The sequence below is a fragment of the Bombina bombina genome, chromosome 3 (assembly GCF_027579735.1).
Source record: "Bombina bombina isolate aBomBom1 chromosome 3, aBomBom1.pri, whole genome shotgun sequence".
NCBI lineage: Eukaryota > Metazoa > Chordata > Amphibia > Anura > Bombinatoridae > Bombina > Bombina bombina.
The window spans coordinates 623,375,576-623,519,754 of record NC_069501.1 but is presented as its reverse complement, the minus strand read 5'-3'; the positions used below and the strand labels follow the sequence as shown (position 1 = coordinate 623,519,754).

Below are 144,179 nucleotides of genomic sequence, written 5' to 3'. Positions count from 1 at the left end.
ACATTGTTTAAGAGGCTCCGTAGGCAGTAGGGTTTAGTAGGCCTAGACTCAGAATACGGTCTTTTGTGAAAAATATAACTACTATTTTGACTGTATTTCAAGCGGCAATTGCATGTACCCCTGACCCGTCAGGTTTATTATTGTTATTATTTCCTTTTCATAAGGTTTCATTCACTTGTCATACATACATAATTATCTATTGAAGAATTTTATTTACCCTATTTCCAGCTTGTATGTGCTTTTACAGTGTGGGAGGATGCTATCTCACGATTAAAACTGCAAATTTGACTAATCTGTGATCTTATTTCTTTTTCTTTAAAAGAGTGCTGAATTCCCTGTCTTTCATTCAGGATTACAATCCTGAGGCTCCTCTTTTGCCATTTCATATCATATTTTTTTTAAGGGTCTGCACCACATTGTCTTTGATACTAACTGAGGCTATTGTGCCTGTTTGGTTAATAAACTTTTAAATTATTAATAAGCTCCCGATTGCAATTGCGTCCCCACCGCAACGTTCTTGATTATATATATATATATATATATATATATATATATATATATATATATATATATATATATATATATATATATACACACATACACACATACACACACTGTATATATATATATATATATATATATATATATATATATATATATATATATATATATATATATATACACACACATACACACACACATATATATATACATATATATATACACATATACACATATATCTATACATATATATATACACATATACACATATATCTACATACATATATATATATATATATATATATATATACACTGCTCAAAAAAAATAAAGGGAACATTTAAACAACACAATGTAACTCCAAGTCAATCACACTTCTGTGAAATCAAACTGTCCACTTAGGAAGCAACACTGAGTGACAATCAATTTCACATGCTGTTGTGCAAATGGGATAGACACCAGGTGGAAATTATAGGCAATTAGCAAGACACCCCCAATAAAGGAGTGGTTCTGCAGGTGGTGACCACAGACCACTTCTCAGTTCCTCTGCTTTCTGGATGATGTTTTGGTCACTTTTTAATGCTGGCGGTGCTTTCACTCTAGTGGTAGCATGAGACGGAGTCTATAACCCACACAAGTGGCTCAGGTAGTGCAGCTCATCCAGGATGGCACATCAATGCGAGCTGTGGCAAGAAGGATTGCTGTGTCTGTCAGCGTAGTGTCCAGAGCATGGAGGTGCTACCAGGAGACAGGCCAGTACATCAGGAGACATGGAGGAGGCCGTAGGAGGTCAACAACCCAGCAGCAGGACCGCTACCTCCACCTTGTAAGGAGGAACAGGAGGAGCACTGCCAGAGCCATGCAATATGACCTCCAGCAGGCCACAAATGTGCATGTGTCTGCTCAAACAGTCAGAAACATACTCCATGAGGGTGGTATGAGGGCCCGATGTCCACAGGTGGGGGTTGTGCTTACAGCCCAACACCGTGCAGGACGTTTGGCATTTGCCAGAGAACATCAAGATTGGCAAATACGCCACTGGCGCCCTGTGCTCTTCACAGATGAAAGCAGGTTCACACTGAGCACATGTGACAGACATGACAGAGTCTGGAGACGCCGTGGAGAACGTTCTGCTGCCTGCAACATCCTCCAGCATGACCGGTTTGGCAGTGGGTCAGTAATGGTGTGGGTGGCATTTCTTTGGGGGGACGCACAGCCCTCCATGTGCTCGCCAGAGGTAGCATGACTGCCATTAGGTACCGAGATGAGATCCTCAGACCCCTTGTGAGACCATATGCTGGTGCGGTTGGCCCTGGGTTCCTCCTAATGCAAGACAGTGCTAGACCTCATGTGGCTGGAGTGTGTCAGCAGTTCCTGCAAGACGAAGGCATTGATGCTATGTACTGGCTTGCCCATTCCCCAGACCTGAATCCAATTGAGCACATCTGGGACATCATGTCTCGCTCCATCCACCAATGTCATGTTGCACCACAGACTGTCCAGGAGTTGGCAGATGCTTTAGTCCAGATCTGGGAGGAGATCCCTCAGGAGACCATCCGCCACCTCATCAGGAGCATGCACAGGCATTGTAGGGAGGTCATACAGGCACGTGGAGGCCACACACACTACTGAGCCTCATTTTGACTTGTTTTAAGGACATTACATCAAAGTTGGATCAGCCTGTAGTGTGTTTTTCCACTTTAATTTTGAGTGTGGCTCCAAATCCAGAACTCCATGGGTTGAAACATTTGATTTCCATTTTTTAATTTTTGTGTGATTTTGTTGTCAGCACATTCAACTATGTAAAGAACAAAGTATTTCATTAGAATATTTAATTCATTCAGATCTAGGATGTGTTATTTTAGTGTTCCCTTTATTTTTTGGAGCAGTATATATATATATATATATATATATATATATACACACACACATATATATATATATATATATATATATATATATATATATATATATATATATATATATCTATAGCTAAACATATGCACTCACTGGATTTAAACCACACAACACACTTTATTATGTAGTGACACTTTGAATGTCACCAATCACTACTTTTTATATTGTATATTAATTTATTTATGTTTATATATTTGAATTATATTCACAATCTTTTTATTAGATGTTTTCTAAAAGATTAGACTATAGTCTATTGGTCACTGTTATATGATTAATATGAATATACACACGTATTGTTTTGCTATATTTCTAGCTGATTGGCTAGATCCTATGGGAGGAGGGGCTTGTTATTTACTTAAACTCTGTTTGTATCACTTTTGAATTGTCTTGAGGAAGGGGTGAATGCCCCGAAATGTCACTACATAATAAAAGTGTGTTGTGGTTTAAATCCAGTGAGTGCATATGTTTAGTAGTCTATTTGGAGTTTTATGCACCCTGGTCTTGGGACTTTTGGCGAGTGAGAGTGCGCTATCCTGTGTGTGTGTATATATATATATATATATATCCAAAATCTGGAAAAGGTATATGCACTCTCATCAGCTACCATCAACTGCCAGGGTGCTCTGTGGGGAAATCCATCAGCAGAAAAGAAAAAAGCACTCACTGGTCTTCAGATAACATATCCAAATATATTTATTAGTGACGTTTCGGGACAAATAGCGTCACTTCCTCAGACCAACAGAAACTGCAAACAAACAAACTAATAAAGGCCTGTTAAACCCTCCCCTAAAGAGGCCACCAATGAATGGAGGCTGTGTGCAAAACATATCAGGACTGTACCACATAGACAGAAAATGTGATATTAAAACCATATATACAGTGTCAGATATATAACTCGTATATCAAGTGTAATTCAAATGCTGAATAGATGAAAAAGCAAACAAAGTGTATCAAAATTTATATATATGTGTCCCTCTTATATAGTCCTGAAACATATATCCCTGGCATAGTAGGAGCCCCCAAATGGAACATTCCAAATTCAGAAAACACACCCACATGGGAGTTGATCATCCCACTATAAACCGATACTCGATCAGCACAATCAAAATCCTCAATCATTCATCTAAAAGGGTGCGCACAAACCAAACCAATGCAGAACAAATAAACCCATAGTTATCACTGCAAGCACATCTCAATCAGAGAAAAATCCTTATCTATACCTACACAATCAGACCTTGCCAAAGCCGATCACAGTGAAAATCCGTCACACCCAACGTAATCCCATTGGTTAGGGACCGAATATCAACAAAGTGCTGATAGGCTCACAGCCATGATGGGAGTGCGCTAGTCAACCCACAACACTCATCGCACTCACAATCAACACCATCGCACAATAAAACGCATCCGATCCAAAGACACAAACCAGCCTTGTGTATAATCACACAGGATATTTGCGGGCGGCACCGGCATCCGCATCAACCTCCCCTTAATATGGCCAGATAACAAACATCACGTTCATAATGCCAATAGTTTCCACCACTAAGACCAAAAGAAAATTATTAATGACAGCATGACTGCTGTGTTATATATTAGAATCCAAGGGTATTCGTGACAGGTCCGAGCTTATCATAAAGGTACTTAGCCACACCTACTGTCATCTGATTGGTTCCAGTTCGTAATGGAACACAGATAGATAGGCTCCTTATCGCGATGTGTCAACTGTGAAGAAATATAGCAAAAATAATAATAATTAAAAATCATCTAACTCCCAAAAACCATATACCAATGTGTGAGCAATATTCCAGATTAAATCCTCAAAGATGCATCAACCATAAAAGCATCAAGCATATTATTAAACTATAAGCAGCACTGTGTATCAACTCATACAATGCTGAAAGCACCGCAGACCTCCTTATCACTGTCATCAGTAGAGTCCTTGAATCATAAAACAGCCCAATGTATCATGTCTATCATATCCAGTGTGAACGGATAAAAATAAAAATAAATATAAATAAAAATAAAAAACAAAAACAACGCTATTATGCAACCGCAATACTTGCACCAAAAAGACCAGAGTTAGTATAGCAGGTCAAAGTGAACAAATAATTCACGCACCAAACATAAGGGCCAACCACCACAACTCCTTTCCATACCGTGTCTGCACTGAGCATGATGTGCATCATAACAAATTTCACAATAATGAATAAACACCTAATGCCACCATTGGGGCTCAACCACCGCCAGGCAAAGATAGAATCAGGACCAAGTAACAAACTAACTAGTGTGAAATAGTGATGTGTGCACATAGGTCAACAATACACATGTATTAACATATAAAATGACCCCAAAGATAGGGCCAAAATTAAAAACAATTGGTCCCATACTAAAGCTAGTATAATGTAAATACAAATAAAGTACAACTATTCTGTGGACCAGCAATCCCAAGTCAATACTAGAAATATAGGCAAGTAAAAGAAGGAAGAAAAGAAAAAGAAAGAGAAAAAGAAAAAGAAAGAAGGAAAAAGGGGAAAAAAAAGGGGGGGGCGGAGGAGGAAGGGAGGGGGAATAAAAGAGGAATATAAGAAAAGCATGAATGGTATCACGTACTCTCATCAAGGTAAGGACCATGAGCTCTCATATTTGGTCAATCATAGACCATCATATTATCTCATAGGAACGACTGCCATCCTGTTTGCATATTCAGTCCTCTAGGGGCTAGAGTTCCAAGCTCATGGATCCATCTCGCTTCTTTCTGAAGAAGAATCTTCGCTTTGTTGCCCCCTCTGTTTGGAACTGGAACGTGATCAATTATACGGAAACGTAGATCTGTGACCGTATGTTGATTTTCCAAGAAATGTCGTGCTACTGGTTGTTCCGCTTTTTTGTTCTTCAGGGCAGCTCTGATGGCTGACCGGTGATTCGCCATCCAGGTCCGGGCATCGTCAATTGTCTTGCCCACATAAAATAATCCACATGGACAGTTCAAAAGGTAGATGATGTATGTAGTTGTACAGGTCAGGAAGTATTTAATATTATATCTTTTCCGCCTCTCCGGGTGTTGGAACGTATTGCCTGCATGCATACTGTTACAAGTCACACAGCCCAAACATTTGAAGCAACCATTTTTCCGTTTTAACCAAGATTGTTTGTCGGTGGGTGAGTGGTAATCTGCTTTCATCAGATGGTCCTTTAAGCTCTTTCCTCTCCTATATGCCAGCCGTGGAGCATTCCAATGTGTAAATGGCAATGACACATCGGCTTGAATCAATCTCCATTCTTCCTTAATGGCCTTCGCTAGGAGATGTTGGTCCGGGGTATAAGTCATGACAAAAGTGAGTTGTGACATCTTTTCCGTTGTATACGTCTTGTCCTCTGGTGCTCCATTCATCACTTGGTTACACATTGAGCGTAGGAATGGCTTCTTATAACCCCGTTGTGCAAATCTATCAATCATCTCATTCAGCTGTATATCACACTTTGTTGTCTTAGTATTGTTGCGGATCACCCTCTGAAATTGGGCTTTAGGGATGTTACGGATTAATGATGGTTGATGGCAACTGTCAGCATGTAATATAGAATTACGATCCGTTTTCTTCCTAAATAGAGTAGTCCCTAATGTTCCATTGGTTTTGTATACTCTCACATCGAGGTAGTCAACAGATTTATAATCCGCCACATGTTGGAATCTGATGGTGCTGTTGATCATGTTAAGTAAGTCAATCCACCTGTTGAATGATTCCATACCATCTTGCCAGACCAGGAACAAATCATCTATATATCTGCGATAAAATTTTATGGCAGGATTGTCATATACTCGCACTTGGATGGTTGCATATTCTGCCATAAATAAATTCGCCAGCGATGGGGCCACATTGGACCCCATCGCAGTACCCGCTATCTGTAGGTAGAATTTCTTGTCAAATCGAAAGAAGTTTTCTCTTAAACAGATGGACAACAGTTCCAGGAGAACTTCCTCTGGGGGGCCAACATAGGGAGTATGCCTCAAGTTTGTGGCCACTGCTGTTATCCCTAAAGTATGAGGGATAACAGTGTATAGACTTGAAACGTCCATTGTGACCAATAGATCGTTATTAGTAATGTCCCTTAATTTCAGAATGTCCTGAATAAACGTGGATGAATCACGTGTATAAGATCTCATACATTGTACCATGGGTTGTAAGTAATGGTCAGTGTAGATCGCCAAAGATTGTAAGAGCGAACCCCTTGCCGAGACAATCGGTCTGCCCGGTGGGTTATCCATATCCTTATGGATCTTAGGCAATGTATAGAGAACAGGGGTAATAGGAAAATCTCTTTGAAGAAATCTTGCTTCATGTTCAGAAATCATGCCTGTTTCTTTCCATATCGATATTTTGTAATCAATCTCACGTTTAAGTTTTAATGTTGGATCTCCAGGTAAGATCTTATAGGTAGTTGTGTCTGAAAGTTGACGAAGAATCTCATTCTTGTAATCGTCTGCGTTCATGACCACAACCCCACCGCCCTTATCAGCAGGGCGGATCACGATGGTATCATTCTCGCTAAGTATTTTCAGGGCTCTTTGTTCATCTTTAGTTAGATTGTTCCTATATCTCCTGTGGTTCCCAGAATCTTGATTGATCATAGTCAAATATTTGGTATATGCTTTGATAGAGGGATTGTTGGAAGAATGGTCAAAAGTCCCCGGGGTTTTGAAGTGTGTTATCTCATCATTGTTCTCACTCCTGAAGAATTCTTTAAGGCGCAATTTTCTACCAAATTTCTGTATGTCAATAAAGGAGTCAAAAGAATCCCTCCTCCTCGTGGGGACAAATGATAGACCCTTCTGCAGTAAGGAGATTTCAGAGGCATTCAGTATTCTAGTACTGATGTTAAAGACGTTGCTCTCTATTTCCTTTGTAGTGGGGGGCGGCGGCGGGACATGCCCCCCCCCCGTCTCGTGTGCGGCCTGGACTCCGTCCTAAAAAACGGGAGGTGGTAGCATGTAAGGCCAGCGGTGGTCTGGAGGTCTGATTGTGTAGGTATAGATAAGGATTTTTCTCTGATTGAGACGCGCTTGCAGTGATAACTATGGGTTTATTTGTTCCGCATTGGTTTGGTTTGTGCGCACCCTTTTAGATGAATGATTGAGGATTTTGATTGTGCTGATCGAGTATTGGTTTATAGTGGGATGATCAACTCCCATGTGGGTGTGTTTTCTGAATTTGGAATGTTCCATTTGGGGGCTCCTACTATGCCAGGGATATATGTTTCAGGACTATATAAGAGGGACACATATATATAAAGTTTGATACACTTTGTTTGCTTTTTCATCTATTCAGCATTTGAATTACACTTGATATACGAGTTATATATCTGACACTGTATATATGGTTTTAATATCACATTTTCTGTCTATGTGGTACAGTCCTGATATGTTTTGCACACGGCCTCCATTCATTGGTGGCCTCTTTAGGGGAGGGTTTAACAGGCCTTTATTAGTTTGTTTGTTTGCAGTTTCTGTTGGTCTGAGGAAGTGACGCTATTTGTCCCGAAACGTCACTAATAAATATATTTGGATATGTTATCTGAAGACCAGTGAGTGCTTTTTTCTTTTCTGCTGAGATAGAGATATATATATATATATATATATATATATATATATATATATATATATATATATATATATATATATATATATATATATATATATACATATACACACACACACACACATGAGACATACTTTTCTACAGACATATTTATTGTTATACATAACAAAACATGCAGAATACACAAATATAAAATAAAGAACAATACTCTTGAGCATGAGAATCTCCCTCTGCATGTGGTCTCCACAGTGCAATACACTTTGATTACCATTAAGCTGTATGAAGCCGGAATTGTGTCACTGGCCCCTTTAAAGACACCCTTTGTCTAACTAGATTTAGTATTTAGCCATTGTGAAAATAAAGTATCCTTAAATAATCTAATAAACCAATAATGTGCTTTCTCTGTCTAGTCAGTCACTAAGCAAACTTCCTTCCACTGTACGTTGTACTCATTTATATCAAAATATATGTCTGTGTATCTGTAAACATGCAAACAGTTCATACTCAAAGGGACAGTATAGTCAATATATATATATATATATATATATATATATATATATATATATATATATATATATATATATACATACACATATATATATATATATACACACATACATACACATATATATATATATACACACATACATACACATATATATATATATACACACATACATACACATATATATATATATACACACATACATACACATATATATGTGTATATATACTTATATACGCACAAACATTCTCCCCCATACTTCCATTAGATTGTAAAGCCTGCTACGTTTCACCACTCCTTGTGAATTTGGGCATTCACAGACATTCAAGACTTGGTGAAGTCTTGCTGAAAGCAAAGTAATGTATACAACATACAGATTATTGCTTAATTTGAAGTCACATATCATCAAGGTTTTAATGAATTTGACCAACACACAATGACTTGCGACTGTTTGTATAAACAAACATATTACTAAAAAAGAACAAATCTTTAGAACTCTTACACTTGCTATTTTAGAGTAAGTGTCTGTAGGTCAAATTAATTAAAATTACACTAATAGATGCATTGGCTCATTTTTAAGGTTAATGTTGATAAGATGCTCCATACACTGTCCACATATTAAAGATTAATAGGCACTGTACTAACTTTAAAGGGACATGAAAGTCAAACTTAAAGGGACAGTCAACACCAGAAGTTTTGTTGTTTAAAAAGATAGATAATCCCTTTATTACCCAATCCCAAATTTTGGATAACCAACACAGTTACAATAATACACTTTTTACCTCTGTAATTACCTTGTATCAAAGCCTCTGCAAACTGCCCCCTTATTTCAGTTCTTTTGACAGACTTGCATTTTAGCTAATCAGTGATCATACCTAGGTAATTTCACGTGCGTGAGCTCAATATTATCTTTATGAAACACGTGAACTAACACCCTCTAGTGGTGAAAAACTGCCAAAATACTTTCAGATTAGAGGCGGCCTTCAAGATCTAAGAAATTAGCATATGAACATCCTAGGTTTAGCTTTCAACTAAGAATATCAAGAGAACAAAGCAAAATTGGTCATAAAAGTAAATTGGAAAGTTGTTTAAAATTACACGCTCTAAAGTTTTTTTTGGGACTTGACTGTCCCTTTAAACGTTCATAATTATCTTAATTAAGATGCTTTTAAATTAATTTATGTTACCTAATTTACTGTGTTCTCTTGGTACTATTTATTGAAATGCATACTTACATATGCTGAGCAGCAGCAATGCACTACTGAGATCTAGCTGGTGACTGGTATCAACACGTATGTCTTCTCATTGGCTCACCAAAAGTGTTCAGCTAGCTTCCAGTAGTGCAATGCTGATCTGGAACTGACTTTAACTATGTGTTTAATCCCTTTGTTAAATAACCATAATAATGGAAACATGACATGCTCTAATTAGTTAGAGCATGTAATTTTACGACTATCAACCCTACAACTGATGTGCAACTAGTGCTGCTGATTGGATCAGCAGCGGTTTCCACTCAGGACTAGCAGTGCTCTGCGGGTTCTGAGTGGTACTTTTGCAGGGGATAAACGCACCGCAGTGCAGGGTCGATAGTCTTAAATTTCATGCTCTAACGAATTAGAGCATACCATTTCCCACTATTATAGCCCCTTAAAGGGATATGAAACCCAAATTTGTTTGTTAATGATTAAGATACAGCAAATTTGTTTGTTCATGATTAAGATACAGCAGTGGGAAGATTCTTTGTTCTTATTAACCATCAAAATTTCTGTTTCAACATTTTCCATTATCTATTGGAACAGTAGAATAAGCCTGTTTTCCCAAGCAGGATGTATGGACCCAAGTGTGTAGAAGTGCTTGGCTTGGGGCATCACACAGAGTGAGCATTGAAAGTATTTGTTAAATATTAAGGGAATTCTATTTTTGTATTAAGTACATTTTAAGATTATTATTGTAAACAAGTACTTGTTTTCCAAATAGTATTTTGTATGTATCTGTGATACATTATAAAGTCAATAGGGTCTCACTTTGATGAAAAACAATAATCATGGGTGTTGGCGTGCCATCAAGTCAATATTTTTTTACTGGCATGGCCAGTGTTTTTATTGGTTCTGTTCAATGTAGGCAACAAATAAAACATACTATAATACATTATCTTTATGGGGAAACTATTTCTACATGTGAGATCATCTAACAAAAAATAAATATAGTTTCAAACAGGTCCTGTTGGTTTAAGTTTCTGATTTATAAAGCATATTTATGCAAATATATGTGAATCCTATATGAGTGTCACAAAAGTAAAAAAGAAAATGAAGTGTCACAAAAGTAAAACATTTGAGAAACACAAAATGAGACCACCAGTATTTGAAGAAGTAGATGATTGAAGGTATTCTATGAAGAGGGCATCATTAAATCAAAAATATTTCATCGGTGTGCTCCCATCGATCTGGAATTTACATCATGATTCGTTTCAGTTTCATATTATAAGAACTTGGCATTTGGACTACTGGGGGAATTCTGCTGGCTGAACTCCAGGGTAATTCCTGCTTACTTAATCAATTACACAATCACACATGTTGGGTTTCTGCCTGCATTGAGTTTTTGGATGAAGGCATAATTAGGATTTAAGTGACAGAACATCCTTTCACTTTTGATTCTACTAAACAATGCTTATGCAACGGGATTTAGGGGAATCTCTTTCACTAGTTAATGATAATAAAGCACACTCGGTAAATAATGATTCCCATGTCCCCACATCAATTGTATTCGGTTAATTAACCAAAGTACGCGAAGTTTATAGTCTATAGGCAAACCAGATAAATAAATACAACTACACATGTATTACTTAGTATAACTAGACACACATATGGACACTGGCAGGCAGAGGACAGGAAGCACCCACAGCTGAGGAATGTATCCCATAACCCCCCATATTACTGACCCTAACCAGAGGCATGCTGAGCACATTATAGGGTGTGTGTCACGTAAGCGCCCCTCCCCTGTGGTTTTCAGTCTGCCTATAGTGCATATTTCTGACCTCCGCCCCCATTTTCTGCAGCAACTACATTCCATTGAATCTAAAATAATAATCTTACAGCCAGTAACATAGACACGGGATGGGGTAAAGACATTTAAATGCATGTTTGCCTTAGGCTAAATTTCCCGTTGCCTCCTTATCATGGCATAAGGACTCACCCGCTCTTGCCCTGCCCCCTACGCCTCCATTGGTTGAGTCTGCCCCCCTTTCCGGACTTACTTCGCTCTAATTGGCTGCGTTGCACACCGGTGGCGCTATATATAAAAATTGGGCGGGGTGAGATTCACAGACTTTTAAGAAGCAGTGCACGAAGGCAGCGAATTACAATTTTTCACATAGTATTTTAAACCGACCGCTTTATAGAAATCATTCAACGAAATGGGCAGCTTAGAGTCAAAGAGACCGGTCGCCGAAGCCGTCACAAGCAAAGAGGGCGAACAGCAGGTGAGTACAGCAGAATAATTAGAACTAATAGACGTTTGCCATTTGTTAAGTGTATTTGCACATCTAAATCTTGAGTAGTGATGGTTTAATTACCCGTTTACATCACTGGCCGTTAGGACAGGCTGTAAAGAATTAATTAAATGTAATGTATTCTATTTGATTGGGTGCCTTACACTTCATGGTCAAACTACATATATATTTGTCGTAGGGGTATGAAGGCAAAACAAGTGTGTAACAAAGTCGGCGAGTTTTCTATAGAAATGTAATTTCCATTTTTTTGGTATATGTAATAAAGAGAAGTATCGTTTTAGCCTGATTCAGATAACAAATTGATACAAGTAAGATTTATTAACTGCTTCTCGTTTTACGCTTTGTAGGAAAATGGACACGTTAAGACCATCGGTGATGCTGCTCCCCAAAAGCAAAATGGAGACACTGTACCATCTAATGGCTCTGCGGAACCAGTGTCTCCAGAAGTGGGATCTGGAGAGACTATAGAACCCGCATCCCCAGTGAATGGTGAATCCAAACCAGAGGAGCCCCCTGGCAAGCAATCAAAGAAAAAGAAGCGTTTTTCTTTCAAGAAAACGTTCAAGTTAGGGGGAAATCCCTTCCGCAAGCCCAAGAAGGAGCAGCCGGCAACCGAAGAGACCGCGGCTGGGGATGAGGCTGCTGCTCCTACAGCTGAGGAAGCCACGCCCGCTGTCGAACCAGAAACGGCTCCTGCAGAAGCCGAATCTGCCCCCGCTCAAGATGACCTCAAAAAAGAATCCACTGAAGCTGCAGTTCCACCCGAGACAACCACAGAAACCCCACCTGAGGAGACCCCCAAACCAGTAGAATCTACTCCCACCACGGAACCACCCAGTGAGGCCCTGAAACAGGAGTAGGAGGGGCAGTGAGAACCCACATCAAAGACTTGTGTTTACTGAGCCTCATTAACGCCTGTTCCCATCACCGTCCTAGGATCTGTATTTGCACCATTCATGGTATGAGCAGATCTATATTATGTGCCAAAAGTTGCCTTCCTGTCCCTTCTGTGTATCCCCATCACTGCCCACTTTATATTATGTTAAGCAGAAACTCTTGTCCATGTCAGGGATGAGCTGCCTTTGTTTTAGAGGCTATGAACTGTTTACTACAGACTCAATTATCCAACCAGAGACTAATAGGCTTTACCTCAACTATGAAGCTAAACCTTCGTTTTATAGGTGGTAGTAGGGAGTGCTACTAGGACCTCATCTTTTGCTTTAAAAATCATTGCAGAACATTTAGCTTCTGACACTGTCTTGAGTACTTGACCACCCAGCAAAACACCCCCTTCCCTCATGTATATTAACTTCCTCTTCGTGATGTCTGTTTAGGGTTAAAATATAGGTACATCAGGTTGTATCTACTACAGGTAGAAGGAGAAAAAAAGCAGCTGTTTATTTTGGCACCAACCAGTTCATAGGAATGGAGAAAATGGTGTATTTCTGTAAATAATTTTGTATTTTTAATGTGCAGTTATGTTGTGACTTCTAACTCTAAAAAAAGTTGGAAACTTGTGACTATTTTAAAGTAAATAAATACATTTTAACCCCTTTATGCATGGTTTACAAAATAGCCTAAGTATAAAAGTTAGATTTTACACTAGAAAAAAAAAATCTGAGAAGTGTAACACATTTTGCACAAAAATAATTTGAGGTGTATAATAACTGCCTTTATCATCAGAAGCTAAAACTTTTGCTAACTTCAAAAATATAAATGCTTGAGAATCTTATACATACATGAAGCTACCTGGTTTATCGTCTAATAATGTAAAATGAATGTGATCACAAGCTTTAAAAGGACATTATACACTAGATTTTTCTTTGCATAAATGTTTTGTAGATGATGCATTTATATAGCCCACATTTTTTTGTTTTAACACTGCTCTGATTTTCAGACTCCTAACCAAGCCCCAAAGATTTAGAATACTGACGTATACCTACTCCAGCTTGCTTCTGTTTGAGTAAAGGGTCTTTTCATATGCAAAGGGAGGGGGGAGTATCTTGCAGTGGATGTTCCAGTAACCTTTTAAGAAGAGCTAAACTGGAAGCTTCTAAGCAAGTTTTTAAACTGGTTTATACTGGATTTTTATATCCATATCTGTACATAATAGTCTTTATAGTAGTGTCTATTACATGCAGTTATATGAACTGGTGTATACTGTCCCAGGGTGTAGTATATCACTGAAATTTTCTAATTCAATCTTGTCCATTAAATGGACATGAAACCCCAAAAAATATTTAATGATTCAGATAGAGAATACAATTTCAAACAACTTTCCAATTTACTACCATTTAAATGACTTCCTTCTCTTGTTGTTCTTTGCTGGAAGGTTTATCTAGGTAAGATTAAGAGCAGCAGGGAACCTAGATTCCAGCTGTTTGTTATTGGCTCACCCATGTGTTTGCTTAGAAAGCATTGCTGCCCCTACAACAAATTATACCAATATAATGAAATAGATTTAGATAATAGAAGTTAACTAGAAAGTTGTTTTAAAATTGTATTCTATCAGATTTATGAAAAAGCAATTTTGGGTTTCATGTCCCTCTTTTTTTTAATGTAAACTAGAAAGAACAAAAAAATGTAAATATTTACTTGTTGGTTCAGAATGGCTTGCACATATGGCTGGAATATTACCAACCATATTTAAACTAATTGCCTTGAGGTATATACAGATTAATTCAGACAAAAGGGGGCATATGTGACAGTGTATTGATAACAAAAAAAAAAAATAGTTAAAGGACACATGCATTGCACCAATCTGATACAGAATTTCTAGCTGCATAAACAGCCATCAGTGTGACAACTATATATTTAAATATTCACTCAATTGCGCGGCATCCTCTTCAGCTGCTAATGGCTGTAATAACTCCCTCTTGTGGTAAGATGTGTGTACTTTGTTCATAGAGGGGAAAAAAAATACAAGTTCTCTTTTTCTTAGCACACATTTTAAAGGGACAGTCTAGTCAAATTAAACTATCACGATTCAGATAGGGCATGCAATTTTAAACAACTTTCCAATTTACTTTCATTGACATGTAGAATTGTTTTTATATTTACAATTTGAGTCACCAGCTCCTACTGAACATATGCAAGAATATACAAATGTGTTTAAGATGAGCTGATGGCTGTCACATGGAAGTGTGGAAATAGACAACTGAAATTTGTCAAATAAAGAATCTACTCATTTGAAGTTCAGACTAAGTGCTATGGCATGGTCTATTGTGCAAATCTAATGGAAATACTTGTAAACAATTTAATACACTCCAGCAGGTAAAGTGGATCATTGGGAACAAATTAAAGGGGAGAACATTTGAGTAAACTGTACCTTTAAACGGTAAGAAAATTTGAAAAGTGCTGTCGTCACTAAGGTGTTAAAGGGACACTGAACCCAAACTTTTCCTTTCGTGATTCAGATAGAGCATGCAAAGTTCTAACTTACTCATTCATTTTCTTCATTCTCTTGGTATCTTTATTTGAAATGCAAGAATGTAAGTTTAGATTCCGGCCCATTTTTGGTGAACACACTCTGTTGTTGCTGATTGGTAGATAAATTCACCCACCAATAAACAAGTGCTTTCCATGGTTCTGAACCCCAAAAAGCTTAGATGCCCTTTTCAAAAAAAGAAAGCAAGAGAACGAAGAAAAATTGATAATAGGAGTAAATTAGAAAGTTGCTTAAAATTGCATGCTCTATCTGAATCACCAAAGAAAAAAAAAATGGGTTCAGTGTCCCTTTAACACCTTAGTGACCACAGCACTTTTCAATTTTCTTACCGTTTAAAAGGTACAGTTTACTCAAATGTTCTCCGCTTTAATTTGTTCCCAATGATCCACTTTACCTGCTGGAGTGTATTAAATTGTTTACAAGTATTTCCATTACCTTTATATTGGCATAAGAAATAGTTTATTTAGCCTGTGGTATCCCCACCCATCCTGAAAGTTTTTGGCCAGGAGGCTAAGCTGTATTTACACAGTCAGTAAAAGAAATTACACTCTCTGTGGGTTATAGAAGAGATAAGGTATTAAAATGTTAATTTTCCATTGTTCTCTCCAAGTATTGGTGATTGGTTTATAGACATCTATAAGATAAAGAAACCTGTATATATACACTAGTGAGATCTGATTATACCTAAAAGTTCAACCCATTTTAGTAGGTTGTGGCTTCAAAACACAAAATCAGCTAATTCATATACAAAAATAAGCCTTTAAAAAAAGCACATCTCATACATTTATACTCTGCAGCTGGTAAAAAAAAAGTAATTGGAAACACATTAAGGGAAAACCAATTTTATAGTATACTGTCCCTTTAAGGACCAGGGCTATTTTTACATTTCTGAGGTGTTTGTTTAGCTGTAATTTTCCTTTCATTTACTGTACCCTCACATATTATATACAATTTTTCCTCACCGTTTAATGGACTTTTCTAAAGATACCATTATTTTCATCATATCTTATGATTTACTATAATTTGTTTTTAATAAAATACTAGACGACAAGCCTGTCCAGAGGGCAGTTTATTTATAAACATCCCCCAAAGCTAAAATTACAGAAAAAAATAAAGCTATCCAAAATATTTTTTTTAACCGAAACTAATACCCCTATAAATATGAAAAACACCCCCTTTATCTAATACTAAACTACTAATAGCCTTAAAATGGTTTTTGTATGGCATTGCCCTAAGTTAAACAGCTCTTTTTTACCTAAACAAATTACCCCCTAACAGTAACCCCCCCCCCCCAAAAAAAAAACAACCTAAACTACCCATTGCCCAAAGGGGAATTTGTATGGACAATGCCCTTAATCAACTCTTTCCTAGCCCATTATTTCTTAATGTTAAAAATAACCCCCCCCCCCAAAAAAAAAAAAAAAATCCTAACACTAAGCCCTAAATCGGTACTCAGCGTTCCTGAAGTCCGGCGGAGAAAGTATTCCAGGCAGCTCCATCATCTTCACCTGGTGTGGAGCTGTGGATCCTTAGCGGCGGAACTGTCTTTCCCAACGCGTGGATGCTCAGCGGCAGCATGGAGGCTCCTCTTCATCAGATGTCCGTCGTATGCTAAAGATTGAATGCAAGGTACCGCAATAAATTTGGAGTACCTTGCATTCCTATTGGCTGAAATTTTGAAATCAGCCAATAGGATGAGCTACTGAAATCTTATTGGCTGATTCGAACAGCCAATAGGATTTCAGTAGCTCTAATCCAGAGTAGCTCTCATCCTATTGGCTGATTTAAAAATTTCAGCCAATAGGAATGCAAGGTACCCCAATAAATATGGGGTACTTTGCATTCAATCTTCAGTGTACGACGGACGATTGCATGAAGAGGAGCCTCCACGCCGTTGAGGATCCACGCATTGGGAAGACAGCACTGCTCCGCATGAAGATAGAAGATGATGGAGCCGCCTGGAAGAAGACCTCTGCCAGACTTCAGGAACAGTGATTACCTATTTGGGGCTTAGGTTTAAGCGTTATTTTATTTATTTTTAAGATTTTTTGGGGCTTGAAAAAGAGCCGATTGCCCTTTTAAGGGCAGTAAAAGAGCTGAATGCCCTTTTAAGGGCAATGCCCATACAAATGCCCCTTTCGGGGCAATGGATAGTTTGTTTTTTATTTTGGGGGGTTTGGTGGGTGGGGGGGTGTTAGGGGTGGACTTAGTATTTTTTAGAGGTAAAAGAGCTGTTTAACTTAGGGCAATGTCCTACAAAATGCCCTTTTAAGGGATATTGGTAGTTTAGATTAGGGGGTGTTTTTATGGGGGGGGGGGTATTTTCATAGGGATTAGGTTTTTTTGATCATTGTTTTTTTTTCTGTAATGTTAGACTTTATTTTTTGTAATTTAATGTTGTTTTTTCTTATTTTAAATTACAATTTAGAAGTAATTGGGGTTAATTTAGGGGGTGTTAGGTTAGGGGGTTTAGTAATTTAGTCATTTGCGTTGTGGGGGGTTTGGCGGTTAATAGTGATTTGGGTGTTTGGCGGTTTACGGGTTAATGGGTTTATTGTGATGTGGGGGTTAAGGGATTAATATTTTAATTAATTTTATATGCGGATTAGGGGTTAATTACTTTGTTTTCCGATGTGGGGGTTGGCGGATTAGGTGTTTAATACTTTGTGCGGGCGGTTAAAAACAAAAAAACAAAAAAAAAAAACATAAACGCTTCGGGTTTGCCAACGCTGCATCCAGATTCTTTCACCACCCTGCCATTTTCGGAATCCACCTGGATGCAGCTTTGCTGCACCTAGGTGGATTGTTTTGGCTGCGTGTTCAGCCAACATTCTTTTGGCTGCCTCGTGCAGCCAACATTCCTTTGAGGATGCGTGCGCAACTAGCGACACCGGACACGTTACAAACACGATTATAGTATAGATGGAAAAAATGGAAGAAAAAAACCAAACACACACTTTTTCTAACTTTGACCCCCAAAATCTGTTACACATCTACAATCACCAAAAAACACAGATGCTTAGTTTCTAAATTTTGTCCTGAGTTTAGAAATACCCAATGTTTACATTTTTGCAAGTTATAGGGCAATAAATACAAGTAGGACTTTGCAATTTACAAAAAATTTTTTTTTCAAAATTAGCGATAGTTGCATTGGAACACTGATATCTGTCAGGAGTCCCTGAATATCCCTTGACATGCTTATATATATATATATATATATATATATATATATATATATTTTTTTTTATACAACCCAATGTATTTATCTAGGCCCCTTTTAGTATATTTCATGCCACCATTTCACCGCCAAATATGATCAAATAAAAAAAACAAAAAAAAAATTTAGGTTTCTCACTGAAATTATTTACAAACAGCTTGTGCAATTATGGCACACATGGTTGTAAATGCTTCTCTGGGATACTCTTTGTTCAGAAATAGACATTTATGGCTTTGGTATTACTTATTGGTAATTAGAAGGCCGCTAAATGCTGCTGCGCACCACACTTCTATTATGCCCAACAGTGGAGTTCATTAGGTAGCTTGTAGGGTTAATTTTAGCTTTAGTGTAGAGATCAGCCTCCCACCTGACACATCCCACCCCCTGATCCTTTCCTGACCACCCCCCCCCCTCAAACAGCTCTCTTCCCTCCCCACAATTGTCACTGCCATCTTAAGTACTGGCATAAAGTCTGCCAGTACTAAAATAAGGCATTTAAAAAAATATATATATTTATTATGCAGTGTTGGATTCCCCCCCCTCCCCAAACAGCTCTCTAACCCTACCCCTTTTCTACCTATTTGCTGCCATCTTGGGTACTGGCAGACAGCTGCCAGTACCCAGTTTAGTCAAAATTTGGCTTTTTGTTTAGATGTTTTATGAAATACCCAATTTTCCTGTAGTGTAGTTGCCCCCCTCCCCGATCCCTTTCCCAACAAGTATTTTATATTTATCAAAAATATTTAGCAAGAGAGAATAACCAATATATATTTGATAATTAAAGAATGACAAGGCAGCACTCCGATCCAAAATAAATATTTATTTAAACCTCTCCACCAGTGTCTGGGACACCCAAACCGCCAAAAAGTAAGTTAATTACACCATAAAACACAAAATGACGAACCATACAAATCCAGGCCTGGAAATCTACGTAAAGCGTTAAGCAAGTACAAGGCAAGGTTGAGCACATAATTTTTAGCACACACAACCAAATTATACACAATAGATTGCACAGATCTAAAATATCATAATACAGGAAAAAATAGGCAATGCTAACAGTGCTCATATCACACTGAGCTACATACAGTACAGGTTTGAGTCCACTCAAAGCACTTAGTGTATAAAACACGCTCCGTGTATAGTTCTGTAGGGCTGTGATTACCATCAACTGATGTATGCTTGGCAGTGATCCCAGGAGAAACAAAGCAAGTTTAAATGCTTCACCACATCTTGCAGTAACGTGTTCCTTTTTATGGATAGATGAGAGCGTACACCGGGTGTAAAAAAAACTTCCCGTTTTGGAGCTACAGTAACCGCAGCAGCAATGCCACAGACATCCCGTATTGTTGCTTCATATCATGCACGCTCTTAGGGAACTTCCAAGGCACTAAACAAATCCGCTTGATCTCCAGATATGCCAAAGATTTCCAGCTGTAGGCCATATGATTAGCTTGTTTCGAATATGCTGGTCATAGGAGCGTCATACATGACGTGTTTCACCCCTCCCCTTTGTGGGCTAACTTTAGGGCTTCGTTGGATGCAAATTGTTGTCAAATCCGGCCTTTTATAGCACCTGATGTCTAGGTTATTTTCAATGTTCCTCCTGTCAAATTTCCACAGATCATCTACTTACTATTGGGAATATCACTCTTGCCCAGCAGGAGGCAGCCAAGAGTACCACATCAAAGCTGTTAAATATCACTTTTGCCTCGGCTGAGGCTTCTTTTGGGAGAAGGGTTCTTCAAGCAGTGGTGCCTTCGGTTTAGGTTCCCTGCTTTTTATAGCACCTGATGTCTAGGTTATTTTCAATGCTCCTCCTGTCAAATTTCCACAGATCATCTAATTACTATTGGGAATATCACTCTTGCCCAGCAGGAGGCGGCAAAGAGTACCACAGCAAAACTGTTAAATATCACCTCCTTTCCCCTCCAACCCCAGTCATTCGACTGAAGCAAAGGAGAGAAAGGAAGCAACAAGGTGCAGAGGTGTCAGAGGTTTAAAGCATGACAAATCCCTGTCTTAAAAACAGGGCAGGCCGTGGACTCTGTGTCAACAAATAAATAAATTTATCACGTAAGCATAAATTTAGTTTTCTCTCTAATGATACGATTACTATTGGTAATCAATACCCAAGCACACAGATGATACGGGAGGGACAAGACAGGGAACCTAAACCAAAGGCACCACTGCTTGAAGAACTCTTCTCCCAAAAGAAGCCGAGGCAAAAAGTATCAAACTTATAAAATTTAGAAAAAAGTGTGGAGAGGACCAAGTTGCAGCCTTGCAAATCTGTTCCACAGAAGCTTCATTTTTGAATGCCCAGGAAGAGGAAACAGCCCTTGTAGAATAAGCTGCGATTCTCTCAGGAGGCTGCTGTCCAGCAGTTTCATAAGTGAAGCGAATGATACTCCTCAGCCACAAAGAAAGAAGTAGCCGTAGCTTTCTGCCCCTTACATTTCCCCAGAGAAAACCACAGAGCAGAACAACGACTTTTGAAGGCACAAAAACCCTTTGTAGAGGTCCTAAGTGTTCAGGGGATTCCTTCAGCTGGAAGTCTCAAGCTGCAAAAACTACTGCACGATTTAGGCTTCGAAAATAGGCCCCTCCCAGCCTGTACTCACAGTGAGAGGGCCATAAAAAACTATCCCTAGGCAAAATCTAGCCAGCCATGTGGAAAAACTGGGCCCCAATAAAGTTTTATCACCAATATGTAGAAAAAAACGTTTAAACACTTCCAGCAAACGTTATCTTATTTTCAGTAATGTGAGAAAGTAATAAGAATATTACCTTTTACAGCAAGCATGATACTAGTCGTTATTAAATCACTGTAATCAGGCTTACCTTAAATAAATCCGGTATTAACAGCATTTTCTAGCATATTCATTTCTCTAGAAAAATTTAAACTACACATACATCATAGCAGGAGACCCTGCACGCCATTCCCCTAGCTGAAGTTACCTCATCTCTTCAGTTATGTGTGAGAACAGCAATGGATCTTAGTTACAACCTGCTAAGATCATCAAAGACCACAGGCAGAATCTTCTTCAACGTTCTGCCTGAGGCTAAAACAGTACAACTCCGGTACCATTTGAAAATAATAAACTTTTGATTGAAGATAAACTACATAAATTCACCACATCTCTATAGCTACTTCCTATGTTGTTGAGAGCTGCAAGAGAATGACTGGGAGTGGCAGTTAGGGGAGGAGCTATATAGACAGCTCTGCTGTGGGTGATCCTCTTGCAGCTTCCTGTTGGGAAGGAGAATATCCCACAAGTAATGGATGATCCGTGGACTGGATACACCTTACAAGAGAAATCCTTATTCTCCTATAGATAGACTTTTAACGCACGTACCACGTCTAGGTTGTGCAGCAGATGCCTTTATGAGAAGATGAGTTAAAACATAAAGGAGGAACAACATTCTCATGATTAATGTTCCTATCCGAAACCACTTTATGGAGAAACCCTAACTTGGTACGCAAAACTACCTTATCCGAATGAAAAATAAGGTAAGGAGATCCAAACTGCAACGCCGAGAGCTCTAAGACTTTACGAGCAGACGAAATAGCAACAAGAAACAAAACATTCCAAGAGAACATCTTAATATCTAAGGAATGCATAGGTTCAAACGGAGCCTGCTGAAGAACTCTAAGAACAAGGTTAAGACTCCAGGGAGGAGTAACAGGTTTAAATACAGGCCTGATTCTGACCAAGGCCTGACAGAACGATTGCACGTCTGGAACATCCGCCAGACGTTTATGTAATAAAATAAACAAGGCAGATATTTGACCTTTCAAGGAACTGGCCGATAAACCCTTCTCCAAACCCTCTTGGAGAAAGGCTAGAATTCTAGGAATCCAAACTCTACTCCAATAGTAGCCTTTGGATTCACACCAAAACAGATATTTATGCAATATCTTGTAGTAAATCTTCCTGGTAACAGACTTATGAGCCTGAATCATGGTCTCAATGACCAACTTTATTTATGAAGCGCCAACATATTCCGCAGCGCTGTTCAATCTCCAAGCAGTCAGTTTCAGAGAAACGAGATTTGGATAAAAGAAGGGCCCTTGAAGTAGAAGGTCCTTCATCAATTGAAGTCTCCAAGGTGGGAAAGATGACATCTCCACTAAGTCTGCATACCAGATCCTGCAAGGCCACGCCGGTGCAATGAGGATCACTGACGCCTTCTCCTGTTTGATTCGAGCAATGTCCCGAGGAAGGAGAGCGAACAGAGGAAATAGGTATGCTAGACTGAAATTCCAAGGTACTGCTAGAGCATCTATCAGTACAGCCTGAGGTTCCTTTGACCCGTACCTTGGAAGCTTGGCATTCTGACGACATGCCATGAGATCCAATTCCGGCAGTCCCCATTTGAGAATCAAGCTGGAAAACACATCCGGATGGAGTTCCCCCTCCCCTGGATGAAAAGTCTGTCTGCTCAGAAAATCCACCTCCCAAATGTCCACTCCTGGAATGTGGATTGCAGATAGACAGCAGTTCTGGGTCTCTGCCCACCGAATAATCTTGGCTACTTCTGTCATAGCCAAGGAACTCCAAGTTCCCCCCTGATGATTGATGTAAGCCACTGAAGTTATGTTGTCCGACTGGAACCTGAGAAACCGGGCCAAAGCTAACTGAGACCATGCTAGGAGAGCATTGAAGATTGCTCCCAGTTCCAGAATGTTTTTGGGTAGAACTGACTCCTACACCAAGTCCCCTGAGCCTTTAGAGAGCCCCAGACTGCTCCCCATCCCAACAGGCTGACATCCGTTGTCACAATCACCCAGTTGGGTCTGCGGAAGCAAATTCCCTGGGAGAGATGATCCTAAAACAACCACCAAAGAGGAGAATACCTTGTCTCTTGATCCAGATGTAATTGCGGAGACAGGTCCGTATAATATCCGTTCCACTGCTTGAGCATGCATAAATGCAGAGGTCTGAGATGGAAACGGGCAAACGGAATGATGTCCATAGCAGCTACCATCAGACCGATTACCTCCATACATTAAGCCACTGATGGCCGAGGAGAGGACTGAAGCGCCAGACAAGAGAGTCGAAGATCTTTGATTTTCTGACCTCTGTCAGAAAATTTTAATCGATAGGGAATCAATTATGGTTCCCAAGAACACTACCCTTGTAGCCGGAATTAAGGAACTCTTTCCCAAATTCACCTTCCATCCGTGAGAGCGCAGGAAGGATAACAACATCTCTGTGTGGGAGTTCGCTTGTTGAAAGGATAGCGCCTGAACCAGGATGTCATCCAGAAAAGGAGCCACTGCAATGCCCCGCAACCAGATCACCACCAACAAGGATCCCAGGACGTTTGAAAAAAATTCTGGGAGCTGTGGCAAGGCCGAATGGAAGAGCCACAAACTGGTAGTGTTGGTTTAAAAAGGCGAACCTCAGAAATTTGTAATGATCCCTGTGAATTGGAACATGCAGTTATGAGTCCGTTAAATCTACTGTTGTCATGAATTGACCCTCTTGAACCAAGGAAAGAATGGAATGAATAGTTTTCATTTTGAAGGATGGTACCCTGAGGAACAAGTTTAGACTCTTGAGATCTAGGGTGCCATTGTAAACCCTGGTGAACATACATCTTTTTGAGCAAACCCTCCAACTTCTTATCCATAGGCTCCTTAAAAGAACAACCATCCTCTATGGGAATAGTGGTCCTCTTAGCTAAAGTGGAAATTTCCCCTTCCACTTTGGGGACCATCTGCCAGGACTCCTTGATAGAGTCAGCAATAGGAAACATCTTTTTAAAAAATACCTGGCCTCTCCCATTCATTAGCAATAATCTCTGTAGCCCGATCTGGTACAGGGAAAACCTCCACCATGGAAGGTACATCAAAATACTTGTTTAGCTTGCTAGACATCTTAGGATTGACTATGACCATGGTGTCTGAGTCGTCCAAAGTAGCTAAAACCTCCTTAAGTAACAAACTGAGGTTTTCCAGCTTAAACCTGAAGGATACAACTTCAGCATCAGAAGGAGATACACTGTCTGAGATTTCACCCTCAAATGCTATCGAAGTATCTTCCTCCTCAGACTTCTGGGAGGGAACATTTCAGAAGCCTTACTCACCAATTCTTTACATTTCCTTTTGCGCTTTCCCTGCAGCATGGGAAAAGCAAACAACGCATCAGATACCGCAGAGGACATGAGGCTAGCGATGTCTTGCAATGTGACTCCAGGCGGAGTTGGAAAGGAAGCACAGGGCACTGCATGTGTGGGCGATACTTGGGACACCTGAGGAGAAAGCTGCAGCATATTGAACATTGTCATTAGACTCCTGGACAGCATCCGCCTTAGACAATGTTGGCTCAGAAAAAAGTCTATCCCTGTAACTTAAAGTTCTCTCAATACATGAACAGAAAGGGGATTGGTGGTTCCACATTAGCATCAAAACATAAACAAGTAACATTTTTTAGGGCCTCTTGGTCTATCTTAACTCACAATGGAACAAATTACCCCTATATAAACTTAAAATTTTTGATAAAATGAAAATACAAAAAAAACAAAAACTTTACTGTCTCTTTAATTTTTAAAACGTAACTTTTTTTACTTTTTGAAGTAAGGGATAGATAGTAACACACAAACCCTCTGGACAACCTCTACACCGCAGCTTAGCTCTGCTAAGGTGCCTACTTGCCCTGCTGACACCGGAAGAATTCCCTTTAGTAGAAGCAATCTGGACTCGTCTTTGAATCACAGTGAAAAGCTGTCCGGATTAGTCTTAAGCGCTTATCTTGCGCTTCCCTGCGTCTGAAAACTCAGCTGCCTAGTCACAAGTCCTATCTGGAAGTGAAGGATAAAAAAGGCGCGCAACAGTAATGGGTGCCTCAGCTATCCCCGCCCATCGTGGGTATCTTAAAAAAAATAATTAACCTCCCAGTCGGCAAAATGGCTCTTACAGTCAAACCGCCGGGAGAAGTGAACACCACACCAAACATGAGCCCATTAAACTCCTTAACCCCTAGTGCCTGCCATAACGAATACTGCCTTATGTGAATATGTTCCCCCAAACATATAGGGGAAAGTACCCAAATTTTTCCTGCCTTTAAGCCCAGAAAAAAATAAAGTCAGCACTTACCTCATAGATCTGCCAGGCAGCTCACTAGGTTTGAGAGGTCCTCTCCCTCACATGGGCCTGTGGAAAAAGAGATAAAGACTGAGTAATCTTACTCAGGCTTTCAGTATTAGGGCAGCAATAACTACATGGGAGGCGCAGTGAGGATTGTACCCCACAAGTTCCTATTGCTTGATAGCCACCACTGCTCTACTGAAGAGACTGCTATGGACTACGGCTACACCCTAGGACAAAGCAGAACAATCTGGCACTGCTAAAAAAATCTTGCTGGAAGAATCTTCTAACACAATCTAAACTTTACCACTTCCTTGCTCTAACGCAGGCAAAGAGAATGACAGTGGTTGGAGGGAAGGGAGGTGATATTTAACAGCTTTGCTATGGTGCTCTTTGCCGCCTCCTGCTGGGCAGGTGGGATATTCCCAATAGTAATTAGATGATCTGTGGACTCATCGTGTCATTAGAAAGAAATGTTACTTTGTATATATTAACAATGTTACTATCATAAAGCAGTGTATAAATGCATACTCCACATTGATTGCATCTAAAACAAATGTATCAAGACAACTTTTTTGGGAAAGTGGAAACACAGCATCAGTTATCAAAAGGCACATAAATATCTGCAATGTCATGTAATTTTTAGAAACCCCCCCACATATTTGTTAATTATATTGTAGGCTATACACAGATATATTCAGCGTCTTTTGCAGCTAAAGAATTACAGGAAACATGATAAATCATTTTTTTCATTAAGGCCATGGGGTGCTAGTGTATTTAATCTATACATCCAGTGGGATTCATTTTGTAATCACTTATCAACATCCCCACCTCGACAGTGTTTTAGGTTGTATGCCAGTTACTTTCAGGATTGTAAAATCTTAACCATGGTATGTTTCAAAGTGTCTGGCAATTGGGCTTTCTTGTACCTTCCCTTTTATATCATCCCTATGTTCCCTAACCTGATCTTTCACGTCTCGTTTTTCCTATGTAATACATAGGGCAGGAGCACTGTAAAAGGTAAATGACACCTGTTGTATTACAAGTGATCCATTGCTTAATATCATATTGTTTACCTGTCTTTAATCAGAAGGATTTAATTTTCAAGTCCTCAGACAAGGGTGGCAATTTGGTCATCATGAATGACAGTGACTACTTAGCTGAAGTTCTTATGCAACACGGCACAATAGGAGTTAACCAATATATCTGCTTTTTGTTAAATCGTGTAATGAACTGCAGTTCAAACTTAACCCTTTCATGACATAGGCAATTGTTCAAGTTCTGAACGTAAACGAAACCTTGAATTTCAGCTATATGTCTTTTCAACCATAATTTACCCCTTTCACATTAAGTGCACCCACACTAATTATATATTGTTTTTTAGAGGACAGATAGGGCTTTCTTTTGGCATAAAAGATTTATTTCTCAACTATAATTTTATATAAAAAAAATCAAAGTAAGTGTGAGAAATTAAGAAATTTGAAGCTTTCCAAATGATTTTATTGTGAATATCATCATCCTGATATATGTTACTGCAATAAAACACCCATACTTGTGTTAAGCGATGTCCCATGAGTATAACGATACCCCCCATGTACAGGTTTTCTGAGTTTTCTGGAATTTACAAGGCCCAACATACGGCCTACCCATTTACATAGAAATCTGGCACATTCATTTTCTGGGCTTAAGTTGCCTTTCATACATTATAGCAGCCCAGGAATGAAAATGACCCCATCATGGCATACCATTTACAAAAGTAGACACCCTAGGGTATTCCAAAAGGGCCATGTCACGTCTTTTTGTGAAGCCCCTTAGTCACAACACCTGGCCAAATGTAGTGGTCATTTTTGTTGTATGCGTTTTTTACACAAACACTGCACTTTGGCTGTTTCTGTCATCAAGCTTTTATGTTTTACTGCTATAAAACACACATATTTGTGTTTGTCAATGTCCTACGAGTACAACAGTACCCCCCATGTACAGGTTTCACGGGGTTTACAGGAGTTACTGGGCCAAATATGGGGTCTGCCCATTTCAGTCTTTATGCATGGAAATTTGGCACCTTAATTTTCTGTGCCTATGTCCTCTTTGAGACATTATAGCAGCCCAGGAATGAAAATTACCCCATCATGGCATACCATTTTCAAAAGAAGACACCCTAGGGTATTCCAAAAGGCCCATGTCACATATTTTTGTGAAGCCCCTTAGTCACAACACCTGGCCAAATGTAATGGTGATTTTTTTTTGCATGCGTTTTTTGCACAAACACTGCACTTTGGCTGTCTCTGTCATCAACCTTTTATGTTTTGCTGCTATAAAACACACATATTAGTGTTTGTCAAGGTCCTACGAGTAAAACAGTACCCCCCATGTACAGGTTTTATGGGGTTTACAGAAGTTACAGGGCCAAATATGGGGTCTGCCCATTTCAGTTTTTATGCATGGAAATTTGGCACCTTAATTTTCTGTGCCTATGTCCTCTTTAAGACGTTATAGCAGCCCAGGAATGAAAATTACCCCATCATGGCATACCATTTTCAAAAGAAGACACCCTAGGGTATTTCAAAAGGCCCATGTCACATATTTTTGTGAAGCCCCTTAGTCACAACACCTGGCCAAATGTAATGGTGATTTTTTTTGCATGCGTTTTTTGCACAAACACTGCACTTTGGCTGTCTCTGTCATCAACCTTTTATGTTTTGCTGCTATAAAACACACATATTAGTGTTTGTCTAGGTCCTACGAGTAAAACAGTACCCCCCATGTACAGGTTTTATGGGGTTTACAGAAGTTACAGGGCCAAATATGGGGTCTGCCCATTTCAGTTTTTATGCATGGAAATTTGGCACCTTAATTTTCTGTGCCTATGTCCTCTTTAAGACGTTATAGCAGCCCAGGAATGAAAATTACCCCATCATGGCATACCATTTTCAAAAGAAGACACCCTAGGGTATTTCAAAAGGCCCATGTCACATATTTTTGTGAAGCCCCTTAGTCACAACACCTGGCCAAATGTAATGGTGATTTTTTTTGCATGCGTTTTTTGCACAAACACTGCACTTTGGCTGTCTCTGTCATCAACCTTTTATGTTTTGCAGCTATAAAACACACATATTAGTGTTTGTCAAGGTCCTACGAGTAAAACAGTACCCCCCATGTACAGGTTTTATGGGGTTTACAGAAGTTACAGGGCCAAATATGGGGTCTGCCCATTTCAGTTTTTATGCATGGAAATTTGGCACCTTAATTTTCTGTGCCTATGTCCTCTTTAAGACGTTATAGCAGCCCAGGAATGAAAATTACCCCATCATGGCATACCATTTTCAAAAGAAGACACCCTAGGGTATTTCAAAAGGCCCATGTCACATATTTTTGTGAAGCCCCTTAGTCACAACACCTGGCCAAATGTAATGGTGATTTTTTTTGCATGCGTTTTTTGCACAAACACTGCACTTTGGCTGTCTCTGTCATCAACCTTTTATGTTTTGCAGCTATAAAACACACATATTAGTGTTTGTCAAGGTCCTACGAGTAAAACAGTACCCCCCATGTACAGGTTTTATGGGGTTTACAGAAGTTACAGGGCCAAATATGGGGTCTGCCCATTTCAGTTTTTATGCATGGAAATTTGGCACCTTAATTTTCTGTGCCTATGTCCTCTTTGAGACATTATAGCAGCCCAGGAATGAAAATTACCCCATCATGGCATACCATTTTCAAAAGAAGACACCCTAGGGTATTTCAAAAGGCCCATGTCACATATTTTTGTGAAGCCCCTTAGTCACAACACCTGGCCAAATGTAGTGCTCCTTTTTTTTTGTATGCGTTTTTTGCACAAACACTGCCCTTTGGCTGTTTCTGTCATCAACCTTTTATGTTTTGCTGATATAAAACACACATATTTGTGTTTGTCAATGTCCTAAGAGTAAAACAGTACCCCCCATGTACAGGTTTTATGGGGTTTACAGATGTTACAGGGCCAAATATGGGATCTGCCCATTTACATAGAAAATTGGCACATTCATTTTATGGGCCTTTGTCCTCTTTGAGACATTATAGCAGCCCAGGAATGAAAATTACCCCATCGTGGCATACCATTTATAAAAGTAGACAACCCAGGGTATTGAAAAAGGACTATGTTTAGTCTTTGTTTGTAGCCACTTAGTCACAACATCTGGCCAAAGGTAATGTTCATATTTCAGTTTTAGTTTATCACAAAAACACTGCCTTTTTGCTGTTTATATCATCCTTTTATGTTTTACTGCTATAATACACCCATCTTTGTGTTCAGCGATGTCCCATGAGTACAACAATACCCCCTATGTACAGGTTTTATGTGGTTTTAGGAAGTTACAGTGCCCAATATAGGGTCTGCCAATTTGCATGGAAATTGGGCATATTGATTTTATGGACCTTTGTTGCCTTTGAGACAGTATGGCAGCGCAGGAATGAAAATTACCCCACCATGGCATACCATTTGCAAAAGTAGACAACCCAGGGTATTAAAAAAGGACTATGTTTAGTCTTTTTTTGTAGCCACTTAGTCACAAAACCTGGTCAAATTTAGTGGTCATATTTTTTTATTTGCTTTTTTCACACAGACTTTGCATGTTTTCTATTTAGATCAACATCATTATATTTTTTACTGCTATAATACACCCATATCTGTGTTCAGTGATCTCCCATGAGTGCAACAATACCCCCTATGCACAGGTTTTATGTGGTTTTAGGAAGTTACAGGGCCCAATATAGGGTCTGCATAGAAATTTGGCACATTGATTTTCTGGCCCTATGTTGCCTTTGAGACAGTATGGCAGCCCAGGAATGAAAATTACCCCCCTCATGACATACCATTTGCAAAAGTAGATAACTCAGGATATTCTAAAAGGAGTATTTTAGTTGTTTTGTATAACTTATAATGGCCTTAGAGTGGATGGGCTTAACATATAAAGGGACAGGACAAGGTCAGGGGATTTATGAAGTTAGGAATACAGAATAATAAAATAAAATAAATTAGGAACACATACAGATTGCTTTCAAATTAAAAGTTTAACTCTGTGTGATATATTCGAAAGCAATCAGTGATACAGAGGCCAGGTTGAGAGGGGCAGTCAGGGCAATGGTAACTAGAATCCCTCCTCCCTCCTTTTTTATAGCAGACTCTGCATCTTTTCTGGGGTGTTAATTTGCAGGCAGTGGGGGGGATCCTAGTGGGAAAATGCCTGCCACAGAGTCGCTCAACATTTTCAGATTGAACAGTGGGAGGATTAGGGGTCTGGTTAAACAAAATATCAGATGTTACATTTAACACAAATTCCAAAAAAGTATAAGTTTTCCCTGTGCCTGTTTTTTTGTACAGCACATATGCATTATATACTGCGATCTGCATAATATAAAAGGCTACTTTTTTGTACCAAGTTCTAGTTTTTCTTTGAATTAGATATGGCTGCAGGCACCGGTCAGCTAAATCTACCCCCCCCATGTTTTTGTTGTACTCCACAATGCACTTTGGCTTTCGGATCTGTGCAGATCTTCCCTTCACAGACACTGGCACTGTAGCTTCATCGTGCATTGTGGAGAGCATGTACACATCTTTTTTATCAGTGTACCGAAGGGCCAGTAGCTCATTGTGGCGTAAAGCTGACGTTGTGCCCCTACTTTTTTTTCCATATGTCAGCTTCTGGGGGAAACCTTTGCGATTTTTTCTTGTTGTGCCACAGGCCACGGTTTCAAAATAAAACAAAAATTTTAATAGCTCTGTGCTGGTGTAAAAATTATCGAGCCACAAATGGTACCCTTTATTTAGCAGGGGTAGTAGGAGATCCCACACAATTTTCCCACTTGTGCCAACTGAATCTGGGCAGCCAGGTGGATCCAAGTGGCTATCCTTTCCCTGGTAGATGCGAAATGCCCAGGTATACCCAGTACTGCATTCACAGAGCTTATAAAATTTTACCCCATAGCGGGACCTCTTGGATGGTATATATTGCTTGAAAAGCAATCTCCCCTTAAATTTCATGAGGGACTCATCAATGCAAATGTCCTGCTCAGGTATGTAAACTTCTTTAAATTTTTGGGACAGGTGGCTTATCAGGGGCCTTAGTTTATATAACCTGTCATGCAGGGGGTCATTTTTGGGGGGGCACTTGGTATTATCATTAAAATGGAGAAACCGCAGCAATTGTTCATATCTGTCCCTCTTCATAACCCCTGGAAAAAGAGGGGTAGCCAGGATGGGGTTCTGGCTCCAGTATGAACGAATGCTGGGTTTCTTCACAATCCCCATTATTAATGTCAGGGCCCAAAACTTTTTAATCTCTGGTATGTCAGTGGGATGCCAGGTATTTTTTCTGACATACAGAGATTGGGGATTTTTGGACAGATACTGGCTGGCATATAAATTTGTTTGAGCAACTATATGCTCAAACATAGCATCTGTCAGAATCAGTGACATATAGTTTATTGGCTCACATACTGGAACATCACTTGTTATGCCAGGAGTCTCAGTAAATTCTGGCATTTCTGGGGCAGTGAAATTTGGGGGTATCCAATTTTGGTAATTTGTGCGACGCCTCCTTTTAGGTGGCGGGCAGGGAGCACCAGCATCAGATGTATCACTCAGGGGCTCTATATCTGATGCCGTAAGGGTTGCGCTGTCAGACAGAGCAGAGAGGGTTTCACTCCCTGAATCTGCGGCAAGAATGGCATAAGCCTCTTCTGCTGAATAGCGTGCCATAAGGGATTTTTTTCAGTACAAAGTACCACTTCACCACCACCAATTACCACTTCACCTTCCCCAAAATCCCACTAAACCACCCCAATTACCACCTCCCAATTACCACCCACCTATTCCCACCCACCCTATTCCCTTTTTTTTTTTTTTTTTTTAAATTATGATTTTTTCTTTATATATATTTTTTTTTTTTTTTTTTTTTTTATAAACTAAAAAAAAAAAGGAACTGGGAAGGGTAGTGATTGGGAACAGCAGGGAAGGGGTTAATAATAACTAAAGATCCCCACAAATAAACTTTTGGGCACTGATCAAAGCCCTGACAGGCTGATCACTGTGATATTAGGCTGATCACAGTAGCAGCTCAGTGATCAGCAGCAAAAACAATATATATATATATTTGTAACCCCCACAAATAAACCCCCAACGCTTTTGATCAACACTGATCAAAGCCCTAACAGGCTAAGCAAGTTATATTAGGCTGATCACAGTAGCAGCTCTGTGATCAGCAGCAAAAAAAATATATATATTGTTTGTAACTATATTTTTTCTCCCTCTCTAGCTTTCTGCAGCACACACCAACACTAAACTGTCTTCCTCTCTCTCTCAGATCGCACTGAGAGCAGAGAGGAAGCGGATACACTTGTAACAGCCAATGATTCCACTCATTGGCTGCTACAGTGTTACAGGGGACAATCGATACACCCCCTCCATGCTGATTGGATCCTGGGGGAGTGCCAGAGGTGCTAGGCACATCCCCCAACCGGATCCACAACAAACAAAATAACGGAGGGGGCACAGGAGCTGAAAACCGTTATGCCGTTCTATTCCGTCATAACGGCTCTAAAGCCCAGTGTAATTATGACGGAATGGAACGGCATAACGGCGTTAAAAGGTTAATGATGCACTAAGACAAGGTTTAATAACAAAGAAAAACAAACAAAAAAAACATGCATTCATGCTTAAAGGCATTCCTATAGTGCCCACTTTTTTATTGTATTCCAGCACTCCATAAGAGTATGTTGAAACCTCCAGGAAGGCCTATTATGTCGGGCATAGGAGGGCCAATGGAAGGGGCTAGTAGATAAATTGATTTTTTCATGAGACCCTTTCTGAGTTCATTGACCTATGTCCAAGATACCTCAGATGTTTTAAGGAAACTGGATGGAATAGAAATAGATGATGACAGTTTATTGGTTACCCTTGACATAGAATCTTTATATTCGTCGATTCCACACACAGTAGGGATTAGAGCCATAAGATTTTTTTTTCTTGAACAGAGGGGGCATGAGTACCAAGCACATACTGAGTTTTTAAAACAAAAGACTTTATCTCTAGACCTTTCTATAACATGCTGCCTTCAATGCACACTCTAAGAAAACATTATCTCCTCAAACACGTTCAAAGTAAATATAAATTTAATGTGAAATAAGGAGAGTGGCGCCTATACAACAAATAGGCTGAAGGTTAAAGTAATTGCAATAACAAACCCTGGTGAAGAGAGATCTTTTTAAACAGACCCTCCAACTTTTTATCCATAGGATCTTTAAAAGCACAACTATCCTCAATAGGGATAGTAGTACGTTTAGCCAAGGTGGAAATAGCTCCCTCCACCTTAGGTACCGAGTGCCAAGATTCCCTGACAGCATCAGCTATAGGGAACATCTTCTTGAAAATGGGAGGAGAGAAGGGAATACCTGGTCTCTCCCATTCCCTAGAAATAATCTCTGAAGTTCACTTGGGAACTGGAAAAACAGAGTAAGAAGGAACTTCTAAGTATCTGTCTAACTTACTTAACTTCTCAGGCGTGACCACTATTGAATCACAGTCATGCAGAGTAACTAAAACCTCCCTGAGTAACAAGCGGAGGTGTTCTAGTTTAAACCTGAAAGAAACCACTTTAGAATCAGTCAGAGGTAAGGAACTTCCCGAGTCAGAAATTTCTCCTTCCGATAGATACCCTCCAACTCAGAGCCCTGGGAGGGTACGTCCAAGATTGTCATCATAGCATCAGAAACTTCACTGACCACATAGTTGTCCTTCCTATTACGTTTGCCTTAAAGTATAGGAAAGGCAGATAACACATCAGAAAGTGTAGAATACATAACTGCAGCTATGTCCTTTAATGTAACTGCAGCAGAAACTTGTGGATAAGTACAGGGCACTGCTTGAGCGGGCATTAAGGGCTGTGGCGCTTGGGGAGAAAGCTGCGGCATTCTCTGCATCTCATCGTTAGACTCCTGAGAAGCATCCGCTTTAGACAAGTTTTTATCAGAATTTTTTTCTCTCTATAGCTTAAAGCCCTCTCAATGCATGAGGGACAAAAAGGAACAGGAGGTTCCACATTGGTATTCAGACACATGGCACAAGTAACATTCTGGAAATCTTCTAAATCCATGATATTGAAGAAAAAAAAAAAACAGTATAATAAAAAAAATTATATATATATATATATATATATATATATATATATATATATATATATATACCCTTTAAATTGTATTAGCTCCTAAAATTTCTAATCTACCACTCTCTTACAGTGTTGAGAAAACAAGAGTGTGTAAGTACTAATAAAAAACTGTCCCTTTGATAAAGCCTGAAAAAGAACAGGATACTATGCCTTAAATTGTATTGGCCCCTTTTAAATTAAAAAACAACAATTTTACTGAACCGGATAAATATTATAGTAATTCCTTTGCTTGTAAGAAAAAAATGACTGACACCTCTGTGCCTCAACAGCTCAGCTGAGGTGACTACCTGCCAGCTGCCACCCGGTTTTCAGACAACTCTTTCCAGCGAGTCTCAGAACGCTAGCAACCACTTGCTTTATACAACCATGCAGTTCTAGCGTAACACCCAACTGACAACCTGATGTTGGAAGCTCCGGAACAGGATAACAACTGCGCGTCTTCTCTAACCCGACTGAAGCGTGCGAAAATTAGCCCTGCCCTTTCGTGGGCGTCAAAACCTAATGCCGCTTCTCGGCTAAGTCCTTAATTAAAAACCGATAGCCCCGGAGACGTTCAGTGCCTGTGTAATGTTGCTTATAGCAAAACCCAGTGTCTGTACAATGATGTCTGATAGGGAAGCCCTCTATTAAAGGAGCCCATGTTCCCTAAGAAATAATCCCAAGCGGAGCCTAGTGTCTGAATAAATTTGTTTTGTAGGGGAGTCCTCTACTTAAGGAGACAATGTCCCCAATAAAAATAGCCCCAAGCGTGGCCCATGAATAAATGCTGTCTGGCAAGGGAGCCCTCTACTTAAAGAGCCCATGTTCCCAATAAAAATATGTATACTTAAGTGCAGAGTCCTTTCTGAGCAGCAGGACAGCCTCAACAGGTTTAAGAGGTCCTTTCCCTCCTATAGCCCTGTGGACAAAGATAGAGCCTGAGTTAGTTTCTGCTTAGGCCATCAGAAGAAGGGCAGCATCACAGTATGGGAGGCGCAGTGAGAATTATGTCCCACCAGTTTCCATTGCTCTAAAGCCACCAATAGCTCTACTCTAGAGACTGATATGGACTATGGCTACACCCTAGAATAAAGCAGCACTCTCTGGCACTACTTTTAAAATAAAAAAGTCTTGATTGAAGAATCTAATCTAACACCTCACTTTACCTCTTCCTATCACTAACATAGGCAAAGAGAATGACTGGGGTGGGAGGGAAGGGAGGAGCTATATACCTACACATATATACACATATACACACACATACACATAGCTCTGCTGTGGTGCTCTTTGCCTCCTCCTGCTGACCAAGAGGCGTAATCCCACAAGGATGAAATCCGTGGACTCATCGTGTCTTTAAAAAGAAATATTGGCATATTTTAACAGTTGATGCCGAGTTGAGTGTGTTGAGGACTACCCTTTACGCACAGCACGAAGGGCAACAAGCTTTAAGGATATGTAGAGAAAAGAAATAAGGAGTTCCGGTCTCTTGTCAAATCACGATTTTTCAGCTTTATTGGAGTTAAAACAATAGCAACAGTATTTCAGTTACAGCACATAGCTATGATTACGGCAGGGAAAGCCGAAACGCGTCAGCATTAGTGACCACCATCCCGTGCTGCAGCTCTGAGTGCTGTAACTGAAGTACTGTTGCTATTATTTTAACTCCAATAAAACTGAAAAAATCGTGATTTGACAAGAGACCGGAACTCCTTATTTCTTTTCTCTACATTTGCTTCAAACCAGAAAGGAGGATCTGGTGAATTTACACTCTGCTCAGACCCCTTCGACCACCACAGAGAGACATCAGAGGTGTGACGGGGCTTTGACGTCACACGCTTAGCCGCACACGGCCAAACGCACACATACGCAACCACAGGAAGCGGGTGACTCGAGGAGGGGAGCTAACGGCAGAGCCGGATCTCTGCAGGAAGCGGATCGGATGTGTCTCCCCCAGGACCGAGCATCAAGCAAACGTGGCAAGTGAGTTGATAAGTGTGCTTATTATCACAGTGTTAATTTTGAATGTATTACACTACCTGTGGTGGGTCGTAAGAGAGGTGACCGCATCAGTCCACATACGGAAGGGAGGAAATTCTGTGCAAGCTTTAAGGATAGACTGGTGCAAAGTGAATATAGGAAAGGGGTCACATCAGACATGGCTAGGGGATAAAAGTAAATGGCAAGGGTGTAGTCCATGCGGACATTGTGTGTACTGTAGGATCATACAAAAAACTAATACATTTGAAACCAATACAGGTAAACAATATGGTATTAAGCAATGGATCACTTGTAATACAACAGGTGTCATTTACCTTTTACATTGCTACTGCCCTATGTATTACATAGGAAAAACAAGACTTGAAAGATCGGGTTAGGGAACATAGGGATGATATAAAAGGGAAGGTACAAAAAAGCCCAGTTGCCAGACACTTTGAAACATACCATGGTTCAGATTTTACAATCCTGAAAGTAACTGGCACACAAAACATATAAACAACACGTCGAGGTGGGGATGTTGATAAGCTATTACAAAATGAATCCCGCTGGATGTATAGATTAAATACACTAGCACACCATGGCCTTAATGAAAAAAATGATTTCTCATGTTTCCTGTAATACTTTCGCTGCAAAACGCTCTGTATATATCTGTGTATAAGAAAACAAAAAGTGGAGTCAAAGAATCCAGATAAATTAAAACGTTTCAATGCGTTATTCCAAAAATATGTTAAAAATAACAAATGATCAACATGGTAGAATGTGGGTTGAAAACGCCTAATTTAAGCTTACGCGTTTCGGCCGTAGCCTTAGTCAAAGATTATTACGAACATACACAGCTGTAGATTTAAAAACCACTTACTTTACCGTGATTGGTCTAAAAAACTTAATTGGCGTGTTAACCCTGTACAGTATTTTGCCGTTTGAATTTTACATACTATTGTCTATGCAACTGCTTCTACTGGCCACGGTTTGGAGTAGGACTGTGAAAAGGGACAGATTTAATAATACACTAGATTGTAATGGAATCTAAATTGCCATAATAGGCGATATATATGGTTACAGAGTTGTACGGTCTGTGGTGCTCCTTATTACAAGTTACCAATGAGCCACAACCGGCCAAGTGTTACTTGGAATTTATAACATGTGTGGATCTAGATTAAATATTGTGTGTATGTCCATATGTATAAAGCCTATGTCTAAAAAAAATAGACGTTTGCTAGATGAGTTACGCTAAATTTATGTGTTGCAAACAATTACGGTCAAAGCTGACCCGCTGCAAATACATGTATATGAGATATGTGCCCACAATTTGCAGAGTAGTAAGGGCACCAACTCACAGACAACTAGAAAACTTTCAAATATTAGAGAGTGCAGTGAGTTCTAGAGTGAGATATGGTGCCTATACAGTGTAAGTTAGATTGAGCAGTGCACTAATAAACTAGCCTAGACTATAGGACTTGTGAATGCCTTACAAGGGAGACAATTTATTCCCAGTAATTTATTAAGTCGTACTGGGAATTCAGACCACCCGGGTAATCTGGTTTCCAAATTGAAGATCCAATACATCTCCCTTTTGTACGGGAGTTTCTCTTGATCTCCCCCTCTTTTAAGGGTGACTACTTGTTCGATGGCTTTCCATCTAAACGTTGATAAATTCTTAGTGTGTTTGATGGAGAAATGTCACACAATAGGAGTGGTTGCCTTTCCCACATTTATAGAGCTGAAGTGTTCCCCTATACGGGAACAGATGTCTCTAGCGGTGAGCCTTATATATACTGAACCTGACACTGGATACATTGTATCATACAGATCACACTGCTAGATGAACAGTTAAGACATCTCTCTATATCATGTGTTGTGTGATTAACTGTTGACGTAGAAGTGGGTGTTATCTCAACATAGTCACAAGGTTTACATTTGTTATGTCCACATTTGAACATGCCCCTGTGTGTAAGCCAAGAGCTTGTTTTTTGGATTTAGTTCTCAGTTGAGAAGGGGATAGGATGTTACCTAGTGTGCATACCCATCTATATGAACACCTAAGCCCATTGTCAATTGTGTTTGTCAATTTGTCATCTGCCTTTAAAAAGACCAAAATGTTTGTGTACGATGCTGCAGTCTTGCTTGTATTGTGCGCTATAGTTAGTCACAAAAGGTTACCCCTTTGTGTTGTACTGGTGTTTGGTTATTCTGTGTTAGTAGAGATTTTCTATCAATTTTATCCTTGATTTATGAATATCTGAATTCATATAGCCCCTTTGTTTGAGGCGTTCCATAAGCACCTTTGACTGGCTTTCAAATTAGAGCAATTCCTTTTTAGGCATATAAATTGACCTTTGGCAATCGCATATGAGACATGAGGAGGATGGCAGCTTTTTCCATGCAGTAAAGAATTACCAGATATGGGTTTTCTGTAGCCATTGGTTACAATGCTGCCATATTGCTTGCCTCTCATAGTGATATCCAGATAATTTATTTCAAAGGGTTGGATTTCAAATGTAAATGTCAAATTCAGAGTATTCACATTGATCCAGTTCACAAAATTCAAAACTCGGTCTTTGCCTCCCCTCCAGACCAGTAGCAGGTCATCTATAAAACATTTGTAGATGACAATGTCCTCGATGAATGGGTTTTCCTGAGTATAGACGTGGGACAGCTCCCACCAACCTAAGTATAGGTTGGCATAGGATGGTGCAAATTTCGTACCCATGGCTGTCTCTGCAAAAAGTACTCACCTTCAAATTCAAAATAATTATGTGTTAGCAGGAATTGGGTTACCTGCAACACAAATTCCTGGAATGGTACTAAGAAAGTAGATTGCTCCCTCAGGAAGAACCTTATTGCCTGAATCCTCTGAGTGTGTGGGATTGTAGAATACAAGGAGGCAACATATTTAGTTACCCATGAACATTCTGGGCTCCAAACAACATCTTCTAACACCTTTAAACACGTGTGGTATCTTTTAGATGGCTGGGCAGTTTCAACACAAATGGCTAAAGTATAGCATCAAGCCATTGGGATAGATGTTCCATGAGAGACCCAATGCCACTCACTATGAGCCTGCCTTTGACCTCTTCCAAAGATTTATGGACCTTTGGGAGGTGGTGAAAAATAGGTAACCGGGTGCTTGACCTGGAGATACTCAAACATTTCTCCCTCCATAAAACCAGACTGGAAAAGCCAGACTGGGTTCTGGCAAAGTTTGGTATAACTCTCTTCATCAAGCAATTGTCTATTTGCCTCCTTAATGTAATCTGCCCTGTTTTGGACCACTACTGATCATAGCCATAAAAATGGTGGGCCTCATGGACTCTTGCCAATATGAAAGAAATGAATCAGGTAAACTCTTACATAAATTATGTTTTCTTTCATGTAATTGGCAAGAGTCCATGAGCTAGTGACATATGGGATAGCAAATACCCAAGATGTGGAACTCCACGCAAGAGTCACTAGAGAGGGAGGGATAAAAATAAAGACAGCCAATTCCGCTGAAAAAAATTAATCAACAACCCAAATCATAAGTTTCAATCTTATAAAGAAAAAAAAAATTGAAATTATAAGCAGAAGAATCAAACTGAAACAGCTGCCTGAAGAACTTTTCTACCAAAAACTGCTTCTGAAGAAGAAAAAACATCAAAATGGTAGAATTTAGTAAATGTATGCAAAGAAGACCAAGCTGCTGCTTTGCAAATCTGATCAACTTAAGCTTCATTCTTAAAAGCCCACAAAGTGGAAACAGACCTAGTAGAATGAGCCGTAATCCTCTGAGGCGGGGGATTTACCCGACTCCAAATAAGCGTGATGAATCAAAAGCTTTAACCACAAAGCCAAGGAAACAGCAGAAGCCTTCTGACCTTTCCTAGAACCAGAAAAGATAACAAAAAGACTAGAAGTCTTCCTGAAATCTTTAGTAGCTTCAACATATTTCAAAGCTCTCACCACATCCAAAGAATGTAAGGATCTTTCCAAAGAATTCTTAGGATTAGGACAAAACCGCCTTATCCTGATAAAAAATTTGAAAAGGAGACTCACAAGAAAGAGCAGATAATTCAGAAACTCTTCTAGCAGAAGAGATGGCCAAAAGAAACAACACTTTCCAAGAAAGCAATTTAATGTCCAAAGAATGCATAGACTCAAACGGAGGAGCCTGTAAAGCCTTTAAAACAAAATTCAGATTTCAGGGAGGAGAGATTGATTTAATGACAGGCTTGATACGGACCAATGCCTGTACAAAACAATGAATATCAGGAAGTTTAGCAATTTTTCTGTGGAATAAGACAGAAAGAGCAGAAATTTGTCCTTTCAAAGAACTTGCAGACAAACCCTTATTCAAACCATCCTGAAGAAACAAAAATTCTAGGAATTCTAAAAGAATGCCAAGTGAATTTATGAGAAGAACACCATGAATGTAGTTCTTCCAAACTCGATAATAAATCTTTCTAGAAACAGATTTACAAGCCTGCAACATAGTTTTAATTACAGAGTCAGAGAAACATCTATGACTAAGCACTAAGTGTTCAATTTCCATACCTTCAAATTTAATGATTTGAGATCCTGATGGAAAAACGGACCTTGAGATAGAAGGTCTGGTTTTAACGGAAGTGGCCAAGGTTGGCAACTGGACATCCGAACAAGATCCGCATACCAAAACCTGTGTGGCCATGCTGGAGGCACCAGCAGCACAAATGATTGCGCCATGATGATTTTGAAAATCACTCTTGGGAGAACTAGAGGCGGAAAAATATAGGCAGGTTGATAACTCCAAGGAAGTGTCAATGCATCCACTGCCTCCGCCTGAGGGTCCCTGGACCTTGACAGGTACCTGGGAAATTTCTTGTTTAGATGAGATACCATCAGATCTATTTCTGGAGGCCCCCACATCTGAACAATTTGAAAAAAAAAACATCTGGGTGAAGAAACCACTCTCCCGGATGTAAAGTCTGATGACTGAGATAATCTGTTTCCCAATTGTCTATACCTGGGATATGGACCCCAGAAATTAGACAGGAGCTGGATTCCGCCCAGGCAAGTATCCGAGATACTTCTTTCATAGCTTGGGGACTGTAGTCCCACCCTAATGATTGACATATGCCAGAGTTGTGATATTGTCTGTCTGAAAACAAATGAACGGTTCTCTCTTCAAGAGAGGCCAAATCTGAAGAGCCTTGAAAATCACACGGAGTTCCAAAATATTGATTGGTAATCTCGCCTCTTGAGATTTCCAAACCCCTTGTGCTGTCAGAGATCCCCAGACAGCTCCCCAACCTGAAAGACTTGCATCTGTTGTGATCACGGTCCAGGTTGGACGAACAAAAGAGTTACTTTGAACTATACGATGGTGATTAACCACCAAGTCAGAGAATCGAACATTGGGATTTAAGAATATTAATTGTGATATCCTTGTATAATCCATTCACCATTGGTTCAGCATACAAAGCTGTAGAGGTCTCATGTGAAAACGAGAAAAGGGGATCGCGCCCGATGTTGCAGTCATTAGACCTAAAACCTCCATGCACATAGCCACTGAAAGGAATGACTGAGACTGAAGGTTCCGACAGGCTGCAACCAACTTCAATCGTCTCTAGTCTGTTAGAGACAAAGTCATGGATACTGAATCTATCTGGAAACCTAAAAAGGTTACCCTTGTCTGAGGCATCAAAGAACTTTTTGGTAAATTGATCCTCCAACCATGTCTTTGAAGAAACAACACTAGTTGATTCGTGTGAGATTCTACAGAACGTAAAGACTGAGCAAGTACCAAGATATCGTCCAAATAAGGAAACACAGCAATACTCCGCTCTCTGATTACAGAGAGAAGGGCACCGAGAACCTTTGAAAAGATCCTTGGAGCTGTTAGGCCAAAAGGAAGAGCAACAAATTGGCAATGCTCGTCTAGAAAAGAGAATCTCAGGAACTGATAGTGATCTGGATGAATCGGAATATGAAGATATGCATCCTGTAAGTTTATTGTGGAAATATAATGCCCTTGCTGAACAAAAGGCAGAATAGTCCTTATAGTCACCATTTTGAATGTTGGTATTCTTACATAACGATTCAAGATTTTTAGTTCCAGAACGGGTCTGAATGAATTTTCTTTGGGACAATGAACAGATTTGAATAAAACCCCAGACCCTGTTCCTGAAAAGGAACTGGCACGATTACCCCAGAAGAATCCAGGTCTGAAACACACTTCAGGAAAGCATGTGCTTTCTCAGGGTTCACTGGAATGCGTGAGAGAAACTTCTCACAGGCGGACTTACTCTGAAACCTATTCTGTACCCCTGAGAGACAATGTTCTGATTTTTAGTTCCAGAACGGGTCTGAATGAATTTTCAATGGGACAATGAACAGATTTGAATAAAACCCCAGACCCTGTTCCTGAAAAGGAACCGGCATGATTACCCCAGAAGACTACAGGTCTGAAACACACTTCAGGAAAACCTGTGCTTTCTCAGGGTTCACTGGAATGCGTGAGAGAAACTTCTCACAGGCGGTCTTTACTCTGAAACCTATTCTGTACCCCTGAGAGACAATGTTCTGAATCCAATGATTTTGGACTGTATTTATCCAAACATCCTTGAAAAATTTTAGTCTGCCCCCTACCAGCTGAGCTGGAATGAGTGCTGCACCTTCTTGCAGACTTGGGGGCTGCTTTAGATCTCTTAAATGGCTTGGATTTATTCCAGACCGAGGAAGGCTTCCAATTGGAGACAGATTCCTTAGGAGAAGGATTAGGTTTCTGTTCCTTATTCTGTCGAAAGGAACGAAAACGGTTAGAAGCTTTAAATTTGCCCTTAGATTTTTTTATCCTGAGGTAAAAAAGCCCCCTTCCCCCCAGTAACAGTTGAAATTATAGAATCCAACTGAGAACCAAATAATTTATTACCTTGGAAAGAAAGAGATAGCATCGTCGATTTATAAGTCATATCAGCATTCCAAGATTTAAGCCATAAAGCTTTTCTAGCTAAAATGGCTAAATACATATATCTAACATCAATTCTGATGATATAAAAAAAATGGCATCACAAACAAAATTATTAGCATGTTGAATTAACTTAACAATGCTATACATATTATGGTCTGATACTTGTTGTGCTAAAGTTTCCAACCAAAAAGTTGAAGCAGCTGCAACATCAGCCAAAGAAATAGCAGGCCTAAGAAAATGACCTGAACATAAATAAGCCTTCCTTAGATTGGATTCAAGCTTCCTATCTAAAGGATCTTTAAAAGTATTGTCTTCCGTAGGAATAGTACTACGCTTAGCAAGAGTAGAGATGGCCCCATCAACTTTGGCTATTTTCTCCCAAAACTCCAATCTATCAGTAGGCAAAGGATACAATTTTTTAAACCTTGAAGGAGTAAAAGTAGTACGCAGTCTATTCCATTCCTTAGAAATCATATCTGAAATAGCATCAGGAACTGGAAAATCCTCTGGAATAACATGAGGTTTATAAACCGAATTTAAACGATTACTAGTTTTAGTATCAAGAGGACTAGACGACTATATCTAATGCCATCAATACTTCCTTCAATAAAAACGAATATACTCCATTTTAAATAAATACGAAGATTTGTCAGTGTCAATATCTGAGGCAGGATCCTCTGAATCAGACAGATCCTCATCAGAGATAAATCAGTATGTTGTCGGTTATTTGAAAATTCATCAACTGTATGAGAAGTTTTAAAAGACATTTTACGTTTATTAGAAGGCGCAATGGCAGACAAAGGCCTCTAGTTATCAAGGTCTGTCGGACCTGATCCAACAGTGCGGATCAGGTCCGACAGACCTCGCTGAATATGGCGAGCAATACGCTTGCCGTATTCATCATTGCACCAGCAGCTCAAAAGAGCTGCTGGTGCAACGCCGCCCCCCCCACAGACTCGCGGATAATCGTCCGCCAGCAGCGGGGTGTCAATCAACCCGATCGGGTTGATTTCCGGCGATGTGTGTCTGCCTGCTCAGAGCAGGCGGACAGGTTATGGAGCAGCGGTCTTTGTGACCGCTGCTTCATAACTGCTGTTTCTGGCAAGCCTGCAGGCTCACCAGAAATACGAAGCTTGATACAAATGCCCCAAAGCCTTCTGAATGGAATCAGAAATAAATTCTCTCAAATTGACAGGAATATCCTGAACATTAGATGTTGATGGATCAGCAACAGGTAATGCAACACTACTGATGGAAATATTCTCTGCATGTAAAAGTTTATCATGACAACTATTACAAACCACAGCCGAAGGAACAGTTACTACAAGTTTACAAAAAATATACTTAGCTTTGGTACAACCGATATCAGGCAGCAGGATTCCTGTAGTAGTTTCTGAAACAGGAACAGATTGAGACATCTTGCAATATGTAAGAGAAAAAAACAACATATAAAGGAAAATTATCTATTTCCTTATATGACAGTTTGAGGAATGGGAAAAAATGCAAAACAGAATAGGCCTCTGACAAAGAAAAAAGGACCAGAGGCAAAAAGAAATGAAGTCTTAAATAATGACAGTTTGGCGCCAAGTAGGACGCCCACAACTGAAAATATATTTTGGTGCCAAAAACGTCCGCAACAAACATGAGCGTCATAGATGACGCAACCTCTTGAAAAGACTAGGCAACAACTAAGACACCGGAAATGACGAATTTGCGTAAACGTAATTCTCGTGCCAAAAAAGTCTCGCGCCAAGAATGACGCAATAAATTATAGCATTTTGCACTCACGCGAGCCTAATACAGCCCGCAATTTAGAAAAAAGAATCAATTTGAAAACCTCAGGTAAATTTTTTTTTATTTTTTTTAAATGCATTTCCCAAATATGAAACTGACAGTCTGCAAAAAAGGAAATATACTGATAAACCTGAATCATGGCAAATATAAGTATAAACATATATTTAGAACGTTATATACAAAGTGCCAAACCATAGCTGAGAGTGTCTTAAGTAAACGAAACATACTTGCCAAAAGACACTCATCCACATATAGCAGATAGCCAAACCAGTACTGAAACGAGAATCAGTAGAGGTAGGAGATGAATCTCTACGACCGATAACAGAGAATATATGAAATAGATCCCCGTTAGGATGACCATTGTATTCAATAGGTAATACTCCCTTCACATCCCTCTGACATTCACTGTACTCTGAGAGGAATCAGGCTTCAAAATGCTGAGAAGCGCATGTCAACGTAGAAATCTTAGCACAAACTTACTTCACCACCTCCATAGGAGGCAAAGTTTGTAAAACTGAATTGTGGGTGTGGTGAGGGGTGTATTTTTAGGCATTTTGAGGTTTGGGAAACTTTGCCCCTCCTGGTAGGATTGTATATCCCATACGTCACTAGCTCATGGACTCTTGCCAATTACATGAAAGAAACCTGCTCTATAGCTTCAGTGCCTTGTACGGTTTTATTACTGGCACCTAAGGGGCCTAATACTGCTTGTGTGTTCTGTAATTGTTTGTTTATTGGGTTTGTATGTCTGTCCAGTCTGATAGACTTATCAAGAGTATGTAAAACCAGTAGTCAAATCTAAAACCTGTCTGGTTTGGAATATCTTGGGTTTGACCACTGGTTGTGCATTATCCTCATAGACCCCTGATCTGTTATAGTGACTATTATGAAATGTATCAGGGTGTTGTCTATAGGACTGTTCTAATGTGCTGTACACGGTTTGTTTTAATATACCTGGAAATGTATGTGATAAGCAGTTTCTCCCTCATTCAAATGGGGGTCATCCCCTGAGTCTGCCTCACTATCACTGAACGTGACCTGTTTATTAACACTATTTCTCCATCGCCTGTTTCTCCTATTGCGGCTATTGCTACACTGTCCTGTTCTGCTGTTTCCTCGACAGGAATCTGTTTATTCCATACGTAAACTGTGTTAGCTTGATAAACTGAATTATCCCTAATAAATTTGGAATGTTTATGTTCCATGACTTGTTGCTTGGTATCAGCTACTACCTTCTGCAGTTGTTCGTCAAAGCCACAGAAGTTAGGATCCTGACATCTTTTATTAAGCTCATTTTGTACTGTAATATCTAATCTAAGTAATTTAAGCAAATGTGCTTTTTAGCCAATTAGCAACATCATTAACTTTAGAGAACATTCAGTTAAAGCTTGGTTCCATTCATCTATAAAGGATTTGTCATCAGTCTCAAAAGTTGGAAACTTTTGAATTCTCAATCCCCTTGGTATCATTTGAGAAAAAACAGAATTTATGCTTACCTGATTAATTACTTTCTCTTGCGGTGTATCCAGTCCACGGCTTCATTCTTTACTTGTAGGGATATTCTCATTCCCTACAGGAAGTGGCAAAGAGAGCACACAGCAGAGCTGTCCATATAACTCCCCCTCTAGCTCCACCCCCAGTCATTCGACCGAAGGTTAGGAGAAAAACAAAATTTATGCTTACCTGATAAATTACTTTCTCCAACAGTGTGTCTGGTCCATGGCGTCATCCTTACTTGTGGGATATCTCTTCCCCAACAGGAAATGGCAAAGAGTCCCAGCAAAGCTGGCCATATAGTCCCTCCTAGGCTCCGCCCACCCCAGTCATTCGACCGACGGACAGGAGGAAATATATATAGGAGAAACCATATGGTACCGTGGTGACTGTAGTTAGAGAAAATAATTAATCAGACCTGATTAAAAAAACCAGGGCGGGCCGTGGACCGGACACACCGTTGGAGAAAGTAATTTATCAGGTAAGCATAAATTCTGTTTTCTCCAACATTGGTGTGTCCGGTCCACGGCGTCATCCTTACTTGTGGGAACCAATACCAAAGCTTTAGGACACGGATGAAGGGAGGGAGCAAATCAGGTTACCTAAACGGAAGGCACCACAGCTTGCAAAACCTTTCTCCCAAAAATAGCCTCCGAAGAAGCAAAAGTATCAAATTTGTGAAATTTGGCAAAAGTGTGCAGTGAAGACCAAGTCGCTGCCTTACATATCTGGTCAACAGAAGCCTCGTACTTGAAGGCCCATGTGGAAGCCACAGCCCTAGTGGAGTGAGCTGTGATTCTTTCAGGAGGCTGCCGTCCGGCAGTCTCATAAGCCAATCGGATGATGCTTTTAAGCCAAAAGGAAAGAGAGGTAGAAGTCGCTTTTTGACCTCTCCTTTTACCAGAATAAACAACAAACAAGGAAGATGTTTGTCTGAAATCTTTTGTAGCCTCTAAATAGAATTTTAGAGCACGGACTACGTCCAAATTGTGTAACAAACGTTCCTTCTTTGAAACTGGATTCGGACATAAAGAAGGTACAACTATCTCCTGGTTAATATTTTTGTTAGAAACAACCTTAGGAAGAAAACCAGGCTTAGTACGCAAAACCACCTTATCTGCATGGAACACCAGATAGGGCGGAGAACACTGCAGAGCAGATAACTCTGAAACTCTTCTAGCAGAAGAAATTGCAACCAAAAACAAAACTTTCCAAGATAGTAACTTAATATCTATGGAATGTAAAGGTTCAAACGGAACCCCTTGAAGAACTGAAAGAACTAGATTTAGACTCCAGGGAGGAGTCAAAGGTCTGTAAACAGGCTTGATCCTAACCAGAGCCTGAACAAATGCTTGAACATCTGGCACAGCTGCCAGTCTTTTGTGTAGTAAGACAGATAAAGCAGAGATCTGTCCCTTTAGAGAACTTGCAGATAATCCTTTCTCCAAACCTTCTTGTAGAAAGGAGAGAATCTTAGGAATTTTTATCTTATTCCATGGGAATCCTTTGGATTCACACCAACAGATATATCTTTTCCATATTTTATGGTAAATCTTTCTAGTTACCGGTTTTCTGGCCTGAACCAGAGTATCTATCACAGAATCTGAAAACCCACGCTTCGATAGAATCAAGCGTTCAATCTCCAAGCCGTCAGCTGGAGGGAGACCAGATTTGGATGTTCGAATGGACCCTGAACAAGAAGGTCCTGTCTCAAAGGTAGCTTCCATGGTGGAACCGATGACATATTCACCAGGTCTGCATACCAAGTCCTGCGTGGCCACGCAGGAGCTATCAAGATCACCGAGGCCCTCTCCTGATTGATCCTGGCTACCAGCCTGGGAATGAGAGGAAACGGTGGAAATACATAAGCTAGGTTGAAGGTCCAAGGTGCTACTAGTGCATCTACTAGAGTCGCCTTGGGATCCCTGGATTTGGACCCGTAGCAAGGAACCTTAAAGTTCTGACGAGACGCCATCAGATCCATGTCTGGAATGCCCCATAATTGAGTTATTTGGGCAAAGATCTCCAGATGGAGTTCCCACTCCCCTGGATGGAATGTCTGACGACTCAGAAAATCCGCCTCCCAGTTTTCAACACCTGGGATGTGGATCGCAGACAGGTGGCAGGAGTGATCCTCCGCCCATTGAATTATTTTGGTCACTTCTTTCATCGCCAGGGAACTCCTTGTTCCCCCCTGATGATTGATATACGCAACGGTCGTCATGTTGTCTGATTGGAACCTTATGAATCTGGCCTTTGCTAGTTGAGGCCAAGCCCTGAGAGCATTGAATATCGCTCTCAGTTCCAGAATGTTTATCGGGAGAAGAGACTCTTCCCGAGACCATAGACCCTGAGCTTTCAGGGATTCCCAGACCGCGCCCCAGCCCACTAGACTGGCGTCGGTCGTGACAATGACCCACTCTGGTCTGCGGAAGCTCATTCCCTGGGACAGATGGTCCAGGGTCAGCCACCAACGGAGTGAATCTCTGGTCTTCTGATCTACTTGAATCATTGGAGACAAGTCTGTATAGTCCCCATTCCACTGTTTGAGCATGCACAGTTGTAATGGTCTTAGATGAATTCGTGCAAAAGGAACTATGTCCATTGCTGCAACCATCAACCCTACTACTTCCATGCACTGCGCTATGGAAGGACGAGGAACAGAATGAAGAACTTGACAAGTGCTTAGAAGTTTTGACTTTCTGACCTCTGTCAGAAAAATCCTAATTTCTAAGGAATCTATTATTGTTCCCAAGAAGGGAACTCTTGTCGACGGAGACAGAACTTTTTTCTATGTTCACCTTCCATCCGTGTGATCTGAGAAAGGCCAGAACGATGTCTGTATGAGCCTTTGCTTTTGACAGGGACGACGCTTGTATTAGAATGTCGTCCAAGTAAGGTACTACTGCAATGCCCCTCGGTCTTAGAACCGCTAGAAGGGACCCTAGTACCTTTGTGAAAATCCTTGGAGCAGTGGCTAACCCGAATGGGAGGGCCACAAACTGGTAATGCTTGTCCAGAAAAGCTAACCTTAGGAACTGATGATGTTCTTTGTGGATAGGAATATGTAGGTACGCATCCTTTAGATCCACGGTAGTCATAAATTGACTTTCCTGGATAGTGGGTAGAATCATTCGAATGGTTTCCATCTTGAACGATGGTACCCTGAGAAATTTGTTTAGGATCTTCAAATCCAAAATTGGTCTGAAAGTTCCCTCTTTTTTGGGAACTACGAACAGATTGGAATAAAATCCCATTCCTTGTTCCTTTATTGGAACTGGGTGTATCACTCCCATCTTTAACAGGTCTTCTACACAATGTAAGAATGCCTGTCTCTTTATTTGGTTTGAGGATAAGTGAGACATGTGGAACCTTCCCCTTGGGGGTAGTTCCCTGAATTCCAGGAGATAACCCTGAGAAACTATTTCTAGCGCCCAGGGATCCTGAACATCTCTTGCCCAAGCCTGAGCAAAGAGAGAGAGTCTGCCCCCCACTAGATCCGGTCCCGGATCGGGGGCTACTCCTTCATGCTGTTTTGTTAGCAGCGGCAGGCTTCTTGGCCTGCTTACCCTTGTTCCAGCCTTGTATCGGTTTCCAGGCTGGTTTGGGTTGTGAGGCATTACCCTCTTGCTTAGAGGATGCAGAATTAGAGGCCGGTCCGTTCCTGAAATTGCGAAAGGAACGAAAATTAGACTTATTTTTGGCCTTGAAAGGCCTATCTTGTGGAAGGGCGTGGCCCTTTCCCCCAGTGATGTCTGAAATAATCTCTTTCAATTCTGGTCCAAATTGAGTTTTACCTTTGAAAGGGATGTTAAGCAATTTTGTCTTGGATGACACATCCGCTGACCAATACTTTAGCCAAAGCGCTCTGCGCGCCACGATAGCAAACCCTGAATTTTTCGCCGCTAATCTAGCTAATTGCAAAGCGGCATCTAAAATAAAAGAGTTAGCCAACTTAAGTGCGTGAACTCTGTCCATAACCACCTCATATGGAGTCTCTCTACTAAGCGAGTTTTCTAGTTCCTCGAACCAGAACCACGCTGCTGTAGTGACAGGAACAATGCACGAAATGGGTTGTAGAAGGTAACCTTGCTGTACAAAAATCTTTTTAAGCAAACCCTCCAATTTTTTATCCATAGGATCTTTGAAAGCACAACTATCTTCGATAGGAATAGTAGTGCGTTTGTTTAGAGTAGAAACTGCCCCCTCGACCTTAGGGACTGTCTGCCATAAGTCCTTTCTGGGGTCGACCATAGGAAATAATTTCTTAAATATAGGGGGGGGAACAAAAGGTATGCCGGGCTTTTCCCACTCCTTATTTACTATGTCCGCCACCCGCTTGGGTATAGGAAAAGCGTCTGGGTGCACCGGAACCTCTAGGAACTTGTCCATCTTGCATAATTTCTCTGGAATGACTAAGTTGTCACAATCATCCAGAGTAGATAACACCTCCTTAAGCAGTGCGCGGAGATGTTCTAATTTAAATGTCACAACATCAGGTTCAGCTTGTTGAGAAATTTTTCCTGAATCTGAAATTTCTCCATCTGACAAAACCTCCCTCATGGCCCCTTCAGATTGGTGTGAGGGTATGACAGAACAATTATCATCAGCGCCCTCCTGCTCTTCAGTGTTTAAAACAGAGCAATCGCGCTTTCTCTGATAAGTAGGCATTTTGGATAAAATATTTGCTATGGAGTTATCCATTACAGCCGTTAATTGTTGCATAGTAATAAGCATTGGCGCACTAGATGTACTAGGGGCCTCCTGTGTGGGCAAAACTGGTGTAGACACAGTAGGAGATGATGTAGTATCATGTTTACTCCCCTCATCTGAGGAATCATCTTGGGCAATTTCATTATCTGTGGCAGTACTGTCCTTACTTTGTTTGGACGCTATGGCACAATTATCACATAAATTTAAATGGGGAGACACATTGGCTTTCATACATATAGAACATAGCTTATCCGAAGGCACAGACATGTTAAACAGGCTTAAACTTGTCAATAAAGCACAAAAAACGTTTTAAAACAAAACCGTTACCGTCTCTTTAAATTTTAAACAGAAAACACTTTATTACTGAATATGTGAAAAAGTATGAAGGAATTGTTCAAAAATTACCAAAATTTCACCACAGTGTCTTAAAGCATTAAGAGTATTGCACACCAAATGTCAGAGCTTTAACCCTTAAAATAACGGAACCGGAGCCGTTTACAAATTTAACCCCTATACAGTCCCAGCTATAGCCTTTGCTGAGACCCAACCAAGCCCAGAGGGGAATACGATACCAATTGACGCCTTCTAGAAGCTTTTCCAACAAATTTCAGATCCTCACACATGCATCTGCATGCCCTGCTCTCAAAAAACAATTGCACAGTAATGGCGCGAAAATGAGGCTCAGTCTACAACTAGGAAGGCCCCCTGACTGGAAAAGGTGTCTAACATAGTGCCTGCCGTTTAATAAAACGTTCCCCAAGTTTATAAATGCGAATTGTCAGCATAAATATGAATAAAATGCCCAAATAAAGCAATCGATTTAGCCCATAAAAATGTCTACCAGTTTTTTTAGCCCATATTAAGCCCTTTATTCTGTTTGTTTGACTAAGAAAATGGCTTACCAGTCCCCATGAGGGGAAATTACAGCCTTCCAGCATTACATGGTCTTGTTAGAAATATGGCTAGTCATACCTTAAGCAGAAAAGTCTGCTAACTGTTTCCCCCAACTGAAGTTACTTCATCTCAACAGTCCTATGTGGAAACAGCAATCGATTTTAGTTACTGTCTGCTAAAATCATCTTCCTCTCACAAACAGAAATCTTCATCCTTTTCTGTTTCAGAGTAAATAGTACATACCAGCACTATTTTAAAATAACAAACACTTGATAGAAGAATAAAAACTACATTTAAACACCAAAAAAACTCTTAACCATCTCCGTGGAAATGTTGCCTGTGCAACGGCAAAGAGAATGACTGGGGTGGGCGGAGCCTAGGAGGGACTATATGGTCAGCTTTGCTGGGACTCTTTGCCATTTCCTGTTGGGGAAGAGATATCCCACAAGTAAGGATGACGCCGTGGACCGGACACACCAATGTTGGAGAAAAGGAGAAACCATAGGGTGCAGTGGTGACTGTAGTTTAAACAAAAAAATTATTTACCTGACTTAATTGCCAGGGCGGGCCGTGGACTGGATACACCGCAAGAGAAAGTAATTTATCAGGTAAGCATAAATTCTGTTTTCTCTTGCAAGGTGTATCCAGTCCACGGCTTCATCCTTTACTTGTGGGATACCAATACCAAAGCTTTAGGACACGGATGAAGGGAGGGAACAAGTCAGGTAACCTAAACGGAAGGCACCACTGCTTGCAAAACCTTTCTCCCAAAAATAGCCCCCGAAGAAGCAAAAGTATCGAATTTGTAAAATTTGACAAAAGTATGCAGTGAAGACCAAGTCGCTGCCTTATAAATCTGTTCAACAGAAGCCTCATTCTTGAAAGCCCATGTGGAAGCCACAGCTCTGGTAGAATGGAGGCTGCTGGCCAGCAAGCCTCCTGATGATGCTTTTCAGCCAGAAGGAAAGAGAGGTAGCAGTCGCTTTCAGACCTCTCCTCTTACCAGAATAAATGACAAACAAGGATGTTTGTCTGAAGTCTTTAGTTGCTTGTAAATAGAATTTTAAAGCATGAACCACATCAAGATTGTGTAGCAGGCGTTCCTTCTTTGAAGATGGGTTAGGACACAGAGAAGGAACTATTTCCTGGTTAATATTCTTGTTAGAAACAACCTTAGGAAGAAAACCAGGTTTGGTACGCAAAACAACCTTATCTGCGCGAAACACCAGGTAAGGTGAATCACACTGTAAAGCAGACAATTCTGAAACTCTTCGAGCAGAAGATATAGCTACCAAAAACAAAACTTTCCAAGATAATAACTTAATATCTATGGAATGTAAAGGTTCAAACGGAACCCCTTGAAGAACTGAAAGAACTAGATTAAGACTCCATGGTGGAGCCACAGGTTTATAAACAGGCTTGATTCTGACTAGAGCCTGAGCAAACGCGTGAATGTCTGGTACCTCTGCCAGACGCTTGTGTAAGATAATAGACAGAGCACATATCTGTCCCTTTAAGGAACTAGCGGACAATCCTTTCTCCAATCCTTCTTGGAGAAAAAGACAATATTCTGGGAATCCTAATCTTACTCCATGAGTAACACTTGGATTCACACCAACAAAGATATTTTCGCCATATCTTATGGTAGATTTTCCTAGTGACAGTCTTTCTAACCTGAATCAGAGTATCTATAACTGACTCAGAGAAACCACGCTTTGATAGAATTAAGCGTTCAATCTCCAAGCAGTCAGACACAGAGAAACTAGATTTGGATGCTTGAATGGACCCTGTATTAGAAGATCCTGCCTCAATGGCAGTGTCCATGGTGGAACAGATGACATGTCCACTAGGTCTGCATACCAAGTCCTGCGTGGCCATGCAGGCGCTATCAGAATCACCGAAGCCTTCTCCTGCTCGATTCTGGCGACCAGACGAGGGAGAAGAGGAAACGGTGGAAAGACATAAGCCAGATTGAAGGACCAAGGCTCTGCTAGAGCATCTATCAATACCGCCTTGGGGTCCCTGGACCTGGATCCGTAGAGAGGAAGTTTGGTGTTCTGACGGGACGCCATCAGATCCAATTCTGGAGTGCCCCATAGCCGAATCAGCTGAGCAAACCTCCGGGTGGAGTTCCCACTCCCCCGGGTGAAAAGTCTGACGACTTAGAAAATCTGCTTCCCAGTTGTCCACTCCTGGGATGTGAATTGCTGAGAGATAGCAGGAGTGATCCTCCGCCCACCTGATTATTTTGGAGACTTCCTTCATCGCTAAGGAACTCTTCGTTCCCCCCTGTTGATTGATGTAAGCTACAGTCGTGATGTTGTCCGACTGAAATCTGATGAATTTGGCCGCAGCTAGTTGAGGCCATGCCTGAAGCGCATTGAATATCACTCTCCGTTCCAAAATGTTTAAATCGGGAGAAGAGATTCTTCCCGAGACCATAGGCCTTGAGCTTTCAGGGAGTCCCAGACTGCACCCCAGCCTAACAGACTGGCATCGGTCGTTACAATGATCCATTCTGGTCTGCGGAAACATGTTCCCTGAGACAGATCCTGAAACAACCACCAGAGAAGAGAGTCTCTGGTCCACTTGTATCTGAGGAGACAAAGTCTGCGTAATCCCCATTCCACTGTTTGAGCATGCACAGTTGCAGTGGTCTGAGATGTATTCGAGCAAAAGGGACTATGTCCATTGCCGCCGCCATTAATCCGATTGCCTCCATGCACTGAGCTATAGCTGGCTGAGGAGTGGAATAAAGTACTCGGCAAGTAGCTAAAAGCTTTAACTTTATGAACTCTGTCAGAAATATTTTCATTTCTATCTAATCTATTAGTGTTCCCAGGAAGGGAACCCTTGTGAACGGGGACAGAGAACTCTTTTCGATGTTTACCTTCCACCCGTGAGACCTTAGAAAGGCCAGTACAATCTCCGTGTGAGCCTTGGCTCTGGGAAAAGACGCTTGAATTAGGATGTCGTCTGGATAAGGCGCTACTGCTATGCCCCACGGTCTTAGCACCGCCAGAAGGGAACGTAGCACCTTTGTGAAAATTCTGGGAGCAGTGGCCAAACCGAAGGGAAGAGCCACAAACTAGTAATGCTAGTCCAGAAAAGCGAACCTGAGAAACTGGTGATGATCTTTGTGGATAGGGATATGTAGGTACGCATCCTTTAAATCCACGGTAGTCATATATTGACCTTCCTGGATCATTGGTAAGATCGTTCGAATGGTCTCCATCTTGAATGATGGGACTCTGAAGAATTTGTTTAGAATTTTTAGATCCAGGATTGGTCTGAAAGTTCCCTCTTTTTTGGGAACCACAAACAGGTTTGAGTAAAAGCCTGGTAAGGCTTCCAGGTTGCCTTGGGCTGTGAAGCTTTACCCTCTTGCTTTGCAACTGTAGAGGCTGAAGCCGGACCGCTCCTGAAGTTACGAAAGGAAAGAAAATTAGCTTTATTTCTAGCCTTAAAGGGCTTGTCTTGAGGAAGAGCATGGCCCTTTCCCCCAGTGATTTCTGAAATAATCTCTTTCAATTCTGGCCCGAAAAGGGTCTTCCCCTTGAAAGGGATATTTAACAATTTAGATTTTGACGACACATCGGCCGAGCATGACTTGAGCCAAAGCGCTCTGCGCGCCATAATGGCGAAACCTGAATTTTTTGCCGCTAACTTAGCTAATTGCAAGGCGGCATCTGTGATAAAAGAATTAGCCAGCTTTAGAGCCTTAATTCTATCCATAATTTCGTCGTATGAGGTCTCCGTCTGGAGAGACTCCTCCAGCGCCTCAAACCAGAAAGCCGCTGCAGTAGTTACAGGAATAATGCAGGCAATAGGTTGGAGAAGGAAACCTTGTTGAACAAAAATTCTCTTAAGTAAACCTAATTTTTTATCCATCGGATCTTTAAAAGCACAACTGTCTTCAATTGGTATGGTTGTGCGCTTAGCAAGAGAAGAAACAGCCCCTCAACCTTAGGGACCGTCTGCCACGAGTCCCGCCTGGGGTCATTTATGGGGAACATTTTCTTAAAAATAGGGGGGGGGGGGAAGAAACAAAAAGGGACACCTGGTCTATCCCACTCCCTAGTAACAATATCCACAACCCTTTTAGGGATCGGAAACGCATCAGTGTATACAGGGACCTCTAGGTACTTGTCCATTTTATACAATTTCTCTGGGACCACCATAGGGTCACAATCATCCAGAGTGGCTAATACCTCCCTAAGCAATACGCGGAGGTGTTCCAGTTTAAATTTAAACGCTAATGAATCTGATTCTGCCCGCTGAGAAACCTTTCCTGAGTCAGAAATTTCCCCTTCAGACATCAAATCCCTCACCGCCACTTCAGAGTGTTGTGAGGGTACATCAGATAAACCTCCCAAAGCTTCTGACTGCTCATAATCTGTTCTTAAAACAGAGCAATCACGCTTTGTAGGAAAAACTGGCAGTTTGGATAGAAATGTCGCAAGGGAATTATCCATGACTGTCGCTAATTGTTGTAATGTAATACGGGTCAATGCACTAGAGGTACTAGGCATCGCTTGCGCGGGCGTAACTGGTGGCGACACATGGGGAGAGGAAGGCGGACTATCCTCGTTACCTTATGTCAAAGAATCATCTAGGGCTACATTTTTAAGTGACACAATATGATCTTTAAAGTGTATAGACACATTAGTGCACTTGGAACACAATTTTAGAGGGGGTTCCACCATGGCTTCTAAACACATAGAGCAAGGCCTCTCTTTAGTGTCAGACATGTTTAACAGACTAGTATTATTCACAAGCAGGCTTGGAAACACTTTATTCAAATAAAATTTACAATTTGAAAAAACCGATACTAAATAAATAGAAATAAAAAGTGCACACAATTTTACCAAACCGTGAAAAATGATCCAATCTCTCTGAAATTTTTACCGCATGAGCCTAAGGCTTTGAAATGATTGCACAACAATTTTCAGCCCAATTAACCCCTTAATGCCCAAACCGGAGCAACCTAAAGCCGACAACCGGTTAAAAAACTACAGCACCTTGACACAGCTTACTGCTGTGGCCCTACCTGCCCCTGGGGATTAGTTTTGTGGAAAACAAGCTTCTTTGAAGTCCTCAAGCAGTCTTTGGACCCTTCACGTGAAGCTGCATGAACTGTCTGCAAATATTAACTGCGCAACTGAGGCGCGAAATTTAGGCCCCCTCAACTCTGGAGTTGTGGGGCCTTCAAAATCCCAAATAGGTGACTAAACATAGGCCATGTGGAAGATAACCCCATAATAACACACCAAAGTGCATAAAAAATGTCTTAACGAGTATTTTTTCCAATTAAATAATCGATTGCCCTGTAACAGTGTCATCAGCCTATTGAGCCCTGTTAAGTAAGCCTTCCTTCTATACTGAGTCTCAGAACATGGCTTACCTTCCCCACATGGGGATTCTTGTCAGTCTTCTAGCATTAACCGAGTCTTGTCTAGAAAAAGATGACTGAACATACCTTATTGCAGTTAAGCCTGCAAACTGTTCCCCCCAACTGAAGTTTTCTGGTAGTCCTCAGTCCTGTGTGGGAACAGCAATAGATTTTAGTTACAACATGCTAAAATCATTTTCCTCTCAGCAGAATTCTTCATCACATTTCTGCTATAGAGTAAATAGTACAAACCGGTACCATTTAAAAATAAACTCCACATTCACTTTACCCTTCCGCAGAGTGGCCCTGCTGTCAGAGCCGGCAAAGAGAATGACTGGGGGGCGGAGCTATATGGACAGCTATATGGACAGCTCTGCTGTGTGCTCTCTTTGCCACTTCCTGTAGGGAATGAGAATATCCCACAAGTAAAGGATGAAGCCGTGGACTGGATACACCTTGCAAGAGAAATACAGTTCTAAAGTCCAAATATCCCATTGGAGCTTGTGTTCTTTAATTAAAATGGACTCCATTTCAATAAATAGGGTACTTAAAAGTCATAATTGTTCGATCAGTAGAGAAAACTTTATCAATGTTCTGTTGTAGACAGTCCCTCTGTCACTGGAATAAGGGAATAGTATGCTGGCGATTGTTCTTCCATGTTGAGAAGGAGCAAAATGTAAACGTTAATATTATAACAACAATCACTCAAACACTAGCATCTAAGGCACAGCTGGATTGTGTCTAGAATGTGGATTTATGTTGGGAAAATATGATAGTAGAAGAGAGTGTTTAAACAATCACCATAAGGTTATTAATAAGTCTGTTAACAATTGGGGATACCGACCTAGGTAATAGCTAGCTAATGTGGAGAGTGTGTGCTTGAGAGACAGTAATATGTCTTGCACCATAAATCAAAATGTACCTCTGTGCAACCCCTTGTGATGATAAGTTGTAAGGTTCCAAAGTTATGAACCGAGATAGGTGTAGAGTAAAGTCAAATACACAAGGCTCATTCGAGCTGTCTGAAAAAAGCCGCTGTTATGCAGTCGTAAAGTTATCAGTCAAGCCTGACACGGCTTACTCAGTTCATCCAGTCGAGTTGGGATTTAGACGACTCCGGTGGTCTTGGGCGTCCTCACTCGCCATACACAAAAGGCACTCTCATCGCCTACACACCGCTCGTCCTGTATCGCTCCCTCTGGTTCAGGGTTTATCACATGGGGTAAGAGCACACACGTCACCGGCCTCTGACTGTACATGTAACAGACGGGAGACACACTCCCACGACTCCAATTGTATGCTAGCACCTAGTGGTTGCTCTGTGGGGATTCTTGGAGTAAATCCGGCAAAATGTAAGAAAGCAAAAAGTTGAGTCCAAGAATCCAGATAAATTAAAAAGATTGTGCTTTTTAACATTTTTAGATTAAAGCATTGAAAACTATCAACATGGTAGTGTAAACCTTGTATGTTGAGATAACACCCACTTTTACTTCAACAATTAGTAAATGACACAGCACATGATATAGAGAGATGTCTTAACTGATCATCTAGCAGTGTGATCTATATGATAAAATGTATTGAGTGTCAGGTTCAGTATTTAGGGCTCACCACTAGAGAGATCAGATCCTGTATACGGGAACACTTCAACTCTATAAATGTGGGAAAGGCAAACACTCCTATTGTGCAACATTTCTTCATCAAACACAAGAATTTGTCAACGTTTAAGATGGAAAGCCATCAAACATGTAGTCACCCCTAAAAGAAAGGGAGATAAAGAGAAACTCCTGTACAAAAGGGAGATGTATTGGATCTTCCATTTGGAAACCAGATACCCCGGTGATATGAATTCCCAGTACGACTTAATAAATTACTGGGAATAGATTGTCTCCCTTGTAAGACATTCACAAGTCCGATAGTCTAGGCTAGTTTATTAGTGCACTGCTCAATCTAACTTACAGCAAAGTACTGTACAGGGTTAACACGCCAATTAAGTTTTAGACCACAGTATAGTGGTTTTTAAATCTACAGCTGTGAATGTTCGTACTAAGCTATGACCAAGGCTACGGCCGAAATGCGTAAGTTTAACAGTTAAGCGTTTTCAATCCACAACCTACCATATAGATCGGTTGTGCTTTTTAACATTTTTGAAATAAAGCATTGAAGCTTTTTAATTTATCTGGATTCTTGGACTCCACTTTTTTTTCTTCTTACATTTTGCTGGATTTACTTCAAGATTGCCAAAGGAAGAACCACTAGGTACTAGCATCCAATTGGAGGCGTAGGAGTGTGTCTCTGGTCTGTTACACGTATGGTCAGGAGGCCGGTGACGTGTGTGCTCTTACCCTACATGAAACCCGGAACCAGAGGGAGCGATACGGGACGAGCGGTGTATAGGTGATACCAGAGTGCCTTTTGTGTATGGTGAGTGAGGACGCCCAAGACCACCGGAGTAGTCTAAATACGACTCCATACAAAGGAACATTACTGAAAGATGTGGTGAGGCATTTAAACTTGCTTCGTTTCTCCTGGGATCCGTGCCAAGCACACATCAGTTGATGGTAATCACAGTCCTACAGAACTATACATGGAGCGTGTTTTTTTTTTTTTTAACACTAAGTGCTTCGAGTAGACTCAAACCTGTACTGTATGTAGCTCAGTATGAGCATTTAGCATTGCCTAATTTTCCTTTATTAGGATTTTTTTGGACCTGTGCAATCTATTAGGAATAAATTTGGTCGAGCATGTGCTAACACTTATGTGCTCAACCTTACCTTGTACTTGCTTTAACACTTTACGTAGATTTCCAGGCCTGGATATTTATTGTTCGTCATTTTGTGTTTTAATGGTGTAATTAACTTACGTTTTAATTTGGTTGTTTGGGTGTCCCAGAGACTGGAGGAGAGGTTTAAAAAAAATATTTATTTTGGATCCGAGTGCTGCCTTAATTCTTTAATAATCAAACAGATATTGGTTATTCTCTCTTACGCTAAATATTTTAAATTATAGTCATGACTGCATGCACCTGTCCTGGATCCTTAACACAATAGTAGAGTGCACACATTTTATATTTATCCGTTCCCCCATAGCCAAAGTCTCAGCACTAAATGCGAGCACGCCCCCCACCGCCCTCCCATCCCCTTGCGTGCACTTCAACAGGATCCGGAACTGCCTCCTGCGATGGGCCGCCCACCTGCCTCCCTGCTATGGCTCCCACCCACCAATGATCGGCATAATCACTGGCTGAGTGGCCCTCTGCATTGGTGCCTAAAAATAAATTGCAGGATACCTCAATATCGAGGCATCACTGCAATACCCTGGAAGTGATCACCATCCCTTCAAACCACGTCCTTGGTCATTAACTAACACTTTTTGTAGGACGTGCCTGTTAAGGGGTTAAACAACTTTCCAATTTACTTTGATCAAATTTGCTTTGTTCTCTTGGTATTTGTTGTTGAAAGCTAAACCTAGGTAGGGCCATGCCAATTTCTAAGCCCTTGAAGGCCACGTCTTATCTCTGCATTTTTAGTTTTTCACACCTAGAAAGAGTTAGCTCATGTGTGCCATATAGATAAACATTGTGCTCACTCCCGCAGAGTTACTTATGAGTCAGTAATGAATGGCTAAAATGCCAGCCTGTCAAAAGTATTGAAAGAGGGCAGTCTGCAGAGTCTTTACAAGGTAAACAGAGGTAAAAAGTATTTTAATATGACCGTTTTGGTTGTGCAAAACTGGGGAGTAGGTAATAGAAAAAAGGTATTATCTATTTTTAAAAATCTGGAGTAAACTTTCCTTTTAAGAAGCTTAATATAATTCACAATGACATACCTTATCAAAAGTGGAAATACTATGTAATATATTTTATTTACTTTCTATCAACCACCACATTTATGGTATGGTTTCTATTCCTGTGTTTACTTACCATAGCCTATATAATTATGCATGGCATGATTGCAGTTTCAGATTAAAGAGACAATGAGAAGGCCTTAATTTCTTATAAAAACAGACTGTTAAGAAATATCTGGTATAATAGTACCAGGTTTTTTATTACAAAGTGTATCCACAATTTAACCATAAAAAAATAAATCACATAAAAAAAGAAAAAACAAAAACAAAAAAAAAAGAGACATATAAACCCCCTGCACCCCAGCAAAATTAAAATCAGAAACCCAAACTGTAACCCCCCCCCTGAGGTAGCTGCTGACCAGTCTTTCCTACTCAACTAAAAAACAATTTATTCTTTTTTAAGATAAACATTGAGACAGGAGGAAAGTTAGCAGCATTAGCCAAACAGGAAGTCCCTGAATAGATAAAGGGAAGGTAGGACTGTATATCCCCCCCACCTAGTAAGGATACAATGGCCCCTTAATGGAACAAGTCTGAGGCACCTTCTGAACATCCTGGATGGAGTGTATACTCCCCAACACATGGAAGCAGGGCAGTCTGGATGATGAAGCACTAGTGGAAGTGGGATGATGAAGGGATGTACTCATAATGCATTCTTCTACTGTCTTAAAGAGCCCGCCCCATTAACAAAACAAAATAGGGTGAGGGGCTTACAGGGAAGAGGAATGGTGATAAAAACAACCTTTTTACTAAACTTTAGTTGCGTTTTCAAAGTCAAATCGGTGAGAGGCAGATAAAACAAGGCCCCATTTCATACATGTCCAGCCAGAGGCAAAAAAAATAATTTAGTCCGTGCAGGTATTTATAATCATAATGGTCTCTGTACAGGGCATATATAAAATCATGACTGCTCAGTTGTCCTGGCATCTCCCCATTTGGGAAAGCTGTAGGAAAATCAAGCAGATTTTGTCTCTTCTTTCACACTGTTGGAAGATCCAAAAGAAAGCAAGTTAATATAAAGCAAAGTAAAAAAAAAAGCACAATGCAAAAGCTCATAAAAGGCTTAAAGGGACACTGAACCCAAATTTTTTTCTTTTGTGATTCAGATAGAGCATGCAATTTTAAGCAACTTTCTAATTTACTACTATTATCAATTTTTATTCATTCTCTTATCTTTATTTAAAAAAGAAAGTCCAGAACCCTGGACAGCACTTGTTTATTGGTGGATGAATGTATCCACCAATCAGCAAGGACAACCCAGGCTGTTTTTAAAAAATGGGCCGGCATCTAAACTTACATTCTTGTTTTTCAAATAATACAAAGAGAATGAAGAAAAATTGATAAGAGGAGCAAATTAGAAAGTTGCTTAAAATTGCATGCTCTATCTGAATCACGAAATAAAAAAAATTGTGTTCAGTGTCCCTTTAACAGGGTTAAAAGATCTGCTTCTCCCAACTCTACTTGAAGGTATGTGAAACCCAAATCTCTCATGTTTCAAATAGAACATCCAATTTTAAACAATTTTCCAATTTACTTAAATTAGCAAATCTGCTTCATTCTTTTGGTATTCTTTGTTGAAGGAGCAGCATTGCACTACATGAAGCAAACTGAACACATTGGGTGAACCAATAACAAGCATATATATGCAGCCATCAAGCAGCAGCTTGCTCCCAGTAGTGCATTCCTGCTCCTGAGCCTACCTAGGAATTCTTGCAACAAAGGATACAGAGACAACAAAGCAAATTAGATACATGCAAATTGGAAAGTTGTTTAAAATTGAATGCTCAGCATCATAAAACTAACGTTTTGGGGTTTCGTGTCCCTTTAATGGGACTATAAAGGATGCTTAAACTCATTTCAACACAGAATGTTTCATTATTGAAAAATTAAATATTGCAATATACATTCATTATTTTGCTTCCTTTGGCTGTAAAATGCATCTTAAAATTGTACTTGTTACACTTTCTCCCAGTAAGGCTTGGATTAATATCTGTGCTCATTTCTTTTAACCCCTTCCTGCCGTTAGGACGTTCAATGCCGTCCTAAATGCGCTGGACTTTAGCACCGTTAGGACGACATGGAATGTCCTAGCCGTTTGGCTGTCTGAATCCATAGCCGCTTGGTAAATGGGATCACGGGCTGGAGGGCGTGCTTAGCATCAAAGGAACTCCCTCCATTTCAATGTCTACTTATTTGTTCTGACGTAGACAAATAAGTCCGGTTAGGAAGGTGGATCATCAGTTTTACATCATGATAGGAAAATTAACCCTTGCAACATCAGTTAGCATACAAGGTAGTTTAGGTGTTAATATTGTGTATAAACATTTCTATTTAGCTATTAGACATATATAATTTTTTAAATCTTTATCTGTTTAATTAGTAAAAAAATATACAGGTAGCCCTCAGTTTACGCCGGGGTTAGGTTCCAGAAGGAATGGTTGTAAATCGAAACCCAGTTTATAATGTAAGTCAATGGGAAGTGAGGTAGTTAGGTTCCAGGCCCCTCTCAAAATTGTCATAAGTAACACCAAATACATTATTTTTAAAGCTTTGAATTGAAGACTTTAAATGCTAAACAGCATTATAAACCTAATAAAATAATCACACAGCACAAAATATATAATTAAACTAAGTTAAATGAACAAAAACATTTGCTAAACAGCATTATAAACCTAATAAAATAATCACACAACACAGACTTCACTTGCATTTTTATGCAAACAGTTCTTTCTATGCATTCCAATCTGGACTGATTTATAGACAGGAAGATCTTGTTCTTTTGAAATCTGCTCGATAGCTCAGGTCTGGTTCAACTGATTAACTTCAGCTTGCTTGGCTTTGCTGCAACACAAGCGGACAGCTCCACCTACTGGGTATTTTAATAAATGCACTGCTTCTCAATAGCAGTCACATGACTGGAAAAAACGGTTGTTATTCTGAAACGTTGTAAATGTAACTGTTGTAAAACGAGGGCCACCTGTATATATATTTATATTTAAACTGAATCAGTGCTAAACCACCTTAAGGTGATAGAGTTGGCAACAGTGCTTTTCCTTAAAGGGACATTAAACCCAAAATTTTTCTCATGATTCAGAAAGAATATAATTTTAAATAAATTTCCAATTTCCTTCTATCATTTTATTTACTTTGTTCTCTTTGTATACTTTGTTGAAGCAGCAATGGACTAGGAGCTAGTTATTGCATTAGGTGAGCCAATAACGAGGCATTTATGTGTAACAACCAATTAGCAGCACTGAGTCTACCTAGGTATCCTTTTAACAAAGGATATTAAGAGAACAAAACAAATTAAATAGAAGTAAATTGGATATTTGTTTAAAATCACATGCTCTATCTAAACAATGAAAGAAAAAATAAATAAATTGTGTTTTATGACCCTTTAACTGCACATATTCAAACAGAGTTCATGCTATGTGTTTGTTTGATTGGTTAGCAAGGGTTCTTTTGTTCTGGGGGACAGGGAAATCATTTGACAAAATAAGAAAATTGCATTATTAATCGCAATTTCTTCTCAGATACAAAAAGGTACATTGTTATGTAGCTTAGAATTTGTGCTAAATGTCTCTTTAAAACTATATGAACTATATAAGAATGATGCATTGTAATTAAAAAAAAAAAAGTACATACCAAAAACTGCCAAATAAGAGGATTTTTAATGAGCCAATGAACTCTTACCATATGGGGAGTTAACACGGCATACTGCAGTTCTTCAGTGATTATTTGACCCTGTAAAACTAATTGCTTAGATCAGCACATGATTTTCTTTATCTAGCCCTCACAACCCATAGCCATAAAGACACATTACAGACTTTCTAGCGACATTTTAAGTGGTGTATTCCTGGCTCAACAATCTTGCACATTTTTACTAACCAAATTGTAAAATGCTTGTCAGGTATCAGTTTTTTTGTGATTTACATATCACACATGTATAACATGACTACATTTTCCTTCAATAGTTTACACAACATACTATATACAGCTTTACCGTTTGGCATCTGACTTTTCATCTTTAAGTTTTTCCTCTTCCTTGAGATCTGTAAAAGAAACCATAAATATACAAAAAGTAGGAAGTAGAAGCAAGGGCCTTAACAAAAGCAGTCAAGCAATCCCAAAAAGGATTTTAGCATGGGAAAAGTTTAGAATTTTACGAGATGAGACTCCACACAAAAAAAAATTAAAAAAGGAAATTATGCTTACCTGATAAATTTGTTTCTTTTACGATACGACGAGTCCACGGATTTCATCCTTCCTTATGGGATATCGCCTCCTGGTCAGCAGGAGGCAGCAAAGAGCACCACAGCAGAACTGTATATATAGCTCCTCCCTTCCCTCCCACTCCAGTCATTCGACCGAAGTTAGGAAGAGAAAGGAAAAGCCAAGGTGCAGAGGTGACTGAAGTTTAACAAAAATAAAGACCTGTCTTAGAAAATATGACAGGGTGGGCTGTGGACTCGTCGTATCGTAAAAAGAAATAAATTTATCAGGTAAGCATAAATTTCCTTTTACAAGATATGACGAGTCCACGGATTTCATCCTTACTTAGGGGATACAATACCAAGGCTATAGGACACTGATGAAAGGGAGGGACAAGACAGGAACCTAAACGGAAGGCACCACTGCTTGAAGAACCTCTCTCCCAAAAACAGCCTCAGATGAGGAAAGAGTATAAAATTTGTTAAATTTGTAAAAAAAGTGTGAAGAGACGACCAAGTTGCAGCCTTGCAAATCTGTTCAACAGAAGCTTCATTTTTAAATGCCCATGAGGAGCCGTAATTCGTTCAGGAGGCTGCTGTCCAGCAGTCTCATATGCAAAACGGATGATACTCTTCAGCCAAAAAGAAAGAGGTAGCCGAAGCTTTCTGACCCCTACGTTTCCCAGAAAAGACAACAAATAATGAAGATGATTGACGAAATTCCTTAGTCGCCTGTAAGTAAAACTTCAGGTCACGGACTACGTCCAAATTATGTAACAGACGCTCCTTCTTAGAAGAAGTAGGACACAATGAAGGAACAATAATTCTCTGATTAATATTTTTGTTGGAAACAACCTTAGGAAGAAAACCAGGTTTGGTACGTAACACTACCTTATCAGAATGAAAAATAAGGTAAGGAGAAGCACATTGTAATGCCGAAAGCTCAGAGACTCTGCAAGCAGAAGAAATAGCAACCAAAAATAAAACTTTCCAAGGTAACTTAATATCTATGGAATGCATAGGTTCAAACGGAACCCCTTGAACACTAAGAACTAATTTCAAACTCAGAGGAGCAATTGGTCTAAACACAGGCCTGATTCTAGTCAGAGCCTGACAAAAAGATTGAACATCCGGAACACCTGCCAGACGTTTGTGTAGCAAAATAGATAGAGCAAATCTGTCCCTTTAAGGAAGTTGCTGACAACCCTTTTTCCACTCCTCCTTGGAGAAGATAAAATCCTTATCTTACTCCATGAGTAGCCCTTGGATTCGCACCAATAAAGATATTTACGCCATATCTTATGGTAAATTTTTCTAGTAACAAGGCTTACGTGCCTGAATCAAGGTATCAATGACCGAATCAGAGAACCCTCGCTTTGATAAAATCAAGCGTTCAATCTCCAAGCAGTCAGCTGCAGAGAAATTAGATTTGGATGATGGAAGGGTCCCTGAATGAGGTCCTGCCTCAATGGAAGCTTCCACGGTGGCAGAGAGGACATGTCCACCAGATCGGCATACCAAGTCCTGCGAGGCCACGCAGGAGCGATGAGGATCACCAAAGCCCTCTCCTGTTTGACTCGAGCAATCACCCGGAGGAGAGCAAACGGCGGGAACACATAAGCTAGGTTGAACGACCAAGGCATCTATCAGTTCGGCCTGAGGTTCCCTGGACCTGGATCCGTATCTCGGAAGCTTGGCATTCTGACGAGACGCCATAAGATCCAGCTCCGGCCTGCCCCATCTGAGAATCAGGTTGGCAAAGACCTCCGGATGGAGTTCCCATTCCCCCGGATGAAATTTCTGTCTGCTCAAAAAATACGCTTACCAGTTGTCCACTCCTGGGATGTAGATTGCTGACAGATAAGAGTGAGCTTCCGCCCACCAAATTATCTTGGATACTTCTGTCATCGCTAAGGAACTCCTTGTTCCTCCTTGATGATTGATGTAAGCCACAGTTGTGATGTTGTCCGACTGGAATCTGATGAATTTTGCCGAAGCTAACTGAGGCCAAGCCTGAAGTGCATTGAATATTGCTCTCAACTCCAGAGTATTGATGGGAAGTAGAGACTCCGACCGAGTCCACACACCCTGAGCCTTCAGGGAACTCCAGACTGCACCCCATCCTATTAGGCTGGCATCCGTTGTCACTATCACCCATGAGGGTCTGCGGAAGCATGTCCCTTGGGACAGATGATCCGGCGACAACCACCAAAGAAGAGAGTCCCTTGTCTCCGGATCCAGATCTATTTGAGGAGACAAATTTGCATAATCTCCAATCCATTGTCTGAGCATGCTAGTTGTAGAGGTCCGAGATGAAAACGAGCAAACTGAATGATGTCCATTGCAGCCACCATCAATCCAATTGCCTCCATTGCACTGAGCCACTGATGGCCGAGGATTGGACTGAAGGGATCGGCATGTATTCAGAATCTTCTTTCTGACTTCCGTCAAAGATTTTCATGGATAGAAAGTCGATTAGAGTTCCCAGGAAAGGAACCCTTGTCTGTGGAATTAGTGAACTCTTTTCTAGATTCAACTTCCATCAGTGAGTCCTTAGAAAAGGACAGAACAATGTCGGTATGAGACTTAGTCAGCTGATAAGACGCCTGGATCAGAATATCGTCCAGATAAGGCACCACTGCAATGCCCTGCGGCCTGAGAGCCGCCAGCAGAGACCCCAGAAACTTTGTGAAAATTCTGGGTGCCGTGGCCAGACCGAAAGGAAGGGCCACAAACTGAAAATGTTTGTCCAGAAAGGCAAACCTCAGGAACTTGCGATGATCTCTGTGGATAGGAATATGAAGATATGCATCCTTTAAGTCCACGGTAGTCATATATTGACCCTCCTGGATCAATGGAAGAATTGTCCGAATAGTCTCCATCTTGAAGGATGGAACTCTGAGAAACTTGTTTAGACACTTGAGGTCTAAAATGGGTCGGAACGTTCCCTCTTTTTTTGGGAACCACACAAGATTTGAGTAAAACCCCTGCCCCTGAATTGGAACGGGACAAATTACTCCCATGATGGAGAGTTCTACACAACGTAAGAACGCCTCTCTTTTTATCTGGTCTACAATCGTGAAGAAGAAACCTTCCTCTGGGGAAGGAAGTTTTGAACTACAACTGATACCCTTGAGAGACGATTTCTAGAGTCCAGGGATCCTGAATGTCTCTTATCCAAGCCTGGACAAAGAGAAAGTCTGCCCCCTACTAGATCTGGTCCCGGATCGGGGGCTGCCCCTTCATCCCGTCTTGGTAGCAGCAGCAGGCTTCTTGGGTTGTTTACCCTTGTTCCAAGTCTGGTTGGGTCTCCAGGTGGGCTTGGCTTGTGAATAATTCCCTTCCTGTTTTTAAGAGGAAGAGGGGACTCCCTTGAAATTTCAAAAGGAACGAAAATGACTGTCGTCCCCTTTGCTTAGATGTTTTATCTTGAGGGAGGAGGTGTCCTCCCGTAATGTCAGAAATGATTTCTCTCAACTCAGGCCCGAATAGGGTCTTTCCCTTGAAAGGAATAGCCAAAAGCTTGGATTTAGAGGACACATCCGCAGACCAAGATTTTAACCATAAGGCTCTTCGTGCTAAGATGGAGAATCCCGAACTCTTAGCCGCCAATTTTGTGATCTGAAAGGAAGCATCCTTAATAAAAGAATTAGCCAGCTTAAGGGCCTTAATTCTATCCTGTATTTCCTCCAAAGAAGTCTCTGTCCTAAGAGACTCTTCTAGAGCGTCAAACCAAAAAGCAGCTGCAGTCGTGCCTGTTACAATGCAGGCCGCCGGTTGCAATAAGAACCCTTGATGAACAGAGTTTTTTGAGAAGACCCTCCAACTTCTTATCCATGGGGTCTTTGAAAGCACAACTGTCCTCAATAGGGATAGTCGTACGCTTAGCCAGGGTAGAGATAGCTCCCTCCACCTTAGGGACCGTCTGCCAAGAATCCTGGAGGGTGTCAGATATAGGGTACATTTCCTTAAAAATAGGGGAAGGGGAGAACGGGATACCAGGTCTTTCCCATTCCCTTGCAATAATTTCCGAAATTCTCTTAGGAACCGGAAAAACATTGGAATAAGGAGGAACCTCAAAGTATCTGTCCATCTTACTCAATTTCTCTGGTGGGACCACAATAGAATCACAGTCGTCCAGAGTCACCAAAACCTCTCGTAGCATAAGGCCGAGGTGTTCAAGCTTAAACCTGAAGGACATGGCGTCCGAATCTGTCGGAGGCAATGCACTTCTTGAGTCAGACAGTTCCCCCTCAGACAGGGCCTCCCTACCCCCCAATTCAGAGCACATTGAAGATTGCCATCAAAGCATCAGAAGTTGAAGGGACTACATGGGCCTCTGTCCTACTGCGTTTGCCTTGAAAAGCTGGCAACTTAGATAAAACTTCTGGAAGAGTGGATGACATAACTGCAGCCATATCTTGAAGGGTAAATGAAGCAGACGCAGTTGAAGAACACGGTGTTGCCTGAGCGGGCGTTAAAGGCTGTGACGCTTGGGGAGAAAGTTGCGGCATACCCTGAGTGTCATCAGTCTGAAAAACATCCTTAGATATACTTGCATTAAAGAAAATGTGTTCTTTAAACTGTAAAGCCCTCTCAGTACATGAGGGACAAAAAGTAATAGGGGGTTCCACATTGGTATCTAAACACATAGTACATGTACTTTCCTGAAGGTCAGCCATGACAAATAAGCAATAGCAATATTGGTCGTGGTACTATAATTAAAAAATAAAAAGCAAAAACTTTGAGAAAATTTGCTGAAGAACGAGTGTAATGTGTCTTTAAAAATTAAAACTGTATAGTTTTTACTGCTCCGCAATAAACAATGCAATAACAGGGAATCACTATAGGACTTTCAGTAGATCACCCCTATAAGTGTACACTAACAATGCATAACGTCTTAGGGACAAAATTTAGAACTTGCATCTCGCCACAGCTCCGCTGCGGCGCCTACCTGTCCCCACGAATCACTCAATAGTACTCTGAACGGCGTGTCTAAGACCGCTTGTGAGATTATAAACACAAGCTGACTTAGGCCACACCGGAGACTCTAGACATGCTACCGCAATCACAAGTATCCGGATATCAACTTCGCGGCTAAGCGTGCAAAACTCGTGGGCGGAAACTAACTCCAGAAAGTAGAGACCACATGGGAATTAACATGTCGGTATGTCCCCACACAACTTATATAAAGTGTACCGTGACCACCAATGTGCCCCCTCAAGCAAAAAAAAACACAACCCTGTCCTGCCGTTAAGCTTAGTAACAGTTAAAGAGACACTAAACCCAATTTTTTTCTTTAATGATGAAGATATAGCATGTAATTCTAAACAACTTTCTAATTTACTCTTATTCATTTTTCTTTGTTCTCTTGCTGTCTTTATTTAAAAAAGCAGGAATGTAGAGCTTTAGAGCCGGCCCATTATTGGTTGAGAACCTGGGTTATGCTTGCCAATTTGTTTGCCAGCTGTATCCACCAATAAGCAAGCGCTATCCATGGTGCTGAACCTAATATGGGCTGGCTACTAAGCTTTAAATTACTACTTTTTAAATAAAAATAGCAAGAGAACAAAAAAGTTGATAGGAGTAAATTACAAAGTTGCTTAAAACTGCTAATACACCGGCTAATACTCATTAGGCCTTAAATAAAACTTCTGCCACTTATAGTACAGCTTATCTTATTAAATAAAAAGGGTAGACCCATGCACACATTTTATCCCTGTGCAAACTGATAACCATTCCTGGTATATGGAATAAATACCAGTCTGTTCTGAGTTACTCAGTCTCTCCCAGAAGCAGACCGACTGTACATACCTTAATGCTGAGCGCAGCATGAACTTGTCCCACACAATGAAGATGTTCTTTTCATCACCTCCAGCAAATCTGTGGGAACAAACAGGGTCTTAGATAATATCTGCTAAGACCATCAGCAGGGCAGCAAACAGAATGGGAGTCGCAGAGAGAATGAAAATATCCCCAGTCTCCATTGCAGAAAAGCCTGTAGCTCTAGCCCTGAGAAAAAACAGAATTTATGTTTACCTGATAAATTACTTTCTCCAACGGTGTGTCCGGTCCACGGCGTCATCCTTACTTGTGGGATATTCTCTTCCCCAACAGGAAATGGCAAAGAGCCCAGCAAAGCTGGTCACATGATCCCTCCTAGGCTCCGCCTACCCCAGTCATTCGACCGACGTTAAGGAGGAATATTTGCATAGGAGAAACCATATGGTACCGTGGTGACTGTAGTTAAAGAAAATAAATTATCAGACCTGATTAAAAAAACCAGGGCGGGCCGTGGACCGGACACACCGTTGGAGAAAGTAATTTATCAGGTAAACATAAATTCTGTTTTCTCCAACATAGGTGTGTCCGGTCCACGGCGTCATCCTTACTTGTGGGAACCAATACCAAAGCTTTAGGACACGGATGAAGGGAGGGAGCAAATCAGGTCACCTAAATGGAAGGCACCACGGCTTGCAAAACCTTTCTCCCAAAAATAGCCTCAGAAGAAGCAAAAGTATCAAACTTGTAAAATTTGGTAAAAGTGTGCAGTGAAGACCAAGTCGCTGCCCTACATATCTGATCAACAGAAGCCTCGTTCTTGAAGGCCCATGTGGAAGCCACAGCCCTAGTGGAATGAGCTGTGATTCTTTCGGGAGGCTGCCGTCCGGCAGTCTCGTAAGCCAATCTGATGATGCTTTTAATCCAAAAAGAGAGAGAGGTAGAAGTTGCTTTTTGACCTCTCCTTTTACCGGAATAAACAACAAACAAGGAAGATGTTTGTCTGAAATCCTTTGTAGCCTCTAAATAGAATTTTAGAGCGCGAACAACATCCAAATTGTGCAACAAACGTTCCTTCTTTGAAACTGGTTTCGGACACAGAGAAGGTACGATAACCTCCTGGTTAATGTTTTTGTTAGAAACAACTTTTGGAAGAAAACCAGGTTTAGTACGTAAAACCACCTTATCTGCATGGAACACCAGATAAGGAGGAGAACACTGCAGAGCAGATAATTCTGAAACTCTTCTAGCAGAAGAAATTGCAACTAAAAACAAAACTTTCCAAGATAATAACTTAATATCAACGGAATGCAAGGGTTCAAACGGAACCCCCTGAAGAACTGAAAGAACTAAATTGAGACTCCAAGGAGGAGTCAAAGGTTTGTAAACAGGCTTAATTCTAACCAGAGCCTGAACAAAGGCTTGAACATCTGGCACAGCGGCCGGCCTTTTGTGAAGTAACACAGACAAGGCAGAAATCTGTCCCTTCAGGGAACTTGCAGATAATCCTTTTTCCAATCCTTCTTGAAGGAAGGATAGAATCCTAGGAATCTTAACCTTGTCCCAAGGGAATCCTTTAGATTCACACCAACAGATATATTTTTTCCAAATTTTGTGGTAAATCTTTCTAGTTACAGGCTTTCTGGCCTGAACAAGAGTATCGATAACAGAATCTGAGAATCCTCGCTTCGATAAGATCAAGCGTTCAATCTCCAAGCAGTCAGCTGGAGTGAAACCAGATTCGGATGTTCGAACGGACCCTGAACAAGAAGGTCTCGTCTCAAAGGTAGCTTCCAAGGAGGAGCCGATGACATATTCACCAGATCTGCGTACCAAGTCCTGCGTGGCCACGCAGGAGCTATCAAGATCACCGACGCCCTCTCCTGATTGATCCTGGCTACCAGCCTGGGGATGAGAGGAAACGGCGGGAACACATAAGCTAGTTTGAAGGTCCAAGGTGCTACTAGTGCATCCACTAGAGCCGCCTTGGGATCCCTGGATCTGGACCCGTAGCAGGGAACTTTGAAGTTCTGACGAGAGGCCATCAGATCCATGTCTGGAATGCCCCACAGCTGAGTGACTTGGGCAAAGATTTCCGGATGGAGTTCCCACTCCCCCGGATGCAATGTCTGACGACTCAGAAAATCCGCTTCCCAATTTTCCACTCCTGGGATGTGGATAGCAGACAGGTGGCAGGAGTGAGACTCCGCCCATAGAATGATTTTGGTCACTTCTTCCATCGCCAGGGAACTCCTTGTTCCCCCCTGATGGTTGATGTACGCAACAGTTGTCATGTTGTCTGATTGAAACCGTATGAACTTGGCCCTCGCTAGCTGAGGCCAAGCCTTGAGAGCATTGAATATCGCTCTCAGTTCCAGAATATTTATCGGTAGAAGAGATTCTTCCCGAGACCAAAGACCCTGAGCTTTCAGGGATCCCCAGACCGCGCCCCAGCCCATCAGACTGGCGTCGGTCGTGACAATGACCCACTCTGGTCTGCGGAATGTCATCCCTCGTGACAGGTTGTCCAGGGACAGCCACCAACGGAGTGAGTCTCTGGTCCTCTGATTTACTTGTATCTTCGGAGACAAGTCTGTATAGTCCCCATTCCACTGACTGAGCATGCACAGTTGTAATGGTCTTAGATGAATGCGTGCAAAAGGAACAATGTCCATTGCCGCTACCATCAACCCGATCACTTCCATGCATTGAGCTATGGAAGGAAGAGGAACGGAATGAAGTATCCGACAAGAGTCTAGAAGTTTTGTTTTTCTGGCCTCTGTCAGAAAAATCCTCATTTCTAAGGAGTCTATTATTGTTCCCAAGAAGGGAACCCTTGTTGACTGAGATAGAGAACTCTTTTCCACGTTCACTTTCCATCCGTGAGATCTGAGAAAGGCCAGGACAATGTCCGTGTGAGCCTTTGCTTGAGGAAGGGACGACGCTTGAATCAGAATGTCGTCCAAGTAAGGTACTACAGCAATGCCCCTTGGTCTTAGCACAGCTAGAAGGGACCCTAGTACCTTTGTGAAAATCCTTGGAGCAGTGGCTAATCCGAAAGGAAGCGCCACGAACTGGTAATGTTTGTCCAGGAATGCGAACCTCAGGAACCGATGATGTTCCTTGTGGATAGGAATATGTAGATACGCATCCTTTAAATCCACCGTGGTCATGAATTGACCTTCCTGGATGGAAGGAAGAATAGTTCGAATGGTTTCCATCTTGAACGATGGAACCTTGAGAAACTTGTTTAAGATCTTGAGATCTAAGATTGGTCTGAACGTTCCCTCTTTTTTGGGAACTATAAACAGATTGGAGTAGAACCCCATCCCTTGTTCTCTTAATGGAACGGGATGAATCACTCCCATTTTTAACAGGTCTTCTACACAATGTAAGAATGCCTGTCTTTTTATGTGGTCTGAAGACAACTGAGACCTGTGGAACCTCCCCCTTGGGGGAAGTCCCTTGAATTCCAGAAGATAACCTTGGGAGACTATTTCTAGCGCCCAAGGATCCAGAACATCTCTTGCCCAAGCCTGAGCGAAGAGAGAGAGTCTGCCCCCCACCAGATCCGGTCCCGGATCGGGGGCCAACATTTCATGCTGTCTTGGTAGCAGTGGCAGGTTTCTTGGCCTGCTTTCCCTTGTTCCAGCCTTGCATTGGTCTCCAAGCTGGCTTGGCTTGAGAAGTATTACCCTCTTGCTTAGAGGACGTAGCACTTTGGGCTGGTCCGTTTCTACGAAAGGGACGAAAATTAGGTTTATTTTTTGCCTTGAAAGGCCGATCCTGAGGAAGGGCGTGGCCCTTACCCCCAGTGATATCCGAGATAATCTCTTTCAAGTCAGGGCCAAACAACGTTTTCCCCTTGAAAGGAATGTTAAGTAGCTTGTTCTTGGAAGACGCATCAGCCGACCAAGATTTCAACCAAAGCGCTCTGCGCGCCACAATAGCAAACCCAGAATTCTTAGCCGCTAACCTAGCCAATTGCAAAGTGGCGTCTAGGGTGAAAGAATTAGCCAATTTGAGAGCATTGATTCTGTCCATAATCTCCTCATAAGGAGGGGAATCACTGTCGACCGCCTTTATCAGCTCATCGAACCAGAAACATGCGGCTGTAGCGACAGGGACAATGCATGAAATTGGTTGTAGAAGGTAACCCTGCTGAACAAACATCTTTTTAAGCAAACCTTCTAATTTTTTATCCATAGGATCTTTGAAAGCACAACTATCCTCTATGGGTATAGTGGTGCGTTTGTTTAAAGTGGAAACCGCTCCCTCGACCTTGGGGACTGTCTGCCATAAGTCCTTTCTGGGGTCGACCATAGGAAACAATTTTTTAAATATGGGGGGAGGGACGAAAGGAATACCGGGCCTTTCCCATTCTTTATTAACAATGTCCGCCACCCGCTTGGGTATAGGAAAAGCTTCTGGGAGCCCCGGCACCTCTAGGAACTTGTCCATTTTACATAGTTTCTCTGGGATGACCAACTTGTCACAATCATCCAGAGTGGATAATACCTCCTTAAGCAGAATGCGGAGATGTTCCAACTTAAATTTAAATGCAATCACATCAGGTTCAGCTTGTTGAGAAATGTTCCCTGAATCAGTAATTTCTCCCTCAGACAAAACCTCCCTGGCCCCATCAGACTGAGTTAGGGGCCCTTCAGAAATATTAATATCAGCGTCGTCATGCTCTTCAGTATCTAAAACAGAGCAGTCGCGCTTACGCTGATAAGTGTTCATTTTGGCTAAAATGTTTTTGACAGAATTATCCATTACAGCCGTTAATTGTTGCATAGTAAGGAGTATTGGCGCGCTAGATGTACTAGGGGCCTCCTGAGTGGGCAAGACTCGTGTAGACGAAGGAGGGAATGATGCAGTACCATGCTTACTCCCCTCACTTGAGGAATCATCTTGGGCATCATTGTCATTGTCACATAAATCACATTTATTTAAATGAATAGGAATTCTGGCTTCCCCACATTCAGAACACAGTCTATCTGGTAGTTCAGACATGTTAAACAGGCATAAACTTGATAACAAGTACAAAAAACGTTTTAAAATAAAACCGTTACTGTCACTTTAAATTTTAAACTGAACACACTTTATTACTGCAAATGCGAAAAAACATGAAGTAATTGTTCAAAATTCACCAAATTTTCACCACAGTGTCTTAAAGCCTTAAAAGTATTGCACACCAAATTTGGAAGCTTTAACCCTTAAAATAACGGAACCGGAGCCGTTTTGAACTTTAACCCCTTTACAGTCCCTGGTATCTGCTTTGCTGAGACCCAACCAAGCCCCAAGGGGAATACGATACCAAATGACGCCTTCAGAAAGTCTTTTCTAAGTATCAGAGCTCCTCTCACATGCGACTGCATGCCATGCCTCTCAAAAACAAGTGCGCAACACCGGCGCGAAAATGAGGCTCTGCCTATGCTTTGGGAAAGCCCCTAAAGAATAAGGTGTCTAAAACAGTGCCTGCCGATATTATTATATCAAAATACCCAGATAAAATGATTCCTCAAGGCTAAATATGTGTTAATAATCAATCGATTTAGCCCAAAAAAAGTCTACAGTCTTAATAAGCCCTTTTTGAAGCCCTTATTTACAATCGTAATAAACATGGCTTACCGGATCCCAGAGGGAAAATGACAGCTTCCAGCATTACATCGTCTTGTTAGAATGTGTCATACCTCAAGCAGCAAGAGACTGCTCACTGTTCCCCCAACTGAAGTTAATTGCTCTCAACAGTCCTGTGTGGAACAGCCATGGATTTTAGTGACGGTTGCTAAAATCATTTTCCTCATACAAACAGAAATCTTCATCTCTTTTCTGTTTCTGAGTAAATAGTACATACCAGCACTATTTCAAAATAACAAACTCTTGATTGAATAATAAAAACTACAGTTAAACACTAAAAAACTCTAAGCCATCTCCGTGGAGATGTTGCCTGTACAACGGCAAAGAGAATGACTGGGGTAGGCGGAGCCTAGGAGGGATCATGTGACCAGCTTTGCTGGGCTCTTTGCCATTTCCTGTTGGGGAAGAGAATATCCCACAAGTAAGGATGACGCCGTGGACCGGACACACCTATGTTGGAGAAATAGCACACACTGGTACCATTTAAAAACAAACTCTTGATTGAAAAAATCTAAACACCTCACTTTACCTCTCCCTATCACTAACACAGGCAAAGAGAATGAATGGGGTGGCAGGGAAGGGAGGAGCTATATATACAGCTCTGCTGCTCTTTGCCTCCTCCTGCTGACCAGGAGGCGATATCCCACAAGGATGAAACCTGTGGACTCGTATCTTGTAAAAGAAATGGAGTTTAAACAAGAGCATGCCAGACCTGTGAAGACTATTTTAGAAATGCAGAAAATGCCTTCTAGCAACTAGAAGTTGGCTTGTCTCCCCTTCCAAAATGGTTAACTGTAGTAAGCATGGTTGGAAATATATAGAATGTTGCTTCACCTGGATAACAGGTTCATAGGAAGACCTAATATCCATATAGCAAAAGTATAATTACAGTAACAATAACAGCAAAGCTTGACAAAGGGGTAGGTGCCTGAAATGTTGCCGTCATTACCTAATAATGCTTCTTTACATTGGAAAGCGTGCAGCTTTGCTGATAACTTACAGAGCAATACCCAAGCTCTAAATTTAACACCTGTGTGGACTATTTTTGAAACAGCGCAAGGAGGTTGGTGTGCATACTTTTATGTGAACTGGTATAAAATTACAGAAAGACACTGTTGGGTGATCGTCATTAAATTGTACAATCACTTTAAGGAGCAAGTGTTCCGGTATCTAAAAACACTTAAGGGCACTTTTTCATTAAACTTCACAGGTGATCCTCTGTCCGCTTCTCCTGCTGTAGTTAGCACAGCAATGACTAATCCGGCTTCCTCCAATCGTTGAGTGCCCCCTTTGGCTTTCAGTTCGTGGAGGCACGCAACGATTGAAGGAAGCCGGATAAGTCAACGCTGTGCTAACTTTAGCAGGAGAAGCAGGCGGAAGATCGCCGGTCTGTTTTCCATAAAGAAAGGTAAAGTATTTTAAAAAAGAAGCTTCACTGTAAACTTTAATGAACAAAAGTGCCCGTTTTTAAAAGGGTATGTTTAGATACCGGGCACTTATTCATTAAACTTTACAATTACTTTAAATAGACATGAAACAGACTTTTCTTCTATGATTCAAATAGAGTATATGATTTTAAACATCTTTCCAAATTACTTCTATTGTCAATTTTGCGTTGTACTCTTGATATACTTTGTTAAGAGAGCAGAAATGCACAACAGAACTAGATGAAAATAATAAAGTCAGTCAAGGACTAGAGGCATATATGTGCATCCACCTCCCAGTAATGCTTTGCTGCTTTTGAGCTTACCTGGGTATTCTTCTGAAGAAAAGACAAGATTCTGGGTACCCTGACCCTACTCCAAGAGAAACCCTTCGATTCACACCAATATAGGTATATATACACACCATACCTTATGGTAAAACTTACGATTAACTGGTTTAAGAGCCTGAAGGATTGTATCAATGACCGTTTCAGAAAAGCTAAGCCTGGCCAAATCTAGGCATTCAATCTCCAAGCAGTCAGCTTCAGAGAATCTAGATTTGGATGGAGGAAAGGACCCTGAATTAGAAGGTCCTTCCTCAGAGGTAACCTCCAGGGTGGAAGAGATGACATTGTCACCAGATCCGCAAACCAGGTCCTGCGAGGCCATGCAGGAACTATTAGAATCACAGAAGTTCTCTCCTGCTTGATACAAGCAATGACTCGTGAAAGGAGAGCAAACGGAGGAAACAGGTATGCTAAATTGAATAGCGGCATTGAGGATCTTTTAACCTTGAACCGTACGTTGGAAGCTTGGCGTTTTGACGAGAAGCCATCAGATCCAACTCCGGAACCCCTCCACTTGAGGGTTTTCCTTGAGAACACTTCCGGATGGAGAGCCCACTCCCTGGTATGAAAGGTTTGTCTGCTCAGAAAATCCGCCTCCCAGTTGTCCACCCCTGGGACGTGGACATACAATTGTGAGCTTCCACCTACTGTAGAAAGCGAGTCACCTCCTTCATAGCCATGGCACTCCGAGTTCCTCCCTGATGGTTGATGTAAGCCACTGAGGTTATGTTGTCCGATTGGAATCTGATAAGTCTGACTAAAGATAGAGACCAAGCTGTCAAGGCATTGAAGATTGCTCTCAACTCAAGTTGTTTATGGGAAGAGAAAACTCCTCCCAAGTCCACAGGCCCTAAACTTTTAGTGTGTCCGTGGTCACAATCGCCTAGGAAGGTCTCAGAAAGCAAGTGCCCGGAGACAGATGGTCCTGTGAAATCCACCAAAAGAGAGAGTCTCTTGTTAGGGGATCCAGATCTATCCTCTGCGACAGATCTGAATGGTCTCAATTCCATTGACTGAGCATGCAAAGTTGCAGAGGTCTCAAATAGAAAGGAGCAAAAAGGAATGATGTCCATGGAAGCAACCATCAGACCAATCACCTCCATGCATTGAGCCACTGATGGCCGAATAGCAGACTGGAGAGAAAGGCACGAAGCAAGAAGTTTGGATTTTCTGACATCCGTCAGGAAAATCTTCATGGATAGGGAATCTATGATTGTCCTTAAGAAAAAAAACAAAACAAAAAAAACCTTTGTAGCTGGAACAAGGGAACGTAGCTAAGACAACATCTCTGTATGAGATTTTGCTAGTTGATAATACCTGAATCAAGATGTCGTCTAGGTAAGACGCCACCACAATTCTGAGATCTGACCACTGCCAAAAGAGCCCCCCAGAACCTTTGAATATTCTGGGAGCAGTGGCAAAGCCAAATGGAAGTGCAACAAACTGGAAATGCATGTCCAGAAAGGCAAATCTCAGAAACCAGTGATTATACCTGTGAATGGGAACATGAAGATATGCGTCCATCAGGTCTATGGTCGTCATTAACTAAGCCTCTTGGACCAAGGGAAGAATGTAACGAATGGTTTCCATTTTGAAGAACGGAACCCTGAGGAATTTGTTTTACACTTTAGGTCTAAAAATGGGATGGAAAGTTCCCTCCTTTTTGGAAAACACAAAAAGAATTGAATAGAATCCTAGACCCTGTTCCCTTACAGGAACAATCACTCCCAGGGAAGATAGGTCCTTTACGCAGTTTAAGAAGGCCTCTTTACCTGGTCTGCAGATAATCTTGTCCTGAGGTAGGAAAGATCCCTTTCCACCCTGTAATTTCAGGAATGATCTCCACCAGACCAGGACCAAATAAAGTCTTACCCCTTATAATGTAAAGACAAAAGCTTGGATTTGGAAGTTACATCCGCCGACCAAGATTTTAACCACAAAGCTCAGAGCTAGAACTGCAAAGCTAGACATTTTGGCTTCCAGCATAATCACTTGCATGTTGGCATCACAGATAAAAGTATTGGCTAGTTTAAGAGCCTTGATCCCATCTTGGATCTCCTCTATAGTAGTCTCCTCTGAAATCAGCTCAGACAAAGCATTGCACCAATAAGATACTGCTTCCACAACTGAAGCAATACTTGCAGCAGGCTGCCACTGTAATCCCTGATGAATTTACATCTTTTTTAAATAAGCCTCTAGCTTCTTATCCATGGGATCCTTAAAAGAACAACTTACCTCTATAGGAATAGTACTTTTAGCTAGAGTAGAAATCGCTCCTACCTTAGGCACAGAGCGCCACAAGTACCGAATGGAGTTGGCAACAGGAAAAAAAAAAAAAAATAGGGGAAGGGGAAAAAGGAATCCCTTGCTTATCCCATTCATGTCTGAACAGGAAAAACTTCTACAGATGAGGGAGTATCAAACTCATTAAAAGGGACACTAAACCCAAAAATTCTCTCATGATTCAGATAGATAATACAAATTTAAACAATCCAATTTACTTTTATTTATTTTGCTTAATTTTTTAGATATATTTAGTTGATGCACCCTAAAAGGAAAATAAAGAACTCGCCTTAATCTAAGTCAAACATGTATGGAAATGGTATGCGGGACACCCGTGTCTGGCACGAGACTTGCAGCTCATTTGCATCTAACATGTACAGCCTGTGGTAGGGAAAAAGATGTCAAAGCTACTTATTCATATAAAATTTAATTAGACAGAGGAAGCAGCCTTTGTCAACCAGAGAATTACAAAAAAAAAAAAAAAAACATAATTTATGCTTACCTGATAAATTTATTTCTCTTGTAGTGTGTTCAGTCCACGGGTCATCCATTACTTATGGGATATATTCTCCTTCCCAACAGGAAGTTGCAAGAGGATCACCCAAGCAGAGCTGCTATATAGCTCCTCCCCTCATGTCATATCCAGTCATTCGACAGAAACAAGACGAGAAAGGAGAAACTATAGGGTGCAGTGGTGACTGGAGCTTTAATTAAAATTTAGAACTGCCTCAAAAAAAGACAGGGCGGGCCGTGGACTGAACACACAAGAGAAATAAATAAAAATAAATCAGGTAAGCATAAATTATGTTTTCTCTTGTTAAGTGTGTTCAGTCCACGGGTCATCCATTACTTATGGGATACCAATACCAAAGCTAAAGTACACGGATGAAGGGAGGGACAAGGCAGGAACATTAAACAGAAGGAACCACTGCCTGTAGAACCTGTCTCCCAAAAACAGCCTCCGAAGAAGCAAAAGTGTCAAATTTGTAAAATTTTGAAAAAGGTATGAAGTGAAGACCAAATTGCAGCCTTGCAAATCTGTTCAACAGAGGCCTCATTCTTAAAGGCCCAGGTGGAAGCCACAGCTCTAGTGGAATGAGCTGTAATTCTTTCAGGAGGCTGCTGACCAGCAGTCTCATAGGCTAAACGTATTATGCTACGAAGCCAAAAAGAGAGAGAGGTGGCCGAAGCCTTTTGACCTCTCCTCTGCCCAGAATAAACGACAAACAGAGAAGAAGTTTGCCGAAAATCTTTAGTTGCCTGTAAGTAGAACTTCAGGGCATGGACTACGTCCAGATTATGCAAAGGACGTTCCTTCTTTGAAGAAGGATTAGGGCACAATGATGGGACAACAATCTCTTGATTGATATTCCTGTTAGAAACAACCTTAGGTAAAAACCCAGGTTTAGTACGCAGAACTACCTTGTCTGAATGAAAAATCAGATAAGGAGAATCGCAATGTAAGGCAGATAACTCAGAGACTCCTCGAGCCGAGGAAATAGCCATCAAAAACAGAACTTTCCAAGATAAAAGCTTAATATCAATGGAATGAAGGGGTTCAAACGGAACACCCTGAAGAACTTTAAGAACTAAGTTTAAGCTCCACGGAGGAGCAACGGTTTTAAACACAGGCTTAATCCTAGTCAAAGCCTGACAAAAGGCCTGGACGTCTGGATTCTCTGCCAGACGTTTGTGTAAAAAGAATAGACAGAGCAGAAATCTGTCCTTTTAATGAACTAGCGGATAAACCCTTTTCTAAACCCTCTTGTAGAAAAGCTAATATCCTAGGAATCCTAACCTTACTCCATGAGTAACTCTTGGATTCACACCAATATAAATATTTACACCATATCTTATGGTAAATTTTTCTGGTAACATGTTTCCGAGCCTGTATTAACGTATCAATAACGGACTCCGAAAAACCACGCTTCGATAGAATCAAGCGTTCAATCTCCATGCAGTCAGCCTCAGAGAAATTAGGCTTGGATGGTTGAAAGGACCCTGGATTAGAAGGTCCTGCCTCAGAGGCAGAGACCATGGAGGACAGGACGACACTAGGTCTGCATACCAGGTCCTGCGTGGCCACGCAGGCGCTATCAGAATCACTGATGCTCTCTCCTGTTTGATCCTGGCAATCAGTCGAGGTAGCAACGGAAAAGGTGGACACACATAAGCCATGTGGAAAACCCAAGGGGCTGCTAGTGCATCTACCAGCACCGCTCCCGGGTCCCTGGACCTGGATCCGTAACAAGGAAGCTTGGCGTTCTGGCGAGACGCCATGAGATCCAGATCTGGTTTGCCCCAACGATCAGTTGAGCGAAGACCTCCGGATGAAGTTCCCACTCCCCCGGATGAAAAGTCTGGCGACTTAGAAAATCCGCCTCCCAGTTCTCCACGCCTGGGATGTAGATCGCTGACAGATGATAAGAGTGAGACTCTGCCCAGCGAATTATCTTCGAGACTTCCAACATCGCTAAGGAACTCCTGGTTCCCCCCTGATGATTGATGTAAGCCACAGTCGTGATGTTGTCCGACTGAAATCTGATGAACCTCAGTGTTGCTAACTGAGGCCAAGCTAGAAGAGCATTGAATATTGCTCTTAATTCCAGAATGTTTATTGGGAGGAGTTTCTCCTCCTGAGTCCACGATCCCTGAGCCTTCAGGGAGTTCCAGACTGCACCCCAGCCTAGTAGGCTGGCATCTGTTGTTACAATCGTGCAATCTGGTCTGCAAAAAGTCATTCCTTTGGACAGATGAACCCGCGACAACCACCAGAGAAGAGAATCTCTGGCCTCCTTGTCCAGATTCAGTAAAGGGGACAGATCTGAGTAATCCCCATTCCACTGACTTAGCATGCATAGTTGCAGCGGTCTGAGATGTAGGCGCGCAAATGGCACTATGTCCATTGCCGCGACCATTAAGCCGATTACTTCCATGCACTGAGCTACTGATGGGCTTGGAATGGAATGAAGGACACGGCAAGCATTTAGGATTTTTGATAACCTGAACTCAGTCAGGTAAATCTTCATCTCTACAGAATCTATAAGAGTCCCTAGAAAGGGAACCCTTGTGAGTGGGAACAGAGAACTCTTTTCCATGTTCACTTTCCACCCATGCAACCTCAGAAATGCTAGAGCTATCTCTGTATGAGACTTTGCATTTTGAAAACTTGACGCTTGTATCAGAATGTCGTCTAGGTACGGAGCCACTGCTATGCCTCGCGGTCTTAGTACCGCCAGAAGCGAGCCCAGAACCTTTGTAAAAATTCTCGGGGCCGTAGCCAACCCGAAGGGAAGAGCTACAAACTGGTAATGCCTGTCTAGAAAGGCAAACCTTAGGTACCGATAATGATCTTTGTGATTCGGTATGTGAAGGTAGGCATCCTTTAAGTCCACTGTGGTCATATACTGACCCTCTTGGATCATGGGTAGGAAGGTTTGAATAGTTTCCATTTTGAACGATGGAACCCTTAGGAATTTGTTTAAGATCTTCAGGTCCAAGATTGGCCTGAAGGTTCCCTCTTTTTTGGGAACCACAAACAGATTTGAGTAAAAACCTTGCCCTTGTTCCGTCCGCGGAACCGGGTGGATCACTCCCATTACTAAGAGGTCTTGTACACATCGTAGAAATGCCTCTTTATTAGGTTTGTTGATAACCTTGACAGATGAAATCTCCCTTGTGGAGGAGAAGTTTTGAAGTCCAGAAGGTATCCCTGAGATATGATCTCCAACGCCCAGGGATCCTGGACATCTCTTGCCCAGGCCTGGGCGAAGAGAGAAAGTCTGCCCCCCCACTAGATCCGTTTCCGGATAGGGGGCCCTCTCTTCATGCTGTCTTAGGGGCAGAAGTAGGTTTTCTGGCCTGCTTGCCCTTGTTCCAGGACTGGTTGCCTTTCCAACCCTGTCTGTAACGAGTAGCAGTCCCTTCCTGTTTTGGAGCGGAGGAAGTTGATGCTGCTCCTGCCTTGAAATTACGAAAGGCACGAAAATTAGACTGTTTGGCCTTTGATTTGGCCCTGTCCTGAGGAAGGGTGTGACCCTTACCTCCAGTAATGTCAGCAATAATTTCTTTCAAGCCGGGCCCGAATAACGTTTGCCCTTTGAAAGGAATATTAAGCAATTTAGATTTAGAAGTTACATCTGCTGACCAGGATTTAAGCCATAGCGCTCTGCGCGCCTGGATGGCGAATCCGGAGTTCTTAGCCGTTAGTTTGGTTAAATGCACAACGGCATCCGAAACAAATGCATTAGCTAGCTTAAGGGCTTTAAGCTTGTTCATAATCTCATCCAATGGTGCTGTGCGAATAGCCTCTTCCAGAGACTCAAACCAGAATGCCGCCGCAGCAGTGACGGGCGCAATGCATGCAAGGGGCTGTAATATAAAACCTTGTTGAACAAACATTTTCTTAAGGTATCCTAATTTTTTATCCATTGGATCTGAGAAAGCACAACTATCCTCCACCGGGATAGTGGTACGCTTGGCTAAAGTAGAAACTGCTCCCTCCACTTTAGGGACCGTCTGCCATAAGTCTCGTGTGGTGGCGTCTATTGGGAACATTTTTCTAAATATCGGAGGAGGGGAAAAGGGCACACCGGGTCTATCCCACTCCTTGCTAATAATCTCTGTAAGCCTTTTAGGTATAGGAAAAACGTCAGTACACACCGGTACCGCATAGTATTTATCCAGCCTACATAATTTCTCTGGGATTGCAACCGTGTCGCAATCATTCAGAGCCGCTAACACCTCCCCTAGCAATACACGGAGGTTCACAAGCTTAAATTTAAAATTTCTGAATCCTGTCTCCCCGGATCAGATCCGTCACCCACAGAATGAAGCTCGCCGTCATGTTCTGCAAATTGTGACGCAGCATCGGACATGGCTCTCGTGTCATCGGCGCGCTCTGTCCTAAACCCAGAGCTATCGCGCTTGCCTCTTAACTCAGGCAAATTAGATAATACCTCTTTCATAACATTAGCCATATCATGCAGTGATTTGTAAGGGCCTTGATGTACTTGGCGCCACAATCTCACGCACCTCCTGAGCGGGAAGCGAAGGTACTGACAAGTGAGGAGAGTTAGTCGGCATAACTTCCCCCTCGTTGTCTGGTGATAATTTCTTTACCAGTAAAGACTGACTTTTATTTAAAGTAACATCAATACAATTGGTACACATTTCTATTGGGCTCCACATTGGCTTTTAAACATAATGAACAAGTAGATTTATCTGTATCAGACATGTTTAAACAGACTAGCAATGAAGGCTAGCAAGCTTGGAAAAAATCTGTCAATAAATTTACAAGCAATAGAAAAAAACGCTGCAGCGCTTTTAAAAACACAAAAAACTGTCACAGTTGAAATAACAATGAACTAATTCAGTTATAGCCAACAATTTTAACAGTAAATGTATGAATTTAGCAGAGGATTGCACCCACAAGCAAACGGATGATTAACCCCTCAATACCCAAAAAACGGATAATCAATTTATGATTTAACGCTTTTATCACAGTCAAATACACTGTCACAGGTCTGCTGTGACTGATTACCTCCCTCAAAAATGAATTTTGAAGACCCCTGAGCTCTCTGGAGAAGTCCTGGATCAAGGAGGAAGAAGCAGGAAGACTGCTAGAATTTTAACTGCGCAACAAGGCGCTAAAAAAGGCCCCTCCCACTCTATATTACAACAGTGGGAGACCTGTTACAACGGTTTCTATGCAGAAATATACGTTAGCCATATGGAAAAAATCATGCCCAAAAAGATTTATCACCAAAGTACCTCACAAAACGAATAACATGCCAGTAAACGTTTTAAAAACAACTTTCCATTGTTATGCAAAGTTATCACTAAGCCTGCTACCAGTCGCTTCTACTGCAGTTAAGGCTCATACATTTATTTCAGTATTAACAGTATTTTCTCAGTCAAATTCTAGTCCCTAGAAAATAACTCAACTGCGCATACATTTATCAGCCTGATACCAGTCGCTACTACTGCATTAAAGGCTGTACTTACATCATATGGGTACCAGCAGTGTTTTCTTAGTCAATTCCATTCCTAGAAAATATTACTGCACATACCTCATTTGCGGGGGACCCCGCATGCTATTCCCTTTTCTGAAGTTACCCCTCTCCTCAGAATGTGCGAGAACAGCCAGTGGATCTTAGTTACGTCTGCTAAGATCATAGAAAACGCAGGCAGATTCTTCTTCTAAATACTGCCTGAGAGAAAACACAGCACACTCCGGTGCCATTTTAAAATAAACTTTTGATTGAAGAATAATTAGGTAAAAAACTCCTATCTCATCTCGCGACCTCCTTCTTTGTTGAGACTTGCAAGAGAATGAGTGGATATGACATGTGAGGGGAGGAGCTATATAGCAGCTCTGCTTGGGTGATCCTCTTGCAACTTCCTGTTGGGAAGGAGAATATATCCCATAAGTAATGGATGACCCGTGGACTGAACACACTTAACAAGAGAAAAAAGGAGGGAAGACCTCATGTAAGTGCTACAAAACTTTATCTCTAATGTAGAGTAGGTAGAACAATACACTCATTTGTTAGGACTGGTGAGTTGCAGCCGCTCATGTGCTTGAAAGAGGGAAAATTGTAGCTGGCTACATGATATAAAGATAATGTTTAATAAATGCAATTCATACAGTTCACCTACAAAATGAGCAGAGAAAACTGGACATTACCAAGTCTCTACACAACTATCATGCACAAGTTACACAATTGCACCCCTAATATATTCTCTAAAATAAAACGAAGTGTGGCAACACATTTTATTTCTACTCCAACGCAGATTATACTGCACTGGCTCAGCGCAAAATCACACAAAGTTTAGAGACCTCCTTTACCTTTCTTCTCTTCCCCATCCTTTTCATCCTCCGTCTTCACACGTTTAGCTTTCTTGAAACTGGCTACATTCCTTCGACCTCCCTCCCCTTCATCTTCACTGTCTGAGAACTCCTCATCACATGCTATCCTTTTATCAGAAGACCGAACTGCAAGGCAAAAAAAATAAATATTAAAAAGTGAATAAGTACAATAAGAGAGTCTGTTTTAATCCGTTATATCTAGACAGTTGAAAATGTCTTACTGGAAATGCGCTTATCAGGATCGTCTTCATCTTCATCACCGCTGTCGTCATGCACAGAGCTTTCAGGTATGGCCTGCATCTGGACTCCAGGTGCATGTGGTAGCATACGCAAGTTCTCAAAAAGACGCTGCCTGGAATACGGGTAAATTAGGAGTTGGAATGCACAAAACATAGCTATAGTTAAAAAACACATATGAAATACTTACTTTATCTTTTCAAGATATTCATTAGTGTTCTGGTTTGTCATGTTGGAAGGACTGATGTGAAGTTTGAAGTCTGGCCCAAAGTATTCAAAGTAGTCATTGTAAGGAAGCTCTGGTGGGTGACAGCAGGCACAATGATTAGAAACAAACACATTTTATAAAATAGTCAAATTTATAAAAAAAAAAAAAGAAGAGTTTGGAAATATTTAGAGATATTTTTTTCAACCATTTTCAATCCACAAAATTGTTGTTGTTGACTATCCCTTTAAAGTCAATTTTTGAAAAATAGGTAGTGTTAGCCTTGAAGTCAGCATGGTGCTTTTCATGTTCTGAGAAGTATAAATAACACAATTTTCATGGCTAAAAAAGGAGGCAAAATAATACATTTCAAAGTTTACGGTCCCTTTAAGAGAGCCGAGATAGAGGGGTTTGAATACCCATTTTACTTAATCCATCTGCAGCAACCCAGCACTTCCAGGATTTCAGGTCCTGGTGAAGTCACCAGCAAGTTAAGACTAGCACATTTCCATCATAAGCATATATATTGTGCACATTTGTAGCCTTGGAAAATATGAACATTTTTATAATGCAAGCAGGCTTTACAAGAATTATGAAACTTTAATGACCCTCCAATTCTGTATTGAGGGAATTAGAGAGCAAGCTGAATGTTAAACGCACAAAACACTGCCTTTTAGAGTCTTAAAAAACAAACAAAAACACCACAACACTCACCATTGGGAATCTCACTGTCTAATGCTACAGCTGTCTCATAGGTCCAGCATCGAGCTACATTTCGAATGGTATAGCCACCACCTCCAAGCATCAGAAGAGGCAGGTTAAATGTCTTTATGAACTCAACACACTTGGCATGCCCTGAGGAGAACCAGCTATTTAGTAAAGAAAACAAACTACTGTGAAAAATAAACTGCCATGCATTGACGTAATAGGCTAAAATAACTAATTTAAAGCCATAGTGTTAAAGTTAACAAGGAGATAATATCACGATTAAGCGAGTACAGTAAAAAAATTACAGACTAGCATAATTCACTTTTGCATCTCTTCTGCAGACTTTATATTTATGGTGAAACTAAAGTGATCTCAATTTAGGTATTACTGACAAAAAAAAAAACACTTGTCAGACAGGTTAAGATATATATCAGGTAAAAGTATGGGACCTACTCATTTTTATCCTCCATAGATAAAACATTTAATTATACTGGATATCGAAAACAATGGTGCCTACCATCATTGTAACTTACCCTTGATAGTTAAATTAAAGCAGCCAAGTCTATCCCCGGAGAGCGAGTCTGCGCCACACTGAAGAACCACAGCACTGGGTTGGTACATCTCCATAACCTTGGTCATCACCTGTCACACAAAAAACAACGAGAGTGATATTGATCAACAGAGATTATATATATATATATATATATATATATATATATATATATATATATATATATATATATATATATATATATATATTAATTAATTTTTTTTACATACACACACCTATCTAAATCTATTTCTATCTATGTTAAGTTAACACAAAGGGTTACATACCGGTTTAAATATGGCTTCATAGGATTCGTCATCAATACCATCCCGTAAAGGGTAATTCACTGCATAGTATTTGCCCTTCCCTGCTCCAATATCCTAATTGCAAACACAAAAATGGTCAAGAAGAAGAACACAACTTAAAGTAAAACCATATTGCAATTATGCCTGATCTTTCCATTTAGGAAAAATAAAATAAGATAGTATCATATGCTTAAGTTTTGAAACTATTTTATACAACCTCTATTTTGAAGAAATTCCATTAATCAACCATTACCACATAGGAATAAGAACAGAAGGCCTGTGAATGCTGTTATAACAGCAAAAATAACTTTTGACTGCTTATTAACTCAATTAAAATATAAAAACTCCAGAAGAATAAGGGAAATGGCCCCTCATTGCTCGAAGATGATACATTTTGGAATACAAGCTACAATAATATATCCTGCAAAACTTAAAATTTTAAAATAACAAACTTTTGATTGAAGATATAAAACTAAGTATAATCACCATAGTCCTCTCACACATCCTATCTAGTCGTTGGGTGCAAGAGAATGACTGGGAGTGACGTAGAGGGGAGGAGCTATATGCAGCTCTGCTGGGTGAATCCTCTTGCACTTCCTGTTGGGGAGGAGTAATATCCCAGAAGTAATGATGACCCGTGGACTGATCACACTTAACAGAAGAAAAAGGGGGTGAGGAGGAGGAGAGAAGGGGAATCTAACTTAGTTGCTCTCCAATGTTAAAATTACTTGAATTGGGGAATTTGAGTGCTTGAAGTTGTACCTTTTTTTGCAGTCCTGTACTGCTTTTGGAAAAGAGCAATATATTGTAGACACTGAATATTACAACAGGGAAAATAGCCATTGATTGGCTATTAGATACTTAACATGTTTCCTTACTAACATTGGAACAAGGCATAGTCTGCCCTTACTTGATTAAAGCACTCTTACACACAACCATTCCAAAATTACCCACTGATATTCTCTATCAGTCTTCAAGAATATCATTATGGCATGGCAGAAGCTCTTCAACAGGTTTCAAAATAATGCATATTCTGAATACCTCACAATCATGGGCAATGAGATATTCACTAGATGGAATAATAAAAAAAAGGTCTCAAACACCTAATTCAGTTAAAAACAGGCCGAGACCACAATATGTAGATACTTTGGTAGTTTGAAAGAAGAATTTGATATTTTAAACAAAGATTTGTACGCGTATCTACAGTTCTAGCACTTCTATAACTATATGACCCAAACATACCCAGAAGTGTGGCACTGGGATAGATAAGACTTTAATCTTTACAAGAAATGGAATCTATCAATTTCTATGCTATATAAATTAGCTTAGAATTCTCAAGGTGAGAACAATCTATTGAATATATGGCAGCATTGGCATTTAGCTGAGAAGTGCGTGCGGTTAACATTAAAAACAGCTTAAAATTTTAAAAATAACGTTTTCAATGCAAAAAACAAAAAAATAAAAAAAAAACCCACACGCATTTGTTCTGGAGCACCCCAGACAGCCTCTACACCTCAGCATAGCTGTGCTGAGGTGCCTACCTGCAATGCTGGTTGCCGGAGACAATAGCTAGATGAAATACGGACTCAACCCAGAGATGCTCCCACCGGTATCAGTTTCACTGAAAACTGCAGAGCCGCAATAAATACGTCTCCCCTCCGCATCACAGGAAGAGAGAAACAAAAAGCATGCAAAAAGACTCTTTGCCGCCTCAGACAGTCCCGCCCATCGTGGGCGTATCAAGCTAACCTCCCGGCCGGCATTAATTTGTACTCTGAAAGTAAAGCCGCCGGGAGCAATAAAAACACTAAACACCCTGACCGGAACCATAAACCCACTTAGCCTATGTCTCCTCTCGTCCCCAGTGCCTGCAAACACTGCCTTACATTATCCTATTAACCCACACCAGGATCGATGTATCTGGTGTCCCGTACAGAGTTAATCTGTTAAAGTGCCATATTTTTCCTTATACTTGCTAAGAAAAATAAAATTAGCACTTACATCAATGTAATCTGCCTTGCAGCAGGGCAGCTCACTAGGTTTGAGAGGCATTCTCCCTCACATGGACCTGTGGAGAAAAAAAAAAAAAAAAAAAAGACTGAGTAATCTTACTCAGGCTTTCAAGTTAGGGCAGCAACAACGATTTGGGAAGCGCAGTGAGGATTATACCCCAGAAGTTCCCAATTGCTTAAAAGCCACCACTGCTCTACTTAAGACACTGACATGGGCTAAGGCTAAACCCCAGGAAAAAGCAGAACAAACTTGCACTGATGGAAAATAATAAAAACTTGATTGAAGAATCTTCTTCCAGACACCTAAACCTTACCACCTCCTTGCTCTTAACGTAGGCAAAGAGAATGACTGAGGTTGGAGGGAAGGGAGGTGATATTTAACAGCTTTGCTGTGGTGCTCTTTGCCTCCTCCTGTTGGCCAGGAGTGATATTCTCAATAGTATTTAGAGATAATCCGTGGACTCAGTGTTATTAGAAAGAAACTTCGATTTACCTCAGAAGCTTTAAAAAAAAAAACAAAAAAAAACAAAAAAAAAAAAAACAACCCCACCACACACACACACAAACACCAGAATTCAAACATTTGCTATTTTTGTTATCAAGGAGACTAGTCTAGTTTGAGACAACTTGAAAAATGTAACAAAAAAAATATAAAATAAACATTTAAACAAAATTTCCACAAAATAGTTTCAGGAATGGGGAAAAACAATTTATGCTTACCTGATAAATTTATTTCTCTTGTAGTGTATCCAGTCCACGGATCATCCATTACTTATGGAATATATTCTCCTTCCCAACAGGAAGCTGCAAGAGTCCACCCACAGCAAAGCTGCTATATAGCTCCTCCCCTAACTGCCATATTCAGTCATTCGACCGAAAACATGCAGAGAAAGGAAAAACCATAGGGTGCAGTGGTGACTGTAGTTCAAATGAAAAAATTACCTGCCTTAAAGTGACAGGGCGGGCCGTGGACTGGATACACTACAAGAGAAATAAATTTATCAGGTAAGCATAAATTATGTTTTCTCTTGTTAAGTGTATCCAGTCCACGGATCATCCATTACTTATGGAATACCAATACCAAAGCTAAAGTACACGGATGATGGGAGGGACAAGGCAGGTACTTAAACGGAAGTTACCACTGCCTGTAAAAAAACAATTTCTCCCAAAAATAGCCTCCGAAGAAGCAAGGTATCAAATTTGTTAAATTTGAAAAGTATGAAGCGCAGACCAAGACTCCGTCTTGTAAATCTGTTCAACAGAAGCCACATTTAAAAAAGGCCCAAGTGAAAACCACAGCTCTAGTAGAATGAGCTGTAATCCCTTCAGGAGGCTGCTGTCCAGCAGTCTCATAAGCTAAATGAATTATGCTTTTTAACCAAAAAGACAGAGAGGCTGCTGAAGTCTTTTGACCTCTCCTCTGTCCAGAATAGACAAACAAGGTGAACGTTTGATGAAAACTGTAGTAGCTTGTAAGTAAAACTTTAAAGCACAAACCACGTCCAATATTGTGTAATAGACGTTCCTTCTTTGAGGAAGGATTAGGATACAAGCATGGAACAACTATCTCTTGAGTGATGTACTTGTTAGATACCACCTTAGGAAAAAACCCAGGTTGGTACGCAGGACTACCTTATCCGTACGAAGGACCAGATAAGGAGAATCACATTGTAACAGAGATAACTTGGAGACTCTACGAGTCGAGGAATTAGCTACCCAAAAGGAACTTTCCAAGATAAAGATTGATATCTATGGAACAAAAAAGGTTCAAACGGAACTTCTTGAAGAACCTTAAGAATCAGGTTTAAGCTCCATGGCGGAGCAACAGTTTTAAACACAGGCTTGGATCTAACCAAGGCCTGACCAAATGCCTGAACGTCTAGAATACCTGCCAGACGCTTGTGCAAAAAAATAGACAGTAAAAATCTGTCCCCTTTTAAGGAATTAGCCGACAACCCTTTTCTCAAAAACATCTTGGAGAAAAGATAATATCCTGGGAATCCAGACTTTACTCCATGAGTAACCCTTGGATTCATAACAATCAGATATTTACACCATATCTATGTTCAATTTTCCTAGAGACAGGCTTTCATGTCTGTATTAAGGTATCAATGACTGACTCGGAGAAGCCATGCTTTGATAACATCAAGCGTTCAGTCTCCAGGCAGTCCATCTCAGATTGATTCTATTTAGATGGTTGAAAGGACCCTGAGGTAGAGGGACCTGTCTCAGAAGCAGAGACCGTGATGGAAAGGATGACATGTCCACCAGATCTGCATACCAGGTCCTGCGTGGCTACGCAGGCGCTGTCAAAAACACCAAAGCCCTCTCCTGCTTGGTCTTGACCTCTGGAGGAAATCCCACTCCCCCGGAAGAAAAGTCTGACGACTTAGAAAATCCACCTCCCAGTTCTCAACACCTGGGATATGGATAGCTGATAGACAAGAGTGAGTCTCTGTCCAGTGAATTATTGTAAGACTTCTAACATCACTAGGGAACTTCTGTTCCCCCTTGATGGCTGATGTAAGCCACAGTCGTGTATATTGTCCGACTGAGTATGATGTACCTCAGAGTTGCTAACTGAGGCCAAGTCTGAAGAGCATGGAATATCACTCCCAGTTCCAGAATATTTATTAGAAGGAGGGTCTCCTCCTAAGTCCACTATCCCTGAGCCTTCAGGGAGTTCCAGACTGCATCCCAACCTAAAAGGCTGGCATCTATTGTAACAATTGTCCCATCTGACCTGCGGAAGGTCATACCCTTGGACAGATGGACCTGACATAGTCACCAGAGAAGAGAATCTCTGGTCTCTTGGTCCAGGTTTAACAGGGGGACAAATCTGTGTAATCCCCGTTCCTCTGACTGAGCATGCATAGTTGCAGCGGTCTGAAATGTAGACGTGCAAACGGTACTATGTCCCTTGCCGCTACCATTAAGCCGATTTCATTCATGTACTGAGCCACCGAAGGGCGCGGATGGGATGAAAAAACACGGCAGAAATTTAGAAACTTTGACAACCTGGACTCCGTCAGGTAAATTTTCATTTCTACAGAATCTATCAGAGTCCCTAGGAGGGAAACCCTTGAGATTGGGGATAGAGAACTCTTTCCTTGTTCACTTTCCACCCATGTGATCTCAGAAATGCCAGTACTACGTCCGTATGAGACTGGGCAATTTGGATGTTTGACGCCTGTATCAGGATGTCGTCTAAATAAGGGGCTACTTCTATGCCCCGCGGTCTAAGGACCGCCAAAGTGACCCCAGAACCTCCATAAAGATTCTTGGGGCTGTAGATATCCCAAAGGAAAGAGCTACAAACTGGTAATGCCTGTCTAGAAAGGCAAACCTGAAAAACGATGGTGATCTTTATGCATCACAATGTGAGGATAAGCATCCTTCAAATCCATTGTAGTCCTCTATTGACTCTCCTGGATCATAGTTAAGATGGTACGAATAGTTTCCATCTTAAATGACGGAATTCTGAGGAATTTGTTTAAGATCTTTAGATCGAAAATAGGTCTGAAGGTTCCCTCTCCTTGGGAACCACAAACAGATTTGAGTAAAAACTCTGTCCCTGTTCCTCTCTTGGAACTGGATGGATCTCGTACACAATGTAAGAATGCCTCCTTTATCTGGTTTGCAGATAATTGTGAAAGGCGAAATCTCCCCTTTTTGGGGGGGGGAATCTTTGAAATCCAGAAGATATCTCTGGGATATAAATTCCAATGCCTAGGGATCCTGGGCATCTCTTGCCCACGCCTGGGCGAAGAATGAAAGTCTGCCCCCTATAGGATCCGTTACCGGATAGGGGTCCGTTCCTTCATGCTGCCTTAGCCTGCTTATCTTTGTTCCAGGTCCGATTGTCTCCAGACCGCCTTGGACTGAGCAAAAATTCCCTCTTGTTTTGCCTTAGAGGAAGAGGATGCCACACCTGCCCTGAAGTTTTTAAAAGGCACGAAAATTAGACTTTTTTTTTTTTTTTTTTTGGCCCTTGATTTGGACCTATCCTGAGGAAGGGCATGACCTTTTCCTCCAGTGATATAAGCAATAATCTCCTTCAAACCAGGCCCGAATAGGGTCTGCCCCTTGAAGGGAAGTTAAGTAGCTTATTTATTAAAGTCACGACAGCTGACCATGATATAAGCCATAGCGCTCTGCGCGCCAGTATAGTAAAAAAACAGAATTCTTAGCCGTTAGTCTAGTCAAATGAACAAGGCATCAGAAAACAAAGGAATTGGCTAGCATAAGCTTGTCAAATATATTCATCCAATGGAGTCGCTTAACTGTAAAGCCTCATCAAGAGACTCAACCCAGAACGCCGCAGCAGCAGTGACAGAAGCAATGTATGCAAGGGGCTGCAGGATAAAACCCTGTTGAATAAACATTTTTTATCCATTGGATCTAAAAAGCACAACTGTCCTCATCAGAGGTAGTGGTACGCTTAGCTAGAGTAGAAACTCTTCTCTCCACCTTAGGAACTGTCTGCCATAAGTCCCGTGTGGTGGTAACTATTAGAAAACATTCTTCTAAAAAATAGGAGGGGAAGAGAACGGCACACCTGGTCTATCCCATTCCTTATTAAAAAAATTTTAGTAAACCTCTTTAGGTATTGGAAAAAACATCAGTAAACACCGGCACTGCATATTATTTATCCAGTCTACACAATTTCTCTGGCCCTGCGATTGTACACATTCATTCAGAGCAGCCAAAGCCTCCCTGAGCAACAAGTGGAGGTTCTCAAGCATAAATTTTAAATGTAGAAATATCAGAATCAGGTTAAATCATCTTCCCTGAGTCAAAAAAAAAAATCACCCACAGACTAAGCATATTGTGAGGTAGTATCATACATGGTTCTTAAAGCGTCTGTATGCTCTGTATCTACCCCCAGAGCTAACTGCTTTCCTTTAATTTCAGGTAGTCTGACTAATACTGCTGCCAGAATATTATTCACCACCTTTGCCATGTCTTGTAAAATAAACGCTATGGGCGCCCTTGATGTACTTGGCACCATTTGAGCGTGAGTCCCTGAAGCGGGAGTCGAAGGGTCTGACACGTGGGGAGAGTTAGTCGGCATAACTTTCCCCTCGACAGAATCCCCTGGTAAAAGAAACGCTATGGGTGCCCTTGATGTACTTGGCGCCATTTGAGCGTGAGTCCCTAAAGCGTGAGTCAAAAGGTCTGACACGTGGGGAGAGTTAGTCGGCATAACTACCCCCACGACAGAATCCTCTGGTGATAATGTTTTTAAAGACAAAAAATGATCTTTATTGTTTAACATGAAATCAGTACATCTGGTACACATTCTAAGTTGGGGTTCCACCATGGCTTTAAAACATAATGAACACAGAGCTTCCTCTATGTTAGACATGTTAGAACAGACTAATAATGAGACTAGTAAGCTTGGACAACACTTTAAATCAAGTTAACAAGCAAATATATAAAACGTTACTGTGCCTTTAAGAGAAACAAATTGTCAAAATTTGAAAAACAGTGAAAAAAAGGCAGTAAAACAAACGAAATTTTTACAGTACATGTAATAAGGTAACAGAGCATTGCACCCACTTGCAAATGGATGATTAACCCCTTAATGCAAAAAACAGATCAAAAAAATGACAGACGTTTTTAAAAACAGACACAACAAACTGCCACAGCCAACAGTGGGAAGCTTCAGTTAACTGTTTCTATGCAAAATTTAAGCCAGCCATGTGGAAAAAAACTTAGGCCCCAATAAGTTTTATCACCAAACATATGTTAAAAAACGATTAAACATGCCAGCAAACGTTTTAAAACACATTTTTATAAGAGTATGTATCTCTATTAATAAGCCTGATACCAGTCGCTATCGCTGCATTTAAGGCTTTACTTACATTACTTCGGTATCAGCAGTATTTTCTTAGTCAATTCCATTCCTAGAAAAATATTTTACTGCACATACCTTATCTGCAGGAAAACCTGCACGCCATTCCCCCTCTGAAGTACCTCACTCCTCAGAATGTGTGAGAACAGCAAATGGATCTTAGTTACGTCTGCTAAGATCATAGAAAAACGCAGGCAGATTCTTCTTCCAAATACTGCCTGAGATACACAGCACACTCCGGTGCCATTTAAAAATAACAAACTTTTGATTGAAGAATAAACTAAGTAGAAAGCACCACAGACTCTCACGACCTATGTTGAGGCTTGCAAGAGAATGACTGAATATGGCAGTTAGGGGAGGAGCTATATAGCAGCTTTGCTGTGGGTGGACTCTTGCAGCTTCCTGTTGGGAAGGAGAATATATTCCATAAGTAATGGATGATCCGTGGACTGGATACACTTAACAAGAGAAAACAAAATTTATGCTTACCTGATAAATTTATTTCTCTTGTGGTGTATCCAGTCCACGGATTCATCCATTACTTGTGGGATATTCTCCTTCCCAACAGGAAGCTGCAAGAGGATCACCCACAGCAGAGCTGTCTATATAGCTCCTCCCCTAACTGCCACCTCCAGTCATTCGACCAAAGACAAGCAAGAGAAAGGAGAAACTATAGGGTGCAGTGGTGACTAGTTTAAAAATAAAAAACACCTGCCTTAAAATGACAGGGCGGGCCGTGGACTGGATACACCACAAGAGAAATACATTTATCAGGTAAGCATAAATTTTGTTTTCTCTTGTAAGGTGTATCCAGTCCACGGATTCATCCATTACTTGTGGGATACCAATACCAAAGCTATAGGACACGGATGAAGGGAGGGAAAAGGCAGGCGCTTAAACGGAAGGCACCACTGCCTGTAAGACCTTTCTCCCAAAAATAGCCTCCGAAGAAGCAAAAGTATCAAATTTGTAGAATTTAGAAAAAGTATGAAGCGAAGACCAAGTCGCCGCCTTACAAATCTGTTCAACAGAAGCCTCATTTTTAAAAGCCCATGTGGAAGCCACCGCTCTAGTGAAATGAGCTGTAATTCTTTCAGGAGGCTGCTGGCCAGCAGTCTCATAAGCTAAGCGGATTATACTTCTTAACCAAAAGGAAGAGAAATTGCTGAAGCCTTTTGGCCTTTCCTCTGTCCAGAGTAGACAACAAACAATGCAGATGTTTGACGAAAATCTTTAGTAGCTTGTAAATAAAACTTTAAAGCACGAACCACGTCAAGATTGTGTAAAAGACGTTCTTTCTTTGAAGAAGGATTAGGACACAGTGACGGAACAACAATCTCCTGATTGATATTCTTATTAGATACCACCTTAGGAAGAAACCCAGGTTTGGTACGCAAAACTACCTTATCTGCATGGAAGATCAGATAAGGGGAATCACACTGCAAGGCAGATAACTCTGAAACTCTTTGAGCCGAAGAGATAGCTACCAGAAACAGAACTTTCCAAGATAAAAGCTTGATATCTATGGAATGCAGAGGTTCAAACGGAACCCCTTGAAGAACTTTAAGAACTAAATTTAAACTCCAAGGCGGAGCAACAGGTTTAAACACAGGCTTGTTATATATATGCAAACGTTTTACATACTAAGCCATAATAGAAAGTAATATAAAAATTACCCTTTACTGCAAGCATGCCGCCAGTCGTTTATTAAATCACTGCAATCAGGCTTACCTTAAATATATCAGGCACTGTCAGCATTTTCTAGTTCTTATCATCCTCTAGAAAATATACTGAACATACCTCAGGGCAGTTAATTCTGCAGGCCGTTCTCCCAGCTGAAGTTTCCCCATACTCTTCAGTTATGTGTGAGAACAGCAGTGGACCTTAGTTACAACCTGCTAAGATCATCAAAAAAAAAAAAAAAAAAAAAAAAAAACAGTACAACGCCGGCACCGTTTAAAAATAACAAACTTTTGATTGAAGATAAACTACACTAATTCACCATATCTCTCTAGCTACTTCCCTTGTCGAGAGCTGCAAGAGAATGACTGGAGGTGGCAGTTAGGGGAGGAGCTATATAGACAGCTCTGCTGTGGGTGATCCTCTTGCAGCTTCCTGTTGGGAAGGAGAATATCCCACAAGTAATGGATGAATCCGTGGACTGGATACACCTTACAAGAGAAAATTCTTATATGAAAAACAAATGCAAATATATCATAGCCCTCTAACAAATGAAAGCAGAGAGCAAGAGGGAGAGACTTTATATAACAATTTGGCGCAAATGCTGAGGAGAAAAAAAAAAAATTGACGCCAAGGTAACAGGAAATTACACGATTCGCGTCATAACGGCACGACTTCAAGCCAAAACAAATTGGCGTCCAAGAAATGACGTGACTCGCGTCACAACAAACGCAACCTTTCGCGGCAAAAAACAAAACAAAATTGCGCCAAAAATGATGCAATAAATAGAAGCATTTTGCGCCATCACGAGCCTAATTTGCCAGCAAAAATTTGAAAAAAAAAAACAATAAAAAAACCACAAGGCCAAAGTTACAACTAGCTGGAACCTCAGGTAAGAAAAATATATATATATATATATATATATATATATATATATATATATATATATATATATATATATATATATATATATATATATATATATATATATATATATATATATATATATATATATATATATATATATATATATATATATATATATATATATATATATATATATATATATATATATACATATATACTAAAACTTAATATAAAGTGCCAAACATAGCTGAGAGTGTCTTAAAAATTATATATACTTACCTGAAGACACCCATCCACATATAGCAGACAGCCAAACCAGTACTGAAACATATCAGCAGAGGTAATGGTAGAGGAGAATGTCGATCTGTAAAGGGGGGTGGCAGATGAATCCCCACGACCGAATTTACAGAGAGCCTTAGAATAGATTGCCCATAGGTGAAAACATGGCATAATTAGGCAAATACTCCCTCACATCCCTCAAACATTATACTTTGAGAGGAACTGGGCTTCAAAGCGCCTTTCACAGAAGAAATCAAGCACGACTTGCTTCACCATCGTCCAACGAAGACAGTTTGTAAAACTGAAGTATGAGTAAGGTGGGATGTGTATTTATAGGCATTTTGAGGTTTGGGAAACTTTGCCCCCTCCAGGTAGGAATGTAAATCCCATACGTCATTAGCTCATGGACTCTTGCCACTTACATGAAAGAAACAAGCATGTTCCATAGGGGAAAACCCTAATCTACCAAACACTTGCTAGGTTTGTTGAATATCACTGCACCCCTAGATCAGGGTCAGACAGAGGGATGCCTCTGAGCACAAAGTGCATAAAGAGAAAATGTGAGTGTTCTTAAAATGTAACCTTTATTGTTGCTATAAAAAACAAAAACAGATACTGTTTGCTGCCCAACAAAGTTAAACACCACTACTGGTGCTGGTTATTAGACTTTTACTGCACAAGTGTTGGATAAAGGTATTTGTGTGAATAACGCTATGGGTAAGGTGGTTATAGCCTTGTTTAAAGTGAAGGTCAATTTTGATGAATTGGTGCCCGGTTTTTAATAATCCCATTAAAAAAATGGCACTTTAATTCATCAAAATTGACATTTCACTCTTTCTTCAAAAAAAAAAAAACAAAAAAAAAAAAACGTACCTTTTCATTCTGGCAGCCGCTCCAGCGATTCCCACGGCCGTCGGAAGCCTCTGCAGACGTCAGAAGTTACTAATCTGGCTTCCCGCAATCACGGCTTCCCCCCGGGGGAATTTTGGCCTGATGCAACGCCGTGATTCATCATTTTGGACCCGTGAAGGCAGCTTGCGACGGGCGGAGGAAGTGCTGGAGTGGCTGCCAGGATTAAAAGGTAAGTTTTTGAAGAAAACAAGTGAAATGTCAATTTTGATGAATTAAAGTGCCCTTGTTTTTAATAGGATTATTAAAAACCGGACACTAATTCATTAAAATTAACCTTCACTTTAAAAGTTACTTCATTTTTTTTTTTTTTTTACACAGACACTGAATTATATGCTCTAAAGAAGCGAGCAGTTTAATTGGACAAACAGGAGCACACCTACATTCAATGCTGGCAATTGTCCGGTATCTTAAAAGGGACAGTCTACACCAGAATTTTTATTGTTTAAAAAAAGATCATCCCTTTATTATCCATTACCTAGTTTTGCACAACCAACAGTTAACCAGCGCTACGGAATTAGGCGGCGCTATACAAATAAATGATAATATAATTTTTACCTCTGATTACCTTGTAGCTAAGCCTCTGCAAACTGCCCCCCTTATTTCAGTTCTTTTGACTGACATCCATTTTAGCCAATCAGAGCTGGCTCACTGGAACTCCCGCGCGTGAGCAGTGTTATCTATATAAAACACTAAAACTAACACCCCCTCTAGTGGTAAAAAACTGTCAAAACGCCCTGAGAGAAGAGGCGGCCGTCAAGGGCTTAGAAATTCGCATATGAACCTCCTAGGTTTACCTTTCAACTAAATACCAAGAGAACAAAGCGAAATTGGTGATCAAAGTAAATTGGAAAATTGTTTACAATGACATGCCCTATCTGAATCATGAAAGTTTATTTTGGACTAGACTGTCCTTTAAGCAGTTAGTAATTTAAACCTGCTAGCAGGACGAGGCCTGTAAATATATACTCAATGTAGATTTTTTTTAAAAAAAACCAAAAACTGCAGATTAACGGTTTATAGCTAGTATGTTGTAGATATTTATACTGTCCACAAATATGCACTTCTTAGATAGAATTATACCGCTGTATAAAATGACTGAATTGAGTCTAAGATAAGTAACAGCCATATACCATATAATTATTAAGAGCGTTACCCACTACCCTGGCTGTGTTCCAGGAATGTAGTGCTTAAACTAAAGCAAGATTAAAGTCTTTATAAGTGTTAACCAGTAGAGAGCAAGTTTAAAAAAAAAAATAAATAACAGAAGTCCCCTAATGTGGTCGTGTTTGCCTAACGCTTCCTCAGAGGGTTGACAGTGACTCTTATTTAAGATTATTCCCTTGATTCTGTTTTGCTGTTGGCTAATAAGTGACTAGTGTTATTGGTTAAAGCGATCTTCTTTGAAAGCACATGATCGCTAGGTAGCCAATCTGTTTGTTGATGCGTTGTCGTAGTGATCTGAAATCACCTACGTTAGTTGATATGGTTATTATGAAGTTTTTCTCACTGGGAAGAAATCAAATCGGTTTGTTGATGAGTTATGGTAAAATCACCTACGTTTGTTGATATGCAACAAATACACTGCTCCATCATACCAGTACCCATGCTCAGAATACTCTTAAAACTATCCCAAAAGGAGAGTTAATTTGTTTAAGACGGAATTGCTCTGACCTTTAAACAGGAATCTATTCACTTGGCCAAAAGACTTCAAGAACGTGGTTATTGTAATAGATCCATAAAAAGATCACGTACATATGCATTAAAAACTGAATGCGAAACTCCTACAACTAAAATCTAACAAAGTGACAATACGATAAGACTGATTACACAACCTTCAATCTTCAACAATAGTAATTACTTTTTGTATTTAAACACTTACTTGCTTTAGTTTAATCGCTACATTCTTGGCACACAGCCAGGGTAGTGGGTAACCCTTGAAATTATATAGTATAGATACTCAATCCAGTCATTTTATACAGCGGAATAAGTCTAAGAAGTGCATATTTGTGGGCAGTATAAATATCTACAACATGCTAGCTACACACCGTTAATCTGCAGTTTGTTTTAAAAAACAAATCTACAATGAGTAAATATTTACAGGCATCGTCCTGCTAGCAGGTTTAAATCATTACCAACTGCTTAAGATACCCGACAGTTGTCAGCATTGAATGTAGGTGTGTTCCTGTTTGTCAAATTAAACTGCTCGCTTCTTTAGAGCATATAATTCAGTGTCTGTGTAAAAAATGATTTAATTGAAGTAACATTTAAACAAGGCTATAACCGCCTAACCATAGCGTTATTCCCACAAATACCTTTATCCAACACTTCTGCAGAAAAAGTCTAATAACCAGTAGTGGTGTTTTTAACGTTGTTGGGCAGCAAACAGTGTCTTTTTTTGTTATTTTAATAGCTACAATAAAGGTTACATTTTGATAACACTCACAACATTTTCTCTTTATATACTTTGTGCTCAGAGGCATTCCTCTTTGTCTGGCCCTGCTCTAGGGGTGCAGTGATATTCAATTGTTATTTATGCCTACGCACAACTCTTTGTTTTGGCCTATTTAAAAAAAAAAACACAGACAAAAAAAAAAACCACAACCTTTAGACAAGGCTTTCAAGTAGTAATTCCAAAAATCTTTGAACTTGAGCTTTTGATTTAATACCATCCTAGGTTTGATTGTATGCTGTTTTGTTTTTTTCTTTGAAACCAAAATTTGTACTTGGAAAATTTTTAATGGATGTTTGATTTACTGTAATGTGTAAGTTAAAAAAACTCACCCTAAGGTCTCCAGTACCAGGAAAATACTCTCCATACTTGTGGAATGAGACAGTCATAACTCTGTCAGTGGTATAAAATGCCTCTTCTACTCCATCACCATGATGAATATCAATATCTATGTACAACACACGCTGATGATACCTGAGTATAAAAAGTAACAAGTCATTCAGAGTAGAAAATACCCCAACAAAACAGGATGCTGTGGTGTGTCTACATACTTGAGGAGTTCAAGGATGGCAAGAACAATGTCGTTCACATAACAGAACCCAGAGGCCTCAGACTTCTTAGCATGATGTAGTCCTCCAGCCCAATTCACAGCAATGTCTGTCTGTTGTTTGTTCAGTTTAACAGCACTTGCTATCAAAGAAAGTAAATATGACAAGGATTAGCCCAGAGTAAAGAGAGTGCTGCATGGCTTTCACTATAAAAAACAAAACAAAAAATACGTGATCAATAAATGCAGACTAAAACTGGAGGCATAAACAAATAGGAAATATAGCTTTTATGTAAAATTATAAAAAAGGTCTCCAAAAACAAGAGGTAGCTTGGCAAGAATACCCAAGGGGGGGGGGGGGGTCAGTAACACTCACCAACTGATCCACCAGCAGAAAGTTGGCAGAACTCGAAAAGGCCATCAAACACAGGGCAATCTTCTCCAACATTAACTGAAAGACAGAAAGCATTTAGAAACTCATACAAAAGTTGTACAAAAGTTGTATTTTACTGTTCGGTGATAATCTACAAACTCACATCTCTGCATTTGTTTGCTGTACTCAGACATGTTGTCTGGTCTGATGGAGCGTAAGAATTTTATGTAATCATCACTGTGATATTTTGTCATCTCCTCAGCATTGGCTTTGTGAGGTCTCTGATAAAAAAAAAAAATAACCACAAGTTGGCAGTTAACACCAGTTAATATTGTGCATAAAATAAGCAGATGTACATGCAGGTGTTTCGTTAAGCAACAATCACTGAATATGACAGCAGTCAGCTCTTTTCAGAGCAGGATTTTTTCTTGTGAAAGTGCAACACAGATTTGTGCAAATTCAAATCCTTGTGTGCTGCACTTTTAAAAAAAGTGAAATTAAAATATTCCCCAGCCCTTACATAGATTTCCATCTTGCGGTATAGGCCATAGTTGAGAAGCAGGTTGTGTGTCATGCGAATTCGATGAGGTTTCATGGGATGTCCTTGTCCATAGTAATAGTTGCCAACATCCCCTGTGAAAGATAAGAGTCACAAAAATAAAATCATGGGACAAAATAAAAGGTGTGTAACAAATATAAATGTGTATATTTTTCTATGTAAAAATGATATAACTTGATGACCTACTATATCATATTAATGAAAACTCAGAAATGGATCATAATACCAAATAGTTTTATTTATATTCTATAGCAACGTATGCATTCTGCTAGCACATGCTGTTACTGCATCACAAAACTTGATAGATTTGATTGTAATTATGAACATTCAGGACGCTGGGCTTGTTGAGTGAAAACAAGTTAGCCCACACCCTCTCTTCCCTATGGTCATTAATCTTTATGTTGATGCAATCATCATCATTATACAACCATTCATCCCACTAATGTTCAAAAGATACAATGGGAACAATGAGTTTTACCTGTTATAGGGCTAATATAAAGTACACTTTTTAGTTAAGAAATTTCTAAATTATTTTTGATGTTAAAACCCCCCCAGAATTAAGACTACTGCATTTATAAAACAGTACAATCTTATGACATATATTCTTGAAAAACGTTAACCCCTTCGCTGCTGAGCCATTTTCACAAACACAAACATGTAGCAGTGTTTCCTAAATATTTCAAACAATTTATTGGTCCACAAATAGGTGTATATTTATTAAAGTGCAGACTGACATGATACGGCATTTATCATTGCACCAGCAGTTCAATGCTGCCCCCTGCAGATTCGTGGCCAATTGGTTGCTAGCAGGGGGTGTTAATCAACCCAATCAGGTTAATTTCTGTCCGCCACCTCAGAGCGGCGGACAGGTTACGGAGCAGCAGTCTTTAGACCGCTGCTTCATGACTTGTTTCCGGCGAGCCTTCAGGCTTGCCGGAAACAGAAGGGGCATCAAGCTCCATACGGAGCTTGATAAATTGAACCCTTAGAATCAGTTTACGTTCCCAAAACATCTAAATTTAGGACTTTGTATCTATGCGTTTCATTAAAGGCATATGAAACCCATTTTTTTACTTTCATGATTCAGATAGAAATTTGCTTAAAATTGCATGCTCTAATTTACTCCTATTATGTTTTTTGTTTTGTTCTCTTGGTATCGATTTGAAAAAGCAAGAATGTAAGCTTAGGGGACAACCCATTTATGCTTCAGCACCTGGGTACTGCTTGCTGATTGTTGGCTAAACAGTAACTCAGGAATAGTGATTAGTGTTTGTACCCTATTTTTTTTTCTACCAATCCAAATGAAGATACCCAACTAGTAACCGAAAATGTTGGATGCAAATAATTTCAAAAGTTTTCATTTACAAATGGTTATTATGGACACATTTTACCTAGCAGAATATTTTGACTGCTTATAGAAACAATGTTAAGGTATTGGAGGCTACTTTTCTTTTTTTTTTTTTTTTTTAATATGCACTCTTTTGAGACACCAGCTCCCACTGAGCATATGCAATATTCACAGAATATGCATATGCATTTTTTGATTGGCTGATGGCTGTCACATGATGCAGGAGGAAGTAATAAAACAAGTTTGTAAGAACACAAAAAAATTAAAAAAAAAAATCTACCATTCATGTGAAATTCAAACTCAGTGCTTTTGCATTATGAATTTATGGATTATGTTTTGAACTGAATTAAGTGGTCATTTAAGCAGCATATTTTAAACCATTAAACCCTTAAAGGGGGCATAAAACACCTTTTAAATTATAAAGACTGCTATTTTGCACTTAAGTTATATGAAACAATTTTTTTCTTTCATGATTCAGATAGAGCAAGCAATTTTAAAAGGGATAGTAAACAGCAAAAATGTTATTGTTTAAAAAAAGATCGTTATAGAAATATACTTTTACCTCTGTGATTACCTTTTATCTAAGCTTCTGCAGACTGCCTCCTCATCTCAGATATTTTGACAGACTTACACTTCAGGCAAGTAGTGCTGACTATTAAATAACTCCACGTGCATGAGCACAATGTTAGTCATATGAAACAATGCCCTCTAGCTGTGAAAAACTGTCAAATGCATTCAGATAAGAGGCGGCCTTCAAGGACTTAGCAGTTAGCATATGAGCCTACCCAAGGTTTAGAATACCAAGAGAACAAAGCAAATTTAATGATAAAAGTAAATTAGAACGTTGTTTAAAATGACATGCAATATCTGAATCATGAAAGTTTATATTGGACTTTACTATCCGTTTAAGCAACTTTCTAATTTACTCCTATTAATTTCCCTTCGTTCTCTTGGTATCTATTTAAAGAAGCAGGAATGTAAAAGTTAGGAGGAGAAACCATTTTTGGTTCAGACTCTGGGTACCACTTGCCGATTGGTGGCTACATCTGAATCAGAAAGAAAAATTGGGTTTCATATCCCTTTAACACCAGAGGAGTGTAAAATCTTTCAGAATAGAGAAAGCCTTGTTGGTGCTATTGTATTTCAAAGGGCCAAACTGCCCAATAACTTGCCTTATTGGATGAGCCAATCTGCCCTTGTTACTGGAATAAACAAGACTTTACACTTTTTAACCCCTTAAAGCAGATGTTGCATTATCTTACCATTATCTCTACAGTACCAAGGCTAGGCTTATGAAGTATGCAATTCCAGTTCTTATAATTGGAAAGCCTACTATTTTCAATTACATTTAAAGAGACAGTAAAGACAAAATTTAACTTAAATGGATTGGATAGAGCACAAAAAGTTTAAACAAGTTTTTCTAAAGAATTGTGATTGAGTATAATTCATCAGCTGTAATGAACATATGCTATAACATTTATTAAAGGGAGATAAAAAAATTCTCATGATTCAGATAGAACAACCAACTTTATAATTTACTTCTATTATCAAAATGTATTTTCTAGTTATCCTTTGTTGAAAAGCAGGAAGGCAAGATCAGGAGTGTGCACGTGTGCAGCACTATATCACAGTAGTTTTCCCAACAATTGGTAGCGTGCTCCAGACATGTGCACGCTACCTATCTAGATTTCTCCAACAAAGAGCAACACGAGAACAAAGCTAATTTGATATTAGAAGTAAACTGGAAACATTTTTAAAATTGTTATCTCTATCTAAAACATGAAAAACATTGAGTTTAATGTCCCTTTAATATAACGCTGAAAATCTAATACACCATGCTCAGGCCGCCAACTTTAAAAGTACTTTTTTTGGTGAGCCAACGGTTTGAATAGTTCTCAAATCAAAGCTCTAGCCATACGGCACTCAAAAACATAATTTATGTAAGAACTTACCTGATAAATTCATTTCTTTCATATTAGCAAGAGTCCATGAGCTAGTGACGTATGGGATATACATTCCTACCAGGAGGGGCAAAGTTTCCCAAACCTCAAATGCCTATAAATACACCCCTCACCACACCCACAAATCAGTTTAACGAATAGCCAAGAAGTGGGGTGATAAGACAAAAGTGCGAAAGCATAAAAAAATAAGGAATTGGAATAATTGTGCTTTATACAAAAAAAATCATAACCACCACAAAAAAGGGTGGGCCTCATGGACTCTTGCTAATATGAAAGAAATGAATTTATCAGGTAAGTTCTTACATAAATTATGTTTTCTTTCATGTAATTAGCAAGAGTCCATGAGCTAGTGACGTATGGGATAATGACTACCCAAGATGTGGATCTTCCACGCAAGAGTCACTAGAGAGGGAGGGATAAAATAAAGACAGCCAATTCCGCTGAAAATAATCCACACCCAAAACAAAGTTTAAATCTTATAATGAAAAAAAAACTGAAAATTATAAGCAGAAGAATCAAACTGAAACAGCTGCCTGAAGTATTTTTCTACCAAAAACTGCTTCAGAAGAAGAAAACACATCAAAATGGTAGAATTTAGTAAAAATATGCAAAGAAGATCAAGTTGCTGCTTTGCAAATCTGATCAACTGAAGCTTCATTCCTAAACGCCCAGGAAGTAGAAACTGACCTAGTAGAATGAGCTGTAATCCTTTGAGGCAGAGTTTTACCCGACTCGACATAAGCATGATGAATTAAAGATTTCAACCAAGATGCCAAAGAAATGGCAGAGGCCTTCTGACCTTTCCTAGAACTGGAAAAGATAACAAAAAGACTAGAAGTCTTTCGGAAATTCTTAGTAGCTTCAACATAATATTTCAAAGCTCTAACTGCATCCAAAGAATGCAATGATCTCTCCTTAGAATTCTTAGGATTAGGACATAATGAAGGAACTACAATTTCTCTACTAATGTTGTTAGAATTCACAACCTTAGGTAAAAATTTAAAAGTTCGCAACACCGCCTTATCCTGATGAAAAAAAATCAGAAAAGGAGACTCACAAGAAAGAGCAGATAATTCAGAAACTCTTCTAGCAGAAGAGATGGCCAAAAGAAACAAAAAACATTCCAAGAAAGTAATTTAATGTCCAGAGAATGCATAGGTTCAAACGGAGGAGCTTGAAGAGCCCCCAGAATCAAATTCAAACTCCAAGGAGGAGAAATTGACTTAATAACAAGTTTTATACAAACCAAAGCTTGTACAAAATAAAAATCAGGAAAACTAGCAATCTTTCTGTGAAAAAGAACAGAAAGAGCAAAGATTTGTCCTTTTAAGGAACTTGCAGACAAAACTTATCCAAACCATCCTGAAGAAACACTAAAATTCTAGGAATTCTAAAAGAATGCCAAGAAAAATGATGAGAAAAACACCAAAAAATGCAAGTTTTCCAGACTCGATAATATATCATCCTAGATACAGATTTACGAGCCTGCAACATAGTATTAATTACGGAGTCAGAGAAACCTCTGACTGAGAATCAAGCATTCAATCTCCATACCTTTAATTTAAGGATTTGAGATCCTGATGGAAAAAAAAAAAAAAAAAAAAAAAAAAAAAAAAGGACCTTGTGATAGAAGGTCTGGACTTAACGGAAGAGTCCACGGATGGCAAGGAGCCATCCTGACAAGATCCGCATACCAAAACCTGTGAGGCCATGCTGGAGCCACCAGCAGAATAAACGAACGCTCCTTAGAATTTTGGAAATCACTCTTGAAAGAAGAACTAGAGGCGGAAAGATATAGCAGGATGATATTTCCAAGGAAGTGACAATGCATCCACTGCTTCCGCCTGAGGATCCCTGGATCTGGACAGCTACCTGGGAAGCTTCTTATTTAGATGAGAAGCCATCAGATCTATTTCTGGAAGTCCCCATATTTGAACAATCTGAAGAAATACTTCTGGGTGAAGAGACCATTCGCCCGGATGTAGCATTTGGCGACTGAGATAATCCGCTTCCCAATAGTCTATACCTGGGATATGAACCGCAGAAATTAGACAGGAGCTGGATTTCGCCCATACAAGTATTCGAGATACTTCCTTTATAGCCAGAGGACTGTGAGTCCCTCTTGATGATTGACATATGCCACATTTGTGACATTGTCCGTCTGTAAACAAATGAATGACTCTCTTTAGAAGAGGGCACGACTGAAGAGCTCTGAAAATTGCACGGAGTTCCAAAATGTTGATTGGAAATCTCACCTCCTGAGATTCCCAAACCCCTTGTGCTGTCAGAAACCCCCATACAGCTCCCCAACCTGTCAGACTTGCATCTGTTGAGATCACAGTCCAGGTTGGAAGAACAAAAGAAGCCCCCTGAACTAAACGATGGTGGTCTGTACCACGTCAGAGGGTGTCGAACAATCGGTTTTAAAGATATTAAATGAGATATCTTTGTATAATCCTTGCACCACTGGTTCAGCATACAGAGCTGAAGAGGTCGCATGTGAAAAATGAGCAAAGGGGAACACGTCCAATGCAGCAGTCATAAGAACCTAGAATTTCCATGCATAAAGCTACCGAAGGGAATGATTGAGACTGAAGGTTTCGATAAGCTGAAACCAAATTCAGACGTCTCTTGTCCGACAGAGACAGAGTCATGGACACTGAATCTATCTGGAAACCTAAAAAAGGTTACTCTTGTCTGAGGAATCAACAAACTGATTGGTTAATTGATCCTCCAACCATGTTCTTGAAGAAACAACACTCATAAAAAGCTGGAAAGGATCTTTCCTTTGAAAATGAGCAAAGGGAATTGAATCCAATGCTGTTAAAACTGCTATGCATATATAGCAACTGAAGGAAATAGAGACTAAAGGTACAGACGGAACCCAATACAAATTGTCCCTTGTCCGATATAAAAAAGGTGACCCTTACGTGAGGAATCAAGAACTTTTGAAAAAAAGATCCTCTATGTCCTGAAGAGCAAAGTGAATCATATGAGATTCCGCATCCTCAGGAAATTATCTGAATGAAAACAGAAAAATGAAAAATATGCATTTATTGTATCTAATGAAAACAAATAATGCTATCAGTGACCATAAAAAGGCAGAATAGTTTTAATAAAACTCCAAAACCCAGTTCCTAAAAAAGGAACTGGAAGAAATACCCCAGAAGATTCCAGGTCTGAGCAGCGCTTGAACCCCATGGGTGCTCAGCCATGCTTAAACAGTATCCAAAATATATAGGACAGAAACACACTTAAAGAAAGTGTTAGCCTTACTGGGATAAAATCAAAGAAATTTGGACAAAATAGAACCAAATAAATTTCAAAGAAGTCTTAACCTGCCCCTTACCAGCCAAGCTGGAATACGGCACGTACATCGCAATATTAGGGAGCTGATTTCGAACCCCAATTAAAACATGTTACTTGGGAAAGAACTCAGGAATTTGTTCCTTAATAAGAACAACCAAACTAGTATAAACTTAAAGTTTTAGTCTTAGAACTCAATCTTGAAGCCCATAGTAACAGTTAAGAATTGAATCCAATTATCAAACAAATAATTGATTATCTAGGAAACAAAAGAAATACGGATTTTTTTGATTTTTTTTTTTAAAAATCACAAAATTCTATCTAGCTAAAATAGCTAAAGACATAGATTAACCCTCATTTGCGAATATATTCAATAAAATGAAGACACAAATAAAATCATTAGCATGATAGTCCAGTTTAAAGGACCAGTCAAAACAGAGGACTTGCAAAATGCAAAACAAGACAAATGCAACAGCACCTAGTCTAGTAAATGTTGTCCTTTAACAATGCTAAAATAAATCATAATCTGATACTTGATCTTAAAGTAAACAGAAAAAATGAAGCAATTGCAATATCACAGGACCAAGAAAAGTACCTGAAACTAAATAATTTTCTAAAAATAAGATACAACTATATAAAGGAAAATAAATATTATTTTGCTATAGAAACAATAGCATAATTAGTAGGAGTAGAGATAGCCCCAATAAATTGGAGAACCCTCCAAATTGAATTTAACTGCTGACAAAGAATAGTTTAAAACCTTTGAAGAAGGAATAAAAGAATTCTCAGCCTATTCCATTCCCTAGTATGGGGAATTGGAAATTAAACCTCTGAAATCACAGAAGAGTAAAAAGGCAGATAGTGTCAGCTAGTCTTAAAGAACTAGTTACCTTAATATCCAAAATAATCAACACCTCTTCAACAAAGAACAAATGTACTTTAATAAAAAAAAATATAATTTATGCTTACCTGATAAATTTATTTCTCTTGTAGTGTATCCAGTCCACGGATCATCCATTACTTATGGAATATATTCTCCTTCCCAACAGGAAGTTGCAAGAGTACACCCACAGCAAAGCTGCTATATAGCTCCTCCCCTAACTGCCATATTCAGTCATTCGACCGAAAACATGCAGAGAAAGGAAAAACCATAGGGTGCAGTGGTGACTGTAGATCAAATGAAAAAATTACCTGCCTTAAAGTGACAGGGCGGGCCGTGGACTGGATACACTACAAGAGAAATAAATTTATCAGGTAAGCATAAATTATGTTTTCTCTTGTTAAGTGTATCCAGTCCACGGATCATCCATTACTTATGGAATACCAATACCAAAGCTAAAGTACACGGATGATGGGAGGGACAAGGCAGGTACTTAAACGGAAGTTACCACTGCCTGTAAAAAAACGTTTCTCCCAAAAATAGCCTCCGAAGAAGCAAGGTATCAAATTTGTTAAATTTGAAAAAGTATGAAGCGCAGACCAAGACTCCGTCTTGTAAATCTGTTCAACAGAAGCCACATTTAAAAAAGGCCCAAGTGAAAACCACAGCTCTAGTAAAATGAGCTGCAATCCCTACAGGAGGCTGCTGTCCAGCAGTCTCATAAGCTAAATGAATTATGCTTTTTAACAAAAAGACAGAGAGGCTGCTGAAGTCTTTTGACCTCTCCTCTGTCCAGAATAGAAAACAAACAAGGTGAACGTTTGATGAAAACTGTAGTAACTTGTAAGTAAAACTTTAAAGCACAAACCACGTCCAATATTGTGTAATAGACGTTCCTTCTTTAAGGAAGGATTAGGATACAAGCATGGAACAACTCTCTCTTGAGTGATGTTCTTGTTAGATACCACCTTAGGAAAAAAACCCAGGTTGGTAGGCAGGACTACCTTATCCGTACGAAGGACCAGATAAGGAGAATCACATTGTAACAGAGATAACTTGGAGACTCTACGAGTCGAGGAAATAGCTACCCAAAAGGAACTTTCCAAGATAAAGATTGATATCTATGGAACAAAAAAGGTTCAAACGGAACTTCTTGAAGAGCCTTAAGAACCAGGTTTAAGCTCCATGGTGGAACAACAGTTTTAAACACAGGCTTGGATCTAACCAAAGCCTGACCAAATGCCTGAACGTCTAGAATACCTGCCAGACGCTGGTGCAAAAAAATAGACAGAGTAAAAATCTGTCCCTTTTAAGGAATTAGCTGACAACCCTTTTCTCAAAAACATCTTGGAGAAAAGATAATATCCTGGGAATCCAGGCTTTACTCCATGAGTAACCCTTGGATTCATAACAGATATTTACACCATATCTATGTTCAATTTTCCTAGAGACAGGCTTTCATGTCTGTATTTAAGGTATCAATGACTGACTCGGAGAAGCCATGCTTTGATAACATCAAGCGTTCAGTCTCCAGGCAGTCCATCTCAGATTGATTCTATTTAGATGGTTGAAAGGACCCTGAGGTAGAGGGACCTGTCTCAGAAGCAGAGACCGTGATGGAAAGGATGACATGTCCACCAGATCTGCATACCAGGTCCTGCGTGGCTACGCAGGCGCTGTCAAAAACACCAAAGCCCTCTCCTGCTTGGTCTTGACCTCCGGAGGAAATCCCACTCCCCCGGAAGAAAAGTCTGACGACTTAGAAAATCCACCTCCCAGTTCTCAACACCTGGGATATGGATAGCTGATAGACAAGAGTGAGTCTCTGTCCAGTGAATTATTATAAGACTTCTAACATCACTAGGGAACTTCTGTTCCCCCTTGATGGCTGATGTAAGCCACAGTCGTGTATATTGTCCGACTGAGTATGATGTACCTCAGAGTTGCTAACTGAGGCCAAGTCTGAAGAGAATGGAATATCACTCCCAGAATAGTTATTAGAAGGAGGGTCTCCTCCTAAGTCCACTATCCCTGAGCCTTCAGGGAGTTCCAGACTGCATCCCAACCTAAAAGGCTGGCATCCATTGTAACAATTGTCCCATCTGACCTGCGGAAGGTCATACCCTTGGACAGATGGACCCGACAGTCACCAGAGGAAGAGAATCTCTGGTCTCTTGGTCCAGGATCAACAGGGGGACAAATCTGTGTAATCCCCGTTCCTCTGACTGAGCATGCATAGTTGCAGCGATCTGAAATGTAGACGTGCAAAACGGTACTATGTCCCTTGCCGCTACCTATTAAGCCGATCTCATTCATGTACTGAGCCCCCGAAGGGCGCGGATGGGATGAAAAACACGGCAGAAATTTAGAAACTTTGACAACCTGGACTCAGTCAGGTAAATTTTCATTTCTACAGAATCTATCAGAGTCCCTAGGAGGGAAACCCTTGAGATTGGGGATAGAGAACTCTTTCCTTGTTCACTTTCCACCCATGTGATCTCAGAAATGCCAGTACTACGTCCGTATGAGACTTGGCAATTTGGATGTTTGACGCCTGTATCAGGATGTCGTCTAACTAAGGGGCCACTTCTATGCCCCGCGGCCTAAGGACCGCCAAAGCGACCCCAGAACCTCCATAAAGATTCTTGGGGCTGTAGATATCCCAAAGGAAAGAGCTACAAACTGGTAATGCCTGTCTAGAAAGGCAAACCTGAAAAACTAAGGTGATCTTTATGCATCACAATGTGAGGATAAGCATCCTTCAAATCCATTGTAGTCCTCTATTGACTCTCCTGGATCATAGTTAAGATGGTACGAATAGTTTCCATCTTAAATGACGGAATTCTGAGGAATTTGTTTAAGATCTTTAGATCCAAAATAGGTCTGAAGGTTCCCTCTCCTTGGGAACCACAAACAGATTTGAGTAAAAACTCTGTCCCTGTTCCTCTCTTGGAACTGGATGGATCTCGTACACAATGTAAGAATGCCTCCTTCTTTATCTGGTTTGCAGATAATTGTGAAAGGCGAAATCTCCCCTTTTTTTTGGGGGGGGAATCTTTGAAATCCAGAAGATATCTCTGGGATATAAATTCCAATGCCTAGGGATCCTGGGCATCTCTTGCCCACGCGAAGAATGAAAGTCTGCCCCCTATAGGATCCGTTACCGGATAGGGGTCCGTTCCTTCATGCTGCCTTAGAGGCAGCAGCAGGCTCCTGGGCCTGCTTATCTTTGTTCCAGGTCCAATTTTCTCCAGACCGCCTTGGACTGAGCAAAACTTCCCTCTTGTTTTGCCTTAGAGGAAGTGGATGCCACACCTGCCCTGAAGTTTTAAAAGGCACGAAAATTAGACCTTTTTTGGCCCTTGATTCCTATCCTGAGGAAGGGCATGACCTTTTCCTCCAGTGATATAAGCAATAATCTCCTTCAAACCAGGCCCGAATAGGGTCTGCCCCTTGAAGGGAAGTTAAGTAGCTTATTTATTAAAGTCACGACAGCTGACCATGATATAAGCCATAGCGCTCTGAGCGCCAGTATAGTAAAAAACAGAATTCTTAGCCGTTAGTCTAGTCAAATGAACAAAGGCATCAGAAAACAAAGGAATTGGCTAGCATAAGCTTGTCAAATATATTCATCCAATGGAGTCGCTAACTGTAAAGCCTCATCAAGAGACTCAACCCAGAACGCCGCAGCAGCATTGACAGAAGCAATGTATGCAAGGGGCTGCAGGATAAAACCCTGTTGAATAAACATTTATCCATTGGATCTAAAAAGCACAACTGTCCTCGCCAGAGGTAGTGGTACGCTTAGCTAGAGTAGAAACTCTTCTCTCCACTGGTAACTATTAGAAAACATTCATCTAAAAAATAGGAGGGGAAGAGAACGGCACACCTGGTCTATCCCATTCCTTATTAAAAAAATTTTTTTTTAGTAAACCTCTTTAGGTATTGGAAAAACATCAGTACACACCGGCACTGCATATTATTTATCCAGTCTACACAATTTCTCTGGCCCTGCGATTGTACACATTCATTCAGAGCAACCAAAGCCTCCCAGAGCAACAAGTGGAGGTTCTCAAGCATAAATTTTAAATGTAGAAATATCAGAATCAGGTTAAATCATCTTCCCTGAGTCAAAAAAAATCACCCACAGACTAAGCATATTGTGAGGTAGTATCATACATGGTTCTTAAAGAGTCTGTATGCTCTGTATCTACCCCCAGAGCTATCTGCTTTCCTTTAATTTCAGGTAGTCTGACTAATACTGCTGCCAGAGTATTATTCACCACCTTTGCCATGTCTTGTAAAATAAACGCTATGGACGCCCTTGATGTACTTGGAGCCATTTGAGCGCGAGTCCCTGAAGCGGGAGTCAAAAGGTCTGACACGTGGGGAGAGTTAGTCGGCATAACTACCCCCACGACAGAATCCTCTGGTGATAATGTTTTTAAAAGACAAAAAATGATCTTTATTGTTTAACATGAAATCAATACATCTGGTACACATTCTAAGATGGGGTTCCACCATGGCTTTTAAACATAATGAACACAGAGCTTCCTCTATGTCAGACATGTTAGAACAGACTAATAATGAGACTAGTAAGCTTGGAAAACACTTTAAATCAGGTTAACAAGCAAATATAAAAAAACGTTACTGTGCCTTTAAGAGAAACAAATTTTGTCAAAATTTGAAAAACAGTGAAAAAAGGCAGTAAATCAAACGAAATTTTTACAGTATATGTAATAAGGTAACAGAGCATTGCACCCACTTGCAAATGGATGATTAACCCCTTAATGCAAAAAAAAGATCAAAAAAACGACAGACATTTTTTAAACAGACACAACAAAACTACCACAGCTGATCTGTGGATTACCTTCCCTAAAAACGATTTTGGAAGTCTTTTTAGCCCTTTAGAAATGTCCTGTAGTATTCATGGGACTGCTGAGGGAATCTGGATAATTCATTTTGTAATTTTAACTGCGCAAAAAAGCGCTAAATTAGGCCCCTCCCTTTCATATTACAACAGTGGGAAGCTTCAGTTAACTGTTTCTATGCAAAATGTAAGCCAGCCATGTGGAAAAAACTTAGGCCCCAATAAGTTTTATCACCAAACATATGTTAAAAAACGATTAAACATGCCAGCAAACGTTTTAAAAACACATTTTTACAAGAGTATGTATCTATTAATAAGCCTGATACCAGTCGCTATTGCTGCATTTAAGGCTTTACTTACATTACTTCTGTATCAGCAGTATTTTCTTAGTCAATTCCATTCCTAGAAAAATATTTTACTGCACATACCTTATCTGCAGGAAAACCTGCACGCCATTCCCCCTCTGAAGTACCTCACTCCTCAGAATGCGTGAGAACAGCAAATGGATCTCAGTTACGTCTGCTAAGATCATAGAAAAACGCAGGCAGATTCTTCTTCCAAATACTGCCTGAGATAAACAGCACACTCCGGTGCCATTTAAAAATAACAAACTTTTGATTTAAGAATAAACTAAGTATAAATCACCACAGACTCTCACGACCTCCTATGTTGAGGCTTGCAAGAGAATGACTGAATATGGCAGTTAGGGGAGGAGCTATATAGCAGCTTTGCTGTGGGTGGACTCTTGCAACTTCCTGTTGGGAAGGAGAATATATTCCATAAGTAATGGATGATCCGTGGACTGGATACACTTAACAAGAGAAAGTAGATTTGTTAGTGTCAATATCTGATGAAGAGAATTTTCTGAAAGAGAAAAAAAAAACATCAGAGAAGGATAAATCAGTATGTTGTTGGTCATTTGAAACTTCAATAATTAAAAAAGTGAAAAAGGACCTAAAAATTGTATTAGAAGGCACAAAGTCAGACAAAGCCTTAATCAGAAAAAATATTTCTTATAAATCTTCTAAACATTTCTTGTACTTAAGAATGGAAATGTATAAAGCATAAATACTAATGGAATCTGCATGTAAAAGTATATCATAATAACTTATTACAAACCATAGCTAAAGATAAACATTTATAACATTTAAAATAAATGAACTTAGCTTGGGTAGAACTGAAACTCAGTTAAGCATTTTTCCAGAAGTGGCTTCTGACTCAGGGTCAATCGTAGACATCTTGCAATATGTAGGGCTGCAACTAACGATTATTTTCATAATCGATTAATCGGCCGATTATTTTTTCGATTAATCGACTAATCGGATAAAAAGAGAATCAATAATAGTTTTCTATGTTTTAAATAAAATCCACATAATGAGTGTTACAAATATAAACTTCAGACTAAAACTTTACATTAACACAACCGTTTCTTCAATTTTTTAAGCAGCAGAGCACAGTTTTATAATTAAACAAAACAAAACCACAAACTGTTTGAAAAGAGGTAGAACTAGAAAGAGTTAGACTATCACTGTTAATAACATTCTGTTATTCCCTCTTTCAGAAACTTTGCATTGAAATGCAAAAATCTCAACATGTCCACATGCTTCTGGCTAAGTCTGGTTCTCTGCAGCTATATTTCCTGCAGCAGAGAAGAGGCACTCAGTTGGTGTTGAGGTGCTTGAGATGTATAAGTAGGGTTTTGCCAATTTCACCAAAGTGGGATGTTTATCTTTGTTAGCTCTTCACCAATGCTAAGTGTTTTCTACCTGGGCAAGGGGCCTCTCAATAAAGTAACCCTTGACTTCATTCTAACATAAAAATATCTTGAATATCTATATGCAATGGTAAATAACCAGCTGTAAGGTTAGGGGAAATATCTAGTCCGCTCTAAAAATAATGACTATATACTTATAAAGGTTGAATATGGTACATAACACAATTTATTAAAAATATAAAAAAACAATAAAAAACAAAATCAAAAGCGCTAAGGACTGTATATCAATAACAGGACAAAGCCTTACAGATTTATTTATACAGTACATATAATTAGCAATAGCAAGCAATACGCTAATAATTGTGCAAACAGATAATAGTGCACATCAATTTAAATAACTCGCATCAATCTAGGGGCAAGGTGTAAACAACAAGCTTGGCACTATATCATAAAAAGCTTAGTTCCAAATCACCAGATTTAATATAAACAATCCAAATGATGACTTATATCTGGGTTGCACATAAGCCAGGGGTAGTTGTAAACTTATACTGTCCTGAAAAAGTGAAAAAGTAGACGTCTGTAGACGTCCTTTAGGCTAAGGACATAAAACACAATACCATGTGCAGGAGTTAATGGAGTGAAGCAGCTGGTGTTGTGCACAGACCAACTAATTGCAAACCAGCTAATCGATTAATCGATTATGAGATTCGTTGACAACTATTTTCATAATCGATTATTATCGATTATGACGATTAGTTGTTGCAGCTCTAGCAATATGTAATAGAAAAAACAACATATAAAGCAAAATTGATCAAATTCCTTAAATGACAGTTTCAGGAATGGGAAAAAATGCTAGTGAACAAGCTTCTAGCAACCAGAAGCAATAATTAATGAGACTTAAATAATGTGGAGACAATAGTGATGCCCATATTTTTTAGCGCCAAAAAAGGCACCCACATTATTTGGCGCCTAAATGCTTTTTGGCGCCACATCCGGAACGCCGACACTTTTGACGCAAAAAACGTCAAAAAAATGACGCAACTTCCGGCGACACGTATGACGCCGGAAACAGAAAAAAAAATTTGCGCCAAAAAAATCCGTGCCAAGAATGACGCAATAAATTGAAGCATTTTCAGCCCCCCGCGAGCCTAATAGCCCACAGGGAAAAATTCAAATTTTAAGGAAAGAAAAAAAATTGATTGATTCATATGCATTATCCCAAATATGAAACTGACTGTCTGAAATAAGGAACATTGAACATCCTGAGACAAGGCAAATAAATGTTTGAACACATATTTAGAACTTTATATAAAAGTGCCCAACCATAGCTTAGAGTGTCACAGAAAATAAGACTTACTTACCCCAGGAAACTCATCTACAAGTAGTAGAAAGCCAAACCAGTATTGAAACGAGAATCAGTAGAGGTAATGGTATATATAAGAGTATATTGTCGATCTGAAAAGGGAGGTAAGAGATGAATCTCTACGACCGATAACAGAGAACCTATGAAATAGACCCCGTAGAAGGAGATCATTGAATTCAAATAGGCAATACTCTCCTCACATCCCTCTGACATTCACTGCACGCTGAGAGGAAAACTGGGCTCCAACCTGCTGCGGAGCGCATATCAACGTAGAATCTAGCACAAACTTACTTCACCACCTCCATAGGAGGCAAAGTTTGTAAAACTGATTTGTGGGTGTGGTGAGGGGTGTATTTATAGGCATTTGAGGTTTGGGAAACTTTGCCCCTCCTGGTAGGAATGTATATCCCATACGTCACTAGCTCATGGACTCTTGCTAATTACATGAAAGAAACAATGTTTTGGTACCAAGAGAGCCGATTGGAAAACAGTTCAAACCATTAGCTCACCAAAAAAAAAAAAAACAAAAAAAAACTTTTGAAGTGGGTGGCCGGAGTGCGGGGGTATTTGAATTTCAGTGCTACATTAAAAATTTTAAGTTAAAGCGTATCTTACTCACAACTGATGAATTAAACACTTAAAATATTGCTATCATTCCAGATCTGTTTATACAAATGGGAAAGTTTACCATCACTTTAATTCTCTCATTAACCATGACCTGCAATGTGTTGGGGTTTCTGAACTAATCTTTAACCATATGTTGAACCCCTCTGCAAAGTAAAAAATTTTTTTTATAAAGAAAGCATAGCAAGGAACAGTGACAACATGATTTAATTAAGGTGATTACTTTAAGCATTAAATTATTCATTTGAGGGAATAATGATGAGCAATACAAGGCAGTTATTAAAGTGACAGTCAACACCAAAATTGTTATTGTTTAAAAATATACATAATACCTTTAACTACCCATTCCCCAGCTTTGTACAACCAACATGGTATTATTAATATATGTTATAACATTTAAATCTCTACATTTCTGCATGTTTCTAAGCTACTACAGACAGCCTCTTGTCACATGCTTTTTAAATTAGCTTTCACAACAAGAGACTGCTAAGTCATGTGGACAATATGCATAACATTGCGCTCTCTCCTGTGGAGTTGTGGATGACACTGCAGTCTGCACTAATTGTCTAAAATACAAGTCAACAGATAAATAGCCATGTGATCAGGCTATTTAAGAGGCTAAAAACAAGGTAATCACAGAGGAAAATAATAAGAATGTTGCTTGTGCAAAACTGGGGAATGGGTAATAAATGGACTCTCTTTTTAAAGAACAATGGAGTTGACTGTACAGATCACAGGCAACAACAATTCAAACCACTGAATGCTACCTTATTGTGTGATAGAATGAGCTAGTCAGGCCATAAAATATTGAAAAAAGGATGCGCAATGGCTGGATGACAAGCAGAAGTGACGCATGTTGCTCCAAGCCTTATACCTCTCCTAGGTACAACAGGATGTAAGCTTTACCAGGAGGCAGAGCCATTAATAATCATGGCAATTGAACATTGTCAATCCCCCAAAACTGTTTGGGCCTCTGTTTTATTTATAAATACTGTTACGCCCTAGTAACATATGACCAATGTGTTTAGAAGAAGTGTAGAGCATTAATAATGAAGCCCAAAATGTAACAAACTTGTATGGATCAAAACGCAGTGAAGCATGCTTTCTTAGGAAAATTAACAATCATCTTCTTGTGTTAACATTAAAATTAGAAAGAACAAACTCAGTAATAGTGTTGATCAAGTCATGACTTTAACAGATGACATAGCAAGGCACAAGATAAACTACAGGTATTGGTCCCTCTGCTGGGTGATTTGTGAACATATTCACTATTCCAGTACAAAGGCGTTGGACCTGTCCCCAAAATTTGGGGACATTGCTGTGACTACAGCCATACTGTCCTGCAACTATTATTATGCATGGCATTAAGAGAACTACAGTTCCTATGCATACATGGAACCACAATTCTCAGCATGAAATGCGATTGATTACAAAGGAGGTTATAAGATGGCCTCAGATTTATTAGCTTTCAATTTTCCAGCTGCATTTCTAGCCAATAGTGGCATAAAGCACTGTTGTATTACGCAGCAGCAATTCAACCCCCCATGCCCTCACTTGTTTAAGACCTGACAGGGTTTAGAGACACATAAAACCCACATTTGTTTTCATGACTCAGATAATTCATACAATTTTAAACAACTTTTCAGTTTACTTCTATTATCTTATTTGCTTAATTCTCTTGAAATCCTTTGTTGAAGGAGTAGCAATGCACTACTGGGAGTTAGCTGAAAGCCAACAGCATATATGTGCAGCCACCAATAAGCAGCTCCTGAGCCTACCTAGGTATACGTTTCAACAAAGGTTACACCAAAGGGAGAACATGCAGTGATCTGAGATGTCATCACAGAAAATGCATTATGTCTGTAGAATGAAAAAAGGGACACTCACAAAACTGTTAGCGCTTTCACTTTGCAGCACGGATCCACATCAGACTGTTCTGTTAACAGAGCTTTGCGCTGGCTGCATTGTGAAGGTTTTCCTTAAACCAGTGCAAAGTACTGTGAAGAGAAAAGTCAAATATGGAGCAGCGCTGCAAAGCAGAAGTAGACTGTCTCAGGGATTTTCAACCCCGCTCCCTAGCCTTTCACAGCTTGCAAAGCCGTGACGTTTGAAGGTAAGACGTTCTTGTGAGCTATGCACCCTTTTTATTACTACATTTCTATCTTGTGATAGACATTTTCAAAACCTTAAAAAACAAAACAAAAAAACTGTTAATTAGCACATTGCAATTAAAGGGACACTGAACCCAAAATTTTTATTTTGTGATTCAGATAGAGCATGCAATTTTAAAGGGACAGTCTAGTCCAAAATAAACTTTCATGATTCAGATAGGGCATGTAATTTTAAACAACTTTCCAATTTACTTTTATCACCAAATTTTCCTTTGTTGTCTTGGTATTCTTAGTTGAAAGCTAAACTTAGGAGGGTCATATGCAAATTTCTTAGACCTTGAAGGCCGCCCCTTAATGAATGCATTTACATTTTTTTACCACTAGAGGGTGTTAGTTCATGTGTGTTATATAGATAACACTATGCTCACGCACATGGAGTTACCTAGGAATAAGCAATGATTGGCTAAAATGCAAGTCTGTCAAAAGAACTGAAATAAGGGGGCAGTTTGCAGAGGCTTAGATACAAGATAATCACAGAGGTAAAACATTTATTAGAATAACTGTAGGTTATGCAAAACTAGGGAATGGGTAATAAAGGGATTATATTTCTTTTAAAACAATAAAAATTATTGTGTAGTACCTTTAAGCAACTTTCTAATTTACTCCTATTTCTCTTTGTTCTCTTGCTATCTTTATTTGAAAAAGGCAGCAGCTATTTTTTGGTTCAGACTCAAGACAGCATTTGTTTATTGGCAAGAACCCAGGTTGTTCACCAAAAAAGGGCCAGCATCTAAGCTTGCATTTCAAATAAAGATACCAAGAGAATGAAGAACATTTGATAATAGGAGTAAATTTTAAAAGTTGCATGCTCTAAATCACGAAAAAAAAAAAAAAAAAAAAAAAAAAAAAAGTGGGTTCAGTGTCCCTTTAGCCCCTTAATGACGTCCTCAAAAAAAAAAAAAAAAAAAACCAAACGACAGTTAACGCCAGAGGACATACCCTGTATGTCCTTGGTCTGGGAAAGTGATCCCGATCGCTTCCAGCTGCTTTCTGGTTATTGCAGTGATGCCTCTATATCGAGGAATCCTACGATAACATCTGTTGGCCACCCGATGCAGAGAGAGCCACTCTGTACCAGACATCTATGGCCGGTATCATGGGTGGGAGCCGGTCTGGGAGGCAGCCATCGATGGGCCCAGTGATGTGGAGGGGGGCGGGAACCGGCTACATTACTGAAAATGTATATAGTATAAAATTGATCAAGGGGGGGGGGGAATGTTATAAAAAAAATAAAAAAAAATTAAAAAGCTATAAATCAGGGGGTGTTGGGTTGGTCTGTGGAGGGAAAGCTACACTACAGAAGAAATAAAAAAAAAGGGGGGGGGAATAAAACTTTTTTTTTCTGAAAACTGGGTGCTGGCAGACAGCTGCCAGTACCCAAGACGGCCCCCAAAAAGGTAGAGGGGGAGGATCCTACACATCAGCATATGTAAATATGCTTTTTTTTTTTTTTAAATCAGATACCTTTTATTTTAGTAGTTAAGTACTTAAGATGGCAGGGACAATTGTGGGGTGGGGGAGGGAGCTGCCTGGGAGGGATCAGGGGGTGTGATGTGTCAGGAGGCTGTTCTCTACACTAAGCTAAAACTAACCCTGCAAGCTACCTAATTACCCCTTAACTGCTAGCCATAATACACATGTGATGTGCAGTGGCATTTAGCGGCCTTCTAATTACCAAAAAGCAACGCCAAAGCCATACATGTGCTATTTCTGAACAAAGGGGATCCCTGAGAAGCATTTACAACCATTTGTGCCATAATTGCACAAGCTGTTTGTAAATAATTTCAGTAAGAAACCTAAAGTTCGTGAAAAAGTGAACTTTTTTTTTTTTTATTTGAACGCTTTTGGCGGTGAAATGGTGGCATGAAATATACCAAAATGGGCCTATATCAATACTTGGGGTTGTCTACTACACTACAGCTAAAATTAACCCTAGAAGCTCCCTAATTAACCCCTTTACTGCTGAGCATAATACACGTGTGACACGCAGTGGCATTTAGCGGCCTAATTACCAAAAAGCAAAGCCATATATGTCTGCTATTTCTGAACAAAGGGGATCACAGAGAAGCATATACAACCATTTATGCCATAATTGCACAAGTTGTTTGTTAATAATTTCAGTGAGAAACCTAAAGTTTTTCAAAAAATTATTTTTATTTGATCGCATTTGGCGGTGAAATGGTGGCATGAAATATACCAAAATGGGCCTCGATCAATACTTTGGGATATAGATATATATATATATATATATATATATATATACACACATATACATATATATACACACACACACACACACACATATATACATATATATATATAAATATATATATATATATATATATATATACACACACACACACACGTCAAGGGATATTCAGGGGTTCCAATGTAACTAGCGCTAATTTTGAAAAAAAAAAAAAAATGGTTTGGAAATAGCAAAGTGCTACTTGTATTTATTGCCCTATAACTAGCAAAAAAAAAAAAAAAAAAAAAAAAAAAGCAAAGAACATGTAAAGATTAGGTATTTTAAAACTCAGGACAACATTTAGAAACTATTTAGCATGGGTGTTTTTGGTGGTTGTAGATGTGCAACAGATTTTAGGGGTCAAAGTTAGAAAAAGTGTGTTTTTTTGCCCATTTTATTTTTTTTTTATAGTAAAATATATGATGAAAATGGTATCTTTAGAAATTCCATTTAATGACGAGAAAAACGGTATATAATGTGTGGGTACAGTAGTAAATGAGTAAGAGGAAAATTACAGCTAAACACAAACACTGCAAAAAAAGTAAAAATAGCCTTGGTCCCAAACGGATAGTAAATGGAAAAGTGCTGTGGTCATTAAGAGGTTTAGCTGATGCTTTAGTGTAACTGCCTAATTTAAAATTCAATTTTATTTTAAAATGACCTGCAGAACTTATTTCACAAAAAAAAAAAAATTTATACAAAAAAATTCTCATTGCAGAAAGTGAAGAAAAGCTCTCTCTCTGGGAAGGATACGAAGCAAAAGAAACAAAATTAGATAATCAAAAAATATTGGTAAGTCATTTAAAATGTCATTGTTTTGCAGTTATTATACTCCCTTAAATTCATACTGGTCAACAACACAATCAAGTTGAAAAAATAAAATTACTATGTTCCTTTTTTTCTCCTCAATACTTTCTACCATTAAAGTACCACAGCCATTACAATCAGATGGTTACAGTTGAACAAATCTGCAGCATTTTGTAGATAGTAAAATGTATGGCTCAAGGTGGGTGATGACAATGACCTTCACAAATGAATACATAAGAAATCAAGAGGTACACATAACCCCTAATATGAAGGTGAAAGTGTCGCTTTTAAATTTTGGCTCAGGACGGGGAAAACGAACTCCAACATTTGTGTTATAGAGATTGTGGGGAGAGAGGTTTGTTTATACATGTGGTGGCACTGCATCAAAGTCAGAGAAGTGTGGGCTCAAACATCCGCTCTTTTTAACCTCGGTTTTTTAAACACAAATAGTCCTTACTCCGGAACAAGCCTTGTTACATTTTAAGATACCACAGCTCCCAAAAAGAAGCCATGGTCTGGATATGACCATCTGTACAGTTGTGAGAATAAGCCTAGCCCCACACTGGAAAAAAAATGCACCACCAAACTTCTCAGTTATCTATAACAAAATAACGCACCACTATAATATGGCTAGCATGGTAGCCGAGGCATTGAACACAAGAGATAGCTAGCTTTCTCATACAATGGGAACCCTTTACATGTTTCATAAAAATAGGAAGACAGGGAGTATAGGTTATGCTTATTAAGCCTTACCCTTGGGGAGGGGGTGGAGAGCCGGGACCAGGAAGACCCATTGGAGGGTTTGAAACGACTGCATTTTGTATGTTGTGAAAGGTTTGATTTTTGAAGCTAGAATACTACATCTTGATGTGATACAGAATGTAAACACGGACTACTGCAAGAGGAAATACAGAAACAGTAGTGAAGTTTTTTTTATTTGAGGTGAGACATTTCTTGCCTATTGAATGTAATGATATGTGAAGTTTGATACAATTTACTTTAACAACTTGTTATCCAAAACATACTGGTTTATTGTATGCTGTTAAATGACATTTGAAAACTATAATAAAAATAATTTCAACATAAATTTTGGCTCAAGGGTATTTCTTGAAGGGACTATTAAAACACCCACTTTTTCCCCTCTGATTTTGTTAGAACAAAATGAGGTCCATTATTTATAACTTGTGAATGCCTTCTTTTGAAAGAGGAACCACCTACCCAATTATCAGATGATGCTAAATGGATAACTATAAATTGTACATTTGAAATTAGTAAATATTGACTCACATGCCATTTACTAGGCCTGTGTATTTGGATAATTCATTATGATCCGAATGTGCAAGAAGGCGGTTACTTGCAGCATTTGGCTCTTTTTAGAGCCGCATTTATTCCTATGAAAGTGAAACACACTAAGATCTGGATTTGCAAAGATCATAGGTTTTTTTTTTAACTTTCACATGAATAAATGTGGCTCCGAAAAAAGCAGAATGAAGTGGGTGGATGCCTTCTTCTGCATTCGGATCATAACAAATAATTCAAATGCACAGGCCTACTAGAGGTGAAACTCGAAAAATTAGAATATTGTGCAAAAGTTAATTTCACTAATGCAACTTAAAAGGTGAATTATATATACACAAGATACTCATTACATGCAAAGCAAGATAGTTCAAGTCGTGATTTGTCATAATTGTGATGATTATGGTTTACAGCTCATGAAAACCTCAAATCCACACTCTCAGAAAATTAGAATATTGTGAAAATGTGCAATATTCTAGGCTCAAAGTGTCCCAACTCTAATCAACTAATTAAGCCATAACACCTCCAAAGGATTCCTGAGCCTTTAAATGGTCTCAATCTGGTTCAGTAGGAATCGCAATCAAGAGAAAAACCACTGACCTGACAGTTGTGCAGAAAACCATCATTGACAACCTCCATAAGTAGGGAAAGCCTCAAAAAGGTAATTGCAAAAGAAGTTAAAAAAAAGTGCACAAGCAGCAGGGATGACCGCAGAGGAAAAGGCCATTCAAAAGTGTTGGGGACTTTCACAAGGAGTGGACTGAGGCTGGAGTCAGTGCATCAAGAGCCACCACACACAGACGGATCCTGGACATGTGCTTCAAATATCGTATTCCTCTTGTCAAGCCACTCCTGAACAACAAACAACGTCAGAAGTCTTACCTGGGCTAAAGAAAAACAGACCTGGTCTGCTGCTCAGTGGTCCAAAGTTCTCTTTTCTGATGAGAGCAAATTTAGCATCTCATTTGGAAACCAAGGACCCAGAGTATGGAGGAAGAATGGAGAGGCACACACTGCAAGATGCTTGAAGTCCAGCGTGAAGTTTCCACAGTCTGTGTTGATTTGGGGAGCCATGTCATCTGCTGGTGTTGGTCCACTGTGCTTCATCAAGTCCAGGGTCAACGCAGCCGTCTACCAGGAGATTTTGGAGGACTTCATGCTTCCTTCTGCAGATATTTTCCAGCTGGACTTGGCACCTGCCCACACTGCCAAAAGCACCAAAACCTGGTTCAATGACAGTGGGATTACTGTGCTTGTTTGGCCAGCAAACTCGCCTGACCTGAACCCCATAGAAAATCTATGGGGCATTGCCAAGAGAAAGATGACACATGAGACCGAACAATGCAGAAGATCTGAAGGCCGCTATTAATGCATCCTGGTCTTCCATAACACCTCAGCAGTGCCACGGGCTGATAGCTTCCATGCTGCGCCGCATTGAGGCAGTAATTGCTGCAAAAGGGGACCAAACCAAGTACTGAGTACATACAGTATGCATGCTTATACTTTTCAGAGGTCTGATATTGTTCTATGTACAATCCTTGTTTTATTGATTGCATGTAATATTCTAATTTTCTGAGATTGTGGATTTGGGGTTTTCATGAGCTGTAAGTCATAATCAATACAATTATGACAAATCACGGCTTGAACTACCATACTTTGCATGTAATGAGTCTCTCATACATTAGTTTCACCTTTTAAGTTGCATTAGTGAAATAAATGAACTTTTGCACAATATTCTAATTTTTCGAGTTTCACCTGTATATACGTTAAAATGAGATAAATATATATATTTGTTTGTTTGTTTCTGCAGACTCAAGTTGCTTTATAAAAGTAGTTGGGCCGCTGAATAGAACATAACTGTTTGTGGATAACAAAAAGAAAAAAAAAAAAGAAAAAAAAAAGCATTGAAACTGCTTGGTTTTTGCACTCATTGCATTTAAACATCAAAGAGCTGTTTGGGAGGTGTCAGTGTAATCTCCACACTAAAGCTAAAATTGACTTTACAAGATACTGGATTAACACCTTCACTGCCGGGAATAAAAGAGGTGTGGTGCGCAGCTGCAGTTAGCGGCCTTCTGATTACCAAAAACCAATGGCAAAGTCCTGAATGTCTGCTATTTCTGAACAAAAGGGGATCCCCAAAGAAGCGTTTACAATCATTTGTACTATGATTGCACAAGCAGTATGTAAATAATTTCAGTGGGAAACCCAGTTTGCGAAATTAAAGGGACACTCAAGTCAAAATGAAACATTCATTATTCAGATAGAGCGTGCAATGTTAAACAGCTTTCCAATTTACTTCCATTAACAAAATGTTCAGTCTTTTTAAATTTACACTTTTGAGCCATGTGCAAGAATTCTCAGAATATATGTATATGCATTTGTGATTGGCTGATGGCTGTCACACGATAGAGGAGGAGTGGAAATAGACCTAACTTTGAAATTTGTCAGAAACAAATCTACTACTCATTTGAAGATCAGACTAAGTGCTGTATTTACTGGTCATTTAACTTTTTATTATATATGATTGCATTTGGCGGTGAAATGGCATGAAATATACAACATTCTAATTTACTTCTATTATCTAATTTGCTTTATTCGCTTGATATCCTTTGCTGAAAAAATATCTAGATAGGCTTAGTAGCTGCTGATTGGTGGCTGCACATATATGCCTTATGTGATTGGCTCATCCATGTACATTGCTATTTCTTCAAAAAAGGAGCTCACAGCAGCTTATTTGCTTCTAGGCATGCTCCAGCAGAATATGAGTGTTCACTTCTGCATTCTACCAAACAATGGTAGATATTGATACAGCCATAGAAAGAAGTGTATGGGGGGGGGGGGGGGGTTAGAGCTGTACAATTCAGAAACAGGCACTGCAGTATACAATTGCAAGTAAAGTACATATATTGTGTCTAACCTAATTCGTTTTATGTCCCTTTAAGTGTTCACTGGCACAATACACACCACTGCCAACTCTGAGTTTGAGTACTAATCTACAGACCTTCACAGCATATGTGCGTATGCCACTGAAAAAGTTCAGTAGAAGCCTTTTTGGTGAAGGAGGTATACTTGAAATTGCTTCTTTATAAAGAAAAAAAAAAATCACACTTGCACATCTGACCTTTTGATCCCTTTAAAATAAAATGATGAAAAACAAGTTTCAGGGGTCTATGCTACCCGTTATATCGACTCCCGCATTCATTAACGTTTAAAACGTGTTCATTTACATAAAAGGACATTTGATTCCCCCCCATTTGTCTTTTTTCATATACTAGCACATAACGTTTGGCAGTTCAGAGTGGCAGGCGTGGGTAGCTCATGCCCTACACTACTCAACTTCTGCAGTCACAACTCCAATATATTACGCCTGGTGACCCCTAAGTGCAAGAAAGCCACTGCTCATGTCTTCTAGCTTTTGCCTTATTCTATATTCAAGATTGGTTAAAATAAACTAAAAGAAAGGAAAACTGAGTTTATAGCGTAGTGTCAAAGCGTGGCCAATTTACTCAAGTATCTGTTTTCTTCTTAGAAAAGTATCAAGCCCTGTAATACGCCGACTCTTTATTTATAACTATATCCGTCCTCTTATATACCATCTGTCATTAGCTAGCGTCCTAACAGGTCTCTCTAGCCTATCCACTGCACCTAGCTTCCCCCCATTATCTTTGTCCCTCCCCAGTCACGCTCCCCCTGAAGTTATTCCCTCCTATATCCCACTCAGCACTGCTACCACCGTCATGCTTCTAACGCTCTCTGCAACACTCGTATGTCCCGGTCCCTCTAAACGTCCTCACCATCATAGTAATAGCACACTTTCTTCTTTGTTCCTTGAGTGAGCGCCATTTTCCTCCCTCAATTCCGGTTGCACTCCGACTCACTGCCTCAACGTCCGCCTACGTGCACTCTGTATGCCAGCCAATCAGTGAATAAACCCTCCTACAATAGTTGAGACTGGCAGTAACATAAGCCAATTAACAGAGCAACAGTAGCCGGTAGCACTAGACTGAGCGTTATGTTAGCGGCCAGGGTTATACCAATAATTGGTAAGAGGAGGGTCATCTGCTTTTTAGAATTTAGGATGATTATAAACCTCTCATTCCACATTTTATATAGGCTGTAATACATAATAATCTCATTAATAAACACTTTCGGCATGTGCAGTTTTTGTGCGATATAATAATGTTTGTCTCGCTGTCTGTACCACGGACTGTACCAATTGGTAGAACTATTGAAATGTGGAAGACTAGATTTAATTTGAAATTTGATCGCTATTCTTGGGGTTGGTGAGGTGAATACATTTATTTTATTTAATCGCCTCATATTTACTATATATATATATATATATATATATATATATATATATATATATATATATATATATATATACCTGTAGATGCGTCTCCACGTTTATGTTAACTATTATCTTTATAGTAATCTAATTCACTTGAACTTCCACACGTTTTTAACATAGCTGAGAGCTGAGCACGTGTTAGAATATCACCGTGATGCTGTATAAAACCGAAAGTTTTTAGCTGCCTTTTTGTGACAGAGATAAAGAGACCATATAATGAGGATTATGTTAACCTTGGTGAAACTATAATCATAATTTTATGAAAGAAAGGAGGCGAGTAATTTAATTCACTTCCTTTACTAAAACGTACAGTAGTAACATACACCATAAAAAAAGAAACATAGTAATAAGACCCCAGCCAATAGGGGTTCAGTAGCTGACATATATTATACATCTCCCTCTTCTTTACTCAGATCTGCAAAAGAAACGAAACCCAACCAGAACGGCAACTGGCAAAAAACAGCCAGTGTTCTATCGAGAACTCCAATACATCGAAAATGCCAATCTGACGTCACTTCTGGTGATTCCATACATCTGATTGGTCTGTATCCAGTGAGTGACAGGACTCATAACCAATCAGATGGGCACTGTAATCGTCTATCTACACTATCTATTTTGCCTCCACCTGGGGGGGTTCAAGGGGGGCAAAGCCGGTGTTCTAAAGAAACTGGTATACCATAGGAATGTGCATACTACGTCACTTCCGGTGACATATTATCAGCTGTTGAAGGGTTGTGGCGCTCAATGCGCAAGAGGCCGACCTCCTCCAAACATATGTTTAAGGAGATTTATTACATAATGGGTCGCAGGATTCTATGGACCATAATCTGCAATGCGCATGCGCACACGGCCCTACTCCTTAGTGATCCATTGTGCGCCACCGACTTTCCGAAAAATGTGTCAGTTGACACCAAAACATTTTGAAACTTATGTTTGGAATTTCATAATAAAGGTTATATGTTTCTATGAAGTCCGGTGACTGCTCCAATGTTTTTTTCCGGTGGGGTAGGGAAGGTGAGGGTGTGTGGTGTGGGTGTCAGGACAGTAGCACTATGCTGTCACATTTGTCACTGTTTTTAGCTCACTCAAATACACTCAAAGCGACCGCAGTGTGCGCGTGCGCAGTGAAGGCTATTAGCCTCTATAAATTGGTAATGTGAGAACTTAAAGCAGGAAAACTTAGAGCAGCAAAAGCCTGTGCACAGCAAATGGTAACAGCCTGCGTGCGGGCTTCTGTATAGAGGGGTGGGCTGCACATGCATGTAGGACCTCTTGCCCCAAACATTTGTGTGAGTGAGCCTGTGTAATTTCTTTCATTTACAGGGCTATACACATACCAGCTGCACGGAAGTACTTTCTAGATCCACTCTTTCTCAGTTTACCGGACAATGTGACTGAAGTTATATAGTTGCTGCGCAACGGCGGAGGCTCAGCCAGGGAAGGTTTTTGGATCTCCAAGTCCAAATAAAATTAAAAATGTACTTTTTTTCCTGAACACCCCACTCTTAAAGGGCCAGTAAACCTAGAAAATAATGTTATATAATTCTGCACATAGTGAAAAATTATATAACATTATATTAGTGCTAGCTTTATGCAACTTAATATTGCGGTTACATATTTATTAAAAAAGAGAGTTTTTCAGACCCGCCCTCTGTGCTCTGCTGAGCGGGTCTGTTCTTTTCACTGAGCGCATCTGGCCAGCTGTCTAGTCACAGCCTGGCCCGATCGCGCCATGACAGTCAATGTAGTTCGCTCCCACTGTCAGAGAGAGCAGGAGTGAGCTACATTGAGTGTAATGGTGCGATCGGGCCGGGCTGTGACTACACAGCTGCCCAGATGCGCTCAGTGAAAAAAACAGACCCACTCAGTAAAACACAGAGGGCGGGTCTGAAAAACCCTCTTTTTTAATAAAAATGTAACCGCAATATTATGTTGCTGTCAGGGTTTTTTCCCTGTTTGTTTTCCATGTGCTGCAGCCATTTTACTTACCTCTCTTGCTGACTATGGTGCATTGTGGGGGATGCTGCTCATTTCCTGCACTTCCTTTTATGGCCAGACTGGTGTGCATCATCCGTGTGAGACAGGATGCAGTCTCAGAATTGGGATGTCATCACTTACTATTTAAAAGGCCTCTGTTCAGTATGCTTTGCCTTTACGTTGTCTCAGACCTGTTTGTGAGAGTTCCTGTTTATTACCTGGCTGCCTGACGTCCTTCCTGGTTCCTGATCCCTGGCTTGTTCCTGACTCTGCTGTTTTCCTTGTTCCTGATTCCGGCTCGTCTGACTATTCGCTTTGGCTCGTGACTCTGCTCGTCTGACTACCAGCTCTGGTTTTGACTCCTGGCTTGTTATTTGACTTGTGGACTTTTTATTATTTTTTGCTATTAATAAAGGTGTGTTTATTTTTGAACTTCTCGTCTCAGTCTGATTCCTGGCACCCTGACAGTTGCATAAAGCTAGCACTAATATAATGTTATATAATTCTGCACTATGTGCAGAGTTATATAACATTTTCTAGGTTTACTGGGCCTTTAAAGTGCCCCTGGCAGCTGCCCGTAGTGCCCGCCCCTGAAAACGGCCCTGTCTGTAGGTCCCATATACTGCTGTATGTCTGGCTCGCTCAATACACTTTTGAGGCAAATGTTTATTGTGTGAGTGAGCCATGCTTATTGTGTGAGTGAGCCATTGTCAGGGTTTTTTCCCTGTTTTGTTTGCCATGTGCTGCTGGCAGCCATTTTACTTACCTCTCTTCCTGACTATGGTGCATTGTAAGGGATGCTGCTCATTTCCTGCACTTCCTTTTATGGCCAGACTGGTGTGCATCATCCGTGTGAGACAGGATGCAGTCTCAGAATTGGGATGTCATCACTTATTATTTAAAAGGCCTCTGTTCAGTATGCTTTGCCTTTACGTTGTCTCAGACCTGTTTGTGAGAGTTCCTGTTTATTACCTGGCTGCCTGACGTCCTTCCTGGTTCCTGATCCCTGGCTTGTTCCTGACTCTGCTGTTTTCCTTGTTGCTGATTCCGGCTCGTCTGACTATTCACTTTGGCTCCTGACTCAGCTCGTCTGACTACCAGCTCTGGTTTTGACTCCTGGCTTGTTATTTGACTTGTGGACTTTTTATTATTTTTTGCTATTAATAAAGGTGTGATTATTTTTGAACTTCTCGTCTCAGTCTGATTCCTGGCACCCTGACAGTTGCATAAAGCTAGCACTAATATAATGTTATATAATTCTGCACTATGTGCAGAGTTATATAACATTATTTTCTAGGTTTACTGGGCCTTTAAAGTGCCCCTGGCAGCTGCCCGTAGTGCCCGCCCCTGAAAACGGCCCTGTCTGTAGGTCCCAAATACTGCTGTATGTCTGGCTCGCTCAATACACTTTTGAGGCAAATGTTTATTGTGTGAGTGAGCCATGCTTATTGTGTGAGTGAGCCATTGTCAGGGTTTTTTCCCTGTTTTGTTTGCCATGTGCTGCTGGCAGCCATTTTACTTACCTCTCTTCCTGACTATGGTGCATTGTGGGGGATGCTGCTCATTTCCTGCACTTTCTTTTATGGCCAGACTGATGTGCATCAACCGTGTGAGACAGGATGCAGTCCCAGAATTGTGATGTCATCACTTATTATTTAAAGGGCCTCTGTTCAGTATGCTTTGCCTTTGCGTTGTCTCAGACCTGTTTGTGAGAGTTCCTGTGTATTACCTGGCTGCCTGACGTCCTTCCTGGTTCCTGATCCCTGGCTTGTTCCTGACTCTGCTGTTTTCCTTGTTGCTGATTCCGGCTCGTCTGACTATTCACTTTGGCTCCTGACTCAGCTCGTCTGACTACCAGCTCTGATTTTGACTCCTGGCTTGTTATTTGACTTGTGGACTTTTTATTATTTTTTGCTATTAATAAAGGTGTGATTATTTTTGCACTTCTGACATTACGCAAAGGCCATGAATCCTGATGGTGCTAATAATCCATCTTTACCTGCCATCATTTCCAGGATGGATGTACAGGATCACTGCTTGGATCAATTTGCACTAGCCCTGCAAACCCTGCTGACTCGCACTGCACATTTGGACCAAAGTGTCCCGCAAGTTATGGCTGCTCCTGTTTCCGATGCTGCACCTATGCCTACCAGGAGCATGTCCGGTTCTGCACCTCTACCTCAGCGATATGGAGGCGATCCTATTCAGTGCAGAGGGTTTTTGAACCAGGTGGGCATTTACTTTGAGATATTACCTCAGGCGTTTCCCTCTGACTGAGCTAAGGTGGGATTTCTCATCTTGTTACTCTCTGACACAGCTCTTGCCTGGGCTAATCCCTTGTGGGAGACAAATAAACCTGTGATTTCAAATTACCCTGAATTTGTGGCCTCCGTTCGAAGGGTATTGGATGTTCCGGCTCGCTCCTCCTCTGCTGCTAAACGACTCATGTCCATTCAGCAAGGTACAAGATCTGTTGCTCAGCATGCTATTGAGTACCGTACGCTTGCCGCAGAGGTAGGTTGGAACAATGAAGCCCTTGTTTCTGCCTTCTTTCATGGGCTCTCTGCTGCGATTAAAGACGAAGTTGCTGCCAGAGATTTACCAGAGGATCTCGAGGCATTGGTGTCTTTTGATCCTAATTGACATCAGATTCAGAGAGAGGCCCTCTTTCAAGGAGCACTTGCGGAAGCCTCCTGTTCCGTTGTCTCCTACGTGTTTGTTCCCACCCATGCCTCCTTTTCCTCCCATGCCTCCTGGTCCCGAGTCACCAGGTACTGCTGAGCCGATGCAGTTGGGATTCACGCATCTCTCTGCGGTGGAGAGGGCCTTTAGGAGGAGGGAGGGGCCTTGCCTCTATTGTGGGTTACAGGGCCACCTTTTGAAGTCTTGTCCTACACGGCCAGGAAACGCTCACACCTAAGGTCCTGTCAGGGGCAGACCTTGGGTGGTTTATCCTCGTCTCAGGAACCGCTTAAGGAGAAACCTTTGGTCACGGTTGTCCTTTCCTGGGTGGACTCCTCCATTGTCACTCAGTCTCTTGTTGACTCAGATGCTGCGGGCTATTTCATTGACAGTGCTTTTGTATCAAAGCACTCCATTCCTGTTTTGCCTCGGTCCATTCCGCTTGCTATTGAGACCATTGATGGCAGGCCCCTTCAGCCCGTACTCGTTACTCACGAAACTGCTCCGTTGTCCATGGCTGTTGGGGCTCTCCATTTTGAAACCCTCCAGTTCCAGGTGATAAACTCTCCGCATTTTCTGGTTGTTCTGGGTTATCTCTGGCTCCAAAAGCACAATCTCAGTCTCAACTGGCGCAGGTCCGAAATATTGTCGTGGTCCCCGCAATGTATTTCCACTTGTCTTCGGAAACCAGTTAAAGTCTTGTGCACTTCTTCGGTATCTCAATTGCCAGAGGAGTACCGAGAGTTCCTAGACGTTTTTGACAAGGTGTGTGCCGGTACGTTACCTCCTAACCGGTCTTACGATTGTGCCATAGACTTGCAACCCGGAGCCATTCCTCCTCGGGGCCGGGTGTACCCTCTGTTGCAGAGAATTGTGCTATGGAGGAGTATGTTGCCGATGCTCTGTCGCGGGGGATCATCTGCAAATCCTGCTCTCCTGCAGGGGCTGGCTTCTTCTTTGTGAAGAAAAAGGGTGGCGAGTTAATACCATGCATCGATTATAGGGGTCTTAATCGTCTTACCATTAAGAATGCTTACTTTATTCCGCTCATTACGGAACATTTTGACCGTCTCAAGGGAGCTACGGTCTTTACTAAACTTGATTTGAGAGGAGCGTACAATCTTGTTAGGATTAAGGAGGGCCACAAATGGAAAACAGCATTTAACAGCAGGAGCGGGCATTATGAGTATCTTGTAATGCCCTTTGGCCTATGTAATGCTCCTGCTGTTTTTTGAGGAATTTATTAATGATGTCCTACGAGATATGTTGCAACATTGTGTTGTGGTGTACTTAGAAGACATCCTCATACACTCACCCACACTTGAGGCTCATCGTTCTGATGTTACACGGGTTCTTCAGAGACTACGTGAGAACAGCCTGTTTTGTAAACTCGAGAAATGTGAGTTCCATCAGACTCAAGTAACCTTCCTAGGTTATGTTATCTCCGTTGCAGGGTTCTCCATGAATCCTGACAAGTTATCTGCAGTTCTGCAGTGGCCTCGCCCAGTTGGTCTTCGGTCTATTCAATGTTTTTTGGGGTTCGCCAATTACTATAGAAAGTTTATTAAAAACTTTTCTTCCTTGGTCAAACCTATCACAGACATGACCCGTAAAAGGGAATGATCCACTCCATTGGTCACCTACTGCCATTAAGGCCTTTGATAGTCTTAAGACTGCCTTTGCTGCCGCTCCAGTTCTGGCTCATCCTAACCCTGTCCCGCCTTTGGTTCTTGAGGTCGATGCGTCTGAGACTGGAGTAGGTGCCCTCTTGTCTCAATGTCCTACGCCTGACGGTTCCTTGCATCCGTGTGGTTTCTTCTCTAAGAAATTGTCTCCAGCGGAGTGCAATTATGAAATTGGCGAAACGGAATTACTGGCCATAATTTTGACACTCAAGGAATGGAGGCATCTTCTCGAGGTTACTAGCGTGCCAGTGCTTATTCTTACTGACCACAAGAATTTAACTTATCTATCTGAAGCAAAACATTTGTCGCCCCGACAGGCCAGATGGGCGCTATTTTTGTCTCGGTTTAATTATGTGGTCTCCTACCTGCCTGGTAGTAAGAATGTTAGGGCTGATGCCCTCTCTCGACAATTTTCACCTCTTTCCAAGGAGGAGTCTGTACCTACTCCTGTTATCCCTCTTGACCATATTTTGGCTACCATACGTACTAATTTGACTTCTCCCTTGGGGGAGGAGATTTTGGCTGCACAAACCAATGCACCTCCTGAGAAACCTAGTGGTACTACTATCCTAAAGCCGCAGGTCACCCAGGCAAGAACCCAATGATTTGGTCTGTCACTCGACAATACTGGTGGCCAGGTCTTCATTCTGATGTTGCTGCGTATGTTGTCTCCTGCTCAGTTTGTGCACAGAATAAGACTCCTCGACGTCTTCCTGTGGGTCTTCTTCAACCTATTGGTAATGGTGAGCGTCCTTGGACACATCTTTCCATGGACTTCATTGTCGAGCTCCCTGTTTCCAATGGTAATACTGTTATCCTTATGGTGGTTGACCGTTTTTCTTAAATGTCACATTGCATTCCCTTGATGAAGATGCCTACCGCTCAGGAGCTTGCTTCAATTTTTGCCCGGGAGGTCTTCCGTTTACATGGGTTACCCAATGAGATAGTGTCGGACCGGGGTAGTCAGTTTGTCTCCAGATTTTGGCGTTCCTTTTGTGCTCAAATGGGGATCCAGCTTTCCTTCTCTTCGGCATATGTCTCAGGGTATTCTGGCTTTGGAGGAGCATCTCCGGCAACTCCGTTCCCCGTGGGTGCAGATTCAGGATTGCCTTCATCGTTCTATGCAGCGCCAAAAGTTCCAGGCTGATCGTAGGCGTCTGCCCGCGCCTGCTTTCCAGGTTGGTGAGAAAGTTTGGCTGTCCTCCCGCAACTTGAACCTTCGTGTGCCTTCCATTAAATTGGCTCCCCGTTATGTTGGTCCTTTTCGAATACTCCGACGGGTTAATCCCGTGGCCTACGCTCTTGACCTTCCTCCTGCTATGTGCATCTCCAATGTTTTTCATGTCTCCCTCTTGAAACCATTGGTTTGTAATCGGTTTACCACTGTATTGCCTCGTCCCCGTCCTATCTTTGTTGACAACCATGAGGAGTATGAGGTCAGCAGCATTATTGACTCTCTTATGTCCTGGGGCCGTGTACAGTATTTGGTTCACTGGAGGGGCTACGGTCCAGAGGAGCGTCCTTGGGTTCCCTCCTCTGATGTTCATGCTCCCGCCCTCCTCCGTGCCTTCCATGCCGGTTTCCCCAATAAGCCTTTTGTCCTCCAGCGGGGGAGGGGTCGTTGAGGGGAGGGTACTGTCAGGGTTTTTTCCCTGTTTTGTTTACCATGTGCTGCTGGCAGCCATTTTACTCACCTCTCTTCCTGACTATGGTGCATCGTGGGGGATGCTGCTCATTTCCTGCACTTCCTTTTATGGCCAGACTGGTGTGCATCATCCGTGTGAGACAGGATGCAGTCTCAGAATTGTGATGTCATCACTTATTATTTAAAGGGCCTCTGTTCAGTATGCTTTGCCTTTGCGTTGTCTCAGACCTGTTTGTGAGAGTTCCTGTGTATTACCTGGCTGCCTGACGTCCTTCATTATTCCTGATCACTGGCTTGTTCCTGACTGCTGTTTTCCTTGTTACTGATTCCGGCTCGTCTGACTATTCAATTTGGCTCCTGACTCAGCCGTCTGAGTATCAGCTCTGGTTTTGACTCCTGGCTTGTTATTTGACTTGTGGACTTTTTATTATTTTTTGCTATTAATAAAGGTGTGATTATTTTTGCACTTCTCGTCTCAGTCTGATTCCTGGAACCCTGACAGCCATGCATACAGTGGAGCCTGTTCCACTGTATGCATGGCTCACTCACACAATAAACATTTGCCTCAAAAGTGTATTGAGCGAGCCAGACATACAGCAGTATATGGTACCTACAGACAGGGCCGTTTTCAGGTGCGGGCACTACGGGCAGCTGCCAGGGGCACTTTAAGAGTGGGGTGTTCAGGAAAAAAAGTGCATTTTTAATTTTATTTGGACTTGGAGATCCTAAAACCTTCCATGGCTGAGCCACCTCGGTTGCGCAGCAACTATATAACTTCAGTCACATTTTCCGGTAAACTGAGAAAGAGTGGAGCTAGAAAGTACTTCCATGCAGCTGGTATGTGTATAGCCCTGTAAATGATAGAAACTACACAGGCTCACTCACACAAATGTTTGGGGCAAGAGGTCCTACACTACATGTATGGACAGCCGACCCCTCTATACAGAAGCCCGCGCGCAGGCTGTTACCATTTGCTGTGCCAGGCTTTTGCTGCCGGCTTGTCAGTGCCAGTGTTAGAGGAAGCCAGCCAGGACAGCAGTAGCACATCAATGGAGGTAATAGTAAAGACTTTCTTGTTGGTGGTGATACACTGTGTGTGTATACATTTTTCATCCTCTCTCTCTAATCAAATCTCAAGTGACAAAAAAATTATTTCCAACTCATAATGGAGCTGATTTCATTTTTGCATAGCTTCATTCTTTAGTGAGTTAGATCTTTGAATTTTAAGTGAATCTAGAAGAGTATGTGTTATGCTGAGGATGTGTAATGAATACATAGAAAAACATATGACATGAGGTGTAATATCATGACAAACCGCACAATTTAGTAGCTCAAAAACTATTGTTTTACACACTAAACAATTCCATATCCCTTATAGATTTACTACACAAAAAAGGGGGGAACATTTTTAAGCAGGCAGAGGTATACAAGAAAATGCAGAGCGCTCTCATGTTGCACAATATGCTAACATCAATATCCAGGCACATGTATATAGCTAGTGTTGGTGTTAAAGGAACACTAAACCCACATTTTTTCTTTCATGGTTCAGATAGAGCAGCAATTTTAAGCAACTTTCTAATTTATTCCTATTATAAAATTTTCTTCGTTCTCTTGCTATCTTTATTTGAATAAAAGCAGGAATGTATGCTGCCTGGGTAGCTGAACCAAAAATGGTCTGACTCCTAAGCATACATTTCTGCTTTTTCAAATAAAGATAGCAAGAGAACGATGAAAGATTTGGTTGCAAACGAAGTGTCCGATTGGCCATGCCTATCAAAGAGTACCGGCACCTTTCCCCCCCCAAAAAACACCTGAGCATAACAGACTTCTGTGGAATAGGTTTTAGTATGTCTATGAACAGCAAAGAGTACCAACAAGTGGGAGAAACTAAATCCATCTCTATCCAGAGCTCAGACATTTGAAACTCTGCGAAAAGAGAGTAGACAAAGAACCCCTGAGGGACTGGAGGCGAAGAAAGATTTTCCTGCGTAAGCGCCAATCAATCACATCTCTCCAATATCTGCAAAACCAGTCCGCTGCGAGGTTGGATTGGCCTGGTAAGTATTCCGCAATTACAGATATTCTGTTGTCGAAGCAACATTGGTAAAAAATTTCAGTCAAGCTGGATTGGTTCTGTGATCTGGTGCCCCCAGGATGGTTGATATATTGGACAACTGAAATATTGTCGAGGAGAACAGAATAGTTTTTCAAAGAATCTAAGAAGGAGCCTGCAATGAGCTCTAGGCAATTGATGTGCATAGAGGATTCCTCTGGAATCCATCTGCCTCCTGCGGATCGGAAGTCGCAGGATGCTCCCCAGCCGAAGAGACTGTTGTCTTAATCTATGATATAATCTGGGAGGGATCCAAATATAGCCCTGACATTCCAGGCTTCCATGTTGTGAAGCCACCAGGAAATCATTGAGAATATGATGATGAATCCCACATTTTGAAGAAGAGAGATGGTCAGGTCTAGTTGTTGCAGGAGGGACTTGTCCTTTGCTAGTAGGAGGATATTGACTAAGTAGACTATGATTCAGATTCCTCTGGATCTGAGGAATGCTGCCAAAGGTCTCATAAGTTTTGTGAAGCACCAGGGCGCCGGACTGAGGCTACAGGGTAGGCAAGGTGAATTGCCAAGTATTCCCAGTTCCATATAAAATGAAGATAGTGATGGTAAGAGGGATGCATTGGAGCCGTGAGGTAGGCATCCTTAAGGTCCTGGGGGACCATCCAATCTTTTGATTGGAGAGTATATCTGAGGAGATAAATAACCTCAATCTTGAAATGTCTTTAGACAAGAAAGTGATTGAGTTCCTTGACCGGGCCTCTGTCCTTTTTCTTTCCTAGGAACATATTGCTGAGAAAACCCCTGTTGGGGGACTGTTCTATAGCCTTGTTTTGTAAAAGGAGGGAAAGCTCTGTGTCTATCAGATGTTGCATATGAGGAGGAAAGTGAATGGGTATTGGATGGTTGGGCTGAGAGGGGTATTGGACAAGATCTAATTGGAAACCCTGAACTGTCTGCAGTACCCAGAAATCTAAGGTAATTTGTGTCCATGTATTGAAATAATGTGCAAATCTGACCCCCAATTTTAGAGGAGAAACAGGAAGGGGAGAAGGAGGACTCATCTTGCTT

The 144,179-nt window shown here is 40.5% G+C and overlaps 2 protein-coding genes across 3 annotated transcripts; one reads left to right on the top strand and one right to left on the bottom strand.

Annotated features, from left to right (window-relative positions):
* Positions 1–11,848: 11,848 nt before the first annotated feature.
* On the top strand, positions 11,849–13,577 carry MARCKSL1 (MARCKS like 1). The gene is made up of 2 exons (XM_053704826.1): positions 11,849–11,990; positions 12,368–13,577. The coding sequence occupies exons 1-2, from the start codon at positions 11,925–11,927 to the stop codon at positions 12,878–12,880; spliced, it is 579 nt and encodes a 192-aa protein (XP_053560801.1). The 5' UTR covers positions 11,849–11,924; the 3' UTR covers positions 12,881–13,577.
* Positions 13,578–62,374: 48,797 nt separating this feature from the next.
* On the bottom strand, positions 62,375–132,614 carry HDAC1 (histone deacetylase 1). Of its 2 annotated transcripts, none has more exons than XM_053707252.1 (14): positions 132,496–132,614; positions 106,072–106,184; positions 105,715–105,832; positions 105,555–105,629; positions 105,183–105,321; positions 104,964–105,105; positions 90,558–90,650; positions 90,254–90,362; positions 89,727–89,867; positions 88,998–89,106; positions 88,792–88,922; positions 88,550–88,696; positions 66,014–66,062; positions 62,375–62,993 (listed from the first exon to the last, which is right to left on the bottom strand). In XM_053707252.1, exons 1-14 carry the CDS (start codon positions 132,542–132,544, stop codon positions 62,966–62,968), a joined length of 1,443 nt encoding a protein of 480 aa, XP_053563227.1. In that variant the 5' UTR covers positions 132,545–132,614; the 3' UTR covers positions 62,375–62,965. The 2 variants fall into 2 exon arrangements, with proteins under 2 accessions (XP_053563227.1, XP_053563226.1); XM_053707251.1 differs by lacking the exon at positions 132,496–132,614 and adding an exon at positions 128,156–128,292.
* Between the last annotated feature and the right edge of the window lie 11,565 nt (positions 132,615–144,179).

Excerpts from the sequence above, each read along its gene's own strand:
- MARCKSL1 (XM_053704826.1), top strand. The coding sequence starts at position 11,925 with ATGGGCAGCTTAGAGTCAAAGAGACCGGTCGCCGAAGCCGTCACAAGC. Across the intron at positions 11,991-12,367 it reads GCAAAGAGGGCGAACAGCAG|GAAAATGGACACGTTAAGAC; the intron begins GTGAGTACAGCA and ends TACGCTTTGTAG.
- HDAC1 (XM_053707251.1), bottom strand. The coding sequence starts at position 128,219 with ATGCAGTCGTTTCAAACCCTCCAATGGGTCTTCCTGGTCCCGGCTCTC. Across the intron at positions 105,630-105,714 it reads CAGCAAACAAATGCAGAGAT|TTAATGTTGGAGAAGATTGC; the intron begins GTGAGTTTGTAG and ends TCTGTCTTTCAG. Across the intron at positions 89,107-89,726 it reads AGACAGTGAGATTCCCAATG|AGCTTCCTTACAATGACTAC; the intron begins GTGAGTGTTGTG and ends GTCACCCACCAG.